Source organism: Metarhizium brunneum, chromosome 5 (assembly GCF_013426205.1).
Source record: "Metarhizium brunneum chromosome 5, complete sequence".
NCBI lineage: Eukaryota > Fungi > Ascomycota > Sordariomycetes > Hypocreales > Clavicipitaceae > Metarhizium > Metarhizium brunneum.
Window position 1 is genome coordinate 3,573,318 of NC_089426.1, and position 135,983 is coordinate 3,709,300.

Consider the following 135,983-nt stretch of genomic DNA (forward strand, 5'->3'; position numbering starts at 1 on the left):
AGCTCTTACATCCCATCTGCACCCGCACACGTGGCGAAGGGTTTGACAAACAGGCAGAACCCTGTCTTCTCTCACGAGACCAACTCTTTGACCGCATCCCATCTCTTCATTCCTGGCATCAGAGCTTCAGGACAGCCTACAGGTACGTGTATGCGCGCCAATGTTACAAGAGCTTTCCAGCAGCACTGCGCTTCGGACGCAAAGATATACTCCATCTTTTACGGCACGATCACATCCATGGCCTTGGGAGGCGGCATTGATATTACCTATGCTGTTTGCTGCCGCATGGAATCAGACTGCGTGTGTTTATTTGCGAACTCTTGAGCTTGAGTACAATGTTCAGAGAACTTCACCATTTTTTATTGGCAATTGAAATTATTTCTCTCTCAGAGATATTGCTAACAGTATGCTACCAAGGTGGTCTCGGCTTCAAACTCGGGTCCTGATTCAGGGCAGATTTGCACTCGAGCTGTAGCTTTTCGCGCAGCTCGCGGCCCAACGTCTGTGCTGTCAAGACTCAATATTTGCCCACTCGTAAGTTTGTCTTCAACAAATTGCCCAACGTCGGCATGATTGTCCCGGTTATTGGACGTGCTCAAAAATCCTGGAGCGGAAAGCTGGTGTCTGGCGTGTTTCTTGCCTCAATCGCCGCTACGCAATTGTTGCTCACATGACGGACAACTTAACTACGCGGGCTTGCCTGCAACCACCGAGTGTCAAATGACATGACTGAGATCAACGTCGAACTGACATGTGCATAGCATCATATCCACCCCCCTCTATGACGGTCACAATGGCTTCACATCCGCAAGTTCGCGGTCATTTTAAGGACGAACCGGTTTCTGATGCTGTAAGTATTTTTCCTCATCTGCGTCTCACATGTTATATTGGCCGGCCAAGTGGTCGACCTTCTTCAATGCTACATGTCTCGGTGAACACCATACTCCCACAGCTGGTGTGGAAAGTTTCCGGCCCCCAACAATAACTGCAGCTACGAAACACCCTCTCTCATTCTATTCCTGCACGAGCAACTCAAGTGACGCACACTCGTGATTTCGCAACAGCTGGAGCGAAACAACGAACAGCCACAATCGAAAGTCTCTTTAGCCTTTTGAGATTTATTGAGAGTTCCATGCACCCAATGAGTCTCGGCGCAAGGTTGACCGGCTCAGGACTCAATGATGGGTTCGGCAGGACATCTCCTGTTTCACTACTGACTAGGGTGACCACCTTTGGACCGGGGAGGGGTGTGCCCAGCCACGACTCTGCTGTACGGGGTTCTCTGGTCGTGGTGCTGTATGGTATTATACATACATGCAGAACAGCGAACAGGACGAAAACTGGGAGAGGGCTGACGCATAGCACGCCAGCCTTCCCACAAGCTCCGTCATTTGCATATTCATCCGTTGCCAATTGCTCTGCTCCCTCGGCGCCGTTGATACGCTGCTTCAGTTGCCTGCCAAAGTGCATCGCTGCACCTGGAACCGCGTGTTCTTTTATGCCCCTTGTTTTCTTTGCGAATGCCCCCTAGCACCTTTCCACTCGTCGGCCCTGTGGCGGTAGTTTCTTCTGTTTGGCGCCAAGGCATGGGCGGCTTGACATGAAGGAGGCGCCAACAGCACGGCCTTGGGGATTTGCCGACAATGGGAAAGTGCGAAGAAAGTTCCATCAGACACAGACGAAATGGTGTGGGCCGGTCAACAAGCTTGGCTTATGAGGCAACGGCCACGACTAGATGGGCACAACGCGCTTATTTTTCCACGGTGGGCAACGACGCGGATATGACTACAGTTGGTGGAGATTGGATCACTGTCGTCCAACGCCCTATTACGTTCCCACCCACGTCCAGTCGCGCATCAACGTTTACAGCCAGTGGGTCGTGGGACAATGGCGGTGGCTGTCGAAAAGGGCGAGGTGCGCCGAGTGGATCATTATCAGTCAGTTTCTGGATCAATTGTCTTGCCAGTCATGGCGCTGCGTCGCGCACCCGGCGTAATCAGCACCATCGGAGTGCACAGGACGCCTTTGCACAAAGACACGAAAGAGACGATGGGCGGCGGGTGAGTGCGGTGCCGGCAGCGGGAGATTTGCAATCTATTGGCGACAAGGCGTTTGCAGAGGACACAAGAATTGTGAATAGGGCTAGCCCCCCCAGATTTCGGCCGATGAGAAGAAACGTCCGATCCAGGGCCAGGCAAGAGAACTGCCTCTGCAAGCGCACGCAGGCTCTCTGGGAATGTTGACCGTTGCAACCTGTCTGCTGGAACCCACGCGTGCGGGCAGGGCCTCCCATGGTCCTAGTCCTTGTCGATTCTATCGACATCAAGGGCTCTGCCAGGAGTAGTCAACGCTTCTTGTGGTGGTAATGAACAAGGGGCGGCAACGGGACATGGCTTTGGCTGGATCTGTGGGAACGGCTTGTCCCCTCCCCCTTCCAAGTCCCAGAGCCAGCGACAGCGCCATCTACGCCAACGACGCCAACAACGCCAACGTCTTTTTAACCTCTCAACCAGCTAAGCAATGCACAGGTGTGGATAGGTGGTGTGGTGTGCAGAGCATGGCGGCATGTTGTTTGCCTGCATAGCTCTCGGGTGGTGCTGCCACCCACACCGCTCGTGGGCCAACACACACTCGTTTGCAAAGAGAGCAGCGCAGCGCAACGCGGCGGCGTTAATGTGGCAGCCAAATTGAGCGCTGCGCTGCTCACATTGAAGCAGCACGAGAGACGACAGATGACAACGCCACCAGCACCACAGCACCTCTACTACCACCACTACCACTACCACTACCACAGCCAGAGTGCAAAGGGCGAGGCAAAAAAAAAAAAACAAGGCAACGCAAATCAAATCCAAGCAAAGCAAAGCGAATCAAGGCAAGGCAAGGCAAGGCAAGGCAAGACCACGCACACGGAGCACCCCCCCTGCACACACAACAACACGCAGCAGCGCCACGGGCAGGTCGTCAAGAAGGAAGCCAAGCTTGCACCAGTCAGGAGCTGGTCCAAGCAGCCAGTCAAAGCAGCCAAAGCCAATCCCGGCTGAATCTTGGCCCGCTCTTTAGCCCCAGTTCTGCAATGCCCTATTGGGCAGCTGGCCCTTTGCATGTCGTCTGGACGGCCTCTGGATAGCGCTCCCTGACTCCCCGGCTGCCCCGTTTATTGGTCATTTAATCAAAAGCTGCAACCCCTGTCACGTTTCTTCCATGCGCTGGCCATTCCTAGTCGCAAAGCTCTCGTTATCCCGCCACCCTCCTTCGACCCCTTGGTCGCGCCCCCGAGCAATCTCAACGCACGCCACCCCCCCTAGTCATTCTGGCCCCGGCTGCCCAAGTCAAAAAAGGCATATGGGACCTACTTGTCTTCGTTCTTGACTGGAGCTTTTTCTCTCCAGTTCTAGTCCCTGCGATCCTTCTTTTTCTCTTCTTTCCCTGGACTGGTCGGGACGGAGTGCTTGGGTAGCTCTGAAGCCTGCATCACTCGATCCTTGACGTGACATATCAGGGCGCCTTTCTTGCTTTTTGCAACACCGCATTGTCGCTGCTTGACGGCCTCGCCCTGCACAACCATCCTCCCGCCGTCGCATTTTCCGTTGGCACGCTGGAACTGTACTCGCTGAAGCAGGCGGATTTGCACAGAACCAAACAAGAAAAGAAGGCGGCAGTACATACATGGTCAGCCCATACTCCTGCTATTGCTATATCCCTATTCCCACGGCCCGTCCTGCCACGCGGCGCGCTCTTTTTGTCTGCATTTCCTGTTCTGCCCCAACACCGTTTTGCGCATCAAAGGCCAGGTTGAGGTCTTGTGTGTCGCGTTCGTTTCCTTCACATTTGCCGCCATATTTGGGGGTTCTTGGGTGTATATGCTGTACATGTCCATGATACAACGGCCCCATTTGCCTGCGTCGGCGCGCCGTTAAAGTTAGCGGTTCGTCAAGACGGCGGCTGTATCTCTTCACCGGCTCCCGTTGCCACCAAGACTTGGTTCCAAGCCGGCCAAGGACAGGCAGGGTTGCTTTATCAGCATTGTCCCTCTGGACCTGGCACGCCTCACCCGTTCTATCCCAGTCTGCCTACCAGGGGACATCGGCCCACTCCACCACAGCTCTCCCCAGACCATGACACCAGCCAGGGGGCAATAAAACACCACCGCGCCCGACCTGAGCTTGTTTTCTTCACCTGTTCAAGTAATCCTTTCCTGTCGATGTCTTACTGATTGGTATTGCCTCTATGCAGCATCATCCCCACCACCAGCAACAGGGTCCGCCTTCTTCCCAACTGCATCATTCACGACCGTCGAGCATAGTTCATCAGCAACCTCACCCTCAAGCCCACGCGCAGCACCAAGGCCACCACTCGCTGCCGCCGCCGCCGCAACACCAACAGAGTGCGTACTCGTCGACTCACTCCCTACCACAAGCCTATCAAGCCGGCAGCCAGACAGCCGGCACGCAAGACAACCTGGGTTACTACAGCCATCCGAGTCCCTACAGCACCCCAGGTGCTAACAGCGGATACACTTCCGCCGGTACGTTGCTTGCATATTTCCTGCACCTTTTTGCTTCACTGGAGTCTATCACCAGAAAACACAACCAACAACAAAGCCCACAAACTATCGCATTCACGCACAAGACTGACATGAGCCCGCCTGAAATGTATAGACACTCCCGACATGATGGCCGCCGCCCAAATGCCTCGACCTCCCTACCCCCCAATGTCATATCATACGCCGCAATCCAACTCCCCAGCATCTGTCGCATCCCCCTCGCAACATGATCAGCACAGAAGTCTGTACGGCCAGCCGCCGTCGCAGCATCTTCAGCAGTCCATGTACTACCAACCGCAGTCGCATTACCAGCCAATGCCTCATCATCCCAGTGCGTCGCCTTATGCACAACACGCACAACATCCTCATCACCCGCAGCAATCCATGACATCTCAGCCCAACATGATGATGTCGCACTCGGCTCCTCAGAACCAGATGACGCAGCACGCAGCCCAGCACGCGCAGGCCGGCATGACGGGAAGCCCCAGACCAAAGATTGAACCGCAGGTTCCCGTTCAACTCCAGAAGCAGGCACAGACTTCACCCATGCCGCAGGCCCAGCATCCGTCAAACGCACCGCAGTTACAAAGCCCCGGAAATGCTGCGCCGGGCGTCAATCCTAATGCTGCACCAGGGCCCATTCCCGCGACTACTCCGCTGGTTGTGAGACAGGACGGCAATGGCGTTCAGTGGATTGCGTTTGAATACTCGCGAGACCGGGTCAAGATGGAATACACCATTCGATGTGACGTTGAGTCAGTCAACACAGACGAGCTGTCTCCCGAATTTAAACAGGAGAACTGCGTCTACCCTCGAGCTTGTTGTCCTAAGGACCAGTACCGTGGAAATCGGTTAATGTACGAGACTGACTGCAACCGTGTTGGGTGGGCTTTGGCGCAGCTCAACCCCCCGCTGCGTGGCAAGCGAGGCTTAATCCAAAGAGCAGTTGATAGCTGGCGAAATAGCAACCAGGACCCGCGCCTTCGAAGTCGACGAGTTCGCCGTATGGCCAAGATGAACAATCGCAAGCAGGTTCAGGGAACACCCACGCCTCACCCAGGTGCATCTCATCTTCCTGGACCCGGCGGGCCATCAGGGATGCCAGCGGCACCCGCTCCCATGGGACATGGGGCGCCACCCATGGGCAAGCCTGGGATGGGCAGCATGGGGCAGCCTTTGCATCATCACGCTGGGGCTCATGACGGGAGTGCCCCAGGTGGAGGAGATGAAGTCGGTATGTTCCACCAGATGTAATTTCAGCCAGAACCCTCGCATCTGCTGCCTTTGCACTGCTTGTTTTGCCTCTTAGCACCACAACTGCACTGTACGGGCTTGCCCGACTCATCGTTGCGTTGATTTGTCCATGATACCAACTCCTTCTACTCGTCATCTATTGCTGCAAAAAAAGTTCTTTGCGCTTTCGACAAAATGTGAGCCCTCGTGGGCAGATTTCCTTAATCGTGTCTCGACCGTCTGTGTTGCGCGACAAACATGTCTCTCTTGTCATTTTCTTCGCCAATTTTTCTTCTGGGAACGGATTTGTAACATTTTCTACTGTCGTCTCCTGCTACTTCTCTTTTCTTTTGCTCTTTCATTTGTCATATATATGTAGCATGACGGTCTTTGATGTCGGCCGGAGTTGCCTCACGACCCGAATGCGCTGAGTGTGGAAAGAGAAGCTGTCCTCATTTATAGGATCTTTTTTTCTCTTTGAGACCAAGACACCGAAAATTTCCTGTACATTATCATAGTCGCATGAAGTTGCGCTGCTGTCCAAGCTCCTGCATCATGGCTGCTGCTTGTTTTATGCGACTCTTAGACGAGCTCAATTTGTGCCTGTTTTTGGCTATAAAAGTTATTCCTGTGCAGGCAGTCATTATGCCACCAAAAACATTGTTTTATGAGACAAAGAAGAAGAATGAGAAACAAAGAGAGGCGAAAAAACAAAAAGAAAAAAAAACCCATCTTTGTTTTGTCGTCGATATCGATTCGCATGTTGTCCCTGCCTCATTTCCAAGACATTTTTCGTCTCACTCAACCACGATAGAGAGCTTTGGGCTAACTGAGATTAATGAGGCCACGGCACTGCTTACGAAGATCAACACCATCATCACCCAGATGCCACCGGCCAGGGCCATCACGGCGGAGATGATGTGAGACCTGCCCACGTCTTCACTGGTTATGTTGGTCAAGGCTACCCTGGCAGTGCTCAAGGCGGGCCAATGTCTCACATGGCTCCTCGAGCAGGTGGCAATGCCATGCCCGCGCGATCGCATAGTCGGGGTAATGTCGATGAACCGGAGGGCCTCTTCCCTGACGTTCCCGAGGCGAAGAAGCGAAAGTTCATTCTTGTGGATGATAACATGCGGGGCTCCAGGCTCCGAGTTCGAGTTACTCTCGACGGCGTGGACACCAATGAGATTCCTGACAGCTTCCGAAAAGGCGCCAGCGTGTTCCCTCGAAGTTACTTTCCACGTGAAATGCAAAGTCCTCCCCCAAGCGCGACCGGTTCTCAATTCTTCACCGAAGACTTGTCCGATGATGGAATCCAGGAGACCGAAGGCCGGGAGCTTGGTCGGCGGGGAACGACAACGTCAAGCAGCCAAGCCGTCAAGGTGAGCATGGCCGAGGGCCAGGATGGCGAGGTCGATGTGCCAAGGATGAGGAAGTCGTATCGCGGGAAGGAGGTAAAGTTGAACGACTTGGGTTATCGCATGGCATGGCTTCAGAGCCGCGTGTTTGCAGGCCGGACTGTGTTTCTGCAGCGAGCTCGTGAGTATTCCTTGACCTACAAGGCTGGATGCTGGGGTTGCGACGGAATGCATGTCACTAACAACTTTGCCTCAATAGTGGACACATACCGAGGTAAAATAAAAACCGCCATTGAAGGCACAATGCAGGACGTTACAACCATAGCACCTCATTATGAGACGCGGGCCGGCAAGCGACGATGGAACGATAGAAGACGACGTGGAGATTCCAGCAACGATGAATGATTTCGCACTTGATTAATCGTCTGTCATTGCGCCATTTACTGTTGGACTCTACTCTTTTTTTTTTCTTCTTTTTTTTTTTGGTTGCTGCTTGACACGCGCACAAGCTCATTTCTTTCTTGGTTTAGACAAACACCCATTGTTTTTTCGCACATGTAGCCAGCCTGTGCGCGTTTGTTTGGCTATTGTGGTTCCCCCCCATTGTTGATGCTTTGCTTGGCATTCGTCGCCTTGGCATGGAATCCAACCATGTCAATATAGACGATGCAATGTTCTGCGATTCTCAAATCAGAAGCGCAACGAAAAGTCGCATTGTTCCCCCTTCCCCCCTCACCATTAGGGCAAAATTCTTCATGGCGGCTACTGCTGGACTCTTCTTGCCTGCCTGCCTTGAGCGAAACAATTGTCTATTCTTTTATAGTTGATACTATACATAGTGGGATATTTTATTGTGTACATGGACTGGCTATCTGGATATGAGAGTGGACCCATTGAAAACAAAAAGAAAACAAAAAGGGGGATGTATATATGCCGGCAGAATTTGTGTACTGGGAGTCTGGGACAGCCAGGACGCTTTGCCGGTGCTGAAACATTGATATCAGTATTTTATAATAAAGTGAATACCTATGGCGAGATGTTCGGATATGCGGATCACAGGTGCAACGTGAAGACAACATGGGCCCTTTGCGGCCTGAATAGCTGAGCTGGGCTGCTGCATTGTGCTATTGAATACGAGACGTTTGTATGTATGTATTCAGGAACATATTCGGTACGTAGCTGAAATAGCCCACATAGAATTGCAGCTGAAAACGTGGTGGCAGCGGTGCCACTCACCCCCTTGCCCTGCCTGCAAGCAAGCATGGATGAACCTCGCGGGCTGTGGCAGATGCAGCAAGGCCAGGTCTGGTCAGGCGAGGTATTCCGCGGCAGCTGAAAGGCAGTCGTAACTCGAGGATGATTCTGACGGTACACAAACAAGCAGGTGGTGAATGAATCGGCCGGTGGACATCAACAGGGCACTCCGTTTATGAAGACCAGGACAGATGACATGTATACTCGATGCTCCATACATGGGACGAGCTTGGTACAAGTACATAGATACATACATAGTACATATGTACATACATACGGGAGGATCGCGATGCATGGGTTGGACGACCAGGGAATGACACCCTGCCCGCAGTTCGCACAAGGCTGCGATCCCAGACCCAAGACAAGGGGCCAGGATCATATCGGATCGGTGCAACTGCAGCAGCCAAAAAAAATCCAAAAAAAATCTGGGGATGGACGAGTGCGGAAGAATCCAGGGCTGAGGCGACGAGGCGACGAGGGTCCAGGTCCATCGTTGACACTTGCCGACGGCACTAGCGCGGCTGAGATGCGACCTTGAGCAATACAAATACGTTTGATGGCGCCAGTCTCGTCTGCTGCGCCTGCTCAACCGCCTACTGGGTAGATGGATACCCATGCATCTGCCCAACGTCAGGTAACGCCTGGGATACGCGACGACATTTTCCAACGTCCCGCGAGGCCCGAGGATGCACCAAGGGGCGAAGGCGCGGACAGGCACGCCGAGGAGCTGGATTTGACTCGTTTTGCAGCCCAAGCGTCGAAGCCGACGTCGCCGCCACCGCCAGGCAGAAAAACCATGCTCGGCTTGGTCAAAGGGGGGGAGAAAAACGAACGTCAACCATTGAAATAATCTGCGAGTGTAACAGCCGAAAACAAAGGACGGGGTTGACCTGCCAGAGATGGCTCGCCACCGCGCCAGAGAAAGCTACCCGCCGCCGCTGTGCGTCGCCGAGCTCGACACGGCGCCTGTCCAGGGCTCAGTCGCTTCGCCCGGGGGTGGGCTCGCCTTTGAAATGCCGGCAGAGTCGGCGCCGGCACGGGTGGTGAGGGACGAGCCGGGGCGGAGGCCGGCGAGGGCGACTGAGGTGGACGGGAATGCGCAGGCGAACCCGTGGCCGTTTTACCTGGATCAAGAGGTCGGGACGGCTGGCGGCGGTGCACCCAGGGAGGAGGACGCAAAGGAGGGCGAGGTGGAACAGGCGAATCCGTGGCCGTATCATGGCCCTGCGTCGGGCGACGACGCACCCAGCGCGACGGTATACCCGCAGGTTCGGCAGCAGCAAGGGCCCCGGAGGACGGAGTCTCTACATGGCTCGGGCAGCGGCTCTGATGAAGCGGCTTTGCAGGAGTCGCTGAAGCATCCTGGGCAGACGGCGTCTCCGTATCCAGCTCCTCTACGGGTCTCCCGCCCGAGCAGCACGTCAACAGCCTCCCCTCCGCCTGGCATCAAGCCGTACTGTCCGCCGCCTGGAAGAGACGATGTTTCTGCGGTCGGACTAGGCGGTCCGTCATCCGGGGCACCGCCGAAACCACCGATCCAAGGTCCTCAGTCTGCTGGCGTGCCGTACCGGCCGTACCGGCCACCGAGCATATCATCTGCCTCGGGGGCTACGACAGCCCAGTCCTCGAGTGTGATGGGCACGGCACCACATCACTTTTATACGCCGTTCAGCTCTGATGCCGAGCCGATGAGTCCCCCGAAGCAGCGGCCAGATGCTGTGCCGGACACAGAGGATAAGGCTCCCGGACAGAGTCCCTCTATCAAGCCGTACTCACCTCCACCACCACCACCACCACCGAAGGACGATTCTCCTGCCGCGTCGACATACAGTCTAGCACAAGATGCAGCGCCCACACCAGCAACGACGCCCTCTCAGCCGCAATCACCACCTCCTGTAGCCATGGCACACGCTCAAGCACCGCTGGCTCAGCCATCGCCCAGCGTGACACCCGTTTCGCCGCATCACACGGCTTCACCGGGAATGCCACCTTCCCCGGCGTCATCTTACGACATCCAGCAATCTACATATGTGCCATCGCCGTCATTATCGCCACTGCCGCACCAACCAAGACCGCAAGTCGCCCATTCACGCACAGATTCATGGCACACTGGGTACACGCCCGTCTCTCCTCCGCCCGCGTATCCGTATCCCGGGCCAGAAGGACCAGACTCCTGGCCAACAACACCCCAAGGTCAGCAGCAACAACAACACCAATATCCCGCATACTCACCGCCTCCACCGTCGTACCCGTACCCCGGACAAGGAGGCCGACCAGACTCCCAGCCGACGCCCCAAAGCCAACAGCATCCCCCGTACTCGCCACCTCCGCCATCTCCCTACCCCCCTCAACCGATATACGCAGCAAACACAGGCCAGCAAAACCCGCCGCTTCCAGGGGGGAAGCCTCCGCCGCCTCTGCCTCCGCGGCGACCAAACGTCTCGTACGGCGGGTTCGGCGGCGGGCCCTCCAACGCGGCCAACTTCCCGCCGCCGCCGAAAACCCACTACAACCCGGTGCCGCCGCCGTACCCGCCTCGTCCCCTGGGCAGCGGCACGTCGAGCACGTCCCTGTTCAGCGCGAGCTCCGCGAGGAAGTGGCTCGATAAGACGAGCCAGGTGCTCGAGAGCAAGCTCGAGTCTGTCCTCCAGGGTCCCCAGGGGCCCCCTTACCGACCGGCATACGCGCCGGGCCCGCCTCCGCAGGCCTATTCTCACGGACCGCAGACAAGAGGGGTGCCGCCGGGGGGATATGGCTACGGTCCCGGGCCCTGGGGACCGGGGGGGCCTGCGCCGCGTCCTCCGCCTCCGGGGTGGAGGGGGCCGCCGTAGAGACCCCGAAGTTGCTGTGTTAGCGTGGCGTTTTGGATTCGTTGGTTCTTTGAGGGGTCGTGTATTTATCTATGGTGGTCGTGGTGGGGTTCTAGTGCCATTTGGATAGGGGATATTGGCCTAGTCTTGGGAGCTATGTGCAGCGTAAATCAAGGACGTTCTTGAATGGTTTGAGCTGCCTGTATTGAATTTTTAAAGACTTAGCATAGATATTCCACTGTGATGGGTCGACGTACGTTCTCGTGTCTTCTGATATATGGTGTTGCAACGTGACTACATTCGGCGTTGGACTGAAGATTCTTTTTAGATTTCTTTTCGTCTCTACACCACGCCGTACAAATGGCTGTGTGTGGTTGAGACTTGCGTACTGCCATTGCTGCTGGTGTCTTTTCTTGGTGCAGATGGGCTGGCAAGGTTTTGTGAAAGTATCTACTTAGGCCCGCGGGATGGATGACAATTGGCGCGGAGGATTCTGATGGATGATCATTTCTTTATACTGTGAGTGAGCGAGTGGGTGGTTTGGATGGGCACGCCCGGCAAATCAATTTTCGGGGCTGACATGTTGTAATTGGCGTCAATGGGAAAGGTGTGCCTTTTTTTGGGAGCTGATTCAACATGAGCCGCCGTTTAGCTAGCTATCAGTCGTAAATTCGTCATTGTTGCGGCCAAAGTTAGACGGCCGGTAACGCGGTGGATTGGCACCGATTGATGACGGATGACATCTGGAGTCAAAAGCTGAATTGGGCTGACATGGCTTGGGCTGACATGGCTTGGGCTGACAGTGGCGTTTTGTTGCAGGAGTCGAATCCGTGGCGCAGGGGAAGCGGCCACCCACGTGCTGTTGAGAAGCACGCGAGGTACATGTCCAGTACTTGCAAAAGCTACCGCCCCAGAACTTCAACCAGATCGACATCACCAGACCCCTTTTTTTGTCCTGTTTGCTGGCTACTGCCAGTTGGCAGTTGTCATTTGATCCCGTTCATCTGCAACCACGCACGATGCTTGCACCAGGTTGCGCAAGACTACCCAGCTGAGGATGATGCCATTTATTGCACTTGGCATGATCAAGGCGTAGTGGTCGTGACTTACTTACTGCCTACTTGTCTAGCCTCTATCGCGGATTGCTAGGTCAAGATGGAACTGAGTTTGGCTGCTTGCAGCCCGTCATCCACTTCGAATAAACATCAGAGTAAAGAAGGAAACGCCACTTTGGCAGATGTACATGCCGTCGATGACCAAGTTGACCAGGTTCCGTTGGAATACTGCCCACCAACAGAACAGCAAATCGAGGGCGCTATCCAGCAGTTTATCGATTCAATAAATCTAGATGCCGTCTGTGATCTGGCATCTAAACACAATGGCGGAAAGACGTGCAAAATTATCACCAAAGACAATGGCAGCTTTAATGTCTGTTTCTTTGTTCGTTTTGATGCCGACAGCAAAACACAGGTCATAAGGATTCCAATTGAACCAGTGGTTCGCCATGCCTGGCAAAAAGTCCTCTCCGAAGTTACTACGCTACGGTGAGCAAAACCCCTTTCCATCTCTGCGCCATCAATTCTTCGACAACTGACTGTGCCGCATAGGTATATTAAGGACAATACAACGATTCCCATTCCTCAAGTCCTCACATACGGCATCCACGATGAAATCATTCAAGGTGCTAAAACGCCTTTCATAATCATGGACCTTATCCCCGGGCAGAAACTTCATACAAAGACGTTCTTATGCGCAACGAAAGCACAGCGGCAGCGGCTATATACCGACCTTATAGATATATTATCACAGCTACGTAAACTCGAGTTTCCTGCTAGCGGCTCGCTGATGCCGAACCCAGAAGACGACAAATGCAGTCCCATTCTTGGCCCATTCCTTTCCATCACTGCAAACGAGTTTGAAAGGAGTAGCGGGAGGTCCTTGCCGCAGGAGGTTTTCACATCGTTGGGGCGTTTTGTGGATTACCACCATAGCATCTTGACAGAAACGTACCAACTTCCCGTGGAGAACTTGTCTTACAGGGATGCCAAGACGGAACTCTTCGCACTTGACAGTTTATCCAAAGAAATTTCTAAATGCATTGGCTCGATGCCGACCAGTCCTTCATTCGTGTTGGCACATCCAGACCTACGATTCGGCAATATATTTGTTGACGATGACTTCCAACATCCTCGGCATCATAGACTGGGAATTCACAAGCACAATCCCACTCCAATTGTTCACACCGCCGCCGTGGGTTACCGGTCACGACCCCGATACACTGCGGGCTATGCGTGGACTTGTGCGTGGCCCCTTTCGTGATGAGATTTTTGCCGAGTTCCGCGACGTTCTGCAAAATAAGCGCGAAACATGCAGTATTTCGGAAAAGTTATGGCACGAGTGGGGATATCAACAGGGACAGGCTGGACAAGAAGAGACCCCCATTCAAAGACTCCCAACTATTGCCCAGATATTACGTCACCCTTCCAGTCTCATGGGCGTATATTGTTCGTCTCTCTTCCACATACTTTTCGGGCCGCTTGCGAAAAGAGATGAAGAGATTGGCAAGTTTTTTGACCATCCAGACAATGTGAGTCTCGTGAAGCAGGTTGAGCTTCAAATTGAGAAATCCAAGCGCTATACGCAATATCTAGAAGACAGAGGCCTTCTTGTTGAGGACGTCCAGAGTCAGCAAATTCGGGAGTATCTTGCCAATACTAAACATTTACTTACTCCATAGATAAGCAACGTTCACCGTTTACTAGTTAAGTCGCCCTTTGATTTCTTCCGCCTGCCCCTCTAAATCGACCATTCTCCCCCACAGTCTGGCTTTCCTTCGTTCGCTCTCAAACAGCTTCTGTCTTGAAGCCACCACAGCGCTGTTCATGTCTTCAACGTCAGTCTTGTCTCAACGCCTTTGTGAGCTGGAAGCGGTTCTAGTCATCAAGTATAGGCCGTTCCTAACAGGGTCGATTTGGAATGCGGACGAGACCTTGCAGATATACTGCGTGTGTGGGCATTTCAGGTTTTCGGGGTGACTCCGCGTGAGTCACTAGCACAAAGTCAATAGGTTTGAGCTACAACATACAAGGATTACTTCTATAATAAAAGTGGCTAAGGCTATCGCGAGATGGTTTTGGCTAGCGGGCCGCGACGCAGCACTAATTGCGCTGGTATATCTGACGCGTTATAATGCGCGTATAGACGGTTTATTTCTCTCGTCTCTTACTATTCTTGGCTTGGTATAGCCTAATAATGTGTTATCAGATATTGCGCTTGCACGATCCTTGTATCATGCTTGTAATCTCATTTGACTTGGGAGGGAAACAAAAAAAAGCTAATAGGTCGTTCCTAGAGGCGCCTTCAATTGCACTGGGCAACCTTATTGTCTCTTCGTCCTCCTTGTCAATGTCACGCATGGTCTCGCCGAGACGTTTCTGGACCTCTTCAAGTCCCTATACTACATCGTATGCGTGTATACTTGTTGGTTCGCAAATCTGTTCTTCCGCAGACTGTATATCAGAGCAGAGCAGTAGCGGTGAACCATCGCCGATGATGACAACCATCCAGCATTTGACAACAGGCTCCTATGCAGCCTGACAATAATACGACTAATATTCAGTTTTTTTTTCTTCGTACACCAATATGATTACACCTCATGGCGACCTACAAAAGATGAAAAGTTGAGAATTAACAAGGTCAATAGCCCAATACTATGTTATCAGATTTTACGCTTGCATGATACTCGTATCATGCTTGTAATTTCACTTAACTAATGAGCGAAACAATTCAAGCGTTAATAAGGTTAATAGAGCGAAGGAACGATTTGTTACGATGAGGACAGAATATAGGCGTTAGGTTCTGGCGGCGTTCTTTTAGATTCAATGTTTCTTCCAACGTATTTTTAGCGGGGGGAGTGGGCCGCGGGGGCGATGCCTTCCGTACCCAGGCCGCAACATTGAACGGACCGACCTTGACAGCGACTTGGCTGGCTTACGCCGAAGCACAATCGGTGCATGAACAAAAGAAATGACTAGGAGGTGCTCATCTAAGAACGGGGGAAGTCCCGTGCGGACGTAGCAAATATCCTTTGTTCTGCATTTAGACGGGCGCGGGGCGCTACATCAAGTGCTTCTATTCTGACGTCTGGAAAAAGCCAGAGATTGCCAAGGCGCCCCTTGCAATGCGCGGACTGGGTCTTGGGCCGATCGATCTGCCGACATAGGACGCGGGTAGCCAGAGTAGGGGTGAAGTTTATTTGGGCTGTCATCACGGTTGGGAAATGCAATAGCCGGGGACTTGGCCAGATTGGAGGCACGACGACCGCGTGCCCGGGATATTTATGACAAGTGCATGTGGAAATGTAGCTTGTGCAGCAGCCAGCGGTTGGTACTTAGACAGACTCTGGTGACGTGCATGCGGAGCAATGGCCGCGATTTTTGCGATTCGGAGAATCGTAGGTCAGGCTCTCCCCTTTATGCCCGTATTGGTGGGCAACGACTCGGCGGCAAACCCGACATTGCTGCCACGCTCCCATTTACAACGCCAGTGGCGACGTATTCTTCACAATACCTCTGCTGGCCTCCATTATTAATTAATTTGGTGGCAAAAATGGAGGACCCGTTGATGGTGGACTCGAAGATCAGGATTATTACTACGTACTTGGCGAGTGTGCCCCTCGGACTGACTTGTATTATGGCGTCGGAATCAGACATGAAGTCTTGGCGGTTTGGTGCGCAAGTTCCGAATACTATTCCATGCATTACATACATAATACGTACATCTCGGTCGGGAGGTGGGAGGGCATTCGCGGAATGCACCAAAGGGCGTGGGGCGATAAACGACGATGGGTTGATTTGCAATCCGGTGTCAGCACTCGCGGAGATGGATGGCAGGGACGAATGCTCAACTCGTGGTATCAAACCAAATAGCTGAGCACTCCGTGCTGCCAAGCACAGCTGCCTGACTGCCACATTACAGCACGTATACTCCATATATGTATGTATTTATATGTGCGGCCAAGGCAAATGTCGGAGTCTGTTGATGACAGTTGTTACTCGGTAATGCGAGTAAGATTGTCGTTGCACAAGCGGCATGAAGCGCGAGAGAAGGGCTGCCTTCAAGCCGGGCCATCCAGGAGTCGCCTGATATCGCGTGCCCAACGTCATGCCCTCAAAGGTTCCGTCGACTTGAGAAGGCAAAGTTGCATTGATGGCTCCTCCTTGGCCATTTGGCTTCAAGCTTCAAATTGACGCCAACTTTATCTCTGCAGCTTCTCATGCGTCCCCCTAGGGCATCAACCGACTTGTATTTCACGTGTGTCGCATCTAGAAAATCCCTGTGTCAAGGATAGCCGCGTAACCCGGCATCTTTGAATCTTGCAACTCGCTGATAATATTATATGTCGCAGCCTGGTGGAGACGAGGGCACGCCTGGATCGTACTGAAGATATTACGGGAGGCAGTCAGGCCGGGAGGGCGCCGCCCAAACCATCCCCGTCGCCGCTCGTAGTCGAGTTCTCAACTTGAGCCCCATTTCCGTTTTGGAAATGTTTGCTGAACCGCCTGGAACGGACGGACAGGTCGGCGGATGGACCAACTTGGACAGCCACGCCGTCCGCGGGCGCCAAAAATCGTCATCATTATCATGGACCGGTGACACTCGACCAACCATCTCGACCGTGGACTAGCGAGAGGGGCTTGGGGTGACAGCGACCATGAAAGGAGCGGCCGCCACACGCCCTGTTAAAAAGGCGAGCGATCCTTGGTTGTGCTCCAGGGCGCGGGAGACGCGGCAGAGGAATTGAACATCGTCATGCCCCAAGTGGTTGAGCAATGTATCTTGACAACCGGCTGCAGTCCAACGCCGACTGACCCGACAACTTGACTAGACGTTCAACAGACATCTCATGTTGTGACTCGGTAGTCTGAAGGGCGTCCTTATTGTACATATGTGCATACATGCGGAGCACCGAGTATGCACACAGCATTATCACAATGTCGCAGAAAAACGGGCAAGGGAGCAGATGATCCGCGATCCACACTTGGGCTGCTACACACGCCTTGCCTTCTTGGCGATTTCAAAGACGGTCGTGGTTGAACTTCTGGGGAACTGCCCAACATGAGGAGGACTGAGGGCTCGGGCACAGACGTGAACCTGAAGACGAGTCATTGGCTTGACGTGTTTGAAGCTCCTGACGAACCCCAAGACAGACTAATACCATTCCGCCCGAGTAATTGAGCCTGCCATTTGATGATTTCGCTTGGAGCTGATGCTGGTGCTGATGCTGGTGCTGATGCTGGTGCTGATGCTGATGCTGACGATGACAATTGTTGGGCATTGGCTTGGTCGTGTCAGCCCAGGCGGCTGGCCGTCTCCCGTCGCCTCCAAGGTCGTCGACCGAGTCAGTCTGGCATCGGCAAGGCAGAGGGAGCATCTCGAATGCTGAGATTACGACGAGCCGCTCGACCCAGCAGCGCATCTGAACAACACCCCTGATGAGCGGGCAGCTTGACATTTGGACTTGGGAAGCGGCGCGGCAAGGTGATGGGTTGACGGCGTCTTGTTTGGGGGCTGCATCCATGCGCAACCCACAGACATCTGAGCAGGCGGTCTGGGCAGCATCAATTGGACGTTGCCAACGTTGTAGCCGCTCCAGCAGCCCGGTAGAGCTAATCTTAGAACCATGGTGGTGCCAGACCAGCCTGGTGCTCGAGTCCCAGCCGTCCTGGGCCTGGCGGTCTGATCAATTGATAACCCGATTGACATTTCAAGACATCAATGGAGCACCCAGGCCTCCTCGCGCAGGCTCCAGGACCCAATTTCAGCGCTTGAGCCTTCCTGCCACCCCCAAAGCGGCCCTCTGGCACTCGCTGCATGTGCTGGTTCCATGATTGATCATTGATCATCTGCTGCTGTGTCAGCCGTCCTTGTCCAGACGTCAGCTTTTGTCACTCGGGCCCCCGAGTTGACTGACCCCCTGTGCCGAGCTTGTGGCAAACTGGCCGTCTTCTTTGTGGCACCAGTGCTTTCAATGTTGCCAGCTGCTTGCCTGCCCGCCTGCCTGCCGTGGTCATCTGCCCAAGCCCATTTGATGGCATGGTCTATGCCAGCTCCCGACCGTCTGGGAGTTGACGAGTTGCGCGCCCTTTAGGATTTCCTTTTGATTATTCCCGCTCAGCGCCTGCTCCGTACCTCCTACCAGACCTGGACCTACTGCATGCACTAGGTACCTCCTAGCTAGGTACTTTATATCGGTTCTCTCCGCTGGCGTGCTAGCAGAACCCCATCTCAGGTACCCAGGGAGGCAGGTAGTTTACTGGTCAATGGTCGACTTGTACTCCGTCGCCCCAGGTGCCGTCACTGGACTGGCAGTGCTGCGTGCTGCCCGCTCTGTCAATCGCTGGCCCGAGCTTTCTCGCCTCGCCTCGCCTCGCCAGACTCTGGAGCCCGCCCATCCATCCCTTCGGCTCCCCTTCTCTTAGACGTCTCCTTCCTTCTCCCCTTCTTGCGTCCCGACCTTTTTCTCTTCCTCTCTTCCTCTCCTCCAACACCACAACTACTACCACCAACACCCCACACACCACTCCTCACCGTCAACTACCAGCTCTGTCTGGTAAACGACTAAACCATCCGACCTGCTCGATTGCGAGCTTCAACCCCAATTTCTCTCATCGACATCCCGACCCTCGAGTTTTTACTCCCTCGCGGGCGTCGAATTTTCCCTCGTGCACGCCTCGTCCTGATCGACCACTCGCTTCCACCTTTCGTTTGGTCACCGCCACCAACAGCATAAAGTCGTGGCACACCAGATTGCACCCGACCTCTCTGACCGCCTCTACCACTGAATAGGAGCCCAGTGCATTGGTAAGTCATGGACAATTCAAGTCCCATCTAGAGTTTTGACGAAAAACAAAATCCAACCCTTTTCATAACCATTTATCCTTGTTGCCTCAAACGGCAGCTGAGGTTTTTTCCTTGTGCTGCTGCCTTCACTTTTGCTTCCGGGGGGGTCCACTGCAAACCAAGTGGTGGTTAGTGGCCGCATTAATAGCTGACCAGTTGGTGTACTTGTCGGTCCGGCCGTGTGTCCGTTATGTTAGCCTTGGGTGAAGTTTCAATGTGCACCCAACTTCGCCCAGACAATTTTGTACCCTTCAACCTCCCCCCACTCGTTCATGTTCCTCTTTAACATTTATCAACGCCCTGCACCTGTCTTGGAAGCATTCCTCTTCATTTCCCTCTTGCCTCAATTGATCATCGACGTTGGCTGCAATTATTATTCATCAGTTACTAACCCAGAGGGGACATAGCTAAATCAAGCACACTGCCCGACACTGTTCAACCTTTTTTCAACTCTTGGCAACAGTATCACCTACAATTTGCTTCCTTCCTTCGTGGAAAGAAGCTCCTTGAACTCACATTCAAAATGACTACAATGGTATGGAACACCACTTGACCCTCGCAGAATAATTAGCACCAGGAGTTTTTGACATGTACCCATCATCGGACGGCCATGAGTCTCCAGATGACGGCAAACCTCAGCAATGTGGCCCTTCGACTGTCGTGATCAACCAACATCGCTCACTTATTCTAATACATTAGCTAACGTAGTTTACCTAACAGGATCTGCGTGTCGGTAACAAGTACCGCATCGGCCGAAAAATTGGCTCGGGTTCATTTGGTGATATTTATCTCGGCACCAACATCATTTCCGGGGAGGAAATTGCCATCAAGCTTGAATCCGTCAAGGCCAAGCATCCCCAACTCGAATATGAAGCCCGGGTCTACAAGTCACTCGCTGGAGGTGTCGGTATTCCGTTCGTTCGCTGGTTTGGTACCGAGTGCGACTACAACGCGATGGTGCTCGATCTCCTTGGTCCTAGCTTGGAAGACCTCTTCAACTTCTGCAACCGCAAATTCTCGCTGAAAACCGTCCTGCTGCTCGCCGACCAACTGATCTCCCGAATCGAGTATATTCACGCCAAATCTTTTATCCATCGTGATATCAAACCGGATAATTTCCTCATGGGCATTGGCAAGCGGGGCAATCAAGTCAATGTCATTGATTTCGGTCTGGCTAAGAAATACCGAGATCCCAAGACTCATTTCCATATCCCGTACCGTGAGAACAAGAATTTGACCGGCACTGCACGTTATGCATCCATCAACACCCACTTGGGCGTTGAGCAGTCTCGCCGTGACGACATGGAGTCTCTCGGCTACGTCATGCTCTACTTTTGCCGTGGATCTCTCCCTTGGCAGGGTCTGAAGGCTGCCACGAAGAAGCAGAAGTATGACCGCATCATGGAGAAGAAGATGACGACCCCTACTGAAGTCTTGTGCCGTGGCTTCCCCAACGAGTTTGCCATCTACTTGAACTACACCCGTTCCCTTCGATTTGACGACAAGCCTGACTACAGCTATCTCCGCAAGATCTTCCGCGATCTCTTCGTTCGTGAGGGCTTCCAATACGACTATGTATTCGACTGGACTGTCTATAAGTATCAAAAGAACGCCCAGGCCATCGCTCAGGCTGCTGGCCAAGCCAACCCTGAAGATGACGAGAAGGCCCGTGCTTCCCGCACCAATGCTGCCACTGGTGTACAGTCTGCCGCCAAGCCCAATGCTATCCCGAGCTCTCGGCGTAAAATGCTTGAACGCGGATCTGGTGCTGGTGTCGACACTCCGGATACCAACCGTGCCATTGGCGGAAGCGACAGGATGTGAGTGATAAAGAACAAGCCCAGCCTTCAACGATATTCTTCTCTTTCTTGTAAGGAGTCATTTTCCTGCGCGCGTTGACTGTACTTGATACCGCTGGCTAAAGGGAAAATGTGCTGACAATCTATGGCTGACTCAGTGGACGATAAACAGGCTTCGCTCTGCTTCAAGGGGAGCGGCTTATGCCTCTGGCAGCCACCGGCCGACTTGATCCGTAATACATGGGCTTATCACTCACTGACTTGCCCCCATATGGGACTCCCGTTTGAAACGGCAGACGAAGGAGTCACTGCCATGGATGCCTTATTCTTTTCCCCAAACCATCGACGGAAATTTCAAGACTATATGCGCCAAGAGATGTGATGAGTCGAAGCAGCTAGCATGTTTACGCTACCACAGATCTCAAAAACTTGCCGGCAGAAAGTCGACGTCGTGGGAAATTTCATCCGGAAACCCGTCATTGTTTTTATTTCGTTTATTTTTATCATCGCGCATTGCTATATTTCGTTCTTCGACGCATTGTAGGGTTCACGACTTCACGCATGGCTCGGATCGTTCTTCGTTGGCAGTTGGTTCTTTCACCTCGTCGATCAGGACTCATCCCTGGGCGATGAAATGGAATTACTCGCTGTTCTTCGACGGCAGTATCTGAACGGCATGCCCGGTGATCTGTCTATGGCAGACTGCCAAAATTCCAGGGCACGTGTATGTGGCTGCAGTAGCATTCTAGATGCACTTGTTTCATGGAGCCGATCAGATCTACGCGAAGTAGCGAAAACTCTTTGGCGCTAAAGCTTGAAGTCTACTGGCAAGACTTCCACTTCAAGCCCTAGCCCCAGTCGTTGCGGTACAGCTGCGTTTCACGCTTAGTAGGCATTTTCCTATCTTTCCTTGGTCATCAGTTCTGCACCTCACCCGACTCTTTGTCTTTGAAATTCTGGTTTTTGTCCCGCATCGCGAGGCGGCTTCTGGGGAGGTTTTGAGGAGTCGACGAAGCCTGCTTAGCAAGGTTGTATCGGTCTCGCCGCCTTGCACGCCATACTGCTAGGGCGTGTGGGCTGTGTCACTTCACATGATATAGCTCTGGACCTGCTATACTTTGCATGAGGCGGTGCTGGCACTCTAGGCATGATCAGGCATGTCATGTTCAGCAGGAACTCAAGCGCAGGATACGTGGTGGTAGTGTTTGGAGGATGGGCTGTTTTAATTTGATTTGCGAAATTGGCCCGGTTTGCCCGCAATTCGGCTTTCAGGCCCCGGATGCATGTCTATTGCGAGAGCTTGCTCTTCAGCTCTGTACCCCGACGTGCAAAGAGAAGCGCCGACATGAGGTAGACATGACGACATCAAGACGGACAAGCCAGTATTACATCAGATAGTCTTCAACAATTGAGTGCTTATTGTTTTTCTTTGCTACAATGAAATGTCTTGGACGTATTGGATCTACTGTGCGAAGCTCGAGACGTGTGTTTATCATGATAGTAATTGACTGTGTCTTTGGGAGATGAAATGGTAGGCAAAAACGGTCACGACTCGGCACATTGAGCCCTTCGATGTTTTGCATGTCGCGTGAGCCCGAGGCGGGTCTGGAGCGACCAAGACGGCTTTGTCGTAATGGCAAGTCCTCACGAGGAGCGCAGAGATCAGGTCACATGGAGGCAGAGACGGCGGATGATGCAGGGTCTGAAGCATGCGGCACACGTATACCCCATGATTAAGAGCATCGTACAGAGGGAACTAAGTAGAAGCCAAGGCCCAAAGCTCCGCGTTAGCCGCCGGCTTGGGTGGATGATATCGACAAGCGGCCGACAGGGGGGTTACGGCGGTGGAGTTTTTCTACTCCGTACTTGGGCTGATGTCATTTGAACTCGTCTGGTTGCGCTGCACATGGAGTCCGGTTCACAAGGAAGCTGCATGTGGTGTCTGGTGCGTTTTGGGGTCCATCAAATGGCTTGAAGTTTATCGACCTGTGGCAGCTCCGTCCAGTAGGCCTTGCACGGCCGCCTGAACAAGTCTTGGACAGCCAATCAGGTCCCGAGGTTGCAGCGGGGGGTGCTCGACTGAGGCTCGCTTCTGCAGAAAATAGCTTTGAAACATTGGCTGTGCAATACTCGAATGGAAGTTGAGGCTCACCAGGGCACCAGGGCACCAGGGCACCGGGTCGCCGGGTCACCAGGCGGCTGCCTCTGAGCAGCTTGAGAGATGGTCTGACCAGGAAGGAGTCGATCTGGTGGGTTGCCCGGTACTCTGGCGCTGAGCTTAAAAGGCTGGCGTGGCCCACGACACCCAACGAGTCTGGATTAAGTACCTAGGGGGCTTGGAAGACGGATATCGAGGCATCAATTAAAGTCGCCGGTCGTACCAGACTCGAGTACTCGGTTGTACGGAGGGATCTGAACGCTGATCGGACCGGCAGCCCCCGTCGACGAAGCACCAGACTTGACCCAGACAGACCAGCCGAACCCCTGGACCTGGACGACGGGAGCCCGCAGCAAACTACCACGTACCAAGTACGGAGTACCTACTTAGGTACTACAAGTTGACCTGACCTCACTTTACATGGCGTCGTCCATGTCGACATGGACTTTGCTCGACGTCGAGCAACCTTTGTCCCTCGCCAGCACCAACTCCAGCTCCCGCACCCGTGCCGGCTTCGTGAGTGACGACAACCCGCGCAGCGTCGACGGCTCGACGAAAGAAGCAGCCATGGCACCCTCGACTCTTGGTCTGCTGATGCTCACCTTCAATTGCGCAAAGAAGCTGGTCAATGTCGACGTCCTCGCGAACCACGTGCACACCGCATTTACGAATAATGCCACCACGTTGCCAGATGTTGTGGTCTTGTAAGCTACCAACTCCCCCCTTTTTTTTGCTCTCTCTTTCTAGTATTTTTTTGCCTCCTTTGTCAGAAGCTAACGGGTGGTGCAGCGCTCTCCAGGAAGTCGCACCGCTGAGCTCAGCCTTCATCAGCTCGCGCTACCTCGAGGAGTACTTTGCGCGCTTCAATGACGCCGTGAATCTCGCTGCCAGGCAATACGAATCAAACGGCACGCCACGAGAAGAACCTCTAGTCTCGGTAGCGCAAACAGTCTCCGGCCCGGAGCCGCCCTCACCCCAGCGTCGCTCGTACACACTTGTTGCGGCCCACAATGTCGGATACACGGCGATATTGCTCTTCGCCCGGGACCCGGACAGGATACGCAACCTGAAGCATGCCGAGGTCGGCTTTGGTACCGCTGAGATGGGCAACAAAGGTGCCGTGGGTATACGGGCGCTGTACGACGTCGACGGCACCGGGGCCAGGTGTACAGAGGTGACCTTTGTAGCGGCGCATCTGGCGGCAATGGAGTGGAATTTGGCCCGGCGGAATGCGAACTGGGCAGCTATTGTGCGGGGGTTGACGTTTGGCGATCCCGAGGTCATCTTGAACGACCTCAGGGGACCCGAGGGAGCCCGTGAGCCCGCCCAGCCAGCCGAGAATAACGACCAAGGCACCGAGGGACACCGCCTGCTGCACGACGTGCACGACGAGCAACACGTCCAAGTCCAACGGGCCATGCATGACATTTCAGTATTCAAGCCGTCGTCGCACCTATTCCTCGCCGGCGACCTCAACTACAGAATATCAACCTCCTCCCCGCCGCCCGACGCCGTCTTCCCAAGCCTGGATCCCTCCTCGCCAAACTACTACCCTGCCTTCCTCCCCCTGGACCAGCTCACCCGCGAGCGGCGCGCCGGTCGGACCATGCACGGCCTGTCGGAGCACCAGGTCAGCTTCCCGCCAACGTACAAGTACGACGTGCAGCCCAAGCTGTCGGTCGTGCCGGACCAAGACGAGACCGAGGTCCCGTGGAAGTTTGCAAAACACAGATACCCAAGCTGGACGGACCGCGTGCTGTATCTCGACCTTCCGCCGTGGGTCAAGTCGCGCGGCGACCATCCCAGCATGAATGTCATTGCCTACGACGCCCTGCCGCTCCTGAGGAGCAGCGACCACCGCCCCGTCTACCTGAGAGTCGAGGTTCCCCTCATCCCGCCACACGACTTGTCCCCGCCGGCATCGACAGAACACACCGCCGACGGCGAGACCCTCAAGGACCCGAGAGTACGCCTACCCATAGAAGTCGACCCCGAGGCCTGGTCGCGCCGCCGGGTCGCCCGCCAGTGGGAGCTCGCCGTGGGATGGGGTGCCTTCCTGGGCAGCACCAAGGAGGGAGCCTGGATATGGGCCACGCTGCTGGCCGGCGGCGTTGCAGCATGGTGGCTGTACAAGACGTGGTAAAAGACCAGTAACGGACATGTATTACCAGCGGAACGATAGATTCCCAGGGACCAGTCAGGCCCTCTCTCTTTTCTTTCTTTTTTTAATATTTTTTTTTGCTTTCCAGATCATCATGGGTAGACTATGGCCCGTGTTTTTTGAGACGACATGACGGGGTATGAAAGACGCATAAACGAAGTTACTTTTGGGGGCGGGCGTTTCGAGCAAACCCGTACGTAAACTTAATAGGGGCACCTTTTTTGGTCTTTTTTTTTCTTAACAATCCAGACCACGAAATGAGCATGTATTTTGACTCAAGATTTGTTCGATGCAGTCATTACTACAGAGTAATTTTGAAGTCGTACAACGCTGATGTGAAACAATGTCTCGCCAGTCCTCTCTCCCTTGCTGGTCGGCACTCGGTGGACATGTAAGTTAAACGCCTGCGGGTGCCATCACTACAATGACAGGCCCTCCCTTTCCCTTTCTCACGAATGTTACAAAAGTACAATACTACTCTCTCCCAATATTTATGGTTGCCTCTTACGAAGCAGTTCATTTACACGGAACCAAAGAAAAAAGTAAAATGCCCGTCTCTTACGCCTACCCGCTGCAATTTGCCCCGGACAGCCGGCCAGCCATGTAGTCGTGTCCAAACAAGAACCCAAAAAAAAATGGTAAAAAGGCATGCTCTGCTATTAAAAATCCGCAAAATACCCGTCATACTGCTGCGCCATTTCCTCGGTGTACCGGTCTCGCCGGCCGTCGTCCTCAGGGTATACATCGAAGCACTGCGAGTCGCCGGCGTACCGTATCGGCGGGATGATCGGCCCTAGTTGCCGGCGGCCGAGCAGGTCGTCCCAGTTGACGTTGCGGAAGAAGGGGTGAGCCTTGACGCGGGCGGCGCCGCCGCTGATATTGCCCAGGCGCCGGGAGCGGTCGATGGTGCAGAAGGAGCAAATGATGTCTTTGGCTTCGTCGGATATGGGCGGGTCATGGGGAAATGTGACTGGTTTTTCGACGATTCTTATTCCGCCTGTTAGCTTTCTCCTCTTGTTTGGGTCTGTCCTGAGACCCGAGTTTTCTTACTGTTTGTATATTTCAATTGGGTTCTGGTGCCAGAATGGCGGATATCCTGTTAGGAATTCGTATATCAGGATTCCTAGCGCCCACCAGTCGACAGCTGTGGTGTGGCCCTTGTTATGGATGACTTCGGGGGCTAGATATTCGGGCGTGCCGCAGAGGGTGTATGTTTCGACGGGGTGGTCGCCCTTGTAGCCTAGTCGCTTGGCGAAGCCAAAGTCTACGAGTTTGATGTGGCCGTCCTTGTCCAGCAAGAGGTTTTCCGGCTTGAGGTCTCGGTAGGCCACGCCGCCTTGCTGCTCGTGCAGGTATTCCAGGACGAGGACAATCTCGGCGGCATAAAATTGCGCCGTGGCTTCGTCGAAGCGCCTGAATTTGCGGAGGTAGCTGAATAGTTCGCCGCCGGGGACGTAATCCAGGAGCATGTATAGCGAGTCGTGGTCTGAAAATGAGGCGAGGAGATTGGTGATGAAGGGGTGGCCGGCTACATCGGCCAAGATGGCTCGCTCATGTCTAACATGGTCGACTTGCTTGAGCTTGATGACCTGTGTTTTGCGCAGGATCTTGAGGGCGTATACTTGGGCGGCGCCCGTGGTGTCCCTTTCTAATGGGATGTTGGGGGCATTGGACGGCCGGACAAGGCATACTCGCGCAAAGGTGCCTAGATGGCCAAGTTAGGTTTGAATTGGCGGCGCTACCTGGGGTCAAGGGGAACTGTATCAAGGCGGAAGTGACGATGCATATGTTTGGGTGACGAACCTGTTCCGAGGGTGCGAACAACATTGAAGTTGCTGGGCTCAAACCTATGGATTTGTGGCAACGGTTCGGCTTGTCCGGCCTGTATTTTCGAATGCGCCTGGCAATTGTGAAAAGAATGATCCTCATGCGCTGCATGGGAGCCTGGCGCAGCTGGCGAAGTAAGGCTATTCGAGGGCAAGTTGGCTGGCGCCTGCGACTGTGCCACAGTAGCCGCCATTCTGTCGGCGTTGATGTCGAGAGATTGCTGTCGGTGAGATGCGGCCCAAGAAGCACCAAGTGGAGAGAGGACACTAGTAATATAGACAAGACAAGACGCAGTTCAGATTGATGGTTCCTTTGTTGTTTCGAAAATGTGTTGAAAGAGAGATTGAGGCTTGGATCAATCACCCCCGTTTGAGCAGGTAGTTTCAGGTGCGGTCCATGGCCACCAGGATCCCGATGTGGCTAATGAAAGGGAGCAGGATCAACGACCATACGCAGCGCCAGCGCGGTTCTCTCCAACCATGCGCCCTCTGTCCTCTCGAATGATGCGTTCTGCGTTCTGCGAGATAGCGACAGGCAAGGCAGTTGAGCTGCGCGGCAATTTGACGCGGAGGCGAACGGGAAATGGCCACGACAAGTCAGAGAGGCGGAGGAGAGGCGGAGGAGCGGCGGAGGGGGAGAAGGCTGGCCAAAAACGGTCGAGAATACAATTGAAAAAATATAACGAGGATCTGGGCCGGTTCCGACTTGACGGTATTTTTTCGTCGAGGCGGCAATTCAACCGTGACGTGCCTTTTTCTTGTTCTGTCCGACTAAGCTGACTCGGTTGGTTGGCTCTGGTGCTGATTTAGACCTGATGAGGCATAACGAGGTGCCCAAGTTGAGCGGTGGCTTGCACCAGGCTTGGACAACGGGGCGGTTCTCGGCGGGATTCACTCTGGGCAGCAACGGACAGACAGAAAAAGAGCAAAATCGATGACGGCACAACGGCGACGGTAGCGGCCGTTGGAGCGATGTTGGGGATGAGGCCAATATCAGCAAGCACAAGATGCGGAGCGAGGCGGGCGCGAGAGCAACGGGAGCAACAGGTCAAGTCATCAAGTCACATAGGAATGTGGAAGAAACGGGTCAACCACAGGATGGGGATTCGGGCACTCGAGCAAGCCAGTTGTGACGTCGGGCTTGCCGGCGTGGATGCTGATCTCCGGAATTTGGGGGAGGAGCATGACAGGATTGCCTGCGTCGGTTAATGTTGCGACTTGAGACGGTGACGGTGCCGGGGTGGACTAGCATTGTATTGACACATTGTGCGCCTGGAATGACGGGGGGCCAACGCCAAGACTGCGCTCGAGGATTTCATATTAGTATTAGTCTATGGATAATATGTGTACTTATGTACTAGTGTATACTGTACGGAGTATGTACATATGGGCACGTACAATGCGCATGTATGCACATAGTAGTATGTACTACGTACCAGCATCCGCATGTCTAGTGCATTTGCGGGTGCAGGCGCAGGCAGGCGCAGGCAAACCCTTGCGAGAGCCTAAGAGCATAAATTGGGCAACATGGCAACAATCACAAACCGACAAAATCCGACAAAACAAAGCTGCCTACAAGTCACAAGCCACAGGCCAAAAAGCCCAACCTGCTGCTGGCGGCGCTGGAGCAAACCCCAATCACATCAGTCCCGGAGGCGCCCTGATCCCAGCCGTTCGGGTACGTAGCATTTACACGCACATGGCGGGGAGCATCGGGGACCACAGCAGCCGAGCCCGCAACCTTGAGGAGCATTGGGGACACAAGATTACGTAGGATTACGCTTTGGGTGTGGACATGTGGAGGGGTGCCCCCGTTGCTATCCCAAATTATGACGCAACTGTGTGGTGGGGGAAAGGCGGGCAGGCCATGTGGGCGCGTCTAGGTACATCGGCATGCTCATTCCAGCTCCAAGCTGCTCGACCGAGTGCATGTGTGCTCGAATCAGCAGCCGGTGCAAAATATTCAGAGTCCTTTATGCTTCAACTACGAACATTGAATGCAGATGCCTGTTACAGTCACGTCTGGAAATACCCGCTTCAAAGCTTCTTCCCGGCGTTCATTGCCTCGAAGGAGACGCAAGTACCTAGTGCAGCAAGCGGCATAACGTGCCTAAGCACAAGGTACCAAGTACTCCGTACCTGCCTATTGTGTTCATTGATAATGCATCCAGACGGTAGTTGACCGTTGTATATTCGTTCACACCTGCCTAGCCATGGGACAACATATCCCGCCAGACACAGCTTCTCTTTCCTCAAATTGCTAGGGAGTTTTTTTGAATGAATCGAATCCTGCTGGGATCAATGTCACGTGCAGTGCCCTTCATGCATCAAGGGCAGCCCATCGCTCATCTTTCATCACACCTCTTTCGTTAGCTCTGCAGTATTGGTGCTTGTTTCATACTCACCAGCCTTTGTGTGATTGTCGTGTCGCCTCGCCTTGCTCTGCCGCGATCCCTCACAAATCCAGTCCGCTACGGTGATGGAGTGTCGGAATATGACTTTGCTTCAGAGTCGTCGCAAGTTGGCCGTGTTATTCTACAGGAGCTAAAGACAATGATTAGCGTGCGACTGATCGATCCTCGGGCTGTTGCCGCTCAGTCAGTATGCACCTTGAGACCAGAGTTGCACCCGCCGAGAACCTTTCGAGCAATCAACCCTAACGCCTGCACATAGCTTCATGTAAATCAACATGATGATCGAGCTTTTTCAATGCACGGCTCGAGTCAATGCGGTCCGTCATATGAGCAACAAAGGTAATCGCACCCGACGGCGACCAAGGTCTTTCCCATTACTTGGTTATCGAAGAGAATTTGTTGAGCATGTCCCAAGACCCGATACTCGAGTCGAACAAGTATATTGGTCATGGGTGGAAAATAAGACCCTTCAATGTCGAAACAAGGCCAGTGTAGCACGTCGCATCGGGGTTATTTGTATAGAGGTGGAGGGGGAGAGCGCAGCAATTATCCTGCCACTATAGGGTAGGGATCTGTCTGCAAGATGTGATGACATCTTGCGTTATGAGTTCCAGTTTTCGCTTTGTTTTTCAAGCAAAGCCTGGTCCAATTGATATTCGTGGTCTTATCCTCTGGCGAAATATTTTTCACGTCACTTCTCCTCGTCGAAATGGGTTACTACACTCAAGCTGGTTATTCGACCAATAGCGGTCGACTCGGTCTGGGCTCCGACTCAAGTCCGTATAAAAGATTGACCAGTAGACTCCCCGACTAATTGGAAACAAAAAAGACCAGCAAAATGGTGTGCTAGAAAGGGTAGAATTCCTATCGGGCCAGATGGCGTCTCCCAAAGCCAAGGCTTCGAATAGCGTAGCCGTGGCTGCGATTCGCCTCTTATTGCCCGGGCAGCTCCAGAAGGTACGCCAAGGGTAGCTCGCCATTGACTTCCGTCTCTGCCATGGACTTGTCCAGTATTCATTGTCCATTGCTCTACATAGCCGGCTGGGAGGATTGTATGTGTGCCGTTCCAATGCAAGGAATACAACGCTACACCGCATAAAGGGGAGGGGAGAGTAAACTTGTCGTTTTGGAGAGTGTTGACCGCTTTTGATATTCTGGACGACATGGTGGGCGTATGGTTGAATCATTTATTTAGTAATATATCTCGGCACATAAGCATCCGACATCCGATGTGGTGTAACGGCTATCATACTGCGCTTTCATATTCCCAGAATTGGAAGTGCCGCAGGGACCGGGGTTCGACTCCCCGCATCGGAGTTCTTTTTTTGCTTTTTCATGTTCTGACGTTACATATATACGTAGTCTTTAACTTTGTTGGAAGGTTCAACGGTGGTTTAAGGGCCTTGGGTGTTTTTTTGTAGAAGTTGTCGCGGTCGTTTCGACCTGTATGCGTGGCCTAGAAGGGGATTTGTAACCTAGTTATATATATATATATATATACACACGTCTGGGCCTTTGACAAACCGCTACTCTATCAAATCGGGCAGGTTAAATAAACATGCGTGAAAATCGACATGATTGGATTTATGGCTAAACGTGATATATTTTAGTGTCGCAGGGCTGCAGTGTTAGTCGGCCTGTAGTAAATAAAGCTGTGATGATATTGGGCGAATGAGCCTTACTTTTCTGTCAACATCCAAGCTTTTGGGACTTCGAACAGGCAATTTGAAACATAGCACAATGTGTCCCTTTACAATATATACTACCGGATACCTTTAAGTTCAATGTAAGTGTTGTATGCCTGTATCTTACCGGAGTACTTGCATGGAAGAGAGAATAAATGGGGACCACCAGACAAGATATACAGAGCTCAATGTGCGCCACAGCATTACTTACCTGGGTATCCAACTTGAATACTGGACTAAAGAAACCATCCCAGGCTTACTATTCTACCTTGGGATTGAGCCTCATAAGCATGCTCTGTTTTTATTTTCTTTCTTTTGCACATATCTGGCGTTTCTGGCGCTGCAGGTCCTGCAAGTGGTCTTGGCGGTCTTCAGGGCTGTCTGCAATCTCGAGGCGCAGCACAGGCGGATGCATGATGCCAGCTTGGAGTAAAAGGATGAATCGGTTCAATGCACCAGTGTACAAGGCACACGCAGGTGCAGGTCAATGGTGCGAAGACTCTGTATTGTATCAACTGCAGGCACGGGCACGGTGCAGCACTATGTCCTGGTGTGTTAGCATTGACTTGATGCCGCTGGACCCAATCAAGATTCAGTTGACTGCAGCCAACATTATTACTGGTCGACAGGCCATCGATGTCAACAGATCGACAACAGTCGACTCAATGTGCTGGAACAGATCAACAGGCGCTGGGCCAACATTGAACATTGAACTGCCAGCCACCACGGGGCGACTTGACGGCTGGGCCCACAGCCCATGTCAGCCTACCGCCTGCCGTCGCCCAACAAGTGCCCCTGTTGCCCGTGTTGCCTCGCAGCATTAAACTGTGCTGCCCGTGTTCCATTGGCTGCATCCATCAGCATGTAGAAGCCGACATGGAGTTGCTCTGCTCCATGCCATCCCACCCCCATTCCATCATCATCTTGTCCAACATTTCTTGCAACTCATAGTCTTCTCAACACCACGACCCGGCGGATTCGTAACCGCCCTACCGTTGCATACTCCCCTCGCGACAAACAACTGCATCTACAGCTCCTTCTGCCCGATTCTACAGACAAGTCCGCCGCCCTAGTTCTCGACCTGGTAGTCAAGCTGCCCGCTCCCTCTCGCACCGCCATGCGGCGCCGCTGATCCGCGACCATGTTCTCCAATTTCACGAGCATTGTGCAAAAGGCCCAGCAGCTCATTGACCCGACCCAAGGCCTCAACCTCTCCAGCTCCGATCGGAACCCTTCCAAGGCCTCCCTGTTCCAGAACCAGTTCCGCTTGCCCTCCTCGCAAAATCCCCTATACGAGATCAATGCCGAGCTTACCATCCCACCTTCCAATGCTACCCAGGGCGATAGAGACCACGATCGAGGATGGCATTACCCCGGAAAGCTGCATTTGTCCGAGTCGTACATGTGCTTTTCCACCACGCCCACAAGCTTCGTACAAACTGCCACCGCCTCGACGTCTCTGGCATTTACAGGCCCGACCCATGGCGCGGGGCCAAGTGGGAATGGTTTCACGTTTCCTCTGTGCGCGATTAGAAGAGTTGAGAGACTAAATAGCCAGAATTTTCAGGTAGGATTGCCCTCATGCGCCACCGGGCATCATGGTGAAGCGGTGTCGACCGAGCTATCAGCAGGTGCTAACACGCCGCCTCCTCTTGACAGTTTGCACTTGCCATTACGACGTGGAATGGGCTGTTAGCAGATAACCCCAAAGATAAAGACAGCAGCAAGGACATCAAAGATGCCAAGGAACAACGAATTACGATCCATCTAGCCGGCTCCCGACCTGCTTGCGAACGGTTTTGCGATGGACTCAAGAGAGGCCTGAGAGCCGGTGTCGGCAACGTCGGCAAGCTCCGCAAGGTCGTTGCTGAATGCTACTCCGAACACCTCCTCCGATCTGAAGAAAAAAAGAATTCAAACCCGCCCGATGCCGGTCTTGGCATGGTGTTTAGGTATCCCGGCGACCCCAAGAAGCTGCGAGACAGGGCCAAGATGCGACTCTGGGCCGAGTACTTGCGAGACAATGGAAGAAATTCGACCCTTATACGCCAACCCACATTCCACAAGCTCATTCGAGTCGGCTTGCCAAATCGTTTACGAGGAGAGATATGGGAACTAACTTCGGGTTCGCTGTACTTGCGACTTGAGAAACCAACTCTGTATGCCGATACCTTGACCAAATTTGAAGGGCAAGAGTCGCTTGCTATTGACGAGATCGAGAAGGATCTGAATCGAAGTCTGCCTGAATATCCCGGTTTCCAAAGCGAGGAAGGTATTGGCAGGCTTCGCAGGGTTCTTACTGCATACAGCTGGGTAAATCCTGATGTTGGGTACTGCCAGGCCATGAATATTGTCGTGGCGGCGCTGCTCATCTACATGTCCGAGGCTCAGGCTTTCTTCCTACTCTCATCTCTTTGCGATCGTCTTGTTCCCGGCTATTACTCCACAACCATGTACGGCACCCTACTGGACCAAAAGGTGTTCGAGTCGTTGGTGGAAAGGACGATGCCGATTCTCTGGGAACATTTAGTCAAGAGCGATGTTCAGTTATCAGTTGTCTCGCTGCCTTGGTTCTTGTCCTTGTACATCAACTCAATGCCCTTAATATTCGCTTTCCGCGTACTGGACGTCTTCTTTGTGGAAGGGCCAAAGGTGCTGTTCCAGGTCGGCCTAGCAATCCTGCGAATAAATGGTGAAGAGCTGCTGGATGCCGCTGACGACGGCGCCTTCATATCCGTCCTCAAGGCGTATTTCTCCAGGCTGGATGAGTCGGCTCACCCCAAGTCCGAGAACCCCAAGCTTCGAGCCGTCACCCGTTTTCAAGAGCTCATGGTAGTTGCTTTCAAGGAGTTCTCTGGCATCACTCACAGCAGCATCACCGAGTTGCGACTAAAGAAGAAGGATGCGGTCCTGAATAACATTGAAAATTTTGCCAAGAGAACGGCAATTCGAAACTTGGGACCCGACAGCAAGCTGCTCAACACAGATGAGCTCGGTGCCTTGTACGACAGGTTTTACAGTGTATTATACGAGCGGCAACAGCGAGACCTCATGATTCAGGAGGAGCAAAAGCGCCGGGCCAAGACAAGTAGAATGCGAGCTTCTGAAATCTTTTCCTCTGCGCCTAACCAGGTGGAAAAGGGCCGCGTAGGGCTAGGGCCGAGCACAAGTCTGATGGATTATGACGCATTCAGAGAATTCCTTGCCAGCATGTGTAAATGGGCATTGTCTGATTCCCCTGGAAACTCAAGGAGGGACACCATGGCTGGAGGCGATAAATCTCCCAAGTTCAATACTGCTCGGAAATCTCCAGATCTCACATCCCCTTGGGGTGTTGGCCCGGAGCCCGCAGAGCATGAGTTTCTGCAGCGCCTGTACAAGAAGTGGGATGTAGATGGAAACGCAGCTCTGACGCTGCAAAATGTTGTCACAGGATTGGCTGGTATCAAGGGCAAGAGAGATATTATGGGCACCATCACCTATTTCTTCGAGCTATACGATGATGATGGTGATGGCAAGGTTGACCGTGAAGGGATATTACGAATTTCCGAGGCATTACTGTTCCTATCACGACGCGGGCTCGAGGGAACACTCAGTCCCAATGCCTCAAGCCTTGCGCTTAATGGTGAAACTGGTAGCGCAAATGAGTCTCAGGCAAGCTTACCAGCGGGTATACCTGTCAACGAACGGTTCCTCGGAAGTGTGAGCGCCTTCATCCGCCGCTGCTTTGAGTACGCCGACCCGGATCACCCCCAGAACCAGAATACAAGCAACACGCCACAAGACGCCGAGGCAGACCAGAATTCGTTTGCCATAGGGGATGATGAGGACGAAGAGGATCTTCTGGAGCTGGAGTCTCCATCAGGGTCGCCAAAGGAAGCAAAGAAGACGAACGAAATGCTACTCGACGGGGAAGTGCCAGCGGATGGCACCAACGACGAGTCGCGGCGCAAGGTCTCCAAGGCCAAGTCGGAAGCTGCCAACGCGGCACTGAACCCAGCGCAGCCTCTGCATATGACGCTACCGACATTTAGAATGGTTGTTCTCGCTGACGAGCTCCTGGAGCAATTTTTTGAGTCTTCATTCCCCTTCTCATTCCATATCATTGAGGGCCTTCAGAGCGCAGCAGTGACACCACAAAGCTCGTCATTGACAACCTTTGCCAGCCTTGGCTTTGGTTCTAAGCCTCCCCTTCCCGTTCAGCCTGGACCGCACGGAGCAGGACGTGGCTTGCGAGGCGTGCTGGACAACATTGTAACGGACGGAATGCGGGTGGCAACCGAAGTACGCCGGCGCATGGAGGAGGCGCAGAAGGAACTTGAGAAGAATGCGCTACCTGGGCAGCGACCTGAGGATGATGAGGAGGACGACGATGATATTGGCATCGCGGTCGGGGCTCGGAAAGGACCAGGCGGTCCCAGCGGGGATAACCGGTCCGTCAAGAGCTCTGATCGCGATTTACTAGACGGATTAGACGCAGGGGCAGGAGCATCATCGAAAGAGCAGGACCAGGACCTAATAGATGTCAACTCCGGAGAGGGACGACCGAGAGTGGAGACGGTTGCGGCTTCAGGAACCGGAGTAGTTGAATTCGAGGGGTAGTTGGAATCATTTGAATCTTTTTTCTCTCCCTTTTTCTCATGAGCATCGTTTACGAGAAGAGGAGACGGCATGTGTTGTTGCTGTAATGGGACTATTATTGAATTTTTGTATTCTGGATCATAAGGATGGGGAGCATCATGGCGCAGGGGGGGATCTTATGGGTGTGAAATGAACAGACATGAAGTTGATGGTCGATTATGGGAATTTCTGGTGGCGATTGTGACTGTCTTGCTAAACCAGCTGGGCATATCGAGTTGGATAGCGATAAGACCATGATGTATCGAATCGCAGCCTATTTCACGCATCTTCATCCCGTCAAGCACGTGCCCAGCCCCCACCATTGGTCTAACATGTTGCATCATGTCTAGTTTCTACATACGCTGATGCCGTCCATGTATCGCTTTATCCCGAACCCACTCTACAAATGCTGTCCGCGCCCAGGTAAGCCCGTTGCTTAGATATCATAGCCGGAAGCCACCATGTCCTCGATGGCCTTTTGTATCACCTCGCCGTCGGCGGCGACGCTCATCCTGCCCGCGGCGGCCCTGGCACCCACCCACTCGACCTGGTAGTGCTCCTCCCAGGCCTCCTTGGTGCCGTCGACGGGCCGCAGGCTTGAGTCCCCGCGCGCGACGTACCAAAAGACCAGCTTGTAGGCCAAGGTGCCCGGGCACCTGTGGTGGCAGACGGCGACGGGCTCGCAGCTGCGCACGGCGGTGGTGACGTCCTCTGGGAAGCCGTCGGGGGTCCTGGCGACGAGGGGCAGCATGTCCTCTGTCGGGGTGGCCCTGGTGGCGACCCTGAGGGCCAGCGGCGCGACGGGGATGCCCGTCTCCTCGTGGGCCTCGCGGAGGGCGGCGGCGTGGATGTCCTCGCCGATGTTCTTGCGGCCCTTGGGCAGCTGCGTGATGCCCGTGTCCGGGTCGTGGACGATGGCGACCTTGCGCGCGGCCGGGTCGACGATGACGCACCCGCACGAGACGATGAGGCCGGCCGACGGCGCGCATCGCACCAGGAACTCGGACGGGGGGATGGTGTTGTTGGACAGCGTGGCGCCGCGGGAGGCGAGCTCGTGCTCGAGCTGCGTGTGGCCTCTGCGGCCGGTGCCGTTGGGGACCTTTTCCATGGCTTTTATTTGCGGGTTTTGGGGACGTTTTTGGTGGTTGGGAGGAGGTTGATGCCGCGTGGGAGGCAATGTTCAATGGCTGGTATTTGTATGTTGAGGCTTGGTGTGCTTTGGTTTCGTGAGGGCCTCTGTGTAGTTGGGCTGGATAGTCATGAGACGTGGCGAGCAAGAGTCATCGGCGTGTACAGGCACGGCGAAGCACAACATGAGTTGTTTTTTTCTCTTTACATGAGGCTGCGCCCCGCCGCTGTACATGACGCCAGGCATGTTTGGTCACACCGAGATATGACGGCGAGGATGTAGAGGAGGATGTACGGGGAGAAGGGGTTGAAAGGGTCTGTCGTGGGGGGAGAATGAGGTGTGGGGGCGGAGAATTCAGATGGTTTGGATCTGTGTTGGGTTGACTTTTTGAAGGTTGTGGCTTGAGAGGCGTGAGAAATAAAGTGGTGGAGATGAGTTTTTTTATATCTTGTTGTGCTGCGGCATGGTTGACGACAACTATTGTTGGGTGGGAGAGAACAGCCACGATGGGCAGATTTCCGTAGAAATGTAATGTGTGGACTGTGTAATTATTTGGATAACGGCTCGGGTCAAAGAGTCTCGTTGAGTGTGAAGAGAAACTGAGAGGGAAGGCTCTGATAGACGTGAGTGAGTGGCCCTCGACCGGAGATTTTTCACGGGTTGTATATATATATATGATCCGTAGTGTTGAAAGAGGAACGTTTGCTTACTCTCTTGTATATCCTCACGACACCAGTGCAGTTTTGCTCATTTGAAAATGGGAACCCATTCTTTTGGGCCAAAGTGTTTCATGCCGCATAACAGCTTGGACCGTGGCTGCTCTCAACGCCTGATTCCCACGTCGTACTTGACTTGTTGCGTTGGCCAAAGTCAAAACAATTGGCATCATTGGTGACAGCGGCACCAACTCTGAAAAGACCCAGCTGCGTAGCTCCCCATCACCCGCCCGGCACAAATAGGTGATGAATCCCGGCTTGGCAACGTTGGCGATGTGTTGACAAATGGAGAAGATTAAAAACCGGCCCTCTCCCCTCCCGTCTGCTGTATCACCTCACCCTGGTTTCAAGCAGCGCAATTTATCGATTCCCTTTGATTTACAAGGAGCATGACCCATGATTTTGCATGAGTGATAGGCACATGTCGAATAGGCAACTTTCCATGTTCCCGTAGCCAACCGGTGGACATGCCGGATTGAAACTCAGCCATCGCGTGACACAAGCTAAGCCATTGGTATTGGTATTGGTATGCGGAAGCTCGGTTGTCGTAGCGCACACACCAATGCGTTCGAGTTGAAAGAGTTGTGTACGACTCTAGGAATAATCAATGCGGCATGTGTTAACCTGTATAGAAAAAATGCTGTACTTGACATGCTTTGCATTGATCGATTGATGAGGTCGACGGTGATCCGGTGGGGCATCTTGCACTCGTCAACGTCAGGTTTGGCGCCATTATGTCACCATGATGTCGACCGGTATATCCACACACGCACAACGTCTGGTACTCTTTCCAGATTTCCGAGACGCATTTGATTCCAGTAAACCTCCAAACGGCATCGCTATTATTCACACCACACATCCTCCAGCTCGATCGAAATGTCAACGATTCTAGTTGTCGGGGCCACCAGAGGTCTGGGTGCCAGTCTAGTGAAGCAGTATGCGGCGACTGCCGCCAACGTCGTGTATGGAACTGCTCGCTCTAGCGCGATCCCCTCTGGGTTTCCGGAACACGTCAAGTGGCTCAACGGTGTCGACTTGGCCAAGAGTTCTGTTGGAGACGACATTGTTAAGCTTCTCGGCGACACCAAGCCCTTGTCGACACTTGTGAGTATCCTTGGAGACGACACGAGACAAACATGTCGGTTGAGCCATTAACATGCAAGAACCACAGATAATCACCGCTGGTCACTTCTCCACAGAGGACATCAGCGCTGAAAAGGGCCCAAATTGGGATCAAGAGCTCCAAATGTACACGACTAGTTCCGTTGCACCAGTCTTTATTGTCCACCGGCTTGTTCACGCTGGGCTGCTGCACCAAGGGTCCAAAGTTATCTTGGTGTCTTCCGAGGCTGGGAGCATAGGGCTCCGCCACGAGAAGGAGGGCGGTGGCAACTATGCTCATCATGCTAGCAAGTCGGCGCTCAACATGGTTGGCAAGCTACTTAGTTTGGACTTGAAGGAGAAAGGTGTGATAATCAGTATTGTCCATCCTGGATTTATGCGAACCGACATGACGAAAGGAGTCGGCTATGACAAATACTGGGACGCTGGAGGCGGTGAGTTCATACATGTTGACATCTGCTCCCATCCTCACAGCCCATGAATCAGATCTGACGACTTCATTGCAGCTGTCACATCCGACGAAGCCGCCTCGACCCTTATCCAGTGGACTGATCATGTAGATATTTCCAAAACTGGGGAGTACTGGGCGCCCAGAGGGCCAGGTCAGTGCACTACTTTTTCGACCCTCCTCCGGGGGGATGTTTTCTCCTGCTGATATGCGTGCGTTGTCAGGTGATATTGGTACAGTTGAAGAAACTATGGGGAAGAATCTGGAAACTCCCCTACATCTGCCATGGTGACGAGGCTTGAGCTGAATATGACGCTTCTCTTGCTCGACTCTTTATTGGTGATTGGGCATCTCGGCCACCACGCTGCAATCCCCGTTGCCATCGACTGAATTATACTGTGTCGTTGAGATTTGTTTGTGTACCGGAAGACTTCGACTTGATACTAGTAGTACAGGTATTAATTCACTCAGAGCCACATGTCACAAGCATGAGCCCCTGCTTCTGACCACGCCCTGGATAGTAATCGACGCAATGGTGGAGACTGTACGGAGTACGTATTTCGGCCACTGTCAGATTGACAGCTTTCTTCAGTGGCGCAATTACTAAACCAACTCAGTAAAATACCCATGTGATAATCCAGGCCGGGGAGTAAGTACTACCACTTAATTAGGATCTACTACGGTAACCACGCACTTGTCGTGTCTTGTCACAAGGTGAAAATACAAAGGCGCTATCGGGTTGCCAAATTATATGGAGTACCTGAAGACAAATCATCTCTCCGTGGGTGTGCATGAGTTGTGCAGCGCAAGTCGGGCGAAGAGTCTCTGGCAAGATATACTGGGGATCGCATCTAAGTTTCTAATTGCGTGTAAGATATTACAGCGGTGTACCCCAGCCGGCCAGATACGTTTTGTCCGTCTTCCACTTAATATAAGAGGATCCGTAGAGCTTAGTGTCGAGGGGCCTTGCCTTGTAGTACGTTATTGTGACTCCGGAACGTGGTTGGAGCGAGCACACTTGAGCTTTGAGAAGAATTGTCTCTTGGAACAAGCATTCGTGCAAAGCGCGTCTAAGATCTGAAGTCGGCTCAAGACGAGCAAGCGACTCCTTACGGGAGACGCTGTTGGATGTCTGCACGTCCACAGTTTCATATTGCGGTCGTCATTTATGGCCCTCTTTCATTTGCGGCAGAGCCTTGCACCCAGGCTTCAATACGAGAAGTGACCGGAGGCATGCAGGCCGGGGGGCCAGAGCGATTGTGCTTCCAATTTCAACTAAATTGGCGATGCCATTTCGACCAGAGAGAGCAGAAATGATTTATCATAGAGGCATAACGCTTTCGAGGCTATTCCGTATAACCAGAACATATTTCGTGCCGCGGCCATTTGTGGTTTCGGGCTCCTCTCTCGGCCAGCAGTCCGCAAAAAGAAGAAAGAGTGGTGATTCGGCCGTGAGCTTGTTGGAATGCGGCCAACGTCATTGTCGTTCGGCTCAGGGGCTGCGGGTCATGTTGGGTAGCGCTGGGCAAGGGAATTAATTACCCCCGTCCAATATTATACTTTAATAATACTACTATGCCCCCGATTTAACGAGTTGATGAGTTGACGAGGCCCACGAGAAGGTGGGCAAGGTGGCATTGTACGGCGGGGTGCATGGCCATACCCAACGCAGATCTCACACAGTGTAACAACCAGGGCATAAATCCCGTAGATTGCATGGCTATTTGCGCCTTTTGGCGATGTGGAAGGCCAAAAAAGGGGTTGTCCTATTTGCACGACCCATAAATCGCTGCGAAAAGGAGGTTTGAACATTCCAATGCTGAGTATGGACGGATCCAGGGCATTTCTGCACAACGCCGAATGCTTCAATAGTTTAGACGGATAAGTCTCCCTCCTTGAGCGTAGTTTTACTCTTGCTGGCAATAGCGAGACCATATGTATTCCGCCCATGAGGGGATAATGACGAGGTTTTGGCCGGCGCACAAATTGGATTCTGCTCGGCTCGTCGTCCAATAGCCAAAATCAACGACACTTTGGTGAAAGCGATAACCTCTTCCAGCCATATGGGGTAAAGAACCCTGGGACAGCTGCCACTGTACATGGACCTGGGTGTGAATTGACCAGTATCCATGTCGGCGCTAACTACGTAGCGTTGATGTCGTCGCTCGAGCTCATCTACTGATGTATGTACGGAGCAATACTGTTCATCTATCAGCTTCTGCCATCAAATCTGTTGGTGGACCAAAGAGAATGATGCCCGGGGCAAAGGTGGGAATAATAAATAGCAATACCAGGAAGAACTCCGTACATATGTACACAGCATTGTGTCAGCCAAGCACCTGCCAGCCTAGGTCAGTAGCAGCCAAGTATCTACCCCATCGTGCTTTTCGAAGGACAGTACTCCGTACTCCGTACCTGGTAATCGATAGCTTGTGGAGTTGAACACTGGGGTCGTTTCTCGAACCATGGAGGCCTACCTACTTAAGTACATACTTAATTTGCCGTTCCATGCGCCTCTCTGAAGTGGTTGAGTGGGTTGAAGCGACATTTGAAAGTCGCATTTTGCAAGTTGGGCTTCAAAGCTCCTGCTGTTTTTGTTAGGCAGACACCAACCATACGTAAACGATCGTGGTACTCCGTACTCACGTGCCGAATGCTCAGTGCTAGAGACAGACTGGGACATTTGGACCGTAAATGTGCAAAATGTGCATATATGTGTATATTTGTGCTTGCAAATATTGTAGAAAACACCAGCACGTAGACGTCGATAAAGCCTCGTCTCAATTCGACGTCCTCTTGCATTTGCACAGCATCTATCCAGGAGAAAAAAGTGTTATGCTCACCACCTTGGAATACATCGCCCGCCACTACGATTTGGCAATACAAGACAGGCAGTGTCTGATCTGACCCGGCAATCGTTGAGGAATTCAGAAACTATTGACCTCTCGATTTTGGGGGTCTTCTGTACCTGACAACATTAAAGCGCCCGAGACACCATCATCATCACCAGGTGGAAGAGCTGCTGCCTGTGATCGAGCCGGCCTGTTGCATACCAGTGTTTGCCCAGCCGCAGCCGTGTCAGATCTTGGCTAAACAAGGCCAGAGGCAAGAGAAACAAAGCGGCCAAGCGAATCTCGTTCTGCGTTGGTACCGCCGGCTACCGCTGGCACAGTGACGGAGCAAGCGACGAGGTTGAAGTCTAGATTGGCCACGACGTTGAACCACTTTTTACTTTCTTGTCCAACTTTAATCGAGGAATACGATACAGAGGCAACGGCAGGATCCCAAAAGTCGACTTGACAGCTCGACAACACCCTCTCGCCGTGGCGCCGACCACTTGCAGCCAGCCCCGAGCCAGCCTCAAGCCAGTTCAAAATCGTGCCTGCGAATCTCTCAGCTGCTCGATCGCCCAAAAAGCAACCATTTGCCACGATCCCTGGTCTTTGGCACCACTAGGCCCCCCCACCGTGCATCTCAACTTCAGGACTCGGGCCCAGAGCCCATCCGGATCCCCAATTTTCACGCCGCCATTTCTGTGCGCAGAGCGGAACTACGCCCCCCATTGAGTTCTGCTCTCAGAGCCTTGGCCACGACGACGCGTCGATATCCCAGCAAGCCCATTTAGATAGACCCTGAGCCTCGCCTGCTCTCGTCTTCAAACCGCGCCGCTCCCATTCCTCACCATTGTTGCACGGCCCCTCAGATTCGGCCCTCAGGCTTCACTTGCACACTTCGAATCCGCTTGACGGCGAATCGACTGCATGACGAACTCTGCCTTGTTCCGTCTTGTGCTCGTCAACTGGTGCTCTTTGACCGACAGGAAGGGACGTTCGGCCCAGTGCAGACCGAGGTCGTACCAATATCCAGCCTGATCAGCTGCGTCACGCGGCACCTTGCGTATCTCTGGTCCCTTCTCCTAACAAACGGTTTCCATCCATCCTCGCGCCCCCTTTACGGCCCGCTGTTGCCAAGGGCTTGCGAAACGCATATCTTGTCGGCATCGGTTTTGGGCGATTGACGCACTGCTTCGCCCCTTCTCAAACGACAAACCCCTGGATCTTAAAGACGCCCCGCCATCTACTGGCTGTAGCCGCCCTTCTGCCCGTTTCACCGCAACGGGGAAACTACCATCGCGCCTTTCCTATTGGCATGATATCCGGCCTGTGCACCAAGGCCCGAGGAATTTGACCACCCACAAGAGGCCTTTCTTTGACTGACAGGTTTCTAATTTGTATCCTTTGTTTTTAATCGATTACGGACCACACTCTCCGGGGCTGCATTATTCCTTGCCAGCCAGTCAAAATGTCTAGCCCAAGCCCTTTCCAGCAAGGTAAGCTGTGCAGTGTGCTCATGGACGCTCGTGGGCGACGCATGTGCTCATGTCTGGCCATGACCCCTCTCCCTCCTTGGCAAGGGCATGGAGCATTCGTCGTCATTGACCGTTGTGCAATGCCCGCCGCTGGCATGTCTCCTCGAGTTCGGTGCGCGCATTGTCTGCCGATCCCCTTGATTTGGCTGCTGTCGTGGCAGGTGGAGGAGATTGTCGCGTTTCATCTTGTTTCGTCGGTTCGCACATGCATGAATCAGATTCCAAAACTAACTCTTTATATCTCTTGCATAGGGCAACTCCCCTCTCCAGGACTGTCAATCAACCTGTCCTCCAACAACCCTTTTCGCAACCGGGCAGCGTCGCCTGCCAGCCTTGATGCTGCCTTTGCAACGTCGACCAACTCGCCCTTTGACGACCCTACGCCTATCCAGAGACCTCTATCGCGAAATCCTTTCCTTGACCAATCCCAGCAACCTTTGAAGTCGCCGGGTGGTATTTCCAACAAGTCTGAGCACAAGTCGCTCTCCGCTGAAGATATATTTGTATGTTTGCGTGACCATGCACAAAGCCGCCGTCGCCAGCACGGCAACGGCCATCACACCAATTCGCACGAGACCGACAGAGTGACCAGGGCTGGATCGACCTATTGGCTAACAAATGTTTCCAGGATTCACTGACACTCGACGACACAATGCAAAACGATAAGTTGCCTCCGCCGTTGATTGCCCAGCGACGCCCATCAGACCAGGTTCCCGCTGCTCGTCCTGGGGAATCTCAACAGCCTGGCGACAAGCACCGACTTGCCAAGTCACAAGAAGAAGCCATGCGGGCAAGGAAACCAGGTCCAGGTCCAGGTCCAGGTCCAGGTCCAACACCCAACCCCGCAACATCAAGGTCTCCTCAGAGGAAACCGGTCCGACGTCCGCGACGAAATTCAGACTCATCCGTTATGGACTTCAATGCTCAGCCCATTACAGCCGAAGAAATGAAAATAATTGAGGAGCACCGCATGCGAGACCGACAACGCCGTGAAAAGACCGCTCGTGAAAAAGGGAGCCGGGATAAGGAAAGTCTGGAGGGCCGTGAGCCTCGTGACAAGGAGCGAGAGGGTAAAGGACGGACCAAGTCTGGTCGCCCAAGCCGACGAATGGATATAATCGACCAGCTGGATGCAACCAGCATATATGGCACTGGCCGTAAGTTGTATTGATCATTACTTGCATATTTCCCCATCTGATCAAACGTCGTCTGTTAGTTTTCCATCATGATGGCCCATTCGATGCCTTGAACCCGCATCGAAATAAGCACAGCAGCAGGCGCGCTCCAATGCAAGCCTTTCCCAAGGACTCTCTCAACAATTCACTGGGTGGTGCCGGGCCTCTTAATCGGAACCCGGATCATGCCACTTTCTTGGGTCACGGCACAGATGAAGCATTCCGCGATTACTCTGGCGGCACGAAGAACAAGAATGGATACAACTACCCAGGTGGCTCAAGTGCAGAGCCAGCGATTTTTGATCCCATCGCTCGTGGATCCCTGGTTCATGGAGATGAAAGCTACGGCTTAGGTACCTCTACCTTCCTCGAGGGCACACCTGCTGCACGAAGCGCAATCGTCCGAAGACAGGTAGAACAGCAGCAAGAGATTGTCGACAACGGTTTGCAACGCAAGAAGTCGCTAGCACAGCGAATTCGGCACATCAACAACAAACCCCGAGATTTTTCATCTGGCAGAATGACAAATCCCGACGCAGTATCCACCAAGCGATCCCCAGATGGCACGCCGTTTGCCTCTAGTGTAGGCTCCGAACCTAACCCTTTCTTCGCTGAGTTTAGCAAAGGTGAGGAGAGCATCAGTGTCAGACCTCGGGGCGGAGCAAAGTCCCCAGCCAGCCCACCAGCGATCCCCCGGAGGTTATCTGGATCAGCTCTGGAACGACGAGCCACTGCAGACGCGATGATGCCAGGGGAGGACAGCCCTCCTGCCAAACCAACTGGTATTATAGGTCGAATGAAGAGTTTGAAGGGTGGACGAAGGCCTAAGAATACAGACACCAACACTCAACTCGCAGGGTCTGGAATGGCAATCTAAACTGTTGCAGGGAAATGGTGGGAAAAGTAGGCATCATCGCAGCACTGACGCTATGACGCGATCTGTGCGGTACTGTCCGCCGTGACAGCAGTTGGAGGAGCTGCAAGTGACAGTGGTTCACACGTCTTCTGTCAGTGGTCTGGGAGAAGAGAAATGTGGTTTCTTGCGACGCCTGAAGCTCCAGCTCAAAACGGCTGTGCGCACTTGGCCGCAATTACCGGCAACCATGTGCGGGTTACGCAGCCTGCTACGATACTCAGCCGAGATAATTACTTGGCATCGGTGATATTCATTGTGTAAAGGCGTGGGAGGGAGTTTGGGAAGACGATAGAAGACTGGCGTACCTGGACCTAAATTGAGACGTCTGCAAAGCGTCAGTAGCAACTCGTGGTCATCTGTCGGCCTTCGATAGATTTGTATGCACCGTCGGGATCAGTTTCTTATCTTGTTGGGCTTTCTTTGAGATTGGAGGAGAGGGCACTTCCATGTGCGAAATACTTGGCAGATTGCTATGAGTAGACGTTTATTTTAAATTATGCTGAAAGTGCATCATCAGACACATTTTGGGCTGTTTACTACTGTGCAAGGTGAATGCTCGCCTAGATCCTTGCTCATAGTCACTCAAATGAAGTATCGTGAGACATGGCGCCTTGATGGCACGTTCAGCTAGCCTCCGAGTTTGTTCCAAAACAACATTTGGATCTGACCAAAAGACCAATTGAAATATGCTCTGATGACGAAGCACGCCGTGCAGGTACGAGAATTTCGACAAGGCATTGGCTGTGAAAGGCACACGGACATGCCCGCTCGAGAAAAATGAAGACCGACTAACGGCATCACCTTTTGGTAGCGATAATTTAAATACGATGTACAATGCTCGTCGAGTCTCAAACCCCTCCGAGTAAAAATACAACGTAGTTGCCCTTCCTTGCAACCCTTGCAGTTAGCCTTCATATAACTACTTAAGTACCAAGACATGACGTTGTCATCTTCCCGTCTTGGTATTGTCAACGTCTCCTATTGGCTGGGTCCGTCATGCAGCGTGTCGAACACAAGCTCCACCACCTGCCACATGAACTTGGCCTCGACATCAACATCGACTTTTTATCGACCGTGTGACCCAATCCGCGCTCTACATTCATCCAGTCCACGCAGTACGTGTAATATCATGTCCACGCATGTAGATTCAATGACGGGAAAACGGTAGCACGTCACTCGCCCAGCATGGACAGGCCACAACCCAAGCCCTTCCCCTTGGCTCCCGTGGCGGCGTCTATCCTCGCCGAACGAGAAACAGAGCGCAGGAACCATCTCCGCCAACTGGGGTATTTCAAAACAGCGTGTTCCGAAATCGACGATTACGTCCTGCTAGGTGGCCTAGAGAGGGGACACGTCGTGGGCTTGAGCGCAGAAGAGGAGTCCTTTGGGGTAGCCGTATGTTTCCCGCCTGCGCCTTGTTCGCCCCGTCTCGTTGTCTCTCGCCGTTGCTGACAGGGCCAGAAATGTAGCTTGGCCTGCAGGTCCTTTCCAGGGCGCTGCTCGAGCCCCGCCAACGGGCGCTGGTCATCACGCCCAAGCCGGCGGGCGTCATTCTGCGGTCGCTGAGGGACGGCGTCGCGGCCGAGCTGGCCCACGAGGGCGTGGCCCCGGGGGACGTCGAGCCGCGCGTGAGGGCGAGCCTGGACTGCGTCATGCTCTCGTGCGTGTTCGACATGGACGGCCTGTGGGAGGTCCTGGCCGAGCTGGACAGGAGGGGCCGGGCTTCCTCCCCCCCGGGGGGCCGTGTGCCGCCGTCGCCCGCTTCCGAGATTCAAGACAGCGAGGAGGACGAGGGGCCCTCGCCGCTCTCGCCGCCGCCGGCCGCGGAGTCGCCGCCCCCTTCCGTCATCCTCGTCACGCACTTCTCGAGCCTGCTCACGTCGCTCTTTGCCCGGCGCGAGAGGCCGGCCGCCCACGCGAACCTGTCCCTGCTTGCCTCGCGCCTGCGCCACCTCTCGCGCAGTCTGCCCTCGAACCCGCTCGTCCTCATCCTCAACTCAACCACCTCGTCTACCGACCCTCATGGGCCGGAACCAGGCAGGCACCCTTCTGCGGCTGCCGGCGGCGGCAGGCCGCTTGATCCCTCGCTCCGGTCGATATTCAACCCCCCGCCGCTCCCCATCCCCGGCTACGTGCCTACCTCGTCGAGGCGCAACAAGCCTTCGTTCGGGCTGGTGTTTACGCAGTTGCTCGACCTGCATCTCCTGGCTTCTCGGGTCCCCAGGACGGCGGAAGATGCAGAGGTCGCACTGGGGAGTACTGCGCTGGAGGCGAGGTTTGTTACCGTGGTGGAAGTGCTGTTGGATGAGATGGGCCTGTGGACGGGGAGGATGGGGAAGAGGCCGAATAGGGAGCAAAGATGGGCTGCAGTGCAGGTCGACGACGGGAGAGTCGTGGATGCGTTTGGGAAGCAGGAGATGGCCGCTGTGACGGAGATTCGTACATCTGGGGGGTTCGGGGGACGAAGGCCATAGCAAGGCTGTCATGTTACCGGCATCATTCATGGTCGCCTTTGGTTTGTGTTGGTTGCATGTGTTGTATGCAGACAGATACTTGACGACAAGGGCACACATGTTGCTTTCGCATTCCGAGCCGACTCTCGTAACAATGCTTCCGGAATTCACGCGCAAATTATATAAATCTTCTTTCCTATTAGGTTCCCCCTCCTTGAAACTTAAAAACCGCTCAATCGAAAAATGCCGAGTTTGCCTCGCAAGTCACGCGCAGTCGCTTAATTTGCCCTTCCAATGTACAAAACCAACCCAGCCGTAAGTCCTCTCACCCCCCCTGCCTGGCACTTCGCCCCCTTCAACTCGTCTACCTGGTATAGCCCTTGAGATCTAAACCTCCACCCTCTCCCCTGCGTGTCTCCGTCGTCTCCTGCCAAAACTATGGGCAAGGGACGCAACACCCCCGTGGACCTTCTGCCTTGAACAATAAATAGAGCGATGTCCGTTTGGAAACAAACTCCTCGCTGCTATGTATGCGTATGTGTGGGAAATAAAAAAAAAACACAAAAAGATAACAACAATACCTGCACAGTGGCATAGTCACAGTTCCACTTTTGTCTCACAGCACTTTGCGCCGGTGCCCAGCTCCTTGCCCAGCAAGAAGCTGGCCGGAAGAATGAAAGCAAGCCACCAAAGTAAACAACGTAAGACTGCAGGTTCGTCGTCGTGCTCTCGGTCCAATAATGAAAAGAAAAGAAAAAGAGGCCGACGCGGGCGAGAAGAGATGCGGATGCGATAAAATTAAAGAGTCGGCTCTCCCAAACTGCAAGTGATACAAGAAGGAGTCGATTGTCTCTTTTCAAAAGGGGCGGTGATTCTACTCTATAAGTCGTCGGTGTCGGAGTGCAAAGAATACCGTATCTCGTTTGGAATATCAAGAACTGCTTAGATGCGGGGGAGAAGACGAAGGGCCGCTCAAGATTTGGGATTTTCGGTCATTCTTCCAGAAATCAATGGCTTCGACAACGTCCTCTCCCCGCTCATCTTCGTATGCAAATAAAATCTGAATAGCATGTTAGCGTTATACACATGGAAATACGCGAATTGTCGTCCTCACCTCATGAGTACTGCTGTGAAGCATACGAATGTTCTTGTGGGGCACAATATGCACTGCACCGTTTTCAATATTGCGTAATTCGATAAAGTTGGGTTCAAACGCAAGGATCCAGGGGTAGCTGAGTGCAAAGCTTAGGGGCGATCCCTCCCAGTCAATCCGCCACTCGGGTCTTGCTCGCCAACCATTGCGGTTGACAAAAAACGAGAATTCAGAGTAGTTCAGTAAGAATTCTCCATTGAGACGCTCAATATGAATCGGCTTGGCATTCTCTTTGCGTGCTACAAAATCAAGAGAAGTATCTGCCTGATCCAGAAGTGATTGCGTCTCCAGAGTCTCGAGGGATACAACCTCGAAGCCTCGCGCACATGCAACGCATAGCTTCGACTTGAGGAAGTGAACTGACGACGACTCTGTGGGAATGTAAAACTCCTTGAATGGTCGAAGTTCGTCATGGCCACCGGCTATGAATTTGCCAAGGCCCTTCTGCTTTTTACCCTTGGTCATAGCGTCATTGGGCTCAAACACCTTGATAGTAGTTGACAATGCGGATGATTTGACACAGCAGACGAGATGTCGACCCAGGCAGATACCCGTCTTGAAGAAGCTGCAGTGGTTCTGGATCTTCTTCGGTCGCTTGCTCATGGCAGGCTCATCGGGGTTGAGCGCGGAAAGCGCGTATGACTGCAATGTCTTGTTGGATAACACCAACAGGAGTTGGTATTCTTCCAAGATGTCGATCTGAGTTACGTTGGGGGTTTCCAACACTCTTCTTGGGATCTGTGCCTTGTTCTTACGGTCTGATAGATAGACGCCGTTGTCTGTACCATAAAGAAGCTTGCGACCGCCATCTGCAAAAAATTAATCGTCAGTTTCATGTCACAGGTCAAAATCCTATCAACAACACAGCATTCCTTGACATACCGAACGGCATAACACAGTTGACATGGTTCGTGCCCACAAAGAAATTGCTCGAAATGACCGTCGTGTTGAAAAAGTCGGCACGAGCACGAAGTCGCTGCTGGGCATTGGCAATGAATTCCAACCACTTCTTCCGCGCTGCCTGGTTTGAAGCATAGAGGGTCAGCTCGTAGCCTGCCTTGCCTAAATGACGGAATGTAATCGGCCAGCCTTCACCCTTCCTCGTTTCGGCATTGTTTGCTCTGATCGATGGAATCAGACCAGACGATGAACGCTTCATTCCTTGACCAGGTATAACCTCATCCATTTCCCGGATGGCCAACAGTTCCAGCGGGATAGGACGTCGATAGGCTTTGAGTTCCTCGGTCTTGCCATTTTGCTTGATGCGGGCCAAAAGGACAGCGTGGTCGAAGAGGAATGCAGTAATCTCGGCAGGATCAGTGGGCGATTTCTTGAACTGGCTCTTAAACACCATCTCTCGTCCGTCTTCGGTAAGTCTGAGGTCAACTCGTTCCTGAGGCCGGAATTTAAGCTGTTCCTGAAGTCTTCGCAAGTTGAATCTATTCTCTGCCTTTCCAGACTCGGCATTGACTCTGCCCAAAATGTCTCGAATCATGGTTAAAACTTTGGGGATATCATCCTTATCAGGATTGCCTTCCTCCGTGTATTTCAACACATTCTCCAGCAGCAATGGGTATCGAGCGAGACGGGTGGTCGGCTTGGTAAGATAACCGTTGAGTTCCAGCTTTCTTGACTCCTTCCGTCGTTCAATTTCGTCCACAAACTTGGCGAAGAATGGATTCACGGATCGTTCATTCTCAAAATCAAATTTTCCTTCTAACTGCTTGGAACCGTAGTAAATAAATGGGTCGAATTGTGGTACGTAGTCGAGAAAGATGTCACCAATATTATGCACAATGGGGTTCTTTTGCTGTCGGCTTGTGAGGGACGAGGCAAATCGAGAGCTGACGGTATGGATACTCGGATGGTCAATGATATTGCTGAAGATGGTCTTGACAACCTTATCTCGGCGCTGTAACGGGATGGGCGAGGCCTTCGATCGCAGAGGTATAATCCAGAAATCGCGAAGATACTCAAGATCCTTGACAAAGTCTCTTTCAGTATAGCAAATTTCGGATATGACTTCTTGTCTTTTCTTTTCACGTTCACCGACTGCATCGGCAACTTCTTTCGGCACGGTATTGATCCAAAGCTTCTGCTCGTCGGTTTGGTCGACCTCGTCGTCGTTGATCACTGCAGTATCATTTTTTCGGAGGCCGGAGCTCGCGTTCAGGTTCAGCCTAGAAACCTGTTCTAACCGTCGTGGACAAGCAATCGAGTAGCAAAGCTGATCTCTTGTGCAGGTGGGGGAGTAGCATTCGGTCAGCAGCACAAAGACACCATTAACAGGGGGCTTTTCCTCGGGCTCCTCCATAAGGGTTTCTTTGAACTGATACATTTCGGACTGCGAGTCTCGCAGCCTGTGCTCGTATGTTACATCGTGGAAGAACTTTTGAGCATCTAGGGCACGACCAAGCAGGAGGGCCAAGTTACGATCGGTGGTGCGGATGATATATGATAACACGTCCACCGCCTCTGAACCGCTGAAGGCATTCTTGTACGTCAGTTCATTCTTGGTGCGGTCCCCAGTAATGATTTTTCGTCGGAAGCACTCAGCGACTCTTGAGAGCAGTGCCGGATAAACAAGCGGAGGGCGAATCTTGGTGGCGGTGGATGGCCGATCGCTCTCGACGGACTTGCTCCTAGAGGGTCGGCTTACGAGCGTCATGGTGTCGGATTCGGAAGGTGTAATTGTAGAGGCTGCGGTGGAAGCCATAGACATAGTCCTGGCGTGTTCTGGGAAGCCAACAGACGAGGCCATACTGGTGGTTCGTGTCTGGGATCCCGGGGCAGTATGGTAGCCTCCGTTGGGGGCATACCCATTGGACATTGACACGTCACTTGGCGCCCTCCGGTTTGGAATGATGCGGCCGCTCATTGTTTGGTGAGAATCTCGATCCATGGGGTGATAAGAGCCGGTCATTGACATGGAACGGTCGTCATGATGGCGTTCGGGGACAACCCGGCCCTGTGCTGTTGTCCTGGCTGAATTGTGATTAGAGTAGGCAGCTTGACGAAATTGATTTGCCGGCGATTGCTGGTATGAACTCGGAGGCGGCTGATACATTTGCGGCCGGGGAACAGATGCTAGAGACTGTGAGCGATAAGGGTCGCTATTCATTGCAGGCCGTGGGGGCCCTTGATATCCGTTCTGAGGGCCATATCGCGCGCCTGCAGCCTGCGGTGGCGGACCTCGCGACTCCATCCGAGGAGGGAGAGGGCCGCCGGGGCCCTGATATGGTCGTCTCGGCTGGTGTTGCTGAGCGTATTGTGACTGTGATGAGGGCGGTGGGTGCCCGCCCGAAGCCGCTCTCGACCCCGGATAGTAGCCGCCTCCAGCATTTGGGTCACTTGGTACAGGTCTTCGTTGCATGGGTTCTCGCTCGCCGTAGTAACCTTGCTGTGGTCTCGGCGGCGGTTGACGTGGCATGCCAGAAGCCGTAGAAGACATGGTCTGCGTTCTCTCCGGCTCCATGGGGGGGCCGGCAGATGACGACGTCATTGTCTGTGATCGTCCCGGGGGAGGAGCACCACCAAAGATATTGGAGTATGCGGCATCTCGTTGGTAATTGTTGGAATCGGGATAACCACGAGGGGGCGGCGGCCGTTGCTGAGCTCGAGGATCATACGGGTGATATTCAGCCATGATGTAACTCTGCTCAAGGGAGTTACCCCAGAGAAGGATCTCTATCAGTACAGACGTCAATATACCGTGGGCAAAAGGGCTGCCAGGGCAAGGAGCAGTCGCCCACAGGGGTGAATGGTGAACTACACAGGAGTGTTTGTGCGGTTGGATCTAAGCGTGAGGAATTGGGTGCAAACTGACTGGAAGTAGCCTTCAGAAGCGGCCAGCTGTGGAAAGGAGAAACAAAATCACCAAGCGCAGCTGATGCCCAGGCCGCCAAGGTCAGTCAAGCGGGGATCCCAAGGAGACGAGAAGCACGAGTTCTGATGCCGCTGTCGACGTTGGCAGGCAGGACGCGAGGGCTTCGTGGGATATGTCGAGGATGCGCACGAGGGAGAACGCGAGCCACGAGGCCGGTGTGCACTCGTCGAGGGCTCAAGTGAAGTGGTGCTCACACGGGATAGGGCGTGATATGCCGCGGTCCACGCACAAGAGTAAGTTGAGTAATGCGTTGAGCGAGCCCAGAGCGTTGCCCAGAGCGTACCGGCGGGAGGTGGCGCGGTGAAGTGAGCGGCGGCAGCAGCAGCAACGGAGAAGAGATTGTCGTCGTGGAGTGTAGCCTCGCTGGCCCTCGTTTCGATGTCGTCGACCACTTGAGCAGGCCGAGTGGAAACAGGTCGACGTTGGACCAGGGCCGGAGGAGCAAGCCGGAGGAGCAGCACTAGCGAAGCGGCGACAATCAGCAGCGATCAAGTCGGAGCAGCTCGAAGATTGACGGGACGGTGCTGGGCCAAACGCTGCTGCTTGGGTCTGGTTTGGGCTGACAGGGCTGCTCACGTCGGCTGGCTGTGTCGGGGTCAATGGCTGTTGGCTGTGTCCTCTGTGCTCTCTGTGCTGGCTGGCTGGCTGGGCGCGGCTCGGTGGACGAAGGGTGGTCTCGAGAGCACCGCACACCAGACATGCAACCATGGGACTGGGCCGTCAATGGGCCTTCAATGTTGAGTCTGTGTGGGTTCTGAAAGGCCTCGCCTTTGGCTGGCTGTTTGGGACCTGCGACTGTGGATTTGGTGGAGGGTGGAGGGTGCACATGTGGAGCCATGAGGACTGCGGACTGTGGATTGTGGATTGCGGATTGTGGAATTTGCACGAGACTGGACTGCCAAAAGGTGAGCCAGCGACATTGAACTCTGCATCCAATCGACGGGTCCCTCGTCCCCTTGCGAGACAGAGCCATCAGGCCAATTCTCAATGCTACTCTTCCTCGCAGCCCACGAACGAAGCTGTGTCTCGGAGAAGCGGGTATCAAGGTGTGCAAATTGGCCAATGTGAGCTCGCCGGTGCTCGACGGGGCAACGTCCACGACGACGTCTGGGGGATACAGTCCACATTGCAGGAGTATTATTACTGCGCCGGGCGTTGTATCGACCGTTGCATCAACGTTGGAGTTATACATGCGACGACGACTTTTCCTTCTCCTCCTCTCAAATCTGCATGCTCGGGAGCCAGCCCAAATCAAATTCGCATTGGGGACGAGGCGCAGGGCAACTCGGAGTTCGGAGCGCCCAAGCTGGTCTCGAAGCTCCATGTCGGTTTGATGGGGGGGGGGGAGCCAAGATGAATTCGCCTTCGTTTAATCATACATGTATGCTCCTGTTGCGGTGCTGCCCGGTATCTCATGGGCTGTACAACTGCAGACAGAGCGAGTAAAACGTCAGCCCAAAGACACCTGCCGTGACGGAATCATGTCCAATCTAGGGATTTACAGACTACGGAGCAGCATGTGCCCGGATTGCAACAAAACAAACCACCATCCGCTGGCAATATATATCTCACCTTTGCCCCCCAAATGGCGCCGCCGCCACACGGATAGCCCATTGCCGAGCATCCACAGCTGCTAGATGTACGCATCCCAAGGATTTCTGAGCAAGACGCTACCGAATCTACATATCCCACGTGCACCCTTTTGAGTTTGTCTCTTGGCTGTGTTGCGCTGTGCCTGCTCTTCCCCCCGACCATCGAGTCTCTATGCCCGGGGCTGGGTTTGTCAAGAGCCAGCAACACATGTTGCACATTCAACTCCAAAGGCTCAATGACGGGATTAAATTTCAACGGGAAGAGTATCTGAGGTGCTTACACTCTAATATAGATAGTACTCTCAAAACCCTTTTCTTTTCCCTACCGAGGGTGTGGAATTGTAAGCGGAACTGGAAAAGGCATATGCGGCAACCAACGCCGTCGAAACCAACTGGACATTTACTAATTAACCAGGCAGTGCAGATTACACGTCAACTTTTACGGAGTCCAAGTCCCTTCATACTGGTCTTCGAAATTCTATCAGACAGGGTGTTGATGCCAAAATGCACCGTAAACTCGTCCACATCAGACCACAAACAGCTTAATGCTGGGTGCAACTGCCACCCCAAGTGCAGGCTATCTCTTTTCATCTCGGCCCATGCGCAGGTATTGGCTGCATCACGGCAGGGATGAGCACATTGCAGGAGGTAGCGCTGTCAAAATGTCCCAACTTTCTACTCCCGGTCTGTACGGAGTAATACCCTCAGAGTAAATGCGCCCTGGTCAATCCCGGGAACGAAATGCTTCGTCCGATCCTGGAATAAATTCGGACACCTTGGTCCCTGGCGCCTGTCCCTGGGCTCATCTCTACTTTTGCATCATAAGCCTGTTCCAGATGCCAAATTTATAAAACAAAATAAAAAAATAAAATAAAATAAAAAAAAGAGCGCTGTCTCTCAATACATTATACTTCATTCAAACATCATAATGTCACAATACGACAAATCTGACCAAAACTTACGTCTGAATTGACCTTCTCTCCATGCCACACAGAGCAACGTCAACAGTCCATCACCCGCTGCCAGATGAACGGCATCACGTGCGCGGTCACGCCCCGCCCATCGTTCATCGTTCATTGGCCTACCAGCTCCTGAGAGCTGCCTAGCCAGGAACGTGTGCCTGGCGTGCCATCACAACGGGCTTCATCAGAGCGCAGAGCTCCTCCACGCCCAGTTCAATCTCGGAACAACCGCTCCTCCAACGCCCAAAGCCCCCATTTCCATCCCGCCCATCATGGAGTCTGAGCTCGCTCCCAAGTTTGCCCCCTTCATTGGGATGGTAAGTCTTTCCACCAGACACGCATCGCCCTCCCGCTCACGAACTCGGATGCTAATGCGCCAATGTAGGCTGGCATCGCAGCCGCCATGGTCTTCGGATGTAAGACGGACGCGGGAACCGCAACAGCCTTCCGAGCGTTATTTGAAATTCTAACACGGGACGTGCATAGCTATCGGCGCCGCGTACGGCACAGCAAAGTCCGGCATTGGCATTGCCGGCGTGGGAACATTTCGCCCCGATCTCATAATGAAGGTTCGTTTCCCCCCGGGTGCCGAACCTATATCTCCTCCCGTCCCCTTTGAAGCAATTCAAGTATATTAAGTCACACTTTCTCACAGTGTCTGATCCCCGTCGTCATGTCCGGCATCATCGCCGTCTACTCGCTCGTCATATCGGTCCTCATCGCCCAGGACCTCGCGCCTCCGTCTGCAAACGAACGATATGCCCTGTTCTCGTACGTAAAACACTCCCGGGCGCTGACCAAGAGTTCGCGTCTAACATGTGGTTGCTAGGGGCTTTATGCATTTCGCTTGCGGCCTGGCAGTCGGCATGACTGGCCTGGCTGCGGGCTATTGTATCGGAATTGTGGGCGACAAAGGCGTCCGCGCCTACATGGAGCAGTCGAGAATCTTTGTTGGCATGGTTCTTATTCTGATTTTCGGAGAGGTCCTCGGTCTTTACGGGTGAGTGATTTGGCAGAGTGGTCATGTGTTCAAGTAGCTCTGGACTAACGGACGTTGCAACAGCCTCATTGTCGCCCTTTTGCTTAACTCACGAAGCAAGGGCTGATTGAACTGCTTTTTTTTCCTTTGCTTGAATCTACAAGCCAAAACAATCCACATCTTGTCTAGTGTATTGTACACACCGACTAAAGTTACCCGAGGTGAGCGAAAGCACGTTGGAGGACAGCGGAAGAAATGTCTTATTACTTGCATGGGGCATGGCGTTTATTGGGACGTGTACATTTATCATTGCAGGTAGATCAGGCACACGCTAGTTGATTGTTATGCGATTTATCACTGTATCATTTCCTAAAAGTATGTGTTGGTACAGCTGTTCTTTTCACAGGTCACATGCTACGCAAACATCAGTTGTGTGGTTAGACAGCAGTGTAAGAGAAGTTGAATTCACTAATGCATAAAATGCCAGTTACCCTCCGTCAAATGTTCGTGTGCGTGAGGAATTGCTTGTCCCCGACGATGAATGCAGCCCAGGAGAAAAAAGATTCGCCAAGAACTAAATGGTACCAATCTACAAGAAAAAACGCCGCCAGATGCATCATGGATTTCTGAAAAGAAAAGAAAAATATGCCAGGATAAAGGAGTGGAATATGCTCCAACCAGTGGAGTTTTGGGGGAAGAGTGAACCACGAGAAAGCATCAAGCGCCGGTACCAATATTTTCATATTCTAAGTTGGCAGCAGCCGACCACCAATACGACGAAGCAGCTTTTTACGTTGAGTGTGTTCGACCTCGCGGCGGAAACGAGCCCAGTTTCTCTCGCGCTCGTCCCAGCTCCTCATTTGGGCTGTAATCGGTTGTTAGCGGGGATACTCTCGCACAATCAAGGACGCAAATAGACCTATTGCTCACCAAGAAGCCAGTCCCACTGCCTATCCTCTCGGACAAGAATGTCATCACTAGATTCACGGGCCAGTCTTTCACGACGGGCCTGTGCTGCCGCTACCTCGCCGACAAGGTACGGATCTTCCAAGGGGCGTGCCTCTGGAGCGGTGTCCGTCCCGTTATTCAAGGCTCTATCATTGGAGTTTTGGTGTCTCAATGGCTCTGCCGGTCCCGTGTATCGACCGGAAGTAATTCGGCGCTCAGCTACATTCCGGTAGTGGCGAGCCGCTGGGCCATTGTTGGCGGACCAGGTCGGGAGGTGAAAGTTGTGGATTGACATGGCACCTTGCGGTGCCACTGGGGGTAGAGGGGGCAGGCCTATGGTCTGCTGCCGAGTCGATGAAGTTCCGTGACGGCCAGGGGCGAATAAAGGAGCAGTAGCACTTGTTGCCAAAGGGGCTGCCCTTGGAGCTGGTGGGCTATAGGGCGGAATTGCTTCATTGTGATTGTAAGGGAGGGTGTGGTAAGATGGCGTATCCGATACTGTATTGCGAATTGTTAAGCCTCAGAACGCGTACGAAGCTGGCTAGAGACTCTCTTACCATAAGAAGGGGCAGCCGAACGAACAGAGGCAGTCTCAAAGTCCTCAGCGCTGTAACGCGGACTCGTAGGCGGTCCTGTCATGACGAGCAGATGGGGTTGAGGACTGTTAGAAAGGGCAAGGTATGAATGATCCCGACATGAGTCCGGTTACTCTCCAACGTATATCCAGGAAGCGCGCCGTCTTATTAATGAGCTGACAGTCGGAACGTAATTGTTGTATACAACGCAGTTGGGCGATCAAACACCAGAAGCCTTGTTGGTTGGTGAAGAAGTGTTGTTCAGTCTAAGTTACTGGCCAGTGATACAAAGACCAGGTAGACCAGGTAGACCAGGTAGACCAGGTAGACCAGGTGAATGGCGATCCCGGGGCGTTTCGACCGGGAATTAGGTACCTCTGCGTAGGTAGTTTCGAGCTTCCCACGATCGAACACACGGTGTAGGTAACGGCCACCAGGCAGGATCAGAAAAATGATTCCCTTGTGCGACTTATCACGAGCACCGCACGTGAGTGTGTCCAACCAGCGTCTACGGCGTTTGTCCAAGTCTGGGGGATTTGGGGAGACCCTCGAGCAAGATGTCCGGTTCAACAGATTCTATCACGTAGTCGTCAGGTCCAGAAGGAAGGAATGACGTGGATACCTAATATGGGGCTACGAGAAGAAGATGAGGGGATAACAAGAAAGGACATCACTGGGAAGTCATGGTAGGGCGAGGCTCATGGTACCTTATTATACCACAACCCCGGACAGCTGCGTCCAGAAATGTGGAAGGGCATCGGTTCTTGACAAGGGCTCAAGCTGGAGAAGGTACATACATACATTGTAGGTCGCCTGTCGCTTGGCGACATGACGAGGGTTTCCATGGCTGAGGCCAGGCCCCGAATAAGCAAACAACCCAGCGCCATTTTTGAACGACGCTGGGCATGGACAAAACGGGTCATTTCGGGCTGTCCTTGGGCCTATTAGCTCTCGCTGGAGGCTCGGTACGGGTGGTTTGCTTTGCCCGAAGAAACAATCGGCTTAGAGACGTCTGCGAGTCCGTTTCTCGAAGGCGTTAGCTGGTTGCATGTCATCGACCGACCCAGTCCACACTCCTCGGCGGGGTAATATCGTTATCGTAGCCAAATCACAGCCACATGCTGTGGAGGAACGCCGAGGGGGGGCGTTGAGAACCTCCAGAACGCTGGCGGCCCAGACTCAACAGATCAATTGATGCCACCCATGCATGTCTTCCGATGCGTTAGTGAGGTACCGCGGAGCTAAATGGAGCCTCCAACCGCTATCACGAGAGGTTGGTGGGTTGTGGTAGTGAAGATCGGCCTGAGTGTGGCAGCAGCCAAAAGTGGCGGGCAGCCAGAGGCAACTTCATAGTGCCACCGTTCCCTCTAACACGTACTGCCTCGCATTTGAGGCCTCTGCATGACGCTGGTTGGCACGTCTCAAACAACACAGTGCATGAGTGTCATGACAGAATGTCTAAGTTGTGTATGTATTCCTCAAAGGGGCTTGTGCTGCTCTTTCCGTGCCACGGCACTCTGCGTACTCCGCATTGTGCGCAATACGCAATCCGCGGGCAAGACTGCAATCCAAGCATCCAGGGTTAAAGAAGGTTCAAATGCAACATTGAACATTGAAGCGAATCGTTTGTTCCCGCACCCTAGAACGACAAGGCCCACTGCTTCCACAGTGGAGCCCCCAGGGAAGTGTCTTGCAGCTAAATGAGGCTATGTGAGCAGCGCCCGCGAGGACTTGGCAGGCTTCATTGTCCACTGCTGCTGAACATGGAAACTGGATGTGGGCACATCAGCTCCATGCCTCACACGGTGCTGCCCTAGCCGGTGAGAATCTATGATGTAGTTTGGCGGTCACCATCAAGGCGGTATCGACGGCAGTCGCTTGTTCAGAGAAATCGCCGTCATGCTATTCCAAATCTGAGTTTCACGCTGTCCTCGTGCCGCATTTCCCACTAGATGGATGCGTTGCCAGACCACACGATGGCGAAGGCGCCTACATGTGTTGCGCCCCCCTGGCTCGATTCTTTGCTCTTCTGGATGTGCCAGAAGTTCCGCTTTGCGCAGCCATGCGACTGATGAAAATGCCCGTCCAATCGACGTTTGCTCTTTGTTGCAGCCAACATGGCAGCCTCTCCAGTCTAGTTCCAGTTCCATGTTTGGAGCGTTGCCACGCGTCCACTGTAGGCGCCTTACTGGCTACCCGGTGCTCAAAGAGAGAATTGATCCAACGTTGCCTCGATGCGCTTACATGTTAGTCTTCGCCAGCACAGGAGCTGGTAGAGGAATTGCAAATATACAGATGTGGCTGCAGAATGTTGTGAGATATGCTCACCAATCTTGCTAGCTTCTGACGCATCGCGATGCGTTCATGGCGTATTACGTCGTTTGTTGCGGTTCTCTAGCTTGTAACGGAGTACGACCAGGCACACTATGTTGGTGTCACTAGTAGAGCCCTACTTGATATAGTGCTTGCACCATCACTTGGATAAGTCAAAAAGCTTGAAAAAAGAAGAAAAAAAAATAACCTTAATTAAAACGGTACCCGAGGCGTCTCTGTCCCGAAAATTTTGGCGGTTTGAATCGCGATTGATAGTCTTCTGAGACGGGTCGATCTGCGTTTCGTGCTCTGTTTGTGCGTGATGAAACAAAGTGAGTGATTGTTTTGATGTGATACGCGATGCTGAGTGGCCAAGGCACATGCAGCTCTGTCTGAGCGCAAGGCATATCAATGCAGCCCTCTGGGCACAACTCAGCTGGAGCCAAGAAAGCCTAGCTATATTTGACCTGGGACAGTACATTGACAGCACTGATATCAGCGAGGCGAGCGAAGTTCAGAATATCCTATGAGTCATGTTGTCATGGTATTGCATTGCCAGCTCATACTCCGTACAGCTGGATAAATGTTATGCTGTAGCACTGGAATTGCTTGCAAAGTATACAAGCAAGCGAGTATTGTGCTGTCGATAGACGTAAGGATACGGAGTGCTTGGTAAGGTAACTACTTAAGTAAATACCTAAAGTAGGTAGCTAGGGTAGATTAGGTAGATGGGCTGTTGACCAGAAAGTAATCTCATCAAATATACCAATACTATGATCAAAATAATTGCAGCACAGAGGATGGGAGAGATCCGCACTCAGCCTGCTCAGCGTGTAGCCTGGTACCCAAACCCAGGTACAGTGGTGTACTTGTACTGTCTGCATGTGGACAATGGAGGGGCACCTTCCGCGTGGTCGTTAATTGGCAGAACCTTCAAGCGCGTCTCCCCAACGCGTTAGCCAATACACACAGTCTCGTCCGTGCAAACTTACTGCTTCTGACAGGACCAAACGACGTCGAAACAATCGCGCGTGGGAGCTTGTACGGACCCTACGAAGTCGAATAACTCAAAGTTTCAAATAGCAATAAGCAACGCTGCTTCTTTTTAGCAGCGATCCGCCTTTGCAATGCCAATACGCGTCGGTGGACGGTCCGGGGACAACCATTCTCAGAGGGCATCACCATCCCCTTCGCAAACACCAACTTCCACGAGGCGTGGCCTAGCGGTCCGACAGAAGCTTGACAGGCGAAGTGCGTCTGGAACTAAAAGGAAGCGAACAAATACCGTCACATCAGAACCGCTCAGTACCCGCCGGAGAACTCTGGACGCAGGGACCGATGAAGACAGTGGCCCAGGCGAAAGCGACTTCGAAGATGTTTATGATCCTGACCAGCCCCTTCAAGAACGCCGGGTTGTGCAACAAGGGCTGAGAGATCTTCTAAAGGGAATTTCCGAAAACTCGGAGGAATTCTTGAAAGGCGACTCACGGGGCTTGCACGAGACCATTTTGAAAGCCAATGAACTCTCCAAACAGTTGAAACAGACCACCGAAGCCACAATCGATTCACGCCTGCTCGTGAGCACCACTGATCTGTCTTATCGAAAAACGTTGCGTCTCACCCAGGGCAGCCTTTCGCAAGGTATAGATGTGGATGAACTTGTTTCCAAGGCGATCACATATATGCGACAGGGTAGTGGGATCGCCGATGACAATGCGCCAGAGCTATCGAGCACGCAGCGGCAACGCAGAACCGTATCACGGCGCAGGGGTCATGGCGATGATGATGACGACGACGACGACGACGAAATAGGAGATGAGGGCGACATGATGAACTGGCCGCACCTTGGCCATTTTGCTTGCTTGCCACATATTCGACGACCCGCCGTTCCAGGATTCCTATTAGGACCAATGTCTGTTGAGAAGAAAGCCCGCAAGATTGCTAAGCGGACTGCTCCCTTTCGACCCAATAACTTGACAGAGACTCGACCCGAGGTGCTCAACGTTGAGGAATTAGCAAAGAGGGAGAATGATTTGACGGCGATATGCGGCAAGATTTTACAACATTTGCACAAAGTTCAGATTGAGACACAAAAAGTCGTTGAAGATTTGATCGACGATGATATGGAAGCGGATGAACAAACAAGAATTATGCACCAGCACGGGCTTCGCAGCACTGGAGGAATAGATTTGATGCGTTTTGTTGTCAACCCAAAGTCTTTTGGACAGACGGTTGAAAATATATTCTACGTTAGCTTTCTCATTAGAGATGGGCGCGTCAAGGTCGATTTTGACGAGTTCGACCTTCCTGCATTAGGTACGTTCTATGAACATGTCGTCCAAGTAGTGACGTGCGGCTGATACGAACGCCCTCAAACTAGAACCTGTTGAACGGGAGCCAGAAGATGACGGAACCCAACGTCATGGGGCGTCAAAGCACCAAGCAGTAATATCCATGGATGAAGGGATTTGGCGTCAGATTATAGATGTGTTCGACATTACGGAGCCCATGATAAGTCATCGGAGAGAGACTACACATTCTGGGCCGGGTGCTCGTGGTTGGTATAGCTAATGTTGGGTCTTGGTGTCAATATTTGGGCATGGCGAAAAGGTTTTGTATGAAAGGGCTTTGTGCACAAATGTACAGTGAATGATGGTGGAATGAATAGATCACTTGTGTCTTGCTTTTTGGCAAGCACGGATATACGCTTAGCGTTCTGGCCCATGCTCTCGATACCACAAAGATGAACATTGTTTTTTGCCGGAAAAGATGGATCTCCTTCTTGAGTTTCGCTTGCAGAGCCTTTGCTACGGACGGTATTATGGCCATGAAGCGCCTCGGTCTGCATTCACTTGTCCTTTGTTTTCTCTTCTAACACTCACTGCTCAGTCAGGCTGGAAAGGAATGTGAATGCAGTTAACAAAGGCAATCTCAGGGAATTTGGTCGGTTGGTGCTTCCAATCAAACCAACATTCATCCGATGAGACGGCAACGCTCTGTTTAATTTAAAGACTCAGAAACGCTCACCCACTCTTCTTGTTGTTCTGGACTTGCGATCAAAATGTCGCATCACCCGAAACTTGCTAAATCGTCACGACAATCAAAAGACGAGAATGCCGACCAGCGTGGGCCAAGACAAGGACGACAAGTCGCCGGAGGAACCTCCTGCCAGCTCGCAAGGACTCTCTGCGTCGGCACTTGCTGGGGATGACGATGCTAATAATGCCCACTTGAAGAGAGCTTGGCCGGAGTTTACGTCGGAGCCTGGCGAAGAGTCCAGGTCCAAGGTTCAACGCCCGTACGACGGCGGAGACTAAGCAGAGCCAAAAGTTGATCTCGACACTAGTCCTCCTGAAAGAGTTCAAATCGAAGTCGACCCCAGAAACAGCAGAGATTCCAGAAGCGCCGCCGAGACTTCAACCAACACTACGCAGCGACATGACCCTGAATATTTCAGGGAATCCTGGACGAACGTCCAGAACGCCATGAACGAATGCGCACCTGATCTACACCACTTGCGACACAATGAAGAGCCCATGTATTTGAGGCGGGAGGACTTCGAGCTTCCTGCGAATCTGTGCAAATACACATCAGACTTGGTGTCGACGGCCAAGGGGGCGGCGCCGGATCCGCAACCTAACGACAGTGATACAGTCGAGGGTCTAAAACGCCTCGCTCTGGCTCAAAGGACTCTCATTGAGCATATTTCCAAGCCTCTGGAAATGCTGCGCTTTTACGTCGACGCATGGCATCTCAGGGCTGCTGATGATGAGAAAAGACCAGGGGCTGACGTGGGACTCGATCCTACGGTTCCAACACCACGACAGGCTGAGATGGAGGCCTTTTTGGACCTTACACGCCAGCACAACAAACTGAACGAAGAATATGCTCAACTATGCGTACATGCCCGGCGGCAGCGACCAGAGCCAACGTCTTCGAAAACTAGGCCTTCATGGGACTGGCCGCAAGCAAAGAGAGTGTGTCCTGCCTGTCGCCAGAAGTTTGAGATACAGGCCAAAGAAAAAGAAGAGGGGGAAGGAAAGATATGCGTGAATGCTTCCGATGAGGAGGATCAGTCCATCGCCTCGTCTCCTATGCTGTCTGTCCCATCATCGAGAAATGGAAAGCCGGTCGCGGTGGGAGGTGCCATGACAGAGTACATGGCCGGGCTGGAGGAGTGGACGGATGAAGCGGCTACATTCAGTGAAGAGCAGGCCAGACTTTTACAACAACCGCTCTACATATCCCCTACAGATTCTCCGAGGAACTCTGTCGCACAACTCCAAGAGGAACCAGAAATACTGGAATCCACGCCGCTTTATCCTCTGGCCCCAAGCCCACCTCCGGCCTCAAATGCTTACACGAGAAGACGTCGCACCGACGCAGAAGGGGAATCTCAGTCGCACTATGTTCCTGATGACACGTCTTCGGTTGCAAGCTTCCCGGAAAGTTACGGCCTACACCAAGAAGACTCGCCACAGTCTAGGCGTGAACAGTACTGGGAAGATTGCTTACGCCAGGAGTGTAAGAAGAAGGAATACTGGAGGGGGATGTATGACGAGTTGGCAGAGAGACATGAAAACGCAGCCAAGAGCAATGAAAAGTGGGCGAAACTGTATAACTGCCTGGCTAGGCGGTGGGAAAACCTGACGGAGATGCATGAGGAGACCACCACGAGGTTTGAGAGGGAAATGCACATTCACAACACAGTGATGGAGGTATATGTTACAAACGCGGTCGAGGTGGATTGGACACGAAGCTCAAGCCAGTCAAGGAGCAATGACAGGAGGAGCATGTCACCACCGCTGAGCCCCAGAGGAACACCATCTCCAATGACTGTTCCGACGTCATTGGACTCAACTGAGGCTAGCCAATGGGCAAGTATTGAGCCTAGAGCTTGTGGTACTGCTTCTCAGCGAGCCCAGGGCACGGCTGGGGTCGAGAAAGGCCCTGTTGCTACTGCTCGACCTCGAAATGAACCTCAGAACAAGTTGTTTCAGGCAGAGGCCGCGATGGTTCGCGAGAGACGAAGTGCGCCCGGAGTTGCACAGGCATTGTCCTTTTCAGACTTTGTCGAAAACCAATGCCGGTCGTGGGTTGCCATCTGCGACTTCCTATGGTCTTTCATCCTCCCAGTGCGGCAACCAGCCATCCTGGTATCAAGCGCAGATGGTTCTTCTTCGCCAATACAAGTCTCTCGACAAACGGGCCGCAACGCTGAGATGAGCATGCCGTGGAGTGCTTTTTTCAACGTACTCACCCACATCGTCTTACTATTCGGTATCCAAACCTGGATCGCGTGTGCCAAGGAACGAAACACGTGGTTGCACGCAAACAACATCAAGCCAACGACTTTACTCTCCATGTATGCTCGTGGAGAGAGGTCCTTTTGGCCAGGCCTGCATGACGGACTGTTGACGGGCGCAGAGGTGAGTATGCTGGCGAAGTGGATTCTCTTGAATTCGCGACGTGTTTTGGAGCTTTTGGCCCGGGTGGTGCAGGGACTTGATTTGGCTAATCAAGAAAGCATGAGGGTTTTGGTGCTCGGGGCTGTGGTGTTGATGTTTGCGAGAATTGGATAATATGTAACTATGGGGGTGGGTGTTGGTACAGCCCAATACTGTGTTACCAGATGTTGTGCCTGCACGATACTTGTATCATGCTTGTATTATCATTTGACATGAGAGGGAAGCAAAAAAAAAAGTTAATAAAAAAAGTTAATGGGGGTGAGTGTTGAGTCTGGTGTTTCTATGGGAGACGGAAGGAAGGTACGGAGTAATATGTGGAGTCAATTTCCCGACAGGCACAGAGTACTATAGGCATTATGTGCCTTGTACTTTGCACTTAAGGACATGACGACTTCGCTGCTGGCCCCGAGTTTCACTGAAGATACTAGTATTTCTATCAATGATATTTAAATCCCTCCACGTTACTCTGCAAATATGCAAGTATGCAAGTATGCAAGCGCCGTTCAATGACAATCAAAACGATACGCTACAGCAGCCATAGGCGGGTTCTAGATCCAAACGCCACTTTGCATGCGAACTGTCAGGGCGCCTCGCGTTGCACGGGAATCAGGCCATCTGCATAGCACTTCACCTGCAGTTCGCCTTCAAATCGAATGCCTGAGCCATCATTCGCCCCACGTACAATGCATATTTGGAGCGACATGCAAGCAAGCAAGCATTGTGGCTGCATCCACCACATCCCACAGATCGAAGCCGTCAAGGACAAACTCCAAAGGCCGACCCCTGCCTCTGCGCCAACTATTCCTCCATGTTTGGTCCGCATTCGTCCGCATTCGTCCGCGCCATCTGACACGACGAACGAGCCTGACACGATCAACCTGCGGCGTCAGTGTAATTTGATCAGACGGCAGCCCCGATTACTGCTACGTACTACTAACTGGAGCCTCGGCTCAGCAGACGGATTTGAGAGTTACAAATACTAATAACCGGCAGTGTCTTCCATGCTCGGACGGGCTCCACGGCGGCGGGCCCTTGTACGAGACGAAGGTGCTGATGTCATGATCCCGCCTCGTTTAAGCTCCATGGGATCACGACATTAAACTCTTGAGCGCAATTCCCGTCTCGCCTCCAGTGTGGCTCCCCTGCCAGGTTGCCACGGTCAATCCCTCTGGCGCTTCGCCGCAGCCACTTTTTTTTGCGATATCTCGGCAGCGTCGCCGGGACTGCGTGTTTACCCGCATAATTTGGAATTTGGAATTTTGGACTTCTCCATGTTGTCGGCGTCGCCACGCTCTCGGCCGTTGAAGACGAGCCAACTTGGCAACTACGTTATTATTAAGACGCTTAACAATACTAGTAGCTTGTATCTGCTGAGGCGCAGGGGCACAAGTTGCGTCATTGATGATTACATTTTAGGTTCGCGGCAGAGACGGTTAAATAGTCCTGGTGTCGCTCCATTGACTTTGCTGCGTCGCAACTGCACGCAGCAGCAGCAGCTACAACACCACCACCAAAATCGTCACCGTTACTTGCGTACTTCCTCTCGCCCTCGTATACATCTAGGACCGTCAGGGAACAATAGCACTTTAGCTTTTACAACCGCAAGCGCACACAACATGTCGGCGGACCTCATCCCGGCCAACCCGGCAGACCTTATGGTCATCCGCAATGTCACGCCCAACATTGCGACTTTCTCAGTGCCATTTTCGCGATTTGGCAGGATCAAGATTGGTGGCCGTGGCACCCTTGGTATGTCCCAACTTGCCCGCGGAACCCCTCTTTATTCACAACGTAGCATTATTGTACTGACCCAGCCCCGTAGTCAAGCTCACATCCGGCAACCTCGCCGTCTTCTCTCCCGTCGCCCTCACAGAAGAAACCAGGGCCAAAGTCAACGAGTTCGGCGGCAACGTAGGCTACATTGTCGCTCTCGACTTTGAGCACCACATCTTCATCTCCGAATGGGCCAAGCAATGGCCCAATGCCAAAATCATTGGCCCCGAGGGTCTTCCCGAGAAGCGCGCCAAGCAGCTCAAGGATCCTAAAATCAACGACGACAACTTTGCCGTTATTTTCAAAAAGGACGGCAAGCGCGACGTCAAAATCAGCCAAGAGTTTGATGCCGATTTCGACTACGAGTACGTCGATGGCCATGCAAACAAGGAAATCGTCTTCAACTACAAGCCAGACAAGGTCCTCATCGAGGCCGACCTGCTGTTCAATCTGCCCGCCACCGAGCAGTACAGCAAGGTGCCCGAGTCGCAGAGACCGGGTGGTTTTCTTGACAAGCTATTCCGAGGCGTGCAGAACACCGAGGGAGATGCGACCTGGGCCAAGCGGTTTAATTGGTATCTTGCCAAGGACCGCAACAGCATGAATGAGAGCCTCAAGGTGATTGCGCAGTGGGATTTTACAACATTGATTCCTTGCCACGGCGATGTTATTGAGGGTAATGCGAAGGAGGTGTTTGACAAGATCTTTGAGTGGAACTTGCGTGGCAAGATGTAATTTTGGCAGGGAATCGAGTTGCAATGGAGTGAAGGGGCGTTTGGTGATGGCTTATACGGAGTAGAGTTGACGGTGCGCAACATTGAACATAGAGGGGCCGTGCGAACGCAATGAAGGGTGGTGAGGGGATGTACGTAGTCTGGTAGATACCCGAGATGAAATATGTTTAATACACCAGGTTTTTATCTAGCCAATATTGTGCTTTGCTTCCACACGTTCAAGGCTCAACTGGCCGTGATGGCAGTTGCGCAGAGGCTGATGAGCTTATCCGGGTAGAGGTTGTGCTGAGTTCCAAAGCCTAGACGAGGAGGGCGAGATACAAAGGCCCAAACCCTAACCTCTGGCGTTTGGTGCTGAGTACGGATTATTCGTTCAAGATATCAAATCGTTCTTTAACTCGGACCTTGCCAAGATACACTCGCGAAGTATTTCAGAGAAGCACCTACACATTCTTAGCCGGCCTGTCAGCGCTCCACTCCAGAGAGCTGACGACGTACATGCCCCCGAGCTGCATCTACATGATCTCGGCGTCGTATTTATTGAAAAATGACGGCGTGCCGGTTGGTCACTGTCGTGCAAGCAGGGATTGCATCAGGGTCAAGTGACGGGCAGGACAATTAACTACCCTCCGTTTTGGGAAGCCGTGTCTCGCTTTGTCAGGACAAACGGTTCTTTTGGCACCCCAACCTCGTTTACATCAAGAAGTTCGCTCCCCTCACCGCGCCCATAGAAACCGTTCCCTATCTCGTTAGCTACCTGAGAAAATTGTAGGGCAGAAAAAGCCCCACGAGCCATTGGGCAGCTAAATTGGTTTTTCTCTGTTTCCACAGCTTTGTGTGCCCACTGCGACTGCGATAATGAGGCTCACCAACGTCGTCGTCTTGGGAGCTGCGTTGCCCCCCCTTGCGAGCGCTGCCAACTTTGTGAGGGGCAATCGCGTGTCCTTCAACACGTTCAAGTACGACATCGACAAGTGCACAGATGAGAAGCCGTGTTCTCTGTACTTGGTGAGACTGCATGACATGCAAAGGGTTGCGACTATTTTCGGTGTGTAGATGCCATGCTTAGCCCAAGTCCGCACCACACGCGGGTTTACAGATCCGCCCGCGCGTGACTGACTGCCTCGAGAGGGCCTTCTCGCTAATAAATGGCGGGACTATAGAAAATCAGGCCGGCACGGAATTCATCGCCAGAATTCAGAATGTCCCCTCTGGCACGTACATCTTCCAGGCTACCGGGGGTGAGGACGGCAAGACGGCGATCACGACACAGTTTACGTATAATACGAACTTGGCGACGATCGGCACAGGCACAGGCACAGTGACACCGCCCTCGCCAACGACATCTTCTCCCGGGACGTCTCTCGAGACGACTTCCTCTCCTCCAGGGCCCACTGCGGCTTCGTCCGATTCTGGTTCTACAGGTACGTCGGCCGGCCCTGTAACTGGCAGCTTGACCGGCACTTCAACGGCCGGTCGGACGGGCACTGCGATCATCAGTTCGACAGGGAGTTTGACGGGTAGCTCTAGGTCTCTGAAAAGTTCTGGCGGCAAGTGACTTTGCTCTTTGCGCTTTTCCCCGCGTACTGACTGCTCACGCTTCACCCAGCGCCGGGAACGGAGGAGCCGTCGTCGACGAAAACTGCAACGGCGCCATTGACAACAACGACTGTGCCGAGCTCGGGGGCTCTTGTTACTTTTGATTCGTGGGGGGTGCTGGGTGTCGCGGTCGTAATGGGGTGGTTGTTGATTTGAAGAATGCGGCATTCTTGAGCAAGAGGTTGGGATGACGGAAATTTGACTTTTGCAATTACCGTCATTTTGATGACAGGTAATGAATGATGGCTCTGCGGAATAGGCACAGATTATTAATTATACGCCGTTGGGTGAAAGCGGTTGATTTGCTCGACCAAAATTATTAGCTGTGCTACATTGCTAAATTTTTGTTTGAATTAAATGAAGACTTAAGATAGCCTTTAAACATTGAAGACAACATGAGCAGACTAACACCAGACGTCACAGAGGTCCGGTCGAATGGTGGGGAATCGGGGCCCCAGACTGATCACTAGCGAAATGCTCGCAGTGCTGTAAGGCAGAACGGGACCCACCAGACCAGGCATCATTATGGGCCATGCCGCCTATAAAGGTGAGCTAGCTACATGTGGAGTCACCGGTGCTCGAGACTTCCGATGTCACACTGGTGACCACATGTATTTGCATGCCCCGCCGAATTTGTAGCTGGACAGCAACTTCAGGACTCGACACCCCGACTTCAACTTGGAGCCAGAAACGCTGCGACAGTCTTGCCGCTCCCCGTCCCCAACGAGCCGCCCAGAATGCCATGATCGCATAGTCATGGCTGAGTACGGGAGAATGGACCCGTTCTCCTTTGCGGGCTCCAAAGATGTCGATCATCCTGTGAGCGTCCGAATGTAGGCTACTACTCCCCAGCACCTCTATGCGCCTGCCACTGAGTTACGCAGTGTGACTCGTGCACAGCCTTCTGTTTGCTGAGCATCGATGACAGAATGAACCTGGAAGGGGATGAGCCTCCAGTCAAGTATTCGACGCTTCTCGAGCGACCGGAACTCCGGCATATCGGGTCGAACACCAGGTTGGCCCCCCTACAGCCATTATTCCAGACCCATCACCACCTTGACTGACCGCAAATCAGCCCACACTCCGAACTTTACGTGACAATACAGGTCTGGGCTGGCTCTAAACCTCTTACCGTGCCGGTGCAAACAGCATACAAACCCTTCCGGTCCGAGCGAAAGTGCGTACAGAACACGAGACCCCCGAGCCGCCGTGACATGACCTTGTACTTACTGTCGCCCTGACACAGATGGAACGAGTGGCTAGAGTTGCCCATTACATACAAGTCACTGCCCGCCAATTCTCGTCTCGCCATCACAATATGGGACCTGTCACCTACCGGCGGGAAACACGCGATTGGCCATGCCATTCCGTTTGGAGGAACCACATTGCCCATGTTTGATACCGACAATCAAATCCAAAAAGGTCGCCAAAAGTGCTTGGTTCACAGACACAAGTATGCTGATGGAACAGACAACTCCGCCACGCCGGCTTTGGTCACAGCGAAGAAGAAGGCCAGCCTTCGGAATGGGGGTGGTCCGCTTGTCGATAAAGATGCCGAGGAGCTTGACAGAATGGAAAAGTTGTTCAAAAAGCATGAGATGGGAGAGATCCCGCGCGTAGACTGGCTGGACCAAATGGTGTTTCGAAGCTTCGAGAAAAAGGGTCTGCAGGCTGCAAAGTCATCTATGAAGATGCTTCAGCGTCAGCGAGCCCTCAACGGAGACAACAATGGCGACCATGCTTCCGACACCGACAATGACGGTCTCAATGACGGTCGCCCCAACTCATCAGCTTTCCTACTTAATGTTGAGCTTCCACGATTTGATTTCCCCGTCGTATTCGCCGACCATGAATACGACCCGCCGCCGATATCAGCTTTGCAACCGCTCTCAGCTTCTCAAGGAACGCTCCCGCTCCATCAGCCGCAGGTCCAATTTGGCCCAGGCATCAATGCCATGGGGGAGAGCTCTGATGGGTTTGGAGTCAGGCTCATCAAGGTCTACGACCCAGAGGTCGGTCAGAGAGATAACCCTGCAGAGGCCAAGCATAGGCGGTTGTTTCGAAGTTCCCACAGGCACGGAATTCTGGACAAGGATCTCAAACCAAACGCAAAAGTCCGAGACGAGTTGAATCTAATCATGGCGTACTCGCCAACCCATGTCTTATCGCCGGAGGAGGCCGATTTGGTCTGGAAGTTTAGATATCACCTGACTAGAGACAAGCGAGCATTGACCAAATTTGTCAAATCGGTCAACTGGAGTGACCAGAGCGAGTCTAAACAAGCGATACAGGTCCTTGGCCGCTGGACAGAAATTGATGTGGACGATGCCCTCGAGCTTCTTGGGCCGTCATTCGACAACCCGGCTGTTCGTTCGTATGCCGTGGACCGGTTACGAAAAGCTGATGACCATGAACTACTCCTCTATCTCCTTCAGCTTGTGCAAGCGCTCAAATACGAGCATATATCTGCCGACTCTGAACAAGAGAGCATACAGGATTCGTCACTGGTGTGTTTTCTAATACAACGAGCTGCGGCGAACTTTATGTTGGGCAATTATTTTTATTGGTATCTGATGGTCGAATGCGACGACCACAGCCCGGAACAAGGAATTGACAATCGAAATATATACCGCAAAGTCGCTTACGATTTCATGACTGAGCTCGTCAAACAGCCATCCGGAACCGAAGACAGGAAAACGCTGCTCCGACAAGCGGAGATGATTGCCATCCTCTCCAAGATAGCCGCTGATATCAAGTCATCTGGCGAGTCGATTGCAAAGAAGACTGATCGCCTAAAACACTTGCTGGCAGACCCCAAGAACGAGTTGCTTACCTTTGACCCGCCTCTGGCCATGCCCCTAGATCCAGCAATTAAGATTACCGGCATTGCGCCGGACCAGGTTGCAGTATTCAAGTCATCACTGAATCCAATCAAATGCACCTTTAAAACCACGAGTGGCGGCACCTATCCCATCATATTCAAATTGGGCGACGACTTGAGGCAAGACCAACTGGTGATCCAAATCATCACACTTATGGACCAGCTGCTCCAAAAGGAGAACCTGGACCTGAAGTTGTCGCCATACAAAATCCTGGCCACCAGCACCACTGCAGGCGCCTCCCAATTTGTACAGTCACAAAGCCTGTCAGCTATTGTTGGCAAATACAGGACAAACCCGGCGCTTGCATACCTTAGACATCACAACCCCGACGACAGACAACCCCTGGGCGTACGACAAGAGACGCTAGACACTTATATCAAGTCGTGTGCGGGATACTGCGTCATCACCTACATTCTCGGCGTCGGCGACCGCCACCTCGAGAATCTCCTGCTGGCACCCGACGGGCACTTCTTCCACGCCGATTTCGGCTTCATCCTCGGCCGCGACCCGAAGCCCTTTGCCCCGCTGATGAAGCTGTCCAAAGAAATGGTCGAGTGTATGGGTGGAGTGAATTCAGAGCTGTACAACCGCTTCAAACAGTACTGCTTCCTTGCCTACACGGCCCTGCGCAAGTCCTCCAACCTTATTCTTAACCTCTTTAGCCTCATGCTGCATGCCAACATTCCTGATATCCGTCTGGAGCCGGACAAGGCCGTCATGAAGGTCCGAGAGAGATTCCACCTGGAACTCAGTGAAGAGGAGGCGATTGTGTATTTTGGGAATGTGATTGAGGGCACATTGACGGCCTTTGCGCCCGTCGTCATTGACAAGTTGCATGAGTGGGCGCAGGCGTTGCGGGCCTAGACCAGCGTGTTGACGCTTTGTGTTGGGAGTCTTGTGCTGCGCATCAAGGATATATTAGTCTACACAAATATACTAATGTCGTGTATATGCTGGTGCAGCACCCGCAGTGAGTGTGGATGAATGCCATTTATTTGATATTGTTCCGCTTTCATGCTCTCGGTCTCTGGCGGCCCGGATTAAGGATAAGGGGGGGTTTGTCGGAGGCAGATACATTCCTTTCCTTCGATTGCGCATTTCTCACAGCATGTATTTAGCTTCGTAAATTTCTAGTTCTAACACTTTGATTTTTATGCCTTGACGATCTGCATCTCATCTGTAGCTATACATAAACTAGCTAGCTGCATATACAGGCCACTTCCGCGTGGTCCAATCCCGTACCAGGTTCAAATCAGCATATCCTCAGTCCAGTGTTCATATTGCATACACATTGTTATCCTTCAGGTCAAGACTTTCGTGGACTCGCAATGAGTGAGAATTGCCCTCTGCAGGCAGCAAATGTAAACGATTTACCGGAAACAACCTTTCCCGTAAGTTCTGTAGGCGTCTCAATCGTTGTGTCGGCCCCTTGGCCTGCTCGACAGTTTTCAGAATATCCCCAGGTCAGGACTTTGCCTTCTGGGGCGATGGCGAAGGAGTTGTCGATGCCGGCCGCGACGAGAGTAGCCGTGATTCCTGCCACCGGTGTCAGCTATTCCTGCGAATGCTCAGATGAGCGGAGATAAAAAGAAAGATTGTAAATGGCACGTACCAGGGACGATGGTGGGCTGCAGCAAAATCCTCGGCCGTCCTCGGCTGTCGCACAGGACATGTTCCCTGGGCAAGGCAGACACGTCGATGCCAACTTGACTGTTGTCACACCTCCCCCAAGCGAGAACATTTCCATCCTCGGTGCACGCCAGGCTATGCTGAAAGCCACCCGCCATATGGCGAATCTTGTACCCTTTCAGCCCCTGGATGACTGTCGGGGTGCCAACATGAAGATTATCCTCGTTGGCGGCAAGACCTGTCTGTCCGAAATTATTTAGCCCCCAGGTCCAGGCTTGGCCCTCCTTGTCTATCGCGAAGCTATGATTGAATCCGGCAAAGGCTTTGACGATTCCCTTCCTCGGTAGGTCGACCATCCGTGGGATCAAGGATTCGAATTGGTGCCGTTGGACGAGACGGCGACCAAGTTCGGCTTGTTGTCCGGACCCCCAGGCGTACACGTCTCCTGATTCCGTGAGAGCGAGCACGTGGTTTCCGCCCGCGGAAAGCTTTTTGATATCTTTGAGGCCACCTATTTGGATGGGTGTGACCTGAAAGCGTTCTTTATACTTGGATTTATTCTTTGGGCGCATCTTCTCTCGCAAAAATCCGTATACACCGTCACTGCCCTAGAATCAGTTAGCTCTCTAGCCTGGGGATAGGCGAGTGAAGAAAGAGCTGTCAAAATACAAAGAAAGTGCCCCAGCCATATACAAGTCCCGATCTGGTGAGGACAAAGGTCGCATTATCAGTGACAGCGACTTGTGTAATATCGGATCCCAAATTTTTCAGTCCTTCCACAGGCGCGGGCGTGCTTTCGAGGGGGTTCAAATCCGTTACATCTTTGTCAGGTTGCACCGGCGGATCACATTTTGTACTTCTACCGAGAGCCTTGGAATCGTTGACACCCCAAGTCAAGACTCGACCGTCATGTGTGAGCGCAGCGCAATGCACGCTTCCGACCGCTACTTGGACAATGCCTACATCCTCGGCATTTAGCAAATGGTTGAGGCGGGGCTTGTTTGCCTTCATAGGGCTCTTGTTGTTATGGCTTTTATTCCCCAGACCCAATTCGCCATTCTCCCCGCTTCCGAATACTGAAATATCGAGTCGTTGGGTTGGTGCATTGTTGAGCTGCTTGGAGGGCCTTGTTCTTCGAGGCGGGATGCCATTTATCTTGCGTCGCTTTGTGGACGTATTTGAGCCAGGCTCCTTTTTTATAGGCGTGTCTTCGATTTCATTCGTAGTGTCACCAATCTTTCTCTTTCCCGGCGTCTGTGGCTGCAGCGGCAAAGTTAGCACGTGCTGATGCGACAGTGGGGGTTTCTTTGGTTGTGTGAAATTCCGCAGTACGTAGTACGGATTTGTTCATCTGCGGGGGAGAAGTGGAATGCAAGACATGGCGCTGGACAAACCATATTATCAACTCCATGCGCACCATTCGCCCTCGCATCGCGAGAGGATAAGAGTAGACTTTTCGCGAAAGCGATCATCTTGAGCTTGTTTGCCGCAAACGAATGTGAGTTGGTTCTTGAGTCCTGGCTCCCAACCCTGTGTGGAATGATGAATGGGTGGGGGTGGATCTGAGCCAGCGTGCGCTAGCGTCAGGGGCGCAGATGTCAGATCTGGACAAGACTGGAGAAGATGGGGCTTCCAGATGTGGCTTTCGAATTCTGTCGATTTATTGGATGATGTAACTCCGAATATCTGCAACACCCACGATGGTTAAAGGACTGGTGGGTTGGATCTGGACGTCTTGAATCTAGTTGGCATGGAACCGAATGAATGGCTTCCGCCTTCTTCTTCGGATGCCAATGCCCACGTGATTGAGTGGGAGAAGCTCTGGGCAAGAAAGAGATGAATGAAGGACAAAGCCGAAGCTTTGGTCTGAATGGAAGACCAGCTGGAACTGACAAACGACTAAGAACTCGCGGCATCTTTGTTGTCTACTTCTGACTTTACATGACGAAGGTGCATTGGACTTGATGCTTCTACACACCAGGTACCTAGGTACTTGTAGTTCCCGGTAGTCCTGCCGGCAGTAATAACTACCACTTGGTTGTTTTAACGACTCTGCCAGCAGTGGAGTGCGAGCACTTGAGGTTTAATTTTGGTACATATTCTGTATTTTCCCCCTCAACATTAAAGTAGTCTTCCTACTTCACTGTACGCTGTGTCTTTTTGTTTGCCCATGGGTTTAGCTTTCAACTAACTTATTATTAGGGTTCTTTCCTGAAAAAAAAAAATAGTACCATAGATTTGCGATAACATTAGTGGTCAACTTTCCGATGACCGTTCTCTACCTTAAAATGACCACCGGGTGTTTGTTGCAGCCTGGTTCAACGTCGCGTAACTAGGCTAACACGCTTGCGGTAGCATTTGAAATTTATTGTCAAGAATTACTGCCCGGTCTGGTGCACAGAATCGGCTATAATTATATCCCAGCGTCGTAGCTGGTGCCGCACCATACTCTGTGCATTCCAGCCACTTCCGTCTCTGCTCGTCGACATACGAAATATCATGTTCATTTATCCGCCTGTTGATGGACCAATGCACATGGCCGGAGCCTCCTTTTTCTTGGCTTCCCCATCATATGTCGCTGCCGTAGGGCGCTCACAAAACTCCTTGCTCGTGCACGTCACGTACAAACAATGCCCAGCTTCCAACCGCCAACGGCCAACAATGATGACAGGCATGATGTTCCATTCTGTGAGAGTTGATTGGAGGGGATGACGCGCAATGGTTGCCGCGCAACGCCCTTTCACAATGGCGCACACGGTCCATTGACTCCATCCCGTACTTCAGGAGAGTCAAAATGCTTACAGAATAGCAGTTCATTAGTGGCATTGGGCCATCGGTTTCGACTAGTCAAGTCAGTGATATATTTCTATCCTCCTATTCTCTTTCCTTTCTCTCCCTAAAGAACACCTAAAACGATGGCAGCTTATGGCCTCGAGGCTCGCTTGCAGCGGCTGGGTCTCGACGACGGCGAAGGAAGGGAGCAAAAGGCAAAGGTAATCAAAACCAATGGTCAAATCAGCCCTGGCAAAACGAATCCTCTGAACAGGTGAAGTCAAACCTAGCAATGCCCCCATGCAATACAGCTCGACCATACCTCGTCAAAGCTCTTCTGCCCAAACAGAAGCCAAAGACACCAGCTCCCCCGCGAGAAGCCGCCCTCCAAACTTCGCTAAGCCACAAAAGCCCTCGCATAGAATCAGTTCAACCAGAAAGTCAATCAGAGAACAAGACCGTGCGCTTGGTTCAGCAGCCCGTGGCCAAGACATTCCACTTGGGTATGTTCGAGATCGGCAAGCCACTAGGCAAGGGCAAGTTTGGCCGCGTATACCTCGCACGCGAGCGAGATCACGGCTTCATCTGTGCGTTAAAAGTCCTACACAAGAGCGAGCTACATGAAGGTCGTGTTGAGAGACAGGTCAGGCGTGAGATTGAGATCCAGAGCAATCTGCGGCACCCTAACATCCTAAAGCTATATAGCCACTTCCACGACAGTAAGCGTATCTTTCTTGTCCTCGAGTTCGCTGGCCGTGGCGAGTTATATAAACACCTCCGCAAGGCAGATAGATTCCCGGAGCCGAAAGCCGCACGCTATATTGCGCAGATGGCAAGTGCCCTACGCTACTTGCACCGTAAGCATATAATCCATCGCGATATTAAACCGGAGAATATCCTGGTGGGCATATACGGCGAGGTGAAGATTTCGGATTTTGGCTGGAGTGTACACTCGCCCCGTAGTCGCCGAAAAACGTACTGCGGAACATTGGACTACCTGCCTCCTGAGATGGTTATACCGAATAACCCGGAGAACTCATACGATGAGAAGGTCGACCTATGGGCCCTAGGCGTGTTGGCCTACGAATTTCTCGTGGGTGAGGCCCCTTTTGAGGACACACCCGCCATGACATGTAGGAGGATCGCTAGGGCGGAAATGAAAGTCCCGTCGTTTGTTAGCGCCGAGGCCACGAGCCTCATTAAGGGAGTCAGTGTGAATCTTTTGGCCCTCTGAAAATGGCGTATGGAAATGCTGACATTGGCCAAAGTTGCTTGTTGTTGACCCAGAAAAGAGATTGACCCTCGAACAAGTACAGCAGCATCCCTGGATTGTCAACAACTGCCGAAGGGACGAGATATATCGAGACCGCTAGTGCACTCAACCACGGTCCATTATATGCCGGCATGGTGAGGCTATATGACGGCTCTTTGGTTGATATTTAGTGTTGTATATGTGTATAGTTGGATACTGTATTGCATACCAGGACCTGCCCATCTCATTACTTTACGTGAAACAAGAGTTTAAGCAAACCGTCCAGGCAAAGAAGTAGACCACGGCACGTCACAAGCTGGCGTGGCTTCAAACTTTCACCCATCATTCAAATACTATACATGACCTTGGCAACTACATGCGGAACAAGCCTCAGGTGTCACCAAACACAAACACCCCTTTTCCTTTCCTAAACCCCTTTAAACCCTCTTGTACTGCGTCCTTCAGCGGTGCCTCCTCCGTCTCCCAGTCCCACTTGACTTCATCCACAGGCACGTCCTTGAAATGGCCCAGGCGAATCAAGTTCAGGATATCATTCACCATATGCTTTCGGCCGGTGGCATCCTTCTTGTTCCACTTTGACAACCAGAACCCAACAAATCGAATGTCCTTGAAGATGAGCAACCCAAGCGGCAAGGCAACAGGCTGCTTGGACATTCCTCCATACGACACCAACGTAGCCCCCTCGCCCAGGGATCGTGCCAGCGAGGTGGCAGATTTGCCGCCGACGCAATTCAACGCGAGCCCGATTTCCTCGCGGCCGCCCCGAGTAATATCCGCAAGCTGGTGCTTCCATTCCCTAGACAGGAATTGCGACTCCGGCACCACAACATCTGCCCCTAGGCCAATGAGCTCCTGCTTCAAAGCCTCAGTCTCCTCGACAGAGTCCCTATCGCGGATGACATTGATGCTCCGCAGACCCCAGAGCTTTCCAAACTGGATCGCTGCCCGTCCCACCCCCGAGTTGGCCCCGTTCTGGATGAACCACTCGCCGCTGCCGAGCTGGAGCGGTCTCATCGGCAGGCCAGACTTCAACCCGGCGCTGGGGCCGTAGTCTCGCAAAATGCGGTACGCCGTGCACGGGTTGATGCTCACAGTCGCGACCTGCGTGGGTGTCAAGTTCTCCCTGTCGACTTTGAGAAGATCCCCGGCCTCGAAAACCGCGTGCGTCCTCCACGTGCCGATCTGCTGGGCGGCGGGGATGACCCAGTCCCCCTTGTTCAGGGGCGACGACGAATCGCCGACTGAGACGACTTCGAAAACGCCCTCGTTGCCGGGGACCGCGGACGGCTCGGCGGTGCCGATGAGCGATGTCATGGGCTGCTTGGAGCCATATGTCCCTTGGATGGTGTTGATATCGGCGGGGTTGATTGACGCGGCGAGGGTTCGAACGAGGACGGACGAGCTCGGGAGGGAGGGGGAGATGGAATGCGTGTGAAGCCTGCGAGAGCCACGTTAGCCCGTGTCATGGCCGGCGTGTTGGTGTCGGGTGAGCCTGGGTTTTACTTTAGGACGTCTGAGGGCTCGCCGTGCTTGGAATACACGAGAGCTTTGGATTGTGTGTAGCCGTACGGGCCTGACTTGCGCCGAAGAGCTGTTCGAGGTAGTCGATTCAAGTGGGTGGCCTGGAGGCTTGATGTTGGTCGCGAAAGCTTGAACACCAGTGAGGGTGATTGCAGACACTGGCGACTTGCCATTGTCGACGCGTGCAATTGCTGCGGTTGGGACTCTGCCACGGACAATGGACGTTGGGGTGAGAGATTGTGAAGCTTTCGGTCCGTCCTCGGATGAAAACCGTCAATGACGTTGGGGTGATGGAGCTATTTTCGGCAGTGGCGGGACCCACATGAGGTACCAGCACTGCTCCGCATGATGGTTTTGCGGAAGGTGGGAAAGGAAGATGCCCAGGTGTATTCTTTGGCGCAGAATATTCTACGCGAAATGCTAAAATGACAGGAAAGCAGAGTCCTGGATAGTCAGGGGGCATTACTACCACTTCCCATCTGTGATATTTACTCATAATGCGTTCTTGGACTCGTCTTGGCCGGATACACTTTCCCAAGCACCTGCATTTAGCGGCAGAAAATATCCGTCTACCAATAAGCTTACACCAGTGTACTACTATAGTATATTTCGGTATAGAGCGTGATTGCTAGGTACCCAGCCGGTTCAAATACTTTTTGCCTTTTACAAGAGGCAGGTAGTGAAATGGTAGGCAGTAAAGGTGATAATCAATGCGTCACACGCTGGCGGTCATTCCTAATCCATCTTGTAAAGCGAGAGGGTGGAAGCTCACACACGGCAAGTCATTCTTGCGTTGTGCGTTGATGGCGTCGTGTGAAAACCCAATCTCGGGGGCTGGTGGAGGACCTTTTGTAACTCGTGCTGGCTTTCGGCATTTGCTGGCGCTACGGGTGGAATGTGGCCATTAGGAGTGTGATTGACAATGACAGGTTGCTCAAAGGTCAACGTGAAGCTGGCGGAGCGCGACGAGGGGCTGGAAGTAAACTCCGCATGGGATATCTAGCACAGGCTGCATGTGTGGCAGGATATATTTGGCCCATTGCCAAGTATGCACTAGGCTGCTGTTGTACGTAGTACAGTGGTGTCAATAGTATTTTGCTCAGACCACTAGTATCAGCTCCGTAATAGGACGTAGTATTCCGCGTACCCCAATCTGAATTGCTCCACGCCAAGAGTACGAAAACTTCCGCCGTGGAAGCGCACCTAATGAATAGTATCAATATGTAGTACAGCATTGTGTATGTCCTCGCAACCCGGCCCGGACTGCGACCTGTGCGTGCTAGCTAGCTGATCTGGCCCCCGAGTCAAGCGCTTCAGGAAGACGTGGCGAAGTAGAGGCATAATTCATGCCTCTGTAAATGGACGGGGTTGCCGTGTCGAAAGTTCCACCGGACCGCTGGAGACCGCTGGCCGGTCCGGCAAATTGCTCACTTACCAAAAGGCAGAAATGCAAAAAGATTTTTTTTAAAAGAAGAATATTGCCCAAAGACATTGTGCCAATGCACATGCGCACGTGAATCCTCAAGTAGTCGAGGGGTCCTAGCGCACTAGACAGGCTGTACGGTTACTCGGGCCTCGGCCATGGCCTGATGATAGTCGTTGGACTTGCTTTTATGACCAAGTTTTCCGTGTTGCGTGCTCACTTGGGTCACTTGCTGACATTGCTGGGTTGGCTGTTTTCCAGGTTTGTCCCCTTGCCGGTGTCGCGCACGCTCATTCCCAGTCCGTCTGGTGCTGTGAAAGGTTGATGTCAGACTTCAGTCCATCGGCGGGCCCCATCAATTGATTCTGGATGGATCAATTACTCCGTAGTGCCATGATATGATTCCACCAGACCCGTCCCATCAGCCCCATCAGTCCGCCAATAGTGCCAGCAGTCTAGGCCGTTTCCAACGATTCCTGCGAACCAGACCAGTTGACGTTTGAACCGTCGACCCCTTCCGAGGCGTCATGCTGCCGACTGCGGGTCGTGCCGTCACCCAAGTTGCCAACGACGGCAAGTTACTAAAGTACTAGCTGGCCTCGGACGGGACGAGACCGGACGGACGGGGGCACATCGTGGCACCTGCGCCAACTGAACATTGAATGCTCGGCAGCTCACTGGGCGGTCAAGAATGCGATTGACCGTTGGCAGTGCTGTTGGCCACTGCCCAAGTCTCCCAGGTGCCGTCAACAATCTGGCCATGCGTTCTATACGTACGCGACCAGACACTTTGCAGGGCTCGAGCGCCCGCGGTTCGGCAACATTCAAGTCTGTCTGCATGCCTGCACGTACCAACCATCTATGTGACGACGATGCACCCTTCCAAAGTTCTCGATGGGTGCACAGCATGGCACAGTGATTCCAAAGCCCGGCCGCCACGGATCCCCCGTGTCTTCTGAACCAATTGACCTAGTAGTATCCGTGCCTCGTGAGGGCTCGCGACTCAGTCGGCCAGCTCAGTCGGTCAGTCAAGGATCATCAAGGCGCCCAACATCGAGGTTCAACGGTCCATGTCTGCATGTGGTGCTCTCTGGGGGCGCTAAGTCGTTTCCAGGCCTCTATGCACTGTGTGCTGCGCCAACAGCCACCACCACTTCCACCACCAGAACAGAACCGCCAGCCTCGAGTCAACCTCGACGTTCCTGTCCCCTCATCCCTGCCATCTGTCCCAAGCCGTAACCATGGCCAACCACCCATGTTCCATTTTCAGCAGCACCTCGCTGATGAAGCGAAACATCAAAGGTATTTGAGCATTTGGGCAACCTGCAGGTCTCTTCTTCTTGCTGCCGCGTCCCTGGTCTGCGTGCAGATTCAGATCCTCCTCGTACTACTCCGTACATCCCTCTCCTCGCCCTGGAATCCTGCCTGCCAACTTGGCCAACCCTGCCCACCTTTTCCCGCCGTCCATCCGCCATCATCTCTTGGTGCCAATCTTGCACGCTGAATGATTTTCCCTGACTTCTGTCCGAGGGCTCGTTCGACCTCGTTTCTTCTTTCGACCCCGGCCTCCTCCTCCTAAACGGAGCACTATGCACAATTGAGCTCCAACGCTACCCAATTCATCCGACCCTGGCTCTCCCAAGCCACGAGAGCTCCAGTTTTCTCACCTACCCCGGTCATCAACGCGTATACGCAGTACTACTACTACTACGGAGTACTAGTGCAGAGTGCAGCGTACGGAGCAACTACCTAGTTGCCAGGCATTTGCTCTCCTTTCCCACTGGCCTGGTCTCGCCTGTCTTGATACGAGGACAGACTGAAGCTCTACTCCGTCATCTTGTTCACCACTCACTGGTCCCGGCCTATCGCGATAAGCTGCCATTGATCACGACGTTTTTTGCCCGTCAAGCTGTCTGTGACTGCTGCCAGTCACGACGCCTTCCCGAGCTCAGGATCTCCTGTTGGCTCACCTCTCGATATTCTCGACATTCTCGGCCTACCCCAAAATTCTGTCGTCATGCCTGCTCGCGTCAATGGCTCGGCCAAGCCTCGGTTTGAGCTTCCCGCGCTCGACTTGAACTTCGGGAGCATCACCGACGGCACCAGTATCCCCCCTCCTCCAGATTCGCCCAAGGTGCCCACGCCGCCCCAGACACCTCCTCCGACAAAGAAGACCGACTCCGCCGTGGTCAGTGGGCATGAGACCGACAAGTCTACACCACCAAACAATGGTAATATTGCCGGAACCAAACGACCCGCGGATGAGGCGCCCCTGAGCCCCGCTGGCTCTGCTAGACAGGGCAGCCTCCGCAAACTACTTAGTAGGAATATGCTGAACACTAGTTTTGTAGAGGGCAATGTGGCTTCGTTGGACAATGGTAGCCTGGCCGCCGGTAGCAGACCTCCTAGCCGCGGCGGCAGCAGCGTCGTGGGCGGACGAAAATCGAGGCGGAGCAGCTGGTTTGGCCTCTTCAAAAGCGGCGAATCCAAGCGATCAAGCATCCTGTTTGATGATGTCCCTTCACCTCGAAAACCAACCGGGCCTCCCCCACCGATGATCCCGGAGCTTAAGGACCTCGAAAAAGATGAAGGAAGCCTGGGGAATGACCTCTTTAAAAACATCAAGTGACGAGAATCCTATTGACCGTGGTGCCGTACTCGCACAATCAACGCCTTTTATACACGAAACCCACCTTAGCAGTGTCCCCATCCCTTAACTCAACACATCGGGAACAACGCCTTTCACATAACCCATACAACTGGACGAGCGACGACGCATCCGAGGCGACTTACCGACCAATCTTTTGAACCAAAGCTTTTCCTAGTATTTTATTGTTCCATATCTTATTTCATCGAGATCCCACCAGAGCCTGTCAGAGTCGGGAGAATACACAGTAACGACGGGGGGAAAACGAAGGGGAGTGGTATACAGACACAGGAGTAGAGAAGGTTTGGGAGAAGACCTTTCAAGGTGGTTGATCTAGATACCCAGCTCTTTCGAGAGCATCTTCATCTGACCGGTTACGCGACTTGCGAATTCTTTCTTTACATCATTTGTTCGACTTTCGTTTCCCCATTATTTGGTCGATTTTACCTGGGCGTCGCATTGGCCATGATGCCGTTTTGGCCCTTATTTGCATGGGCTAGAAGAAGCGAGAGGGAAATCAAAAAAAAAGTTCTGGGACGCAGTGGCTGGGCACAAGAAACCTCACTGTTTTATTTGCGTGTATATTTTGTCAGGAAGAATGAACAATTTGGAATGCTAGCTGAAGGGCGTGGCAGTGGACGAGCTCTCAGATCTTGGAGCCTAGCTTGTTGAAATTGAGATTCTAAACGAGCAAGAACTCTGCCATTTCCAAGGCCATTTACGCTTTACTACAGACAGAATCCATTCAGAGCTCGATATTTTGTCAGCGAAATATACACTAATTCTCAAATTTGCGACTTTGCGACCCAACCAAATGACGAAAACTAGTCACAGAGCCTGTGTTGTTAAGTTCCCGAAGATACAAAAGCTAACGAGACTGCAGCTTGAACAGAGCAAAGTTAGACTCGTAGGCTGTTCGCCTTCAAGTCAGCCAGGAATGTTTCCTCAGCCTTCAGATACCCGCCCACGGTTGAGTTAATTAGATCTTCAGAAGCACCAGCAAACCTGGGTAGAATTCGGGTACCCGAAGCTAGGACTTCCAATATCGTTCCGTCGCCCATCTTCTCATCCACTACCAACTGATACATGGCCTGGGCGACGTCCTGCAAATCGATCCAAGCCATGTTGTCGCTCATGTCTTTTGACATGGTGAATCCCTGATCCCATATCGAAGTCTCCAGCCAAACCAGTCAGCGGTAAGTTGTGATGACGAACGGGAGGATATATCGGCAGCCAACATACCTTGACCGGACCGGGAGCCACAGCGCTCACCCGAATCCCCAGCGCGTCGCGAAGGGGGGCCATGCACGACACAAACCCGTGGATGCCATGTTTTGTCGTGTGGTACAACGGCCGAATCGGCGTGTCTAAATAACCCGCGATGCTTCCCACAAGCACCAAGCAGCCTTTCTGCCGATTCGTGGTCCAGTGCCCAATGGCCATCTGGCTCAGTCGAAGTGGCGCGGTGAGATTCAAGTCAATGACGGCGTAATGGCCTGGCTCTGCATCGCCGGCGTCTCGCGACTGCGTATCAGGATTGGTGTCGGTCTTGGGGGCGTTCCAGAAACTGCTCCACGCTGGCTCGAAGATGCCCGCGCCGGGTACTACAATGTCCACCTTGCCGTGGGTTTTGACGGCCGTCTCCCACAACAGGCTGAGCTGTGGCCAGGATGTAACGTCTGTTTTGTGAAACGAGACAAACGGCCTTGGGCCATCGACTGCGCGGGGGTCGTCTTGGCGGTACTCCTCGAGAAGCTGTGTGGCTTCGGGGCGGAGGCTGATGTCGGCAATGACAACAGAACAGCCCTTGCTAAGGAGGAGTTTCACAAAGCACAGACATATGCCTGTTGTTGGGTCTTGTCAAGATGCGGTCCTCTGGGTTTGGTTATTTGACATGCGGCTCTTTTACATACCTGAACCGCCACCGGTAACAATGGCGCTTTTGCCAGTTAATTCCAGGGCCATGTTAACTCAGAAATGGGACGGATTCGTTTGGATGGTGCTCTTGTTTCTTCTCCTCCGGATCAAGCGTGCTACAACAAAAAGGGAGAACACAGGAGGCAGAATGGGGTTGAGCACGTACGAAAATTGCCTGGCGAGCCCGTGTTTCTTATCAGTGTGTTCCGTTCGGATGACGCCTCAGGGATATAAGTGCGATGAGCTCTTTTTAATTGGAGCCACGACCAGTTTGGAATAGGCACAAGATATGCCAGCTGAAAAAATCGGATCACCTGGTTGTTATTTTCTTTTTACTAGTAATATTGCGTTGTACTGCATTTTAGACTTGTACATTGTCAGATCTCATAAAAGAGTTTCGACCTTTCCCCTCGTCCTCGGTCATGATTACCTGCCCTGCATCCGACTCATCCTCTGGTCTTCCCGGTCGACATGCCCAGCCATCAACGAACCTCAATGTCTCTGCCGACCAAGCGCGCTTCATCAACGTCAATCGCAGTGGTACCAAGGCAATGATTACCAGGGGGAATGCAGGCGCGGCCACAGTGAGCGTTACGCCGAATACGATGCCAGTCAAGATAAGCTGTGTACCGGTGAAGCTGTGGATCCCCGACCAAGTCACGCCGTCTGGTAAATCTGGAAGTTCGGATCTAGGAGTGAGTAGTTGGAAGATTCTGTCGAGGATGGGATTCACGGCGAGCGACTGGTAGCCCATAAACATGAAGAGCCCTGCCAGCACAGAAGTCTGCGTTAAACCCAACAGTCCCTGGAGCGGAGGCGAGACAAACACCAGAATGGCGGCGGCCTGGATAAGATGTGAGTACCGTTGCTCATGCGTCCTCGCCACCGGTCGCACAACCTCGGCACATGTCCCACCGGCGTGTTCCTCAGCTGACCCTTCATCGAGGTAGTGTAACAACGATTCCGTGTGTAATGGGGCCTGCGGCAACAGCCCGTTTGCGGGCGGGATGCCCAGAACGCCGCAGAGAGCAGTCGTGAGCCCAAGCAGGATAATGTCCCACGCGTAGCCGCCCGGCTTGCGCACGCCGTACCTCTCGACGGTGCATATTATGCTGCTGATCTCGTGGTCAAAGTAGAAGAGCACTGTTATGATGGCGCCGGGAATGGCTGACAGGAACACCCACTCCACGGGCAGTTTCCAAAACTCCACGAAGAATGCGGCCCGCTGGGGGCTCGACGGCCGAAAGGAGGTCTGGACCGGGAGACGTTCGTGGTCCAGATGGGCCAACTCGCCGACGTGTGGAATCCCGATCCACAATACAATCGAGATGGCGGCCGCGTATTCAGCGAGCCCGATCCTGACGTACTTGTGGAACAGGCTCCACGAGTTTGCGGTCGACAGCAGCACGGCGACGAGGCAGGTTCCTGCGGCGCCGATGACGGCATATAGGAATGCGGCGAGAGATGCGGCGCCGTGCGTGCGCTTCAGGGCCATGGCCGCTTTGTGGAAGTAGATGACGCTGTTGAGGAGGGAGAAGATGTCGGCGCTGAAGTGTGTCACGTATTGCATTGTCCAGTCGTGCGCGTTGAAGATGGCGAGCGCGAAGAGCATCCAGCCCGCGTGGATGAGGGACCATGCCATTACGGGGAGGAAGTCGACCTTGCGGACAGTTTAGCGAGTCGTTGGTGGGAGAAACATGTGTATCTATGTATATGGCGTGTAAACTGACATGGAAGCTGTTTGAGCACAATGTGTAGATGTTTTCTGCGAGCACCGAAAAGGGGCCCGTCACACCGAGGATGGTCAGAGGCTGCGCGGAGAAACTGGAGCAAGAAGGTGTGAGATGTCTCGTTATTTCGTGACGGCGAGTGAGTGAGTGGGTGAGGGATGTTGAACTGACAAGGCGAATATAACTCCTACTAGACCGGTGCTAAACACCACCTCGATAGTGCCCCATGATTGACCCGTGAGCACGTACAAGTCGCTTGCGAATGTGATTCCCGGGAGGGTGTTGGTGAAGAAGATGTAAACTGCGCTGGCAATGATTTGCTGGTTGAATACCGTCCAGTCTGATGCGTATCGTTGGCGCAGGTTGGTGACATCCTGCTTAAGAAGGCGGAAGGGTCTAAGCTTGCCGCCTGGGCCGAAGTATCTTGCGTCTGTCGCAGACATGAGCGGAAAAAATCTGGGCTTAGAAGGTTAAACGTATGCTTCATTCTGTCCATGGTCAAACTGGGCATGCAACGAGCTTTCTATGCCTTCCATCCAAGACTATGCGGGCTGGAAGGCCCCATGTCATCGGTCCGGGCATAACTGCATATGCCAAAGCCAAGCATGGCCAAGCATCGACTATTCAGGTCGGGTTTCAACTTTGTAGAAACGATGCCCTCGGAACGTTAAAGCCAAGACTGTTGCAAAAACCTCGTGGCCCAATCGGCCATGGTTACTGGATGGCGTCGACCTAGAGTCCCAACGCGCACGCAAGAGATGACGTCAGCGACCGTTTGAACCTCTTATCTTATCTACACGTGCAATCTCAATTCGTGGCGCAAGGACCCCTGTCACAAAGTTGAGAGTCGATGGCCAAAACACCAGTCAACATCAATCAATTTAACATCAAGCTCTCATGACGCCGTGACGCCGGTTTATTCAAAACACCATATACCCAGCACATCCCACCAACTGCGTGCCACTCCAACAGTAAAATGTGCACCAACCCCCGCAGGAGGTGACATCTTTCACAATGGCGCGCTTCGTGCCCCGCGACACGTTCAGCATCCCGTCCTCGGTCCCAAAGACCTACTTCCTCGGCCATCACCACGCCGGCGCAAACAAGATCAAGACGCTCCTCTCCAGTATATCCCTCGTCCTCGAATGCCGTGACTTCCGACTACCCCTCTCCACGCACAACCCGACGCTGGAGCGCACCATCGCCGGCCGGGACCGCCTCCTCGTGTACACCAAGTGCGACCTGGGCACCGACACGCCCGGCGCGCGCAACACGCTGAGACGGCTGCACGGCGACAAGGTAGTCTTCTGGGACAAGACCAAGCCCGCTACCACAGACGCGCTACTGAGACGGCTCAAGAGCACAGCCGAGACGCAAGACTCGCTGACGGGACTGCGCGCCCTGGTAGTGGGCATGCCCAACGTCGGCAAGAGCACGCTGCTCAACGCGCTCCGGAGGGCCGGCACCCCGGGGAAGAAGGCAAAGGCCGCCAGGACAGGCGACCAGGCCGGCGTGACGCGCAGGGTCGGGACGGCCGTGCGCGTCGTCGAGGCCGAGGACAGGGGCGGCGTCGCGGGCGGCGTCCTGGTGCTCGACACGCCGGGCATCTTCCAGCCCTACGTCGAGGACGGCGAGGCCATGGTCAAGGTCGCCCTGGCGCACGGCGTCAAGAAGGGCCTGGTGCCCGACGAGCTGCTCGCCGACTACCTGCTGTTCCGCATGAACCGGTGGGACCCCCAGCTGTACCGGCGCTACTGCGAGCCGACAAACGACGTCAACGAGTTCCTGACGGCCGTGGCCCGGCGCGACGGCAAGCTCAAGGCCGGCGGCGCGCCCAACTGGCAAGAGGCCGCGGCGAGGGTGCTGTCGCAGTGGCGCGACGGCAAGCTCGGCAGGCACGTGCTGGACGAGCTGGGCGAGGCCGACATTCGCGCCCACGACCTGGCGCTGGCGCACCCGGCGCTGAGCCTGCACCAGGCCAAGAAGGCGCACAAGGAGGCGAGGAAGCAAGAGCGGCTGGGAGACTAATGGCTGGAGACGAACACGAGGGAGGCGCTTGTAAGAGTATTTTGTATAATATACGTATTGATAGACTGAACATCATAAGCCTCGACTGTGGGCTGGAATATCTAAAAAAAAGCCCCCCAAAAAAAAAGAGAAGAGTTCTGACTCTCGCCCAAAATATTCATGTACCAAAACCTGACGCGTAATGTCGCCCGCAAGCACGTCAATTTTCATGCCACTCACAAAATAAAAAATGGGTATATTAGAAAAGAAAAAGGTAAAAAGTTGCCGCAACAAGGTTGTGGAAATCAGATAATGATGGAACCGTGGACAATCGCGCCAAGGCCCTTGAACAAGAGTACCACATGGTTGTCTTGTTCGTCTTTTTTGGTCTTCATCGCGAATATGCCGAGCCCGCCGGGACGCCGACAATGCAAAACAAACCCATCCCCAACGCCGCTGTTCAGAAATGTCATGCCAGTGTCATACAGTCTTTTGCCAAACCTCCAAGGAGGAGAAATTCCAAAGTAGGGAGCAAAAGGAAGGGGGAGAAAAAAATCCCCAGAGAAACCAAATTCCTCCCCTCTTGCTTAAAAAAAAAAATACAAAACACGCCAATCGTGTGCTATTGTCGTCATGAATACTGGTTCTGCCATTTGACCATAACACGTGTCAGAACGTCCATCATCTCCATGCAGCTCAAACCTTTGAAGCGACTCATATCGAATGGATCTGGAGTATGACCATTGACGGTGTTGCCATTTGTTTGGCTTGGTTCGGGCTTTTCCTGTGGCGTCTCTCGGCCACTACTGCTCTGACTGAAGGAGGCCTCCGCGGCTAGGTCAACTTGCGTCCTGGAAATGAATTCCATTATAGCTGCCACGCGGCGCTTCATATCGAGCATGCTCATTTTGTTCGTCGCGGACGCTTTTGCCCTGGAGGTCTTGTGTTCGTTAACTGACGACTTGGAGTGACCGGTTGTTGTGGCTTCATCGCCTTTCTGAATATCCCTGGACATGGATCGTGCAGGAGACTCGTCGTCTTGGTCACGGTCCTTGGTATACTGGTTCCTCCCCTTTCCCCTCTTGTTAGCCCGAGCTCCTCTCTTATGAGAACTGCTGGCTGTCGGATGGGCCGGAGGAGGAGTTCCTGGGGCTTGGGCGACAGAAGGCGACTCCTCCTTGCTTGGAGATTCCGCTGGTTTTAGCGACACTGCTTTGGAAGCTGCCAAGGGCATCTCTTCGGAAAGATCAGAGTCTAAGTACGACAGGTCAGTAACTTTGCTGTCCGCGCACGAAGCCCAGGAAAGAAAAAAGACTTACCCTCTGCCCTCCGGCGCTCTGCCCGCCCTTTGCGCTTATTTGCGGCTTCCTGTCGTTGACGTTCTCTATCCTCTTTCTCCGGCTTTTCTCTCGGCTGTTGGTTGTTCTTCGATTTCTTGGCCCCATTGCGAGTTTCCGTCTCATCGTCCGACACTACTTCATCTACAGGTTCTTGTTTCTCGGCGGGTGGTGAGGGCGACCGAGAACTGGTGCGTTGGCGCTTAATGCTGCTATTGTTGTTATTGCTGCGGGCGTCAGCCGTGTACTAAGTAATACATTATGAGAGGCAAACAAACTCTTCACTGTCACTGCGACCGCGCTTTGCACGCCTTGTAGCACCTTCCACGGTTTCGAGCGTGTTGTCTTCTTTGCTTGCCTCTATCGCCCGACGTAACTGTTCGTCATCGTAGGCTGCATCGCGGCTATTCATCGTAGATCGTCGTTTTGACGACTGTGTCGCAGTGCTTGGTCGGGAGTTTTTGGACGATCCATTCTTGTCGTCTTTGGCAATAGATGTCGCTCGTGAGGTGGCGCGGGAAGCGCGATTCAATGGGAGATATTTGGAATATTTTTGTCTTGAGAATCATCATGATTAGTCTTGAAGATTTTTGGTATTCAAATGCGTGGTCTGTGATGTGTGCGATGTTGGTGGGTGTGAAAACCCTTGCGCACCAAGCTCGACCGACTCGCAGCAACAACCATTTGGAACCATTTGCACAAGGCCGCGCAGAGTTCAATTGGCCACGCAACAGCAATAGGGTCGCTTGCGAAAATAGGGACATGAAGGGACTCACCCGTTAGCTGCTGTATGGATCTTGTGAAGATCCTTGCGGCACTGCTCACAAAAATATTCATCGGGAGAGCTTTCAGCACTGAATATGCCAACACACGCCCCGTGTTGCCAGACCTTGCAAATGTCGCATTGGACAAAAAAGCCAGTAACTTCGTCGGTGAGATCAATAGCTGCAAAAATCTCGGCGTCGGGGCTGTCAACGGGGGGAGGGCCAGGGTAGTCTTCCGAGCCACAAAGGCAGCGGACTGCCTCGTCCTCGTCGTCCTGAAGGTCGTCACTACCATTGGCCATGTCTGTAATTTCGCTCCGGGAATTTCGGTCGGTGTCGTCGTTTTGACCGCGTTTGCGTCTCCTGCCTAGGAGGGTGTCGTCGAAGTCGTCGAGCGGCTCTGAAGAGAGCGAGGCGCTGGGAGTAGATTTTTCCGACGAGGGCTTATTGACTGATCTGGTGCTTCGTTCCAGGCGCCCAGATGTCCCCGATGACGAGGACGACTGTTGGGACTGGGAATTGGTCGCGCGGGCTCTCGAGGATCGCCGCGGCGACGGTGGTGCCATTGAACCAAGAGATGGCTCTGGAGGGAAGCGAGGAGGGCAGGGGAGAGCACCGCTCGCAGAGTGTTGTTGCAGGCGAAGAGGGTGCAGAAAAGAGATTGGAAGTGTTCGGAGCAGCGCTATGAAGGTAATCTTGCGTGGAATTGGTGGGTTGAGTAATCGGCCAGGCTGATGGCTGGGTTGTCGCTGGTGCCCCGGGCCAGACACCTGCAGCAAGGACGAGTGCGAGCTGGTCACGACGAGGATGGCGTGGGGAAACAGCAGCGAGTAGGTAGAACGGATTGGTGAGCTGTCATGACGTAGTAGGGCAGAGAACGAAGCAGCGTGCTCGCGGCAAACGACAAGATCGTGAAGGAGGGCAGGAAGAAAGAAAGAAAGCGAGACGGACGGCAGGCGGCTGGAGGAGGGCCGGCGCTGTGGTGCTCTTCGCTTCTCTGCGCTCTGCTGCTTGCCCTCCTGGTCTTGGCCGCCCAGTTGCTGGCACTGGGGTGTTTTGCGCGCAATGGGGCCGACCTTGCTGGGGACGGCGGCGGCACGACCAGGCCGTGGCTGCACTGAGTCTCCGGGCCGCTGACCTGACCATTGGCTCGATGAGTCTGGTGCACGCAGTAGCAGGCCGGCCAGACCCTACGCACACTCACTCGCCTGCATCGTGGGACGTGGTGCCTCGAGAGAAGCTAGGGCAGTGTATCGGGACTTGAGACCTAAACAGTACCATGCCTTGAACGGTGGGATTTAGATACGCCGTAGGTTCCGTCTACATAAGCCCTGTTTGCTTGGACATGGTTGGGCGTGGTCAGCCGTCCACTGCAGGCAAAGGCTCGGCTAATCCAGCACTGTACGGAGTACTGTACGGACATGGAGGGTAATATTATTACGGACACTCGAGGGCTCAGGGACCTCAGTTCTGAAGCCGCCAATGGCGCGACCCCAGCTCCCCCCCACTAACCAATGGAGTCCAGAGTCCAGAGCACTCCGTACTTCGGTCTGGTACTGGTCCGATGACTGCGGCTCATCTCTGACATGATACCAAGGGCGAGGGCGACGCTCTCTCTCTCTCTTCTACTGCCGGCCATGGCCTGAAGACTATCCAAAAGAAAATAGTAGTAATCTCAACCATACAGACCATTCTAGAATCTGTAGAGATGCATTCCTCCTCCATCACCTGCTGCCCGGTCGCTGACGCAATGCAACCAAGCCATGGCTGCTTACCTAATGCTCTACTTCCGCACAAGCATGCGGGCCTTGCCTACGGTGCCACACCTCCTAATCACACAGCGGCTGTATCAAATGCTGTCATTTGCAATCCAAAGTGCAACGTGTGAGGTGGGCAATTCCAAACCAAGCTGTGCGGTTTTGTACTCGTTTGCGCCTTTTAGAGCATTGCTTGGCTTCTTCTTCTCCCATTTTACGTCCTTTCCACGACCCACAACTCATCGTTTGCCCCCCGTCACTCAAACGTCCGCTGTGGTCAGGCCGAGGTGTCCCTCATTCTGCTTCTCCTCCGCTGCTGTGCTGTAGAGACTGGTAAGATCGCATCTCGGCCCCGGAGCCGCCACGCACCATTTCCCTCCAGGGCTTGAGTGTTGGCATGAACACTACAGAGGGCCTCCTCAAGCTACCTGTGCCCTGTATCTTGTCACAAATCGTGGACGAAAGGAGGAGGAGCCAGTTTTCTGACCCGTTACCAGACGCCGCCTTTGGAGCCCGATTCGAAGCCGACTAACCTTTAAAACGCCCCGACTCGGTGCGGAATATTCGCAGTGTTGACGCTCCAACTGTTGACGCTTCAGCTTTTGGCCGAAACTGGTACATATCCCGGCGAGCTACGCAGCTGCCAGCCGGCTTGACGTCTCGCTCCAAGGCGGCATAGATCTGGGTCTGCTCCTGCGACGTGTGGGATCTTGGGACAGCCATGGTGGTTGGGTACGCTTTCCCTTCTGATATTCACCACAGGGCCTGAAACACTTCTCACATCTCACCATGAATCCATATGCCCATCTTCTTCTGCCTCCTTGTCGACTCCATAACCCCCGTTCAAGTGCGGGGCAATCCTAGGGAAATGGCTTTATCAATTTCGTCCTGGTTTCGATTTGCATTTAATTTCATTCATTTCAAACAAGACTTTTCTCTACCCGGAATTTTTCTATCTATGGTGATTTGTTGGCTAACACTTCGACCTCGATGGCGCTGGACAGGGCGTAGCCAGATGATGTCACCAGATACAGTGTCGTCACTATTCCCAGACCGGCCCATTCGGCCGCTGCCGAAACGTCGACTCCGAGAACGCTTGCCACCAGAAGCTGCGGATTCAATAAAGTGCCCTGTTTCGACGCGAGAAAACGCTCCGTTCTTTCACTACCCTCCATACACAGTCAAGGAAGCCAAGGAAGGGAGCAGCCAACTTACCAGTGTTCTCGCTGACCCAACACAACCCGGACGATTGGACGATTCAAATCGTGCTGTCACACCACAACGATATGGAGTACAATCAGATGCTGGGGAGGAAGTTCATATTGGAGCTCGAAGCACAGTTGCTGCAAGAACACCTCCTGAAATTTTGAATTTGTCAGGCCGGCAAGCAGCTCGACAAGAACAGCCACGACAGGTTGAACCACAGCCACCACCTTCTGCTACCCCGTCTCTGGATGGATATGATTCCTTCGAAAATACAAATAATAAAAAGAAGAGAAAGATACCGTCGGCCGGAGAATCGTCAATCAATGGGATCCATGGACACGGCAATGAGATGAATGGCCTGGGACTTTCTGCTGCCACCTCACCCCCAGTAGACGATGACCACGGCACTGAGAGAAGCTACGCGGGCTCTAATACCTACCAAGCGTCGACGTCGTATGCTGCTGGTAATCAAGGCTTCTCTGGGCCTGGCAGGGGAAGACTCGGACGATCTGGGAATGCTAGGACCCCGCTTCGAACGTTGCCAGATGGCAACACCACCTGGACCAGTAGAGGCGTGAAGGCTGGGGCAACTCATTGGCCAGCAGGTAAGTTCACCATTGTTTTGCAACCATCAGTTGACATGTTACCCGGTGTTCCTTCTGGCAAAGCTTCAGGCCGGCCCCGTCTCCCACAGCTGCCACGAGTCGAGCGGGCTCGAGCAATCATATGAAAGCTCACTGCTTACTCTCACCTCGCTTTGTCTATTTTTTCCATTCATCATGTCTAGCATCATGATACTTGCCCTGCTTCTTAAATTGCATTTTTAACAATAGGTTTATCACAGGCAGTGATAGTGTCGGCATTATTTCTAGTGCTATCGCAAACGCTGGGAAGCTCCCTCCCCAGGGACAAGAGAACGTCAGCCTTTTACAGCAACACTCTTCCGCGTCCAAGTCCACGCCAGCCTCAGCACAGTTCACCTTTACGTGTGATTCTCAAGTTCCAGGAACTGTGCAGTGGCCAGGTAAGCCTCTCATGTTCTATGCGGCCAACGCGAAAAGGAAATGCTGCCAATACTCACCCTGAATGTAGGCAACCATTCTCGAGACGACATGGCAACCCACGGCCCAGATATTCACTCCAACACAAACATGAACAATAGTACAAGTAACGACATTTCACAAGCAGCAACGAGCTCCCAATCACTCAGAAGGACCCGCCGTCAGCTGGATCGAGAATTGAAGATGGCCGCTCGTCGTCGACGGCAGATTGCGGAGGAAAACTTGCATGAGAACCCGCCAAAACCTGAAGATGTGTGGATTTGCGAGTTCTGCGAGTATGAGCGGATCTTTGGCGAACCTCCCAAAGTTCTTATTCGAGCGTTTGAGATAAAAGACCGCCGTCATCGCCGCAAAGAAGCTGACCGGAAGCGACTCATGGAGAAGGCGAAAGCTAAGAGTAGGAAGAGCAAGAAGCCAAGCAAAGCCCTTAACAAAGGCAACTCCAGCGAGCATCATCACCCCGATCACATGCCGTCGGACTACATTGATGACCATCAGGCACCATCCATGGATCATGAGCAGAGTCATTCTACTCAATCAGAAGAGGAATACGATGACGGGGTCGTGGATGACCAAGTTTACCCGCAGCCATATCCCTTGCATCAAGAAGGAGATGGAGGCGGGACTCAAGAGCAAGAGCGAGCCGAATCGTAGTGCAAGACCGTTCGTCGAATGTTTGGAACATGATTTGTTGTACCTGCGTGGATGCGAAGGCTACCGGGTAGCCTTTCGTTCTCGCATTGGAAAGCAATGGGTAACATTCACCTCTTCGGCATATTTACTACATAGGCAGGCACTCTGAGCTGGAAATCCAGAGCCTCAAGCCGGATGTTGAGCAAACGAGCCTGATCGGTGGGGAAAGGGTTCAAATTAAGGCAAGTCAGTTAGACGGCTGAAGCGAATATGTTGGTAGTCTGGCGGTTGTTCGTTTATTGGAAACCTCTGATTGCATGAATACTGGTGAATGCTTTAAAGAAGCACATTATCCAGAGTTACTTGTCTACTGTTAGGAATTGAAACTGTAGGCGAGCCAAGGCATGAAAGCACTGACATAGACGCGATCTAAGTGACCTGGCAACTACCCGTCAGCAAATACAGTGGACGAGCCACTTGATTGTTATACTAGTTTTGCCATGACTCCATGAAACGAAGTCTACCTTACCTAGCAGGTACCTACTAGGTAGTTGAATATGCATGTCCTGATTTGGCAAAAAGTGGGAACAGTTTACGTCACTCGTTCAAGCTGCGGGAATTCAATCTGACAAGTATCAACTTGAACGAAAGAGCAGGGGAGATACTTTGGTCAATATAGACTAATTTAAACGCCCATCACCAGCGGATTAATACTAGCGGTAATGGTAAACCGTGGCAGAATGTGTATGTGTGTATTCCCTCTTGTTGGCATAAAAAGTAGAGTGGGCGCCCCGTTGTACAATGCCCTGTTTCTATTCCCAGTCCCCAGTTTAACTTTCCTTGTTGATGTGCTGGATCTGACAAGAAAAGGGAATTGCAGCTGGAGCATTGAGGCTTAGCTCCGCCCCCTCCTTGCGCAGGGGTCAAGGATTGAGAGGGGTCTCGACAGACAGATGGAAGAAGAATGAGTGCACAGGTGAGACATTAGGAGTTCATGGCGTGTTCCATTGCTGCATTGTGTGGCTGGCTGCGGGAAGAGCCAAAGATCAGGTATCACAGAGCATGGAGAGGGCGGGCCATGCATGACTTTTGGGTTTTCTGGTGTGTCCGTCTTTGTTGTGTAACTTGCCGTACTTGTGTAACTAAATCCTAGGTTGTGTTACTCTATTTCTGGGGGGAATGGACGTGCCGGTGAAATGGGTTGCTGGGAACAGATACAATCATAACTTGACGTAGTATTGACGAAACTGCAGGACATGCTACGAATATTTTCGGGCGGCGGCCACGCCAGGGGTGCATTGTTGACGGGCACGTGGTTGCCAGGCCTGGATGATGGAATGAATCCTGGGATAGTACAGTGAAAGTGGTCAAGTAGTAGTTGCATTGTGCTATAAAGGCCAGGTTGAACTGCAATCAATTGCCAGCGGCAAGATTGTGACCATTGACAGCGGGCTGGCCCGGCGTGTCGGTTCGGCCAATGCTCACGCAGTTGAGCCTTCTTTATAAGTGTCAGTGCACTGTGGTACCAATTCTTCTTCTTGATCCGCAGACCAGTCCATAGTAGTACCAATATTCAACAGTCGCCATTTCATCTTGATGTATTGATTCGTCAATCGAGACCATCCAAGAGCGGGTGAAAATGACCCTAGTTCAGTTTCGGGGTACAAGCTTACTATATCACCGCCATTGTTAAATAGTGCCGTTCTTGCGGGAAGCCGCGGCATGGATTTGTCTGTTCAAGACAGAAGCCCAACAAGGGAGCGTACAGCAGACCGCAGCTTTGACACTACCGCTTGGTTATATTAATTTGTTAGTTCCTTATGAATCTTGAACTACGTGACTTATCCTAGCTACCCGGGAACCTCCACGGCCACCACATCGTGTACTCATGGGACCACAACTAAATAATGCCTGGTTGCTGATGTCATCTTTGCTGGATTTCGAGTCGCGCGTTTCTTGGTGTGACTAGCCAAAACCGTCTAACCTACCGGCCGGACCCGCTAGTCGGGGTGTGACGGTCCACGGAGACCAGAGATGAATACTTACTACGGAGTACTATGGTAATGTCAATGGTGATTGCGGTCCGACGCGCTGTCGCAGCGGTTTAATGCGCCATGGTAATACTATTGCAGGCTCTGTAATGCGTGGCGGGGCGCCACTGTCTGGGCGCTATAAGGACATTTGGATGGTTCAATGTTTGACTCGCTACAGGGCGGCTAGCCAAGGTCGTGGCTCTATGCATCTAGTGTTGAATGTCAATTCCGTAGGGTGTGTAGAATGATAGCATAGGGAGTGTTCTTACTATTATATTTATGGTACTCCTGAGTGTCATATTGGAACTTGGCTGAACGGAATATTTGAGTACATAGCAATCATCTTTTAAGGGCCTGCTGGTGTCCACCACTACTCGCCAACTCCAGCATGCAATTGATTCGAGTCGCAATGCTACATACATACGGACCTTGTAAGGCGACATGGAGAGGAAAGCCCTGTCGCTGCTCCACGACATCACCCAAGACAGCTGAGCTGGTGGGGGCGCGCTTGGACGTTCCAGAACGGTGTCGTCATCGCTTTGCTCGTGCTGAAATGTCCGTCGAGCTGGTTGAGTTGACAGTTGGCCGGCGCTGCGCCGTCCATTTCTTGCGCCTTGATAGGCCCGCAATGGTCCTCCCGTCTCCATTGGCTGCCTCGATTCGGCAAAGCGGCTCTGGCCATGGACCATTGAGCATGTCCGTGGCACCATGGCCACCTGGGTGTGCGCGCCATGTTCCATGCGCCATGCTCCATGCTCCCGAAGCTCCCATGTTCTCATGCTCTTCATGCCTGGCTCCTTCCGTCCAAGACGGACCAACTACCGAGCTCCTCCATGCCCGCCTTGATTAGTTAACCCTCTGCCTTGGTCGCATCCAAACCTTCTACCTCCACGCCTCAAGGCCTCACACCGCACCAGTGGCTACCGTCGAACGGCGACAAACCTTCGAACCGCTCTGGTCCGCCTCGCCCTGCGCTTCGCACTAACCATCCCGATCGCCCCTTCCTCCGTCGCCGAGCCTCTCTTCAGCAGCTTTCCCTTTTTATTCTTTCTTAATCCTTACCGCGTCCATCCGATTATCCCACACGCCACGCCCCCATCATTACTTTATTTCTTTGCCGAGACCTTTTTTTTTTATCGCTTTGCGTCTCACTTGCCCTTCTACACTTTCAGCTCTCCTACTCATCACTACCTCGTGCTCATCGACTCCTATGCCTAGCTGCTGCTGTTGAGAAAGCTCTCCATCCCGTCCGGTCGCGAGCCTTTCTCTCCATTTCATCATATCTAGCCCGTCATGTTTGGCGGCTCACGGAGGCGGCAGCCTCCCGCCCAAGTAAGTTGCAATATACTCTGACCCCCGTTGGGCAATTCCATCGTAAGAAGATGTCGCAGCACACCAGTCGCTTGTATCTCTCCCTAGCCGTGCATTTGGCCTGCCTAGCTTTGCCGCCGGTCGAGTATACGATTTGGTGCGACAGCGCGGCGTGTTACTAGGCCCTTCAAATCAGTCCTAGCTGTTGTCGCCATTGAAGCGGCAGCGAGCGGCAGATGCAGACACATTCAACTCTCTGCGATTGGACAATGGTGCTAACAAACTACTTGCGATAGCCCCTGACCAGGGAAACGGCGAACCCCAATGCCGCCACCGCAGCAGCAGCGGTATTCATGAGTCGACGCGACTCAACCTCGTCCTTGTCTTCGGCTGCCGCCGCTGCGGCTCTCAGGGCGCGGCCGATGACCCCGACGAATGTCGCCGAGGTACAGTCAAAAAGAGCACACAGGAGAAGCCCTTCCCTCACTTCCCTCACCGGCAGTGTGAGAGGAGGTCGCGAGCTCACTAGAACCCCCAGTGTGGGTTCGATGATGGAGCGAACCTTTCGTACACCTTCACCAGGTCGCAGTCCAGCTCCAAGGGAGCGTGACGTGCCACCTGTCCCAGCATTGCCCAGTGTTGACCAAATCATGGCCAGCCAGCACACTAACGGACACACAAAGGGTACAAGAGGACCTGTCCTACAGACACAGCCATTTAGAACAGCGAGCCAGAAAATGAAGGATGGTCAGGCGACATGGTTTGGCGGCGCGACCGCTCGAGAATCTGCCAGTCCTCGACACGCCAATGCTGCAAAACAGTCTGCCACTTACGTCGACGATCCGCGGCCCGGCAGCGTCAGCCCATCCATCAACTTCTCCTATCCTCGATCTAGAGCCCTGTCTCCAACGCCCTCCGTCGACGATACCCTTGTCTACGATCCCAACTCACGACGAATGATCCCCCAAAGCGAGGTTGTAGCTCGTTCTCAAAGACCGCTGGAGGTGCCGGAAAAGCCGAAAAGGAAAAAGCAAAGCGTGAACAGAGCCGGATCACACCTTGCTAAAGGTACCGTGGGAGGACGGACAAAGGCGCCCGCGGTAGAGCAAAACTTGCAACTAGAAACCCAGCATGAGCCGCAGGCTGAACAGGAACCCGAGCCAGCCCCCGTTGTTCTTCCTGAAACTGCAGTTCAACAATCGCAGGATGGCGTAGTGAAGAAGAGAAAGAAGAAGAAGAAGAGGGTCCAGGCAGCGTCGGAGCCTGAAGTTGCTGGTACGACAAAAGAGCTAACAGTTGGCGAAGCGGAACCCGTCGTTGCAAGACCTGCTCCAGGCAAGAAGCACTCTGTCGTGAATGAGGACTTCGAGCGAGAGGATACCAAAGAACAGGGAGACGAACAAGGGCAGATGGATTCAGCAGCAGCGGCGGCGGCAGCGGCAGCAGCTGTGGTGGCGGTTCCCACAGCTGAGACGGAGGCACAAACAAAACCAGAACCAAGAGACGCCAAGCCAGACAAGCAAGCTCGCCCAGCTCGTGTTCACTCCGAAAGCCCGGCACGATCCGCGCGCTTTGCTTCGTCATCTACGGACCAACTGGTTGTTAAGCACGAACCACCACCTCGATCAGTGTCTCCCCGCAAGTCAGCCTTGAAGTTATCAACTCAAGCCAGAGGTGTGTCGCCGTCCGATGATGGCTCTTCCGAAGCATCTAGCAGCAGGCAGTTGAGCCCCCAAGACAGTGAGGATCCTGCACTAGCCCGGAAGAAGAGTGCACGAGTTAGCTGGGATGACAGGAACACGGTCGTTGTTGGTCAAGGCGTGCCCCATCAGCAAAGCGGTTCACCAATGATCCCAAGCCCTCAGACGAAAAAGCCATGGCACAACGTTGTGTCAAAGTTTACAAAGAAAGAGAGCGTCAGCATTGCTGAGGACGAAACTATGACCCCTCGACCGGCTCTGCCACAATTCGGAAGTATTCGAGAAAAGAAGGTCAGAGAAAAAGAGGAGCGGCCTCTGGTCCGTCCTTCAGACCGCATGTTCCCTACTGAAAATGGCTCTGCTGCCGCTGGCATGGGTCCATCAACAGATACCCTGATTGGGTCTATTGTTTCGCTGGATTTGGCTTCCAGAAATGCTGCCAATATCTCGAAATTCAGGGAACCACTCCCGGCAGCTCCGAACCCCCTTGAGGCGAATCAAGATGGCCATGTGGAGAGTTCTGACGACGATTTGGATACCGACGCAACCACCGAGCCTGAGGATGCGCCTGAGTCAACTACCTCGAAGGGATCTGGTCACGTTGTGTCTGAAACACCAGTTACCCCTACGAAACCAATTCCCACGCAGTCGGATGCGAATGGCGGTGTTCCCGCTATCTCAGTTTCACACCCAAGCCCTCGTGCACAATCATCTGGTGAAGCCACGCCGCCGGGAAGTTTCCCTGATGACGAGGACACCTTCGGAGATAATAGCGATGACGAAGAATCCGACAGCTCTGGCATGTCGACACCTACTCGAACTGTAGCACCCGTTGCTGTTGCCACTGGTATGGCTGACATTGTGGAGGAGGAGGAGGAAACTGAAAACGACAGATTTAGCGACGCTTATGAAGACCTGGAAGCTGTTGATGGAGATGGCTTCCTGTCCCTCGATGCTGTAGTTGACAGCTCGACGTCCGGCAAGGTAATCGCGAAGAAAGTCCAGGACAAACCTATCGTAACGAAATCCAAGGATAGCCTTGAGGGTGAACGAGAAGATTCCACCCCTGTCAAGGAAGTTCCAGATGACTGGGAGAATGCCAAGGCATACTGGAGGAGCCTTTCAACCGAAAGACGTCGACAACTGGAAATCGAGGCCCTTTCAGAAACCGGCGAAGCGGCCAGCGCGATTAAGGAACCCAAGCCAGAAGCTAAGGAGCAGGCCGAGAAAGTCACTGCTCCTTCCCTCGGAATGGACGATGAAAGATCCTACCAGATTAAACCAGGTACCAGATGGTCGGATGTTGCGGATGATGGTGACGACGAACATGGCATAAACGTTGCCAAACGGGCTTCAGCTGTTGCAGCCCAACCGAAGACCGCGGAAAATACAACTCCAAAGCTTCGTACCGCAATGCGCCAGTCTATGCGCGCCGATGCACCGGGACCGCTCCGAAATGCAAGCCCCGAGCGGCCAGGCGGAATGAGGAAATCAATGAGAAATGGCCATCCTCCCGCGAAAACTGCCGTGTCTAGGCAAGCAGCCGCGGATGGAACTGTCGCAAGGTCGAATCCAGCTGCGACACCACCAACCGTCTCTACCGTGGGAATGCGAAAATCGCTGAGAAACTCCCAGACCTATGGTGACACTCTGCGGCCGGCGTTATCCGGCTCTGGACGACCTGCCTCGTATCAGCAACTTGGTACGACAACTTCTCTGAAAGGACACAAGCGTAATATGTCATTAGACGACTTGAGCTCTACATCCGCCACCAAGCCCACACTGCGACGTCGTGGCTCAGATGACAGCCAGAGCAGCTTTAAACGCAAGCGATCTGGATCTGGAGACGGACACAATTTCCGAATGTCGATGCGCGCGAGCATGCGTGAGCAACCGTCTCCGAGTGATCCTACCAGGCGCTTCAGTCTACGATCGTTGTCACCTCCAGCTTTTAGACGTAACTCGTTTTCTTCGTTGCCTCCGGGCACTCCGCCATCCATGAGTGGTGGCGCTGGCCGAATGCGCCAGTCCTTACGAGGCCGACCTCAGTCTTCGAGCTCTCGTTTGAAGATGGGGAGCTTCAAGAAGTCGTCAGGGCTTGGAAGTAAATCTAGGAGCGGAAGCCGCTTTGCTGACTCCAGCGACGAGGATGAAGGAGGCGCCCCATCATTCTTCAGAAGCCGCTTTGCTGATTCAAGTGATGAGGATGAGCCAACTCCATTGCCGAAGAGCAAGGATCTTCCAAAGTCTCTTCGCAACGGTAATGGCTCAAATGTGGTCCCGTCGCAACGTGATTCGGTATCCCCAGATCTCCCTGACGAAGATGAAGGTATTGTGCAGCCAAAACGCGACACCCTTGCGAACGGACAGCCCTCAGTTCATCAAAGTCGATCCGGCCGCGGCACTCTGAGCCCATTGCCTCAGAATGATATGCCCAGGCCCACCACCCGACGTGGTAGTTTTATGTCAATACTGCGTCGCAAGAAGGACCCGGCAGACAAGGTATCAAAGGATCTTGGCGAAAGTGCGGCTCGCAAAGACACCGACCTGGAGCGCACAACAGAAGAGTTGGCGGTCCTCCGCAGCAACTCGCTTCACAAACGGGGTCCAAGCTGGCCATTGGCTGATGCAGGAGGCACCGACGCTGAGAATGGCAGATTAAAAGAGCCAGCTCGCCCGTCTACTTCTGGCGGACCATCAAAGGCGAGGAGGAGCTCTTTTCTACGACGTAGGAGCACCTCGCAAGGCATGGTCGGTCTCGGTCACCCGGAGGTTGACAACACGGTGCCTGTGCCCGAGATCCCCGACATGTTTATTACAACTGAGCCGGCCCAGACTCAACCACACAAGAAGAAGAAATTCGGTGCACTACGGAAGATGTTTGGTATCCACGACTAGACTTCGTGGTGCTTTCTCATCTCTTCAGACCCAGCCACCCGTCTTGGTTGTTTATATGTGTTTTGCTTTTGGTGATTCAACGCCCCATGAAACAAAGTACAGCTTATCGTTCTTTTCCGTTCCCTTAGTTTTTTCCCTTTTACCAGCCGGAATCCCCTATTTCGTATCTTTACTTTTTTCCCCCTCCATTTTACACATCTTGCCTCATGGGATACCTTCTTTGTCATGGTCATTGTGGGTTTCGGGGCGTCGAAAAGGAACAAAGACTTGTCTATGCCATGGTTCATCAACAAAATTTCCTTGATATCCTTAGTTAATACGTGCTGATGAGGACGAAGCACACACGTCCGGGATTCGGAGGCGCCGGTGGTCGGAGCGATTGTTTGTTTGTCCTTTGGGTACCGGACAGGGCGTGTAAGAGAAGAAAGTTGAGCAGCAGTGACATTGCTAATATTTATTATTACTCGCGGTGCCAAATTGAATATTTCTCTGGGCATGTAAGATACGCCATGTTGGGGCTAGAGGTGAAGAAACAGAGGAATCAAGGCGCCATGACGTCAGGAACACGTAGCGCATCCAAGACTCATGCTATACCAAGGATAGTTGCTCGACCCAAGGCGTATTGAACGGATGTCGGCAAAGCACGACAAGTGTATTAGATCAGTTCCTTATCTCAACAGTGACATGTCCTCCAGCAGCTATGCATTGGCATCTGATAGCTAAATATGCTCCGCTAAACCCAACCATGTTATAAAAAAAGACATAAAATTCAAGCACGCTTCCCAAAACCTGAGCCTGAAACCGAAACCGTCCATGCTTTCTCCCAAGGACCAAAAGAAACAAAAAAATAAGTGCCAAGTAAACTCCCCGTTGATGTAGCGTGTTGTGTTTTTTTGATTGTTTTAAACGCCGTCAAGACAATTATTATCGCCCGTGGAGCTTGTGCCATTTGCTCGCCATTTCGCGCAATTTAACCTGATAATAGAAGAAGAAAGAAAAATTAAGAACAGCTATACAATGTGCCGATGCCGTAAATGAGCAAGCCCACTGCTCTCTTTCGATTGGGTTGACCAGTGGTTTGGTGCCGGGAAGCTAAAATTTGGCAAACGTGGGAATGATTTAAGAAAAAGGGAATCAAAATGTTACTGGAATTGTTTATGGCATTATTAGGAGGCGGAAGATGCTGTGGCAAGATGTCGTATTCTTCGTCGATCCACGTAATGCCGTTTTGGTGAGTCGATATCGAGCATCATATCTGCTGGTTGTCGAGTATATTAGTGTTTCTTGGTCTTTTCTCGTTCCAGGAGAAGCGTGAGCTGGCTTCTGGTTCGACCCATGGGAACACTAGCTGCAGGACTTGGTTGAGTGGGCTGCATTCGCGATTCCAGTAAAGAGGTAGCAGACGGCCGTGACGCAAGGTTATCATCTTCCACGTATGGGTCAATAACACCTGAGGTCGGAAGTGAGCCCGCCTGATCAATAATTTGCCCCTTCGCGGCCACGTTTGTGGTAGTGGCCAGCGCTCCTGTAAAAAGACCCTGCGACAACGAACCCTTCCGTGCGTATCCATTCTGCGATAGTGATCGGCCCGCCATGGATACCGAGTCGGTCAAGGATCCGGTTGTCGACGAATTATCGGTATCAGTTCGTGTCAATGAAAGCGACCTGGCGGATACCGGGGAGCGCAAGTCGGGTGTTGTTCGTGCTTTAGAATTCGCTAGGGACGTTGATATAGGTGGGCGAGATGGTTCCTGAGAAAGATTTGACAGCTTTCTTGCGATCTTTCGGGATGGCATTGGTTGCTTGCCAGCTGCCTTGGCGCTAAGAACGGCTGGGCGATGTGACGCTGTTGACACGTTGTCCTCGGGTTCTGTAGATTCATATTCAGCCTTGTCCTGTGGTTGTTCGGGGATAGGTGAAACTGTTCTGAGTTGCGTTGGACTTCGCGTTGTTGCAGTTGGCGCTGTGTCTTTTGACGAAGGCTGTACTGCGGAATTTGGCAATAACTGTGGGCTTTCTTTTCTATTCAACGCTTGTTTTCCCGCCGGCGATGCGTTTTCCGGTGCTGATACTGCCCTCGCTGCAGGCGGTGACTCTGTGGACATTGCCATCTCCAAACCCGTTATTGCAGTACTTCCAGATGAGGGGATGTCGCTCTCCCTGCCACCGTCATCGTCCGACTCGGGTGGAGACGCAAATCGAGCTGTTGGCTTTGGCCCAGAGGACAATGGGTTTTTGGACTTCTTCAAGATAGGGTGTGATGGTGGAGGTTTCGAGGCGCTTGATGATAGGCTCTTGATGGAGGTGTCATTGGACTTTATCCGGGGCGGCTCTGGTCGGTGTTTGGTCTCGTCGAGGCCACGGTGAAGATGAGCGACTATGAGTTGTTTGGTCAATGGAGGAACCTATGGCAAGACATCAGCATCAATCTTCAAGCCGGGGGAAACGGGGGTTGGTTAGGTTGGCCAAGGCAACTTACACCCGGGCCCTCCCAACGATTCGGCGGGCCGTGAAGGGGGACAATGGCAGGGCCAAGGGAAATATCTTCATAAATCTTGGCCAATGCTCGGCCGCTCAGATACCTTCGGTCACTCCCCCATACCTGCCACCAAAAGTTTTCCAAGCGGCGGGCCGTTGGGTCCTTGAGTTTCTTATTTGTTGTTGTATACACTATGCGCGAAGTCATGTCAGCCATTATTTTCGGTCGTGTGCTGCAATGCGGCGGATGAAACTAATAGATGCAATCTTTGTTGTATTGTAGAAAGAAAGACAAGACGTACCATGCCAGTATTCCCATATTTTTTGGGCAGGGACAATCGGGTAACTGGCAACTTCTTTGTAGATGTCGGTCGTGTTTATGACAATGCCCTTGGGCAGTATCATGGGTATACCTGGCTCCATTTTTTTTTGGCAGTGTGAGCTCGACAGGTTGGCGCCGAGATGAGACGAGACCAGGCGAGATGAGATGAGTCGAGCCCAACAGGGACTCAGACTCTGCTCAGACTCTGCTCAGATTTTGATGAGAGGGTCCAAACCAGGCAGGCGTTGGCACTGGATGGGGTCTATATTTGGCTGCGAGGGTTGACCATCATGGCCGGTGACAAGCTTGTGCTATTGAACAAGAGACGGGGGGCGTCGTCGCAAGTCGACTTGCAGCCGCCGCGAGTGAGAAGCGGAGAAGCGGAAAATCGGAACAGGGTGTGAGGCCAGATGCTGGATACCGCGCTGGATGATGATGATGGATGACGGAAGACGGGATGACGGATGGCAGGGTACAAACGCCGGCGCCTTTTGGTCGTGTTCAGAACAAGAGAGCGTGGTGGCGGAGAGAGGCCAAGAAGAAAGATGAAGGTGAAAAAGGCGCCCTGAAGGAGAGAAAGACCGTGGCGGGCTGGCGGGTGATGGCAATGGCGACAATACCGCTTTAAAAACGAGGGTCAGAATTTTTATGTGTTCTGGCGTTGATAATGAGTCGCGAGTGAGATAAGCGACGGGCAGACCGACGAGCCAGACTGGCGAGCAGACTGGGCGAAAGCAGGAGCCCGAGCGGGCCCCCGTGGTATTATTAGTAGTAGGCCGTATGTGACGGACCAGTTGACGGCCTTGGAGGGCTGAAAGAGATGCCAGGTTGGAGCACTTGAGGGCTGGGGAGCTTCCAGATGTCGATGCCTAGAAGCACGCACCAGACCAGCCCGGACTGAGATTCAATCGTGTCTTGACATCAACGAGCAACCAAGCAAGCAGTCACGACGCCGCGGGCTGCCGACAAGGCAGAGGCAGAGGCAGAGGCAGAGGCACCCAGCTTGAGCCAGCCAGCTAGCCGGGCCAGACCAGGTTCCCGATGTCTGGGCAGGAGCAGCCCACTGGGGGTTTCAAGCTGCCAACTTTAGAAGCCGCAGAAAGTTGGGTCCCCTGAAGTCTAAAGGTGCTCACGTACGGAGTACTCGGTGCTCCGTGCGCCGTCCCTTGGCCTGGGCCTGGCACTGGGATACCCTTCAATGGTGAGTGGAGGCCTTGCGGTGTCGGAACTGGGGCCAGCCAGATGACCGCCAGATGACCGCCAGATGGACCCAGCTGGCGAGGAATCTTCCAAGCCCAACGCCCACGTCAATACATACACATCAATCGTCTTGCTTCTCACACTGACGTCTCGAGGTCCCAACCCTTGGATGCGTCAGGTTGACGACAGCTCCAGCCCAGACTTCAGATTTCACAGACCACCACTGCACACCGCACACTGCGCAATGCACGCCGTGCTCCGGTTCCGTACCCCAACCCTGTGCTACCTGGCGTAGCTTATTATCTGGGATGCTGATGCTGATGCTGATGCTCAGCTTGGCAACAGCAGTGCTCAAGCGGCCAGGGCCCTTCAGTATGTACGAGATCGACAGCTTCTGGCGTCGACGCTGTGAGATGCGGAATTGATAGATCCACGGCTAAATATGTCGCCGCGGAGAACTCAGATCCAGATCCAGATCCAGATCCAGATCCAGACTCACACTCGGACCCCAGGCTGTTTGAGAAAGCTGTGTCAAGGTCGAGTTGCGGAGAAATTGGGGAGGCATCAGTCGACACTTTACAGTATGTCTGTTTATTTATCCCTTCAATATTTCTAGCCACCGGGACCCGCACAAGAGCGACTACTACTACTACTACTAGTACTCATATGAAGCGGTCTCGTGACAGGCAGGCCGGCAGTCCACCTTCGCCTCGCCTACGCAGACGTCGCTCACACACGCAAAAACTCTCTAAGCTTTCTTTCAATCCGTCTTGCTGCTACAAGATGCTGCATGTGTGCAAGCTGCAGCCTCCGGCTCTGGGAAATAGACGCCCAACAAGAAAAGCAGAAGAGACGCACCTCGCCGTGCACTTGACCGGCCACGGATAACTGAGCCATGCACCCCCCTGAACACTCGCATCATGACCACAGCCAGAACTGCCGCTTCACTAAACACATCTCCAAGCTACATAGTCACTATTGCTCGTTCGTTAGTACTTTACAGCGCAGCAATATCCAGTCTTTGCCAGCCACCAACCAGTCCTGTTGCGCTGGTCTGGACTGAATCAACTCCGTACTAGCAGTAGTCCTCCGTAGCCTTGACTCCTCCGTAAATAACCATCTTTCTTGTCCGTGGGGCCAAGAGCATTGGAAAGCAGGGGTTGACATGAAAGAGGCACGGGACCCTGCCCTCCACAATCATGGTACATACTAACTAGTATCCTTGCCGCCGCCGTCATCGATGTCCCAAAGCTCTATTTCAGTATCAGAGGCCAAGAACAGGGCAGAGCCTCAGCCAGGGAACGAGACATGGCTCCCGGCTCCCAGTGGCTGGACGTGCATGGTAATCATGGCCAGTAGCAAACGGCATTTGTCAAATGCTGCTCAAAACGTGACAAGGCGTGCCCATAGCATTTCGCAATCTTTCAACTGCTATTTGTTTGTCTGACTGTGCTCGTCAAGCAGGGATGGATATCTTGTGACACCCAGGCGGCGCGTCAAATCGAGGGAGAGCCTTTTGTACACCGAGGTAGTATTCAGAAACACATGTATGTACAATCGCAATGTCTGGAGTGCCTTTCGAGATGGGGAGGACCAAACTGCAACAACGTCTCAGTCCTTGCCCCAGCATCTGAGAAGTGATCAAATACTACTCCCTGAAGGAAGCATTGGAGCCAGCGATCCCAATATTCCTTGCCTCGCCGCACATCATTTGCCGATATTCAACATATCCCGAGAGTTAGCGAGAGGTCACCAGGACCGTGGCGTTGGCCGCGTGACGAAGGCTCCAGGGGCCGAGCTCCAATTCTGAAGTCGGTGTGCGCTCCGCACAGCTCGATGCAGATGAGCTTTCATCTTGGCCCCGTCCTTGGCTCTTATTAATTAAGCGCTGGGCATCAAACTGGGCTGTGCAGTGGTTGCATTGCTCCCAAGCCTAGGCCGACGCCGACTTCGAGGGCCTGTTTACGGAGGAGTACTCCGCGCTCCGCTTTTCTGCATCTCCCGCCTAGGGGTACCCAAGACCCTGACCCTTCCGAATCCGGGACATGAATTGAGGCAAATACTCCGTATGATTCTACAATATGTCTCTGGCTGTAATTCATATTGTTGTCAGAACTGGCATGTCGAATTACTCGCTGTTGATAGTTGGATCGGTGGTTCAACCGCTGTCCCCGGATTGCGTTGTAATTGCAATAGCTGTGAGCTTAATATCATGGTTCCGTGATGCTACGGAGTTCTGTGAAGAGAATTATCCATCGGTTCTCTTAGAATGGCCCAACATGACTCAAGACTGGAGCTAATAAAACACTCACAACATGTTGCCTCATGCGGTCGTTTGCGGCACAATTGTACAGTTATTTTCTGCTCAAGGCCAATATAAACTGTATTTCCTTGGTCAAGAATCTGGCGGGTCCATCGACGTGGCGTGCTGCTCTCTGGGTAGTCGTTTGGTTGACTCTTTGTTTCTGACGGCTTCGGAGGGCAGCTTCAGCGTGCCAGCCCAGACTGATTACACCGCATTCCTCCTTGGCCACCAGACTGCCGCAAATGGTGGTGGTGGTATTTGCTTTCCAGACCTTTTGGACCCTCGATAATAGTAGCTTCCATGACAGTAAGACAATATCCAAGGCCAAATATTTTCTCGAAGAAGCTTCGACGGTGAGGATTCGTCCCCGAGACATGGAGGGATAGCAAGTACTAGTACTTGTCTTGTGCTGCTGCTGATGGCGCATGAATTTCCAAACTGGGCTCGAGGGAGCCATGGGACCCTTGAGCTTGTTTGTTCCCGCCCAGCTGGTACAGCCAAACAAAACAGCTGCCAGTCACACTATGCGCCCAAGCTCTGTCGATGTCATGGCAATCTCGGGCCCTCGAAAATGACCTGTCACCTGGTCTCCTCCATCTGCGTAAAATTGGATGTGGTCAGTTGTGTGACGCTGCCATATGTATTTCAGCTTTTCATCGCACTGCTGGTTTCTTCTACATTCCTTCGGCATCAATGGAACGAAGTAGCGATGTAGGAAAGCATGGGCAGCGGCACACTTACGGAGTACGGAGTACATACATACAAATCACTCTTCCTCATTTGTTGTTGAGCTGAGGAAGGTTGTGAGGGCAAGGCCAAGGACTTGGCGAGTGCGACCAAATAAACACAGGCCAGTATTCCCGGCCGGCGAAATAAGCGCTTGGATGGATGAAGGAAATTGAGAGACACTTTGGCACGGAGCACAATGACATCGTGACAAGGCCAAGAATTGCGTATTTGTGAAGTTTTAGCTAGTATCCCATTCATCATCCGTCATTGAGCCGACATGGATCTGCTGCTTTCCATGTGGTATGCAACTGGGCTCGATCCAGGGACTCGGTGGCTCTTTCCCAACTTGGAAAGCAACGTCTGATGATTCGGCGAGTTGCACCTCGCCAACCCCTAGTACGTGTGGCATTAAATCAAAGAAGGAGTCCTGATGTACGATTTTGATGTACACCAGCTGTTGTATTTCAATCAACATGCACCTTGGATAGCAAAACGCTAGCTCCCCGGCTCGATCAGTTCCAGTGCGGCCGGCCGCGACTCCGAGACGATCGAGACATGACTGCCAGAGGCTAATGCAAGGCACACCGATGCAAAGATATCAAGTCATATTCCGCCCCAGTGGGATGGATCAGGCTGCTCGCATGGAATTAGAGGAGATCAGCCTGGGCTTCCACTAGAAACGACCCTTTTCTCCCGAAACAATACTGGCTTACCAAGCCTTACCATCTCTGCTATTGCAAATATCGGCGTCACGGGACGCCTCGAGCACACTAGCTGTATCCAATACGTATGCACTTTCCTTTAGACGCTTGTCTACATGATTCGGCTCGTCTTCTGTCGGCATGCTCTCTGGGGGCACATGCACCACAAGCATACTATAGCGTCGATGCATTAAAGCATAATAGAGGCATGTTGGGTGCCGGATCAATGCTCTTGACGTGCCAAGGAGCATTTCATTTTTGTCAGCACTGGATTTCCGAGAATAATACAATATATGATTGCTATCGAGGTATCCTTCCACCGTTCTATCAAGGTGAAAGCTGAATCCGAAGAATCGGTTCTATCTGTACTCTGAAGTTCGGACGAGGTGCCAGTAGGTTACTTGAACGGTGTCAAACACAGCATGCCAAGACAACTAACTGCCTAGGGTATGCGCAAGCTGATGGGACATGTAGTCTGCAACTCCTGCACAATATTTACTCACAGCTCCTTAGAACTGCACGAAATGAACCACGATGCCATACTACGCAAACCTGAAATTACTGTCCATGATAGTACAGCTTTTCGGAGTTTCTTCGCGAGAAAATCTTGTCCCGCCTCACGCGGTAGCGTTTTACAGAAACAAGTTCCAAATTTCTTAACCTACTGCGGAGTTCACATCTAGAATTATACCTGACCATCAGCATGTCTAATGTTGACATGAGGGCTAGACATGGTGTCATGCAGTGAGCTGCACAGGAAAACGGCTGAAAGTCTCGAACCTGCGCCCCAGCATCAATAAGCCAGAGTGATGGTCGCACCAACAGGCCAAGTTGTTGCATGTGAGGCTGCACGGCGCCGCTTTTATCTCCATCAGTTTCCGACAATACAACTCTGTGGCGCCAGTCCAAGAGTGGATGTAAGAGGGGTGCTTGTCGTCAAGTGACCCTTTCCTCCAGACGTCTGGACGGCATTCACTAGCCTGATGGTTCTGGCTTACGCCGTGTTGGCTAGCCTTGCTGTTCCCAAAGGTCAAGAAATTCGGCACGTCGAGTGCATCATTCTGTGCGAGAAGACGCAAAGATTGGCGTTGAGGAAGAACGAGACCGAGATATGTCGACACGCACCCGGTCCTATCTAGCCGGCTGCCAATCGTATCATCTTCGTGATGAATCAGACTAGACTTGGAAAGACGAGGTATCACTGAAAGCTCTCAGTCTATACCAAGCATACAGCATGATTAAGGGGATACCAAAACCTCCCCTCATTGACTGCAATGCCCTCGTCCTTTGCCCAAAGGCATAACATTGATATTCGCCAAGGCTCGATTTTCGACAGACGCATGTCTGTAGACTGACACTGATTCGATCAGTCGATTACTTTCGACCTCTTATCTATCTACCTACTCAGGTAGGCAGGCGGATACCCCTTATGGTCGATGACGTAGCCAACTACTCGATGAACTAGGTCCGCTTGCAATTCCGGCATCTTGGAGGGACTTCAAGCAGAATAACCCCCTATCAATCCTGCAGATCTCTCATGTTGGGCGACCAGTGGACAGCCTACACTCAGTAGGCAGTATAACTAATAGTGCAAGGGTTCTTACATGGAAGGGAAATGCCCACGCTCCTAATACGTCACCAAGTCCTTGATCTCCAAAGTACTTGGTAGGTGATGATAGCCTGCTTGACTTTGACCAGACACATGATTACCTGACACATATGCTGTTCAAAGACTGTGTTGCAGACATGCAACTATCATTATTACTAGCTTGATGAAAAAAAATTGGACAGTAGTACCCGTCATGAAACTCCCCAACGCCTAATGCACACTAGGAAAACCGAGCCCATTTAGGTCATTTCATACAATGACTGATGCTTCTTTTGCCCGTCCCAGCCTCGCTTGTAAATGTCATTCCCCGGTCAAGACTTTTCATTTGTTTTATATTTATTGCAGTTAGCATCTGCGCTTAGGTCACGGTGTATCCGCCATCGACGCGAATGTCGGCACCAGTGACGTAGCTACTGGCATCGGAGAGCAGGAAGGACACAGGGCCCATGAGGTCTTGAGGTTGACCCATCTTGCCTTGGGGGATAAGTGAGGTCCACTTCTGCTTAAGATCGGGGTTCTCGTCGAGAATCTTTTCAGTGCTGTAAGGGCGGAATGTCAGTATTTCGGCAACTGAGCTTGCTCGTTTGTGCTTCATCACTCACAGTGCAGTCAGCATGTATCCAGGGGAGATACAGTTGACGCGGATTCCAGCATGAGCCCATTCGACGGCTAGAGAAGCTGCCAGATGGCGCACACCAGCTTTGGCAGCGTTGTAGGGACTAATAGCAGCGTAAGGTCAGCAATTGGTCTCTTCTCAAGCACATGTACTCCATACAAGATCGAAATCCACACCCCCTGCACCCCGCTCGCGATCGGCATCATGTCGACCAGGGGATTCGGAATAAAGTGAGTTACACAGGATCGCCAAGGAATCACTTACGCCTGAGGCTGGGGAACGTTGACAATGGCGCCAGACATGCTACCAATCATGACCATGCTACCCGGCGCTTTGCGCGCCATGAGATGACGGGCCACAGAAGTGGCAAAAAGGTACGTTCCGTCGACATTGACGGCCCATAGCTTACGCATACGGTCGATGGGGTAGTTCACGGCTTCGAAATTTTCAGTAAAGCCGGCTGATGTGACGAGGTGGTCAATTTTGCCGTGCTGCTCGATAACCTCAGCAATGCAACTTTCGACGGATTCAGGGTCGGAGACGTCGGCATAGTGGGCGGTGACGGTGGGGATTCTTGAAAGAACAACAGTTAGAACAAACATATTCTCATGTTCTTTGAATACGTGTATAAGGAATCAGAGATCTTACCGCTGAGCATTGGGGTTCTCACGGTGGAAGGCATCCATGAGCAATTGGGTCTGCTTCTGAGCTTCTTCCTCTATAAATCAGGTTAGTTGAGGAACCTGAACAAGGCAACAGTCTATAGGGAAGAATGCGACCTACTGTTCATGTCAACAAGGGCAACATCAGCACCGGAAAAAACCATGCCCTGAGCCATAACCAAGCCCAAACCACGAGCACCTCCAGTGACAACACCAACACGGCCATCAAGAGAGAAGCTGGGGAGAGTAGGCTTCACGAACTGTCCACCAGTACCCAGGACTGGCTTGCTGGAAGGCAGTTCATGCTCTTCGGGATGCTCGACTTCAATGTCAGCATCGGTGCGAGAGTAACTGCCAGGCTTGTTGCTTCGAGGTGGGATGTTGTGCAGATTGCGAGCGGCGGCGAACGACGGCCGCAAGGTGGCAGGGGCAACACTTCGCGTAGCGTGCCGCAGCATGGGAGCGAATATGGTCTGTCTGGAAGCCATTGCTGTGATGATGCGTGAGTTTGGAGGAAAAAAGTGCTTTCTATTTCTCACAATGTGAGAAACCAGTTTTGGTGGCGTGTACGTGGATCGAAGACTTGTCTGAAAGCGGTGGCGTTGAGGCTCAGGTAAGACCTTTCTACACAACACGATTTCGCTGCAATTGATGTTCCAGCGAGAAAAAGAGTGTGGGAAAGATGGAGAGAAAGGTGAGCAGAGCAGAGCAGCGCAGCGCAGCGAGCGGGCGATTGAGTTTGTGGTTTATATTTCATCCACCTCTGCCCTAGGTGGCGAGAATTGATGGTCGTTCAATGCTGATGCGCACCCCTCAAGCTCCAGTAGCGGGCACCCCCCCTCCCCTTTGCACTAGGGCCGGCAGCGGGGACAACGGGGCAGGGGGGGCATCTGGAGGCTGTGGGCTGTGGGCACTAAATTGGGAACATTGAATCAAGCTCCATGTCGCCGCTGGACTTGGAGACGATGTCCCAGCACCACTTGAGAAAGCCAAGGTCCAAGCCAGGAGAATCCACCAGAGGCTATGTACATGTGTGAATGGCCGATCTGTCTGTTGATGATGCCCATGGCCTTTATCGCTGCCCAATGGACAAGCCAAGGATGCCGTCGCACGGTAAAAATTCGCCAGCCGATGGTCAGGGCAGCGGCGACCGCGGACACCATGCAGAGGCAGCAAAGAGGCTCGCAGGACTCTGCGGAGCATTGCAGATGGTCGATGCATCCTGGAGACTCCGGAACACGGGTCGACCGGCATCTACAGGGGCCGCCTTGTACCGATTGCTCGCTGCAGCGCCCTTCAATGTTGTAGTGCTCCAACATTGAAGTTCTAGAGCTCTTGCACAGCCCTGCCGGACCGTCTGGAGCAAGCCCCGGAAGCCATTTTTCTGGGGCTAGACACTTCAATGTTGACCCATGTCTGTCTTGGAGAGCCAAGCGGTGTGAAACCTGCAAGAAAGCTGCACACGGCAGAAAGAAGCGCGCTCCAAGGTTCCATTGATGCAGGTAATGTCCAAGTTCGCGGGGACAGACAAACAAAGACAGAAACAACCGGCAACACCTGCACAGCCAAGGATGGAGGCAAAGCTCACGGCCAACTCTGCCGCGAAATACGACACGAAGTGAGCATTGAACTTCAATGTTTGGAAATGACTTCGACGGCAAGTGGCGGCGGGGTAAGACTATACATAGACAAATTAAGAAGGCTCCAAGGCAGGCAGGACCGACCACAGAGCAGGGGTAAACAAGTCTGACGATTTCGCATGTCCTTCATCTGTTTCTTTTCTATTCAATAGTCTTTCCTTACTTATAAATCAGGAAATATTACAAAAGAACAAAAGAAAAAAAGAGATAAAGAGATAAAGAAAGAAAGAAATACTCCTGATTCCTTTCTCAAACTCCAATCGTGCTTCCCTACTCGCTGCTTTCGTATCTCTCAGGGAACCCGTACAAAAAAAAATAAAAGGACACCAGCAGCCTGTTTTGCATGTGCGGGCAAGAAGCTACTCTCGCACCTGGTTGCTTTTCCCTTGCTAGCTCAGCCAAGCAAAGGCTCGAAAATTCCAAGCACAACCCAAAACAATTATCTAGTACCAATAAATGCCGTTACTATGTTTTGGCAAGGAAGAGGACGGGGGAGCAACCGAGCACAGAAGGCAAGGGCTGGTGGTCACGCGGAACACCACAATTTTCATCGTACATTATTATCGTATTACCGAGTGCTGAGTACTTGCTCAACACCCTATGTCAGCATAGCAATCTGGATACGTCTACCCTCTGTCCATCAAACGAGATAACACTCCGTTGATCAGGGCATTGCGAGGACTCTCCTTCCGTGTCAATCCCAGGTCCCCCGCTCGCCAGTTGACCTGTATATCATGCACACGGGCTTTTTGACAGGACAGTAGGGCATCGCGGAGTGGGTGTCCGTTTGCGAACAGGACACCCTCACAAAACCTTACTGATGGAGACAAGGTACTCCGTACGAAGCTCTGGATTCAATATTCTGACCGAACTCCCCGAATCTCACCATGCTGCCGGCACACCGCGCAGCTGGTCCGCACGCCCAAGAGCGAACCACTTACTCTTGGCTGGACCCGGCACTGTAGGTTTGGGGTAAATCGACCCTCTTGTTCGCCGTATCAATTTGTTGATGAGTCCAATTGGAACGAAATCGTCATGATTTCATCAGTCTGCCGGCCAAATTTCACTCCCTTTTCTTGGTTGCTACTACCGAGTACAGAAGACGAACTGAATCATGAATTTTAGCCTAATATTTAAAATTGGTGCCTGGAGCAACCCCCCGCAAGCGGACCCAGCACACCCGGCAAGATCGCCCTGGTCACCGCCAGCTAGAAACCACCTGTCCTTGAACTATCGTGACTGGAGTTTGTTGGTGTATTTCCTCTTTTCACACTCCTGTCGACCTAGCGATTGCACCATGTTCCATCCCTTTTCCACGGGTTCCACACACGTCTCGTGAGAAATATGGAACGGAAAAATTTCTCCATCTGCTTTGCACTGGATTATTGGCTGGATGAATCTGTTCTTTCTTCCCCCTTTACCAATGCTATTTTGATACGTTGCGGCACTATTTACATGGGACATTGTATGCACGATTCGCGACCGCCTCGCTGCAGCACAGTGGATGATGCATGATCATCGTGATCCTGGCCGCTTTCTATCTGCCCACGGATTTAATGCATGGAACTTAAAATAGAGTACACGGAGCCATCTGCCCGTCCCTGGTAACAGCAACGTAGTGCCCTATCCAGGCGGTATTCAGCTGTCGTGATGCGCGTTTCCAACATATCCAAGCGACTGTCATAGTAACAGTCAACCTCTTGTCCAATCCACTGCAAGCTTCTGCGATACATTTACGCATTGGCATACTCCTTGTTGAAAGCACGTCCAATGACCATCCGTCTAATTTCAGAAGTTCCAGCACCAATCTCGTACAATTTCGCACTATCAATCAAAATGCGTTAGTCGGAAGTAATTCGACCTTGCTCCCCCATTTTCAGAGGTTTACAAGTCTTGTCAAGTGTGGCAACAAGGCACTAGATGGGAAAACAGAAAAGGGTCAAGCTTACTCTCTCAGCAATCTCGAGGCAGGCATCTCCTCAACATAGCCCATACCACCCAGCAACTGGATACAGTCAAGTGCGCACTCGGTCGCACGCTCAGCCGCGTACAGAATGGCGCCAGCACAGTCCTGGGTGCGGATAACGCCCTGCTCATCAACCTGCCTGGCCGTGGCGTAGGTATAGGCCCGCGACGCCTGCAGCTTGGTGTACATGTCGGCAAGCTTGCCCTGGACCAGCTGGTTGTGAGCAATCGGGGAACCAAACTGCTTGCGCTGGTGGGAGAAGGGCAGGGCAACGTCGAGCGCGGCCTGCATGATGCCCAGGGGCCCAGCCGAGAGGACCAGGCGCTCCAGGTCGAGGCCCTCCATGAGGACGCGCACGCCGCCGTTGACGCTGCCCACGACGTTGTCCTCGGGGACGAAGACGTTGTCGAACATGAGCTCGCCCGTGTTGCTGCCGCGCATGCCCATCTTGTCCAGCTTCCGGGCGCAGCTGAACCCGTCCGCCTTGGTCTCGACCAGGAAGGCCGTGATGCCCTTGGACCCCTTGTCGGGCTCCGTTTTGGCGTAGACGACGATCAAGTCGGCGTCGGGCCCGTTGGTTATCCACATCTTGGAGCCGTTGAGGAGATAGCCGCCGTCGACCTTCTTGGCCGACGTGCGCATGCTCACGACGTCGCTGCCGGAGCCGGACTCGGACATGGCCAGCGCGCCGACCTTGGTGCCGGCAATCAGGCCGGGGAGGTACTTCTTCTTCTGCTCCGGGCTGCCGTTGAGCTGCAGCTGGTTCACGCAGAGCTGCGAATGCGCCGCGTAGCTCAGCCCAATGGACCCTGACGCGCGGGACATTTCCTCCATGACGACGGCGTGAGCCTGGTAGCCCATGCCCAGCCCGCCAACGTCCTCGTCGGCCGTGATGCCCAGGAACCCGGCCTCGCCGAGCTTCGGCCACATCTCGTTGGGGAAAGCATTGCTCTTGTCTGTGTGCGCGGCGACCTCTTCCGTGATTTCGCGGCGCGTGAACTCGTGCACACGCTCGCGCAGCTCGTCTAGCTCCTCGGTCGTGGGCGCCTCAAAACCCTTGGGGTGCTTGGACGAGTGTAGTCTTTTCTGGATGGTAGGAAGAGCGATTGATGCGGGCGAGGGCCGTAGTCGCCGGGTGGCGGGTCGCGAGACTGCTCTGGTGAGCGATCTAAAGCTCGCTGCCATGTTGTATGTGGTTTTGTAAAGGCGTTGAAATGAAAGGGTGGAGGCGAAAAGTCGAGTGTCCCAGGTCAATTCCCAGGCAAGCAGCAGACAAGAAAAAAAGTGAGGCACTGGCTCGAGTCCAGAAAAGAAGTCCAAGTTTAAAGTAAAGCCGAGGATCTGGATGGATGCGGCCATCCAAGGCTCACAGCCAAAGATCTGCGGCTTACTTCGGCTTGCTGCGGGCCGCCAACCCCAGATTTTGGCTCCTTCTGCCCACGACGTCAGTTTGCCGGCTTTGCGGACAAGCTTGCTCTCGAATGCTACGCCTTGTCTCGGCCTTTCATATCCCTTCTTCTTTTCCTCCTTCGTCGTCTTCTTTCCCCCCCCCTCTTCCCAGAAGCCTGCCTTCTTGCCCAGCGCCAACAAGAGTTGCTCAATTACACCTGCAGAGACGCCAATTCCACAATGTCTCTCAGCCGGTCATCACAACAGGCCCTGCGGCTGGCCCGCCTCCGCGCCCATCATCCCAAACAGCATCACATCCAGTCCCGCGCCATCGCGAACCTCACGCCCCCTCACCAAGCTGCCGCCATATCGCGCCTCCAAACCAATGTCGACCCCTCGTCGGAGGAGTACAAGGAAAATGAGAAGCACATGTCTGAAGTCACGGCCAGAATGGCCGAGCTCACGCGCAAGATCCAGCGCGGGGGTCCTGAAAAGGCCCGCGAAAAGCACATTGCTCGCAAGAAGATGCTGCCGAGGGACCGCATCACGTCGCTGATTGACCCCGGGACGACGTTTTTGGAACTGTCCCCCATGGCTGGCTACGAGCTGTACCCCGAGGCCGAGGTTCCCGCCGGCGGCATCATCACCGGCGTCGGCGTCGTCGAGGGCGTTACCTGCGTCATTGTTGCAAACGACAGCACAGTCAAGGGCGGCACTTACTATCCAATTACCGTCAAAAAGCATCTCCGTGCCCAGGCTGTTGCGCAGGAGAACAAGTTGCCGTAAGTGATCGCGGCCGTAGCCCAATCTGCTCTCTCCATCTTCTCAAACGTACCCGCAGCTAAACGTGTGAATAGCTGCATCTACCTGGTCGACTCTGGCGGTGCCAACCTCCCGCACCAGTCCGACGTCTTCCCCGACCGCGAGCACTTTGGCCGCATCTTCTACAACCAAGCACGCATGTCATCGCAGGGAATCCCCCAGATTGCCGTCGTCATGGGCCCTTGCACCGCGGGAGGCGCCTACGTCCCCGCCATGTCCGACGAGTCCATCATTGTCGGCGAACAGGGCCACATCTTCCTTGCCGGCCCTCCCCTCGTCAAAGCCGCCACCGGCGAGGTCGTGAGTGCCGAGGAACTCGGCGGCGGCAAGATGCACTCCTCGGTGTCTGGCGTGACCGACTACCTGGCCGTCGACGACGCCCACGCCATCACCCTCGCCCGACGATCCATCAGCAACCTCAACTGGCCTGCCAGAACCGCCACCACGCAACCTCCTGCCACCACCTTCTCAGAGCCCCTCTACGACCCAGAGGAGCTCATGGGCATCGCAACCACCAATCTCCGCAAGCCCATCCCCATCCGTGAGGTCATTGCCCGTGTCGTCGACGGCTCCGAATTCTCCGAGTTCAAGCGCGACTTTGGCACCACCCTCGTCACCGGCTTCGCCTCCATCTACGGCCACAAGGTCGGCATCGTCGCCAACGACGGCATCCTCTTCGCCTCGTCCGCCGTCAAGGGCGCCCACTTCATCGAGCTCTGCGCCCAGCGCGGCATCCCCCTCGTCTTTCTGCAAAACATCTCCGGCTTCATGGTCGGCACCGCCTCGGAGCGAGACGGCATCGCCAAGCACGGCGCCAAGCTCGTCACGGCCGTCGCCTGCGCCGACGTGCCCAAGTTCACCGTCGTCGTCGGCGGCTCCTACGGCGCCGGCAACTACGGCATGTGCGGGCGCGCCTACAGCCCCCGGTTCCTCTGGATGTGGCCCAACGCCCGCGTCGGTGTCATGGGCAGCGAGCAGCTCGCTGCCGTCATGGAGACTGTTGGCCAAAAGGCCGACCCTGAGCTCAGGGCTCGCATCGATCGCGAGACCGAGGCCACGTTCTCCTCTGCCAGACTCTGGGTAAGTGGCCCATGAACCGAACCGGTCTCTTGTCTAACCCCAAGCCTCTGTCCCCCCCCCCCCCCTTTTTTTTTGTGCTAGTGGCTAACATATTCAATCAACTACAGGACGATGGCATCATCCCCCCTCAACATACTCGACGCTACCTCGGCCTAGGCCTGCAGGCTGCCATGGGTGGGCGTAACGAGGTCAAGGCTGGAGATACCAAATTCGGTGTCTTCAGAATGTAAACCAGAGAAGCAACTACAAAAACTAGAGTATGAATTTGATGACGCCGCAGAACCTTGTCAGCGGGCAGTGATTTCCATGTATTAGAGCATATTGTATATATTTTACCATAAATGTTCTTTACAAAAGAAGTAATTGTCGATGAATCACAAAGTAGGCTAAGACAAGTAAAAACCACTATCAAATTTCACTTCTACCAATGCCGGGACGCGACACGATATTACATCATTAACCCATTGATTTCTTGATATTCCTCCTCAATGTCGGTGGTATTAGCATTTCTTCATCTATCAAAACGCCATCGCTGAACTCCATTTTATATCGTACAATCCGGAATATGGAATCAGTCAACAGAGCTGAAGAGTTTCGACAAGGTTTATGTGAGACCTCTCTCTTCTTTCTATGCGACTCCTTCGCCAAACCCGTTCCAATCGTTGAGACATGGCGGCATCGGCATCACGCTAAACGTTTCTGCGCCCAACTGGTCCGTTCCCAACGTTGACAGATAGTGAGACCAGGTTGATGCTATTTCCACCCCCAAGATCAACATTGGACGCCTCCTGCTGCGTGACTTGACTCCCTACTTGTGTTTGGCCCCTCATGGCCTTGCTAAATAGTCGTTGTAGTGTAGATTGGGCAGACACTGCACTTTCCACGTTCTTCTGTTGTAGTATGTAGAGCATTGCAACCCGTGAGAAATCAAGCACTCCCTCTGTAACTGGAAAATTTGAAGGAGCTCTGCTAGTGGTGCTAGCAGTTGACCTGGAAGTAGACTGTGAGCTCGATGAGAAGATGGATGTCAGGGTCGACTCGGCTGGGGTAGTTGGTGGTATTGTTGTCTCCGTATTTCCTGGGGGAGCTGAACTTGGCACTGATGTCGTAGGCTTCTGGCCAGTAACAGGAGGAGTCACAGTAATTGTTGTCGTCGTGGTTGGTGGCACGAGAGTAATAATTGATATCTCCGGAAACTCTTCAGCATTCAGGGCACGGTTCGCCTGATTTTGCCGCATGTCTTGCACCTCATCTGTAGCTTGACCGGATCTGGTAGAACGACCGTCAAAAGTGACAATCGAGTTTTGAGCAATGCATGATAAGTTTCCAGAGTTAAACCTAGCGAGAATTGAGGTGCCCGACAGTGGCACAGAAAAATTCTTGTTGGCATCAGCTAGCAGCCGTGGAATAGCTCTGCCCATTGTTACGTTGTTAATGCTTGACTGTCCGTCAGTGGAAACCAGATTTGTCATCGTACACCCTGTATTACCACCATCGCCACAGGTGGAACCTGTGAAGCCGTTGGTACAGATACATGAACAATTGCCTTGGGAAATTACGCTGGTACCACCATTCAGGCAGGGTAGTCTCTCCTGGCATTGACCGAGAGTGAGGTCCTGATCTTTGTGGCCGAGGTTCTTGAAAACAAAAAATTCGAGCGGGACGACTATGGCTGCCACAATGAGGATAAGAAGTAAGAAGACCAAAAGGATGACTAGCCACAAGGGTAGACCGCAGCATCGTCGTTTAGGCTTTGGTTCAATTTGACCACTCGGGGACCGTGAATGAGTACGTCGATCTTGTCCAGAGACTGCTGGCCACGTGCCACTCCTTATCCACGAGCTGCGGCTGGTATTGTTTCGAGGTGTATGAACAGGTGGTGGAAAGGCTGCCAGCATGTCTGACAATCCAGATCGGTGAGGGTCTTCTAATACCAAAGTTAGAATCTGAAAATCATCCCGCCCGTCCAGAATGACTGGATGAAAACTAGGACAAAGGGCTTATTTTATCAGTGGTATAGCTACCTTTTTCAGTGAGATACCCTTCCATAGCATCAAGTCTGCTTGCCGGCCGTTTGCCCTTGTCAATCATAGCTGCAAGTCTGGTTGCGCGCCGAATCAAATCCGGCAAGCTTGTGAGGCTCCCCCTAGCCTCTGCCGCTCGAACTGCGTCGATGTCGAGCCTGGGCGGACGCTTCATAGCCGACAGGCGAGATTGCCGTCGAGGGACATCTCCAAGTTGCACAGACTCTCTAGAGTCCGATGAATTTGCAGTGCTGTAGGGCTGCGGAATAGCATCTGCGGCTAGACTCTCCCTACTCGAAGCATTGATAAACGATGTTCGTGGTTTTTTAATGGTAGGAACAGTTTCGGATGAACTTGTTGCCGGACTCATATAGTCTTCATTCTCGAGTACTGTCTTCGCTGATGCTGGATCTTTTCCGGTATTTGTCCCAGAACTGCTAGCCCCTTTTGTTGTAATCAATGCCGGTTTACCCTTCTTACCCAAGCTTGCACTCCGTACCAATTGACTCTCATCTCCAAACTCATCATACCCAGATTCTCTGTCCTTTTCTGTTATTGATTCTTCGTAGAATGCGTCGCCATAGGCAGGGCTGCCTATTTCAGGCGATCCAGCGGGCCACGTTTCAGGCATAGCCGCGCTTGACGCATACGATCCATGAGATCTTGACCGCGGGCTTTCTTCGGGTATGGGAGAAACGTATGATGCACTCGAATAAAAAGACGATGCCCCTCTTCGGCTTGAGGGTGGAGGTCCCAAGTTTGCACTCTTCCTGGGCACCGCTGCGGGAATCGGTACCGGAAAGTCGGGTATTGATCCCACAGACGATATTGTCTGCCGGGTAGAGCTTTCTGATGGGGCCGACGGGGAGGAAACATTATAATTGTCATTCTTTTCTTGAGACGTGTCTGGTAGGGCCGATCGAGAGGTGAAGACAGGGGTAGGTTGTTGTGGTTTTGACTGGTCAAGTATCGAGGGAATTCTGCTCGGACTGGGTCTCGGAGGTCTTTGAGGTATCTGTTGTGATTTTGAAGAAGACTGATATGAGCTTGGGTCGACAAAAGTCGGCGGCGAGGTACTGGAATTGGTGAGAGGCCACTGTGGCACCTGGGTCGGTCTTGATATTCCCGGGCCATACTTTTGGTCCTGACCAGGAGGCAATCTATTCTTCGCGAGCCTAGACTGAGAGTACCCTGGCGGCGGCGGTCGTAATGGTGCCGAGGGCTCAACAAGGTTTGGGTTCTGTTGCGCATATCGCTGTCCCTCCCCATCCCTCGCTAGCATGCCTTGGATTTGTTCCCGGGCCCTTCTAACAGACCCTGGTGTATTGTATGGCCGGTCCATATCCCTTCCATTGTAGGGTTGACTCATTTGACTATTTTCAGCAGCCGCGAACCATTTATCGCAGGATCAGTTGGAACGTTCTGGGTGATTTATTTGCAATGGTTTTCCCAAACAAGTCAAAGACTGGTGATAAATGGAGAGATATCTCGTCTCTGTATGATCAAATTTGCAAAAGATATCCCAAATGTTCCGTTATGTTGCTGTCGGACTGTTGAATCGGGGATTGGTTGATAAATACGCAAGTCGTTGTGTTGCATCAAAATCGGGACGGCTCTGTCCTGTAAGTGAAGAGACGTGAATGAAAGCTGTCGTATTTCACATATGTCGCATGTCATATCAAAACGAGTGGTAGATATAACTGAAGATGAATATGCGACCATTCAAGTTAACGAAAGTTTAGAAGAAAAAGAGTGAAACGAGTGCTGGGTGTCCAATTAGGAACACTACTCAGCTCTCTAACTGAAATATAAAAAAGACAAGGAGCGCCCCAATAGTCGAGTAAACAACCTATCAAACTAGCATTAGCGGTTTCGTTTGGACACTTGGGATGAAAGACTTGGAGGGCATTGAGGCCAGGTTGCAGTCCAACGAGTGCCATTTGTGACGCTTTTGCATAAAGTCATTGATCAAGCCCAGCAGCCTCACAGGGCGATGCTCGGGGTGAATGGGGTCATGGGTTACATACGAGAGACGCGGACAGTCTCAGATTCCACCACCTAGTGGCAAGAGAACAGTTCCTGAGACAGCATGCCCCAAATCGGAACTGATGCCAAATGAAGACTCGCAGAGCCTCAGAAATAAGCGGGATGAGAGGCGACTAAACAGGCGCAAAATAAAAACAGAAGAGAAGGCTCTGGGGAGCCACGGAAGCCAACCAAGTAGAAAGAGAAGGCCCAGAGTTTTTCTGGTAGGAATTCGTCGACGTTAAAACCTTCGTCGCAATGCCGGAGGTCCTCGTGGAAGTTTGGCTCCGTGTCGCAAATCAGGACTGGGGGTCTTGTTTCAGATTTTGTGCCGAGCAAGAGAATAACGAACTAGTCAGAACAAGAGTGAGTTTGTAAGTCAAAGCCCCAGCAGCATGAATCGATACAACAGTGAAGAAAGTAAGAAACTGAAGGAAAAGTCAATGGACAGTGAGAGCCTGGGGATTTGGGTGTGCTTCGGCAGTGTGTCTACTGGCTGCCATGAAGGCCACAGCAATCTTGATGCTGCACGTAGCAATCTCTGGGACATTACCGGCGCAGGAGCAAACAATTCTTACCTGGTAAACTGATGAAGGTGGCGCTGAGTGCTCGAATCGTGTCTGTGCGACGGCGTCTGTCCGTCCTGGACTCACGAAAATGTACAAAAGATCGGAGGCGAAGAGAAAGAAAAGTGAATGAATGAATGAAAGCAGCTATCCACAGGATGCTGGAGGGGGGGAGAAGTGCAACTGAGGCAGTTGCGACAAAGCTGACCTGCAAAAGGGGAAGTCGCGACGCAAAATGCACAAGAAGAAGACGAGTGGCTCGGAGGGGGGATAAAAGACGCCAAAAGAAAGCATGGCGGCCAAACACTATGAATACGCCTCAGAATCACTCCGTATTGCATGTATGTCGTCCCATGCCTTGACGATTAGATGCAACACACTGCTGGTCCCTGCAAGTGCAAGGTGAGCGTGTTCTGTAAGCCAGTGCCACCCCGACGGTCGCAAAACACGGGCAGGGGGTCGAGGCTGGCGTGTTGACGTCGAACCAGGTGCGAGGTCCCTCTACGACCAAGGTGCTGCATCACGTCAAAAAATCGGCTGCTTATGGAGATTCCAGGCCACTGAAATTTGCACACGCGCTACTACTACTTTGTACGGACATACATATGGCGCTCGGGGCCGTATGCGAGGCCAGCTTCTGAAAGAACAAACATCGACTGGCCCGAGGCGTTTTGGTCCGAGCATTCACGGGTCCTGTTCCTGGATCCTGTTCCTGGATCCAACAGCCTGGTCGTCCAGGCACCGCCAACAGCCCAAGGCCAACTCCAAACGGCCCCCTTGGGTCTGTCTCCGCCTGGCGCGTGTTAAGTGTGTTATGTGGGCCCGAGGACGTCAATTGATATCACACAGGACTGCGGAAGCCACCTTGCCCCACCAAAAAAGGCAACTTTACTCTGTGCTCGTACTATACGGAGTACGGAGTATTATGAGTATGATGCGCTTCGCGCTGCTGGCTTGGCACCGGCCAAAAGTGCTCGAGCCCCCGCGGAGGTCCAACTGAGATTAGTACTTGGACAATCTCTATGAAGCAACAGTCGCAATTCTGGCCGTCTCGAATGTTTTTGGGGGTCATGGCAGTGCCTGACAACAGAGTCCAGATTGTCGAGTCTCTGCGACTTGGGCAGTTGAATGCCAGCCGTTTGGCAATGTCTTGAGGACACGTTTGTTCCACCAGCTCGAAGACAGACACAACCAAGTCACGCTCGTGAAAGCCAAACCAGGCATTGAGGCCTTATCCCTGCTGCTGGCCGCAGGGTGCAACGTTCTCGTGGTTAACTGGAAACACTAGCGCCGTGTTCCTGCATGGAGATTGCATCCACACATGAAGCAAGATATCGTGGTCTAGCGACAACTTCTGACTAGTGTGGATGGAGCGCGCCGCCATTGTACATACATACAATGTGCTATCGTCTCTCTGACAGCTTCATCTTTTCTGTCGCAGCCTTCGAGAAGGAGATATAAACGTTCGGTCAATTTGTCATGGTTAATTTGACGACAGGGCTCATGATGGGCCCAAATCGCGTGTACTTTGCATGGAAATGGTCGCAGAATATATTGCTGCGAGTTGTCACCCGCACATCGGCACACAGACGCATTCGGTCAGATGAAAGCCGTAGCCACTGGGACAATAACAATGATGAGCACCCGCACTTTGCCGCGGACTTGATCGGGCGATTGTCCGCACCCCCGGCCTCGCGACACCATAATAGTTTATACCAATATCCAAGGAAACTATATTCCTGTGTTTAGTGATATTGAGTGGCATGAGCAACCAGGACGCAACTCGTTCAACCCGGCTCAGCAACCATTTGACTTTCTTGAATAGGAAGACGGACAGTTGATCAGCAGGATCCACGCCTCCAGCATCGGCGGCTTAACCGGCAAATACAATGACGACTTAAAATAGTGACAACAAGGGGTGCTCTGGGGGGGAAGAGAGCCAAGCCAACGAGAATTTTTCCTGTTGTTCTGACCAGGTCTCTTTGTGCGTCTTTTATTTAACGCCCGCTGTCAATTTCAACCCGTTGACATGATTTGGCTGAGAGGTATTCATCATTCCGGGGCGCCTAGCCCATGCTCAGAGTACCAGACCTTTAATCTTACATCCGGTTAAAAAAAATCCCTAATAATTCGGGACTACCACCCGAAAAAGCGAAGATCGAATAGCGACTCGTGGATACGACTGCAACATGATTACCAACCAATTGCTACCGCTCTGTTTCATTGTTGGTAGGACTGCTTCTATGACAAATTTTGCGCCGAGGGATCTACAATGAATATTGCTGTACTACAACATCTATACCGGGAACAGAAGGTGTCTGGGTAAGACGGTGCCAGTATATCACGCAGTGTATATGGTTTTACACTAGAATCTGCTAGTATACCGCCAGAGGCAATAAATATTTGTCCACCAGGTGGCGTAGAGTGGCCTAGGCGTGGGCAAACTCATTGCCTCCCGCTGTCCCCAGGTACGGCCAAATATCTTCTGTCGCAGACCGCAGCTTCAAACAAATACGCCAGTCTGACCAACACATCTGTCGTGAGCAAGTGAGCAAGACGGCGGAAAACCGCACCCAAGGGGGCTCCTCTCACAAAAGACAGATCAAAAAGCTGGCCGGCACAAATAGTAGTACTAACGCCAACAATTCGGCCAACGTGGGCTGTCAATGGTGGGACTGGTCAACTTCAACGGTTATTATAACTGATATATAACTCATGAGATGAACGGGACCGGCTGTGGAGCCCTCGTGGCTAAATGCATGAAGGCATATGCAAGCCTCATCTCGTGGTTATGGAATATTAGTGTCTGCTTGGAGATTAAATATCTGTTGCATGGAGGGCAATCCAACAGAAATCACGGTAATGTATGTATCCATGGTACGTGACTGACAAGCATGTACGTAAGGCGTACAACTCCAATTTGCAATGGACGAATGCCAATGTACACATGTTGTACGGTGACTCTCCACGAAGCCGATGAAACACAAATCGAACGATTCAGTTCTTGGCCCGCTCTTTCGTGCTCAACACTTACGAGGTCTCCAGCCAGGAATAACATAACCAGGGCCATCGGGCTTCACAATATCAAATTTATCTTCTCCCTGCCAAGCATGCAAGAACCAACCGACATTTTTCTGCTTAAACCACTCGCAATTATCATCAAATGTTTTCCAATAGCGCGTGTACTGGGCAACGCCTACGTCCGTCTTTCCAGGATTGTGGTCGGTCTTGCCCCAAGCCCAAGGACTCTCCGTGATCATGGTAGGCAGCTTGACATGATCCAAAACCCACTGCGTAGCCTGTTGAATGTATGCCCAGGCCTGGTTCTCGGGGTTATTGCCATGATAGAAGGGCATGGCATGGATGTGGGCGTAGTCCGAGTTGCTTTTAATGCCGCGGCCCAGATCGGTCAAACCATCGCCGTTGCGGAGGGAACCAGGACGGTCCCAGTCCTCGCTGATGCCCGCCTTGACGTGGTGCTGATTCATCCGCTTGCGGAATGCCCCGAGGTCATTGACGAAGTTGCCAGAGTCCATGCCGTCGCCAACTGGTTCAGAGCCCCAGTCAGCGCTGTGGACGACGTACGGTGCTATGGCCGCGAATTCACGTTTGGCGAGGGTGTCGTAAATGGCCTGCTGAGATTGCTTCCAAACATCCTGATTGCCTATCAGCCTCCGGAGTCGCAGCTCCGCGTGGATAATTTACGGACAAGGGTTATCAAGGGATATTCAAGACGTACACCGTCACCAAAGTTTGTCCAGATCTGCAAGATAAGAGCCATATTATTCTTGGCCGCAGCTCGAATCGCATTCTCAAACACCCCGGGCTGGGTGCATGTAGGGTAGTACATGCGTACGATGCTCGCTCCAAAGTCCTTCTTCATCCTGGCAAAGTCCTGGTTCATCCGGTCGAAGCTGTTGGTGTAGCTGTTGCAGTTGTCATCCTCGAGAGGGTAGCTGAATCCCTGGAAGCCATACGCCATGGACTGGGGACACCACCAGTCCTCCAGTTTGACATTGGGAGCTGTCAAATCTCCAGGTAATTCGGCGTTACCATAAGGAAAGCAGTTTGGAGTTGCAGCTGCGGCCGCGAGAGCCGGCAGACCAGCGAGAGCCAAAGATGTGAGGTGCATTGCAGCAACGCCCGAGAGCTTATGCGAGCCTTTTGTTTTGCAGCGACGGCAATGACGCCAACTAATCAAGGAAGATGACGGGCACATGTATCCTTAAATACTAAGCCTCTGCTGCTTCCGCTCGCCATGCGAGGAGCTAGATGCCATCCCAATAGGGCCCTGAACTACGTCGATTCGAGGGCTGAATGCCCTCATGCTCCCATCTAGTCAGCCCTAGCCAGCACAAGTAGGTGTGACACGGTAGGATAGCTGCATCTCCCGCTATCCCCAGGGCCTGAACACGGAAGCTTACTCCTACTCTATGACACACCGTCTCTCAAATCGCCATGCGTATGGAGGACTCACATTTCGCCGCGGCCCGTATGCCTAGCTCTCACGGAAGAGACTGTGGGATGCGACGTTGTTTTCTAAACCGGGCCGACTGCAAGCCAGTTTGTCTAGCGTGTTAAAGCGGGCCAAAAGCTTGATTGTCCGGCCAATATTTGTGCAGGAATGCGCCAATTATTGCGGCAAAACCCATCCATAGAAAGGACGAGATTCAACGCCGAAGTTTCAATCCTGGGCACTGGGGTGTTCTTCCCCACGATCGCGCTAGATGATGGATGACTGGCATTATATAGATTGCTGTGAATGGCTGCAGCAATGTGGAGTCCCGTGTGCGAAAGCGAAATTGCCCGATCCGATACGTGGAATGAGACATTGTCTCATCTCTTTCGTTTCTCGCTTACCCGACGACTTCTCCACCGTTCAGAACTTCAGGAATTACTACTGCCTGCAGACATTGGCCGCAATGCAGCGTCTGAAGGACATCGATAGCTTTGACTTTTGACTCTTTGTGCCTTCTCAGCCGAGAAGTGGTCTGAGGCTACCCAATTGAATGATGCCAAGTTGTGTTTGACCCAGGTTTCGGAAGGAGCGATGAAACCACCACATTTTGATATTCACAACGACTAGGTATCTTCATTTTTAAACTCCAAGTCTTGTTCAAGTTGCTGCCACTGCCTGTAGCTTGGCCAACAGGCGCCGCGCTCCTTCAAGCAGCCACCTGAGCTACAGATGCTGATACAATGGCCGCCCTTACGGCATCTCGCCCATCTTCAGTCAGATGCGGTAGCAATTTCTGAACAATAGGGTAATGCGGGTTTCTTGATGCAAATGCACAAGCTGCCTGCAGCTCTGCATTCAGCTTGCCCGATGCTGTCGAAGAAGGCTTTGCAAGCATTAGACTGGTCGGTCAGAATCATAGCCACAACCATTTCTTGTCCAGCAGCAGCAGCAGCAGCACATTGAAGTGGCGTCAGGTTGCAAGAGTTCTCACATGGACTGACATCGACGTCAGCTTCCAACAAACAGTGAACAGCATAGCCCAACCCGAAGTTGGCAGCGACGTGCATTGGGAACACAATAAGTAATGTGTGTATTATTAAGAGCAATATGGAGAAGGTTTCTACCAAATACGTCGTGGTGCATCGGAGATATTTCATGGCAGCTTGTCGGACGGATCTTGTTTCCAGAAATGGAAGGCAGTCGTATGAAATACGTGGTAGGCGGCTCTGCTCGACAACTCCAAGCTTGAATACTGTCCTCAAGTGCTGATACAAGTCATAGTATCGCTTGAGTTCTGTCTCTCAAACGTCTTCCTAGGGCCCAACGCCTAGACCGTTGAGGTATGATTCCTGGATAGAGATGGCGTATCCTAGGTCTCCATATTGCTGTAGCTCTTGTACTAGAGCAGATATATCCTCTTGCGAATCAAAAAAATGCACTCCATTTCGTCTAGGTCGACCTTCATTCGACCGAATAGAACAAGACATCAGCACTGACGCCAGCCTATACCGGACCATTGGGTTAAGTTGCGGCGCCCCCATGGCCTGCCTCGATGTAGATCGTGCAGCTTCTCGCTCCTTTAATACCAGTGTCCGAATGTCGCTGAGATCGGGCTCTTTCCTGATACTGCCCAGGCGCACGCCGTATACCGCTTCAGATATCTGAACGCTGTCGCAGACTCGTTCGAAGTGTGTAATCCAGGGGCTGTGGGTGGACCTGAAAAAGAAAGAGAATGTCAGTAAGACTAGGTGTTTCCACTCCGAATATATTTTCATACGGCATTTGTACTAGAAAGGGAATTAAATGACTGATAATACTGGAAGTGTACCCCAATCTTTTGGGGAATCTAGATACCTGTCCACCAAAGACTGCTCACTTTTCTCAGAGTGTTTCGTCAATGTGGATTCACCCAGCGATGGAGTAAAATTGTCTGCGATAGCGCGGACATTTTCGGAGCACTCACGACTTAGATGTATGCATCGGTTACATATTTGGCCTGGCCATCCTCTGTTATTGGGTTCGCACTCTGCCATGAGGCAAGTTAGTCGACGCCAAAGTCTTTCATACCTCAAGCCGCCCCTCTTGTTCGGAGGTGACGACTTTGGAGAACCATGCCCTTCCAAATGTTGGGATCGGTCGATCAGTGGTGTAGGAATGTTGACCATGGACAGTAGCTGAAGCTGTAGGGGGGCACTCCTTTATACGACGAAGTGAACCACGGATCAGAATGAGCTGCAACAGTCTTGTCTAATTATTACGTTTTTCCGCTTCCTGATCTATACAGACACTTGCTTGAAAGAAAGACCAAGGTGCGTGATAACGCTGCTAAGACTACGCAACAACAGCTAAGCCACGGGGTTTGGGTGGGCATTGGACAACCTAGTCAAAGGCCCGAGGAATCATGACACATTGGTCCGATTGTCAGCTCGCCACACAAAATGTTGAGACAGGACACAATATATTACAGATCATGTCGGCTTAGTCGCAGAGTCGCAGTCGCTGATTTGCTGAGGAAACGCGCCACAGTGATTGTGCTTTTCAGCTCTTCCACCATGAGCTGATGGATCGTGGATTCGTGCCAATGTTGGTTCCCACCGTCTTTTGCACTCTTTGTTTTCTCCCCCTTTTTTTCTTGGCTTCCAACTCTTTCCTTAGTCGAACAACAGAGTCTCTGGAGCTTGTTCACATCGGCGTTGATGCCAATGCTGACTGGCATCTTACACGCGGCTCCTCACCGCCTCGTACTGGTTCGCCTCACCTTCAGGAAAAGCTAGGCTGATTCTGAGTTTTGGTCATTTTGCCCCCCAACTTTTGAATTGTCATCTGTCTTTCCAACCTCATGATTTTCTTGCTCTTAATAAATCGCCTAGTTGTTTGGGTCTGGTCGCAACAACCACTTGAAGACCGATCTGCCACAGTGAAAGCGGATGCTGGCTCATCAGTTTATATTTTTGCAATACGGATCTATGTTGTTTCCTACTTTGCCATTTTGTGTCGTCACAGCTGGTCGCAGTCTGATTTTCCAACCAACAATGTACATTTGACAGTCTCTATCGCCTCTGACAACAAAGTACCTTTCTCATCACCACGGCCAAATGGAGGTAACGGTCGAACAATAACCCCCCCCTCTCCGTATTCCTAAACCGATGCGGCCCGGCTGACATGGTAAAGTTTTCCTGTTGGAAGTCAATCGCACTCTATCGCGACCCCTTTTCCCGGTCGTTGGCATGCCTAGTGAAGCGTGACAGGGTTCGACGTCACCAACGCCAACGCCGACGTACCGAGAAGTACTTTTTTTTTCTTTGCCTCTCCCTTGTCGCCAGCGTGACTGAGTATGTGAGCCTATTTTCGTATGCCTTGTCGCTTTCTCTGTTCGGTGCGGTCTTTATAACGCGTTATAAGATGATTGTCATCCCCTCTGCACTGCAAACCACGCCAAATAGTCTCTCTTCTTTACTTCAGAATACCCTCCCATATATTGCTGCTCCCCTGGTATCTCTTTTTTTCTACTCTAATAACAGCGTTATTCGAAAACAGGACATACTAAATTGACAGCATTTATTCCCAGGTATACATTCATGTATCCCAAGCCGACGAATGTGGCAAGTTGACTAACAACCTTGGCTGTGACAGCTTCATACACCAACACATCTCTTTGCTCTTAAACACCAACTCATTATAGCGTGATAATAAGAATCTATGGCTGAGCAGCCCACATTTTCTGTCGAGGTGGTGGTGGCTATTGCCATCGGCGTTCCAGCACTTCTTATCGCCCTATTGACACTCTGGATTGCATACCTGACACTGAGGCATTCCGACGATCCCCGACGCCAGAGACGAGACCGAAACACCTTCTCCATGCTGCCATTGATGTCATATGGCATGGCAGGACTGGCTCCTCCCATGATGCCAGTCCGTCCAAGAGCTGCTCGGCTGCTCAACTAAAAAATATTATTCCAAGGAGAGTCCACTTGTCTGGGGTGAGGCAACATGTCGCAGGGCATTTCCATTCATTAGCAATTCTTCTCATGCATGAGACACGAATGTCTCCAAAGTCAGTTCCAACTCTGAGGTACGGCACGACATCAATTTTGATACAGACTTGAATTTTAGACGAAGCCTAGAAGGAGAATAGGATGAAGCGGGAGGCAAGGCAAGGCAAGGCCAGGCAATATTGCTGAAACGGGAATCCGGCATACATGTCAGGCTACTATAGAGGATTTGACCGAGCCAGTATTGCCAGTTGGCCATAAAGCCGCCTACTCCTTGACGCCTTATCCGAAACCTTGGCACACTAGAATGTCGACACGCCGGTCCATATTTCTCGGTGTCCAAGGTTGTCCATTCTCTACCAAACTCGTTCATCCGCCCCAGACCACATCAGCCCTCGAATCCAGGCATCTCCAAAAGCAGGTGCAGTCTCATTGCCTGCCAGTGTTTCCCGGTGCTTGAATTTCTTTCACACACTCTCATTCTTGATACCCGCACAAATTTTCTTTGTATCTCTCTGTGTAAAAACCTAGACATGGATAGCGCAAGGCATTTCTAGATACCAGCAAGCTATAGATGAATACGAACCAATGCATGCCCACCGCACCAGACTCTTTTCTTCTACACAAGGCGAGGTGACAGGCCAAAGTAGCCGTGGCTTAAGAAACAGTCAGCCCCTGATGACTTTGTAGTTGTCAACCGCCAGCCACCATTTCCATCCGCATTCCAGAGACTGACACGGGCCGCGGCGCCTACGACACGACTGGCGTGCCGAAGCCCATTGAGTTTGCCAGCTCTGACGACCAACCTGGTTGCTGCTGAGAGC

At 52.8% G+C, this 135,983-nt stretch overlaps 36 protein-coding genes and 1 non-coding gene across 37 annotated transcripts; 22 read left to right on the forward strand and 15 right to left on the reverse strand.

The window, feature by feature from the left end:
* Positions 1 to 4,227: 4,227 nt before the first annotated feature.
* On the forward strand, positions 4,228 to 7,539 carry G6M90_00g091360 (uncharacterized protein; the record flags this gene model as incomplete). Its single annotated transcript, XM_066131399.1, has 4 exons — positions 4,228 to 4,525; positions 4,659 to 5,777; positions 6,620 to 7,315; positions 7,394 to 7,539. 4 exons carry the CDS (start codon positions 4,228 to 4,230, stop codon positions 7,537 to 7,539), a joined length of 2,259 nt encoding a protein of 752 aa, XP_065987350.1.
* A 1,748-nt stretch (positions 7,540 to 9,287) lies between these two features.
* Positions 9,288 to 11,219, forward strand: G6M90_00g091370 (uncharacterized protein; the record flags this gene model as incomplete). The annotated part of the gene is made up of 1 exon (XM_014686299.1): positions 9,288 to 11,219. One exon carries the CDS (start codon positions 9,288 to 9,290, stop codon positions 11,217 to 11,219), a length of 1,932 nt encoding a protein of 643 aa, XP_014541785.1.
* A 1,134-nt stretch (positions 11,220 to 12,353) lies between these two features.
* G6M90_00g091380 (uncharacterized protein) lies at positions 12,354 to 13,935 on the forward strand (the record flags this gene model as incomplete). Its single annotated transcript, XM_014686300.2, has 3 exons — positions 12,354 to 12,742; positions 12,806 to 13,269; positions 13,400 to 13,935. The coding sequence occupies 3 exons, from the start codon at positions 12,354 to 12,356 to the stop codon at positions 13,933 to 13,935; spliced, it is 1,389 nt and encodes a 462-aa protein (XP_014541786.2).
* Positions 13,936 to 19,623: 5,688 nt separating this feature from the next.
* Positions 19,624 to 20,924, forward strand: Csnk1e (Casein kinase I isoform epsilon; the record flags this gene model as incomplete). The annotated part of the gene is made up of 2 exons (XM_014686301.1): positions 19,624 to 19,635; positions 19,821 to 20,924. The coding sequence occupies 2 exons, from the start codon at positions 19,624 to 19,626 to the stop codon at positions 20,922 to 20,924; spliced, it is 1,116 nt and encodes a 371-aa protein (XP_014541787.1).
* A 2,565-nt stretch (positions 20,925 to 23,489) lies between these two features.
* Positions 23,490 to 25,200, forward strand: IP5P13 (Type I inositol polyphosphate 5-phosphatase 13; the record flags this gene model as incomplete). The annotated part of the gene is made up of 2 exons (XM_014686302.2): positions 23,490 to 23,761; positions 23,847 to 25,200. 2 exons carry the CDS (start codon positions 23,490 to 23,492, stop codon positions 25,198 to 25,200), a joined length of 1,626 nt encoding a protein of 541 aa, XP_014541788.2.
* Positions 25,201 to 25,877: 677 nt separating this feature from the next.
* Pka-C3 (cAMP-dependent protein kinase catalytic subunit 3) lies at positions 25,878 to 27,238 on the reverse strand (the record flags this gene model as incomplete). The annotated part of the gene is made up of 3 exons (XM_014686303.1): positions 25,878 to 26,205; positions 26,269 to 26,923; positions 27,022 to 27,238. 3 exons carry the CDS (start codon positions 27,236 to 27,238, stop codon positions 25,878 to 25,880), a joined length of 1,200 nt encoding a protein of 399 aa, XP_014541789.1.
* A 3,445-nt stretch (positions 27,239 to 30,683) lies between these two features.
* G6M90_tRNA00000096 lies at positions 30,684 to 30,775 on the forward strand. Its single transcript has one exon. It is a non-coding gene; the product is annotated as a tRNA-Glu (tRNA).
* Positions 30,776 to 32,284: 1,509 nt separating this feature from the next.
* On the forward strand, positions 32,285 to 35,745 carry G6M90_00g091420 (uncharacterized protein; the record flags this gene model as incomplete). The annotated part of the gene is made up of 2 exons (XM_014686304.1): positions 32,285 to 32,710; positions 32,803 to 35,745. 2 exons carry the CDS (start codon positions 32,285 to 32,287, stop codon positions 35,743 to 35,745), a joined length of 3,369 nt encoding a protein of 1,122 aa, XP_014541790.1.
* Positions 35,746 to 36,199: 454 nt separating this feature from the next.
* Positions 36,200 to 36,871, reverse strand: G6M90_00g091430 (uncharacterized protein; the record flags this gene model as incomplete). The annotated part of the gene is made up of 1 exon (XM_014686305.1): positions 36,200 to 36,871. One exon carries the CDS (start codon positions 36,869 to 36,871, stop codon positions 36,200 to 36,202), a length of 672 nt encoding a protein of 223 aa, XP_014541791.1.
* Positions 36,872 to 38,484: 1,613 nt separating this feature from the next.
* Positions 38,485 to 39,470, forward strand: G6M90_00g091440 (uncharacterized protein; the record flags this gene model as incomplete). The annotated part of the gene is made up of 4 exons (XM_014686306.1): positions 38,485 to 38,712; positions 38,780 to 39,164; positions 39,237 to 39,332; positions 39,403 to 39,470. The coding sequence occupies 4 exons, from the start codon at positions 38,485 to 38,487 to the stop codon at positions 39,468 to 39,470; spliced, it is 777 nt and encodes a 258-aa protein (XP_014541792.1).
* Positions 39,471 to 43,480: 4,010 nt separating this feature from the next.
* PAL1_1 (Protein PAL1) lies at positions 43,481 to 45,599 on the forward strand (the record flags this gene model as incomplete). Its single annotated transcript, XM_014686307.1, has 4 exons — positions 43,481 to 43,508; positions 43,800 to 44,050; positions 44,176 to 44,704; positions 44,764 to 45,599. The coding sequence occupies 4 exons, from the start codon at positions 43,481 to 43,483 to the stop codon at positions 45,597 to 45,599; spliced, it is 1,644 nt and encodes a 547-aa protein (XP_014541793.1).
* A 1,224-nt stretch (positions 45,600 to 46,823) lies between these two features.
* G6M90_00g091460 (uncharacterized protein) lies at positions 46,824 to 48,112 on the forward strand (the record flags this gene model as incomplete). Its single annotated transcript, XM_014686308.1, has 2 exons — positions 46,824 to 47,033; positions 47,108 to 48,112. 2 exons carry the CDS (start codon positions 46,824 to 46,826, stop codon positions 48,110 to 48,112), a joined length of 1,215 nt encoding a protein of 404 aa, XP_014541794.1.
* Positions 48,113 to 49,022: 910 nt separating this feature from the next.
* Positions 49,023 to 53,968, reverse strand: rgf1 (Rho1 guanine nucleotide exchange factor 1; the record flags this gene model as incomplete). Its single annotated transcript, XM_066131400.1, has 5 exons — positions 49,023 to 49,151; positions 49,206 to 50,053; positions 50,127 to 52,931; positions 53,414 to 53,590; positions 53,707 to 53,968. 5 exons carry the CDS (start codon positions 53,966 to 53,968, stop codon positions 49,023 to 49,025), a joined length of 4,221 nt encoding a protein of 1,406 aa, XP_065987525.1.
* A 1,988-nt stretch (positions 53,969 to 55,956) lies between these two features.
* On the forward strand, positions 55,957 to 56,790 carry vma-11 (V-type proton ATPase proteolipid subunit 2; the record flags this gene model as incomplete). Its single annotated transcript, XM_014686310.1, has 6 exons — positions 55,957 to 56,001; positions 56,070 to 56,100; positions 56,171 to 56,253; positions 56,340 to 56,455; positions 56,514 to 56,684; positions 56,748 to 56,790. 6 exons carry the CDS (start codon positions 55,957 to 55,959, stop codon positions 56,788 to 56,790), a joined length of 489 nt encoding a protein of 162 aa, XP_014541796.1.
* A 619-nt stretch (positions 56,791 to 57,409) lies between these two features.
* On the reverse strand, positions 57,410 to 58,250 carry G6M90_00g091490 (uncharacterized protein; the record flags this gene model as incomplete). Its single annotated transcript, XM_014686311.1, has 3 exons — positions 57,410 to 57,528; positions 57,594 to 58,109; positions 58,169 to 58,250. 3 exons carry the CDS (start codon positions 58,248 to 58,250, stop codon positions 57,410 to 57,412), a joined length of 717 nt encoding a protein of 238 aa, XP_014541797.1.
* A 3,376-nt stretch (positions 58,251 to 61,626) lies between these two features.
* On the forward strand, positions 61,627 to 63,070 carry nse4 (Non-structural maintenance of chromosome element 4; the record flags this gene model as incomplete). Its single annotated transcript, XM_014686312.1, has 2 exons — positions 61,627 to 62,815; positions 62,880 to 63,070. 2 exons carry the CDS (start codon positions 61,627 to 61,629, stop codon positions 63,068 to 63,070), a joined length of 1,380 nt encoding a protein of 459 aa, XP_014541798.1.
* A 542-nt stretch (positions 63,071 to 63,612) lies between these two features.
* Positions 63,613 to 66,081, forward strand: G6M90_00g091510 (uncharacterized protein; the record flags this gene model as incomplete). Its single annotated transcript, XM_014686313.1, has 2 exons — positions 63,613 to 63,797; positions 63,846 to 66,081. The coding sequence occupies 2 exons, from the start codon at positions 63,613 to 63,615 to the stop codon at positions 66,079 to 66,081; spliced, it is 2,421 nt and encodes an 806-aa protein (XP_014541799.1).
* Positions 66,082 to 67,583: 1,502 nt separating this feature from the next.
* G6M90_00g091520 (uncharacterized protein) lies at positions 67,584 to 68,475 on the forward strand (the record flags this gene model as incomplete). Its single annotated transcript, XM_014686314.1, has 2 exons — positions 67,584 to 67,716; positions 67,790 to 68,475. The coding sequence occupies 2 exons, from the start codon at positions 67,584 to 67,586 to the stop codon at positions 68,473 to 68,475; spliced, it is 819 nt and encodes a 272-aa protein (XP_014541800.1).
* Positions 68,476 to 69,332: 857 nt separating this feature from the next.
* On the forward strand, positions 69,333 to 70,177 carry G6M90_00g091530 (uncharacterized protein; the record flags this gene model as incomplete). The annotated part of the gene is made up of 3 exons (XM_066131401.1): positions 69,333 to 69,482; positions 69,544 to 70,028; positions 70,084 to 70,177. The coding sequence occupies 3 exons, from the start codon at positions 69,333 to 69,335 to the stop codon at positions 70,175 to 70,177; spliced, it is 729 nt and encodes a 242-aa protein (XP_065987260.1).
* Positions 70,178 to 70,829: 652 nt separating this feature from the next.
* PI3K2 (Phosphatidylinositol 3-kinase, nodule isoform) lies at positions 70,830 to 73,819 on the forward strand (the record flags this gene model as incomplete). The annotated part of the gene is made up of 4 exons (XM_014686316.1): positions 70,830 to 70,906; positions 71,002 to 71,088; positions 71,149 to 71,250; positions 71,320 to 73,819. The coding sequence occupies 4 exons, from the start codon at positions 70,830 to 70,832 to the stop codon at positions 73,817 to 73,819; spliced, it is 2,766 nt and encodes a 921-aa protein (XP_014541802.1).
* Positions 73,820 to 74,261: 442 nt separating this feature from the next.
* On the reverse strand, positions 74,262 to 76,056 carry pim1_1 (Protein pim1; the record flags this gene model as incomplete). Its single annotated transcript, XM_014686317.1, has 4 exons — positions 74,262 to 74,491; positions 74,568 to 75,192; positions 75,254 to 75,844; positions 75,979 to 76,056. The coding sequence occupies 4 exons, from the start codon at positions 76,054 to 76,056 to the stop codon at positions 74,262 to 74,264; spliced, it is 1,524 nt and encodes a 507-aa protein (XP_014541803.1).
* A 1,592-nt stretch (positions 76,057 to 77,648) lies between these two features.
* Positions 77,649 to 78,729, forward strand: ark1_1 (Serine/threonine-protein kinase ark1; the record flags this gene model as incomplete). Its single annotated transcript, XM_014686318.2, has 2 exons — positions 77,649 to 78,563; positions 78,625 to 78,729. The coding sequence occupies 2 exons, from the start codon at positions 77,649 to 77,651 to the stop codon at positions 78,727 to 78,729; spliced, it is 1,020 nt and encodes a 339-aa protein (XP_014541804.2).
* Positions 78,730 to 78,998: 269 nt separating this feature from the next.
* Positions 78,999 to 80,323, reverse strand: ETR1 (Enoyl-[acyl-carrier-protein] reductase; the record flags this gene model as incomplete). The annotated part of the gene is made up of 2 exons (XM_014686319.1): positions 78,999 to 80,067; positions 80,133 to 80,323. 2 exons carry the CDS (start codon positions 80,321 to 80,323, stop codon positions 78,999 to 79,001), a joined length of 1,260 nt encoding a protein of 419 aa, XP_014541805.1.
* Positions 80,324 to 83,590: 3,267 nt separating this feature from the next.
* On the forward strand, positions 83,591 to 84,202 carry G6M90_00g091580 (uncharacterized protein; the record flags this gene model as incomplete). The annotated part of the gene is made up of 1 exon (XM_014686320.1): positions 83,591 to 84,202. The coding sequence occupies one exon, from the start codon at positions 83,591 to 83,593 to the stop codon at positions 84,200 to 84,202; it is 612 nt and encodes a 203-aa protein (XP_014541806.1).
* A 917-nt stretch (positions 84,203 to 85,119) lies between these two features.
* Arp2_1 (Hydroxynaphthalene reductase-like protein Arp2) lies at positions 85,120 to 86,185 on the reverse strand (the record flags this gene model as incomplete). The annotated part of the gene is made up of 3 exons (XM_014686321.1): positions 85,120 to 85,395; positions 85,463 to 86,064; positions 86,134 to 86,185. 3 exons carry the CDS (start codon positions 86,183 to 86,185, stop codon positions 85,120 to 85,122), a joined length of 930 nt encoding a protein of 309 aa, XP_014541807.1.
* Positions 86,186 to 86,498: 313 nt separating this feature from the next.
* On the reverse strand, positions 86,499 to 88,310 carry G6M90_00g091600 (uncharacterized protein; the record flags this gene model as incomplete). Its single annotated transcript, XM_014686322.1, has 3 exons — positions 86,499 to 87,797; positions 87,868 to 87,961; positions 88,039 to 88,310. The coding sequence occupies 3 exons, from the start codon at positions 88,308 to 88,310 to the stop codon at positions 86,499 to 86,501; spliced, it is 1,665 nt and encodes a 554-aa protein (XP_014541808.1).
* Positions 88,311 to 88,881: 571 nt separating this feature from the next.
* mtg1 (Mitochondrial GTPase 1) lies at positions 88,882 to 89,895 on the forward strand (the record flags this gene model as incomplete). Its single annotated transcript, XM_014686323.1, has 1 exon — positions 88,882 to 89,895. One exon carries the CDS (start codon positions 88,882 to 88,884, stop codon positions 89,893 to 89,895), a length of 1,014 nt encoding a protein of 337 aa, XP_014541809.1.
* A 610-nt stretch (positions 89,896 to 90,505) lies between these two features.
* G6M90_00g091620 (uncharacterized protein) lies at positions 90,506 to 93,189 on the reverse strand (the record flags this gene model as incomplete). Its single annotated transcript, XM_066131402.1, has 5 exons — positions 90,506 to 91,128; positions 91,194 to 91,438; positions 91,490 to 91,768; positions 91,988 to 93,113; positions 93,180 to 93,189. The coding sequence occupies 5 exons, from the start codon at positions 93,187 to 93,189 to the stop codon at positions 90,506 to 90,508; spliced, it is 2,283 nt and encodes a 760-aa protein (XP_065987466.1).
* Positions 93,190 to 94,750: 1,561 nt separating this feature from the next.
* On the forward strand, positions 94,751 to 96,653 carry G6M90_00g091630 (uncharacterized protein; the record flags this gene model as incomplete). The annotated part of the gene is made up of 3 exons (XM_014686325.1): positions 94,751 to 95,543; positions 95,783 to 95,962; positions 96,031 to 96,653. The coding sequence occupies 3 exons, from the start codon at positions 94,751 to 94,753 to the stop codon at positions 96,651 to 96,653; spliced, it is 1,596 nt and encodes a 531-aa protein (XP_014541811.1).
* A 3,305-nt stretch (positions 96,654 to 99,958) lies between these two features.
* On the forward strand, positions 99,959 to 104,574 carry G6M90_00g091640 (uncharacterized protein; the record flags this gene model as incomplete). The annotated part of the gene is made up of 2 exons (XM_014686326.1): positions 99,959 to 99,997; positions 100,273 to 104,574. The coding sequence occupies 2 exons, from the start codon at positions 99,959 to 99,961 to the stop codon at positions 104,572 to 104,574; spliced, it is 4,341 nt and encodes a 1,446-aa protein (XP_014541812.1).
* Positions 104,575 to 105,848: 1,274 nt separating this feature from the next.
* On the reverse strand, positions 105,849 to 107,475 carry G6M90_00g091650 (uncharacterized protein; the record flags this gene model as incomplete). Its single annotated transcript, XM_014686327.1, has 3 exons — positions 105,849 to 106,979; positions 107,054 to 107,244; positions 107,355 to 107,475. The coding sequence occupies 3 exons, from the start codon at positions 107,473 to 107,475 to the stop codon at positions 105,849 to 105,851; spliced, it is 1,443 nt and encodes a 480-aa protein (XP_014541813.1).
* A 6,801-nt stretch (positions 107,476 to 114,276) lies between these two features.
* Positions 114,277 to 115,684, reverse strand: ARDH (D-arabinitol 2-dehydrogenase; the record flags this gene model as incomplete). Its single annotated transcript, XM_014686328.1, has 5 exons — positions 114,277 to 114,457; positions 114,521 to 114,637; positions 114,799 to 115,107; positions 115,183 to 115,252; positions 115,318 to 115,684. 5 exons carry the CDS (start codon positions 115,682 to 115,684, stop codon positions 114,277 to 114,279), a joined length of 1,044 nt encoding a protein of 347 aa, XP_014541814.1.
* A 2,885-nt stretch (positions 115,685 to 118,569) lies between these two features.
* On the reverse strand, positions 118,570 to 119,987 carry IVD (Isovaleryl-CoA dehydrogenase; the record flags this gene model as incomplete). The annotated part of the gene is made up of 2 exons (XM_014686329.1): positions 118,570 to 118,660; positions 118,786 to 119,987. The coding sequence occupies 2 exons, from the start codon at positions 119,985 to 119,987 to the stop codon at positions 118,570 to 118,572; spliced, it is 1,293 nt and encodes a 430-aa protein (XP_014541815.1).
* Positions 119,988 to 120,431: 444 nt separating this feature from the next.
* G6M90_00g091680 (uncharacterized protein) lies at positions 120,432 to 122,323 on the forward strand (the record flags this gene model as incomplete). The annotated part of the gene is made up of 3 exons (XM_014686330.1): positions 120,432 to 120,973; positions 121,049 to 122,093; positions 122,201 to 122,323. The coding sequence occupies 3 exons, from the start codon at positions 120,432 to 120,434 to the stop codon at positions 122,321 to 122,323; spliced, it is 1,710 nt and encodes a 569-aa protein (XP_014541816.1).
* A 459-nt stretch (positions 122,324 to 122,782) lies between these two features.
* G6M90_00g091690 (uncharacterized protein) lies at positions 122,783 to 125,399 on the reverse strand (the record flags this gene model as incomplete). The annotated part of the gene is made up of 2 exons (XM_014686331.2): positions 122,783 to 124,020; positions 124,118 to 125,399. The coding sequence occupies 2 exons, from the start codon at positions 125,397 to 125,399 to the stop codon at positions 122,783 to 122,785; spliced, it is 2,520 nt and encodes an 839-aa protein (XP_014541817.2).
* A 4,332-nt stretch (positions 125,400 to 129,731) lies between these two features.
* G6M90_00g091700 (uncharacterized protein) lies at positions 129,732 to 130,840 on the reverse strand (the record flags this gene model as incomplete). Its single annotated transcript, XM_014686332.1, has 2 exons — positions 129,732 to 130,364; positions 130,448 to 130,840. 2 exons carry the CDS (start codon positions 130,838 to 130,840, stop codon positions 129,732 to 129,734), a joined length of 1,026 nt encoding a protein of 341 aa, XP_014541818.1.
* Positions 130,841 to 132,480: 1,640 nt separating this feature from the next.
* G6M90_00g091710 (uncharacterized protein) lies at positions 132,481 to 132,949 on the reverse strand (the record flags this gene model as incomplete). Its single annotated transcript, XM_066131403.1, has 2 exons — positions 132,481 to 132,883; positions 132,945 to 132,949. 2 exons carry the CDS (start codon positions 132,947 to 132,949, stop codon positions 132,481 to 132,483), a joined length of 408 nt encoding a protein of 135 aa, XP_065987395.1.
* Between the last annotated feature and the right edge of the window lie 3,034 nt (positions 132,950 to 135,983).